This window comes from Rhopalosiphum padi, chromosome 3 (assembly GCF_020882245.1).
Source record: "Rhopalosiphum padi isolate XX-2018 chromosome 3, ASM2088224v1, whole genome shotgun sequence".
NCBI classification, from domain to species: domain Eukaryota; kingdom Metazoa; phylum Arthropoda; class Insecta; order Hemiptera; family Aphididae; genus Rhopalosiphum; species Rhopalosiphum padi.
This window is the reverse complement of record NC_083599.1, coordinates 26,960,073-27,067,564: the sequence shown is the minus strand read 5'-3', so window position 1 is coordinate 27,067,564 and position 107,492 is coordinate 26,960,073. Positions and strand designations below refer to the sequence as shown.

General features: G+C 25.4%; 7 protein-coding genes across 9 annotated transcripts in view; 3 read left to right on the top strand and 4 right to left on the bottom strand.

Moving 5' to 3' along the window:
• Positions 1 to 6,482: 6,482 nt before the first annotated feature.
• On the bottom strand, positions 6,483 to 10,499 carry LOC132924988 (uncharacterized). The gene is made up of 5 exons (XM_060989425.1): positions 10,062 to 10,499; positions 8,082 to 8,195; positions 7,709 to 8,009; positions 7,572 to 7,633; positions 6,483 to 7,508 (listed from the first exon to the last, which is right to left on the bottom strand). The coding sequence occupies exons 1-5, from the start codon at positions 10,254 to 10,256 to the stop codon at positions 6,981 to 6,983; spliced, it is 1,200 nt and encodes a 399-aa protein (XP_060845408.1). The 5' UTR covers positions 10,257 to 10,499; the 3' UTR covers positions 6,483 to 6,980.
• A 5,444-nt stretch (positions 10,500 to 15,943) lies between these two features.
• LOC132927210 (uncharacterized) lies at positions 15,944 to 20,663 on the bottom strand. The gene is made up of 9 exons (XM_060991692.1): positions 20,407 to 20,663; positions 20,044 to 20,199; positions 19,772 to 19,982; positions 17,587 to 18,310; positions 17,333 to 17,518; positions 17,143 to 17,263; positions 16,501 to 16,731; positions 16,322 to 16,433; positions 15,944 to 16,250 (listed from the first exon to the last, which is right to left on the bottom strand). The coding sequence occupies exons 2-9, from the start codon at positions 20,183 to 20,185 to the stop codon at positions 16,028 to 16,030; spliced, it is 1,950 nt and encodes a 649-aa protein (XP_060847675.1). The 5' UTR covers positions 20,186 to 20,199; positions 20,407 to 20,663; the 3' UTR covers positions 15,944 to 16,027.
• A 3,942-nt stretch (positions 20,664 to 24,605) lies between these two features.
• LOC132927463 (uncharacterized) lies at positions 24,606 to 46,342 on the top strand. Its single transcript, XM_060992003.1, has 3 exons — positions 24,606 to 25,020; positions 28,375 to 28,605; positions 44,682 to 46,342. The coding sequence occupies exons 1-3, from the start codon at positions 24,921 to 24,923 to the stop codon at positions 44,801 to 44,803; spliced, it is 453 nt and encodes a 150-aa protein (XP_060847986.1). The 5' UTR covers positions 24,606 to 24,920; the 3' UTR covers positions 44,804 to 46,342.
• A 14,977-nt stretch (positions 46,343 to 61,319) lies between these two features.
• LOC132924490 (cytochrome P450 4C1-like) lies at positions 61,320 to 79,326 on the top strand. 2 transcript variants are annotated; one of them, XM_060988844.1, is made up of 10 exons: positions 61,320 to 62,064; positions 70,618 to 70,724; positions 72,381 to 72,471; positions 75,550 to 75,808; positions 76,127 to 76,253; positions 76,360 to 76,438; positions 76,498 to 76,607; positions 76,751 to 76,991; positions 77,571 to 77,750; positions 78,860 to 79,326. In XM_060988844.1, exons 1-10 carry the CDS (start codon positions 61,893 to 61,895, stop codon positions 79,018 to 79,020), a joined length of 1,527 nt encoding a protein of 508 aa, XP_060844827.1. In that variant the 5' UTR covers positions 61,320 to 61,892; the 3' UTR covers positions 79,021 to 79,326. The 2 variants fall into 2 exon arrangements, with proteins under 2 accessions (XP_060844827.1, XP_060844828.1); XM_060988845.1 differs by lacking the exon at positions 61,320 to 62,064 and adding an exon at positions 68,560 to 68,690.
• Positions 67,699 to 68,670, bottom strand: LOC132924491 (uncharacterized). The gene is made up of 2 exons (XM_060988846.1): positions 68,121 to 68,670; positions 67,699 to 67,932 (listed from the first exon to the last, which is right to left on the bottom strand). The coding sequence occupies exons 1-2, from the start codon at positions 68,668 to 68,670 to the stop codon at positions 67,928 to 67,930; spliced, it is 555 nt and encodes a 184-aa protein (XP_060844829.1). The 3' UTR covers positions 67,699 to 67,927.
• A 10,311-nt stretch (positions 79,327 to 89,637) lies between the features above and the next one.
• Positions 89,638 to 102,951, top strand: LOC132924450 (molybdenum cofactor biosynthesis protein 1). Of its 2 annotated transcripts, XM_060988778.1 has the most exons (6): positions 89,638 to 89,780; positions 90,452 to 90,685; positions 94,652 to 94,876; positions 96,758 to 96,903; positions 97,695 to 97,780; positions 102,054 to 102,951. In XM_060988778.1, exons 2-6 carry the CDS (start codon positions 90,491 to 90,493, stop codon positions 102,689 to 102,691), a joined length of 1,290 nt encoding a protein of 429 aa, XP_060844761.1. In that variant the 5' UTR covers positions 89,638 to 89,780; positions 90,452 to 90,490; the 3' UTR covers positions 102,692 to 102,951. The 2 variants fall into 2 exon arrangements, with proteins under 2 accessions (XP_060844761.1, XP_060844762.1); XM_060988779.1 differs by lacking the exons at positions 89,638 to 89,780; positions 94,652 to 94,876.
• A 1,364-nt stretch (positions 102,952 to 104,315) lies between these two features.
• The window catches only part of LOC132924449 (sorting nexin-14-like), a 10,203-nt gene continuing 7,026 nt past the window's right edge, over positions 104,316 to 107,492 (bottom strand). Inside the window, exon 8 of the mRNA XM_060988777.1 lies at positions 104,316 to 107,492. This exon is cut by the window's right edge and continues 2,437 nt beyond it. The gene's annotated coding sequence lies outside the window, so the exon portion shown is untranslated.

Here is a 107,492-nt window from a genome sequence, read left to right as displayed (position 1 = left end):
ATATGCCTAAGTCTTGAATTTTAAATCACAACACATTCATATCTAATAACTAGGCAGAGCTTGCGCTAAAGAAATATTAGAGCTGCACACTCTGTGTTTTTCAGAAGTGAAAAAATTTGATGCTCGCTTCGCTCACGTATAATACATAACACATACTATATAATATCATAAATTCATAAATATTAAATATTGTCAGTTTAAAGTTTAAAAAACAAAATTCCTTAAATTATATTTTGATTAACAACAATTAATATTAATCTAATTTTTAAATGTTTTTTCTTTTTTATGACAACCTCCTATTCATCGATAACAATATTTTCTAATTGGAGATGGTTATTAATTTGAGCACAATCACAATATTTGGTGGCATAACGCAATGGTCATGACCACGGTTTATCTTAATACCGTAATAGATTTAATCTCTTTATATTCATAGATAAATTATCAATGTTTCAATCATAATTTCTAATTAATTTGAATAACAAAATGATGTCAAATGATATCTATGTTATAAGCTCATAGACATATAGAATTAATTATTAAAAATTCAAAACATATAATTTTTTATGAACTGCACAACATTTAAATAAGAACTGCACATTTTAATTTAGAACTGCGCATTTTATGCACAACTGCACATTAGCGCAAGCTCTGTAACTAGGGCTCGGACATAAATGCCCTTTCAAAAAATGCATTTATGACCTAAAAACTCTAAAAATATCAAATCAATCAGCCACACGCACCATCGATAAGAAAATAATCCGATAAAAATTGTTTAGTTGTATACAATCAAATCGGCTAATTGGATGGTGTGACATAAAAATAAATTTCAGCCTTGCAGTCTAATTTAAAACCAGATTATCTGATGTTAAGTTCAAAATGAAAATAATTTGGCTGCTACTAGTTGCGGTTGTGGATGGTTTTTGAGATAAGCACATATCTATAACAGTTGCGGTCACTGCACTTGTAGATAATAATATATCTAAGTTGCAGTCACAGCAAAGACTAAGCTTTTACAGTAATAATAAAATAAATTAAAAATTTAGAATTTAAATTACATATTATAATGAGTACTTACCTAAAAAAAAATAATTTGAAATTTGAAGCCTACGTGGTTTTTAAGTAATCCAATTAATCACATTAAATACATATCATGTACACAATAAATAAATTAATAAATACGTAATATAATAAATTGAAATAAAATAAAATATAAAATATTGAAATCGGCCAATACGTTCATATACATCAATTGACATTTAGATAATAAATGGTTCATATAACGGAGCTTCGGATAATATTGAATACCTTATGAACAATTATTTTTTTTTTTATAAATAACCATTAAAAATTTAGATAATAGACATAAGATCTTATGTCCTACAACATTTGCTCAGTGTGTAAGTTTTTCACCCTAAACCGACTAGTCAGACGTGCTTTAAGGAGAAAAATATAGGCAAACTGATATGACGATATTTTGGCGAATAGTTGTGTACTTGTGTGCAACAACTAACAAAGTAACAAGTGAAACATTAGTGTATATAGTGTGTTTGAACTGTGAAATGTGAATCTTAACTCTTAAGCTCTAATCTGGAAATATTATCTGCTACGTGTATATTATTTATGACTCCATATGGCATTACGGCATATACGCGTAGGGCACTATAATAGGTATATTTTAGTGCCTTAATACGCGCAGACGTATTATTTATATACAAATATATACATCAATTTATCTATATAGTATCATTCTTATAGTTTTATGTGAAATTAGGTTAAGCATTGCATTAGACTAAGTTAATTAGGAAGTTAGGATCATATAAACGTCTTTTCAATTTTCTTTAGGATAATACTCATGATACATTAAGTATACATTTAATACGATTGTTGAAATCAATTCAACTCTTGTGTACATTAAAAACAGCATTTATACCTGGTGCCGTGTCCTGGTATAGATAACTTAATAACTGCATGCATGTTTTTACTAGTAAAATAATATAGGCATGCTTATATTGACATATAGAGAATAAACCATAGTAATTATTTTTTTATAGCTTAAAATATTAGAAATTATTTCATGTTACCTTAAAATCTGATATAAATATGAACTTAAGTTGAATTCAGAACTACTAATTTGTATATTCAAGTACACAAGTGTTCAAATAGAGTTTTTCAGTTTTTGATTATTATTTCAAACAGTTATAGCCTTATAGCCTATAGGTCAATTTTTTAAAGTACCTATAAATTAAAAGATACTATGGAGTAATATATAATAAATTACTAGTATAAATGTACAATCGTTATGAAACACCTTGTATAACGTAATACATCCTACGCTTTAATTATTAAATATAAAATATTGGAGAATAAATATTTTTAATTTCTGTCCTTGAAATGTAGATATAGGATGACTGATTCTGATGAAATTTTCATAAAGACTAATAAGTAATAACTAATGATACTGGAATAAAAAAAAAATGGGGCCATATTTATATTATCTCATGTTTAGAGCAGTTGACAATCTTTGATAGAACGAAAATTAATTGCTATAATTATTATTAATTTGTTTTATATAGTAATTATTTTATTAAATGTTTTTGATTGGAAAGAATTCAATACACATACATCACACATTCACACAGACAGAATTAAGTGGAGTCTGCAGGATCATTGAGAATGAGGGGGAATAAGTACCTATTAAACTATCAACTCAATAGGTACCTACACGGCTAAACAGTTTAATTCTTAAAAATGAATCAAGTAATCCGTGTCCCCGAGTGTATGTATAAATATTAATACATAGTATTAAACTATTAATTATTAATAATATTGGCCAAGTTTTAAAATATTTAAGCGCATAATTGCACAGTTTACATAAAAAAAATATGAAACTACATTGTACAGTTGTACCTATAGGCCCTATTAATTTATATGGCGGTCCAGATACTTAAAAAAAAAAATTTCGAGAGCCAAAAAAAACTTAAATTTAATTTTATCATTAATGTATTTATTTATTTTTAAGACAAAGTATTTAATATTTAATTATTTATAAAGTAATTATACATTCATACTAATAATAACAAAATTGTATACTTAAGTTTAATGAGAAAAATGACATTTATTTTCTTGAGCTAATAAACAGCGGTATACGATGGACGCTATCGTAATTTTCAAATAAATCATAAAAATAGATCGCCCGACTCGGCCCGCAGCCGTGACTGCGGCACGTTCAACAACACAGATAATCATAAACCGCTATTATTGTCTCAGCGCCTAATGAAATCGATTTCAATATTAGTTTAATTTTTTTTTATGAAAGGAGGGGGAGTGATATCTAAGTTGCCTCACTAAAAAAATACAACCAAAACCGCCACTGCTTTAACGAATGGAAAATTAAGAAAATTTTTGGCGTTTCAGTTATTTCTTTTTAATAAGAACCCGTTTTGAATTAAATATACACAATACCTTACCGCCTAAAAGTTCAAAAAAAAAAAAAATACTTTACAAGACAAACTACACAACGAATGTGAGAGCTTCTTAAATAAAGAAATTCAAATAGGACACTTTATAAATAATATAGCAAAGTATACGAAATATTTATTATTAATCATAAATTATATTATATTATATTATATTTATTGTAACTATATTTTATATTTATTTTACCTGTCTGCTACTTTGTATGTACTTATTTATGTTTTTTGTTAATTTTGATTGCTAACATTATTTTTTTGTTATAAGTATTATTTAAATTTAACTTATTGACGATGGTGATTTATCGAAATTATATTATAAACATTGTAAATATTTTAGGACCCCTGAAAATTAAATTTTGAATAGTACCAGTTTTCCGCGTTTTTTATTTCTTTTGTTATAAATGTATGGACCGTACCAATATTCCGAGCATCTCATATAATAGCCTATATATACCTAGGTACCTATATACGATGAATTGCATCCCGATTTCTGATTAATATTTATCATTTTAATATATCTATTAAAATATTATATATGTATTAATATATATATTTCATCTGTTGATAGATATATCAAACACTCGTATACCGCATGAACTAAGATATCTATAAGTATATCTTAGTTCATGATATACAGTATACGGTATACCTATAATATTATTATCGTTATCCGTTTGTAGGTAATAATAAATTAATAACGAATACTCTATTCTAACTAATAATAACTGGGGATTTTAATTTATAGTTCAACGACATGGTCTACAAAGCACATACAAATATTTTTGTGTTCATCGATATCTTGAAAAATATATAATAATAGGTAGGTACCTATTACCTATAACTAAGAAGTTACCTAGGTATATTTATTTAAATAATAACATAAAAAGTATAACGAAGTAATGAACGAAGAAACATTTATTGAAAAATAAATAGTATGACACAGTTAAAAGAAAACCATATTAACAAGTTTGAATTTATAAAAAAAAAATTACCTAATACGTTTTTCTATTTACACAATAGGACATAATTAGAAAAAAATAAGACAAATTAAAAAAAAAATTGTGTCTGAGCTAAGATTCGTCGTATTAACCTAAAACTGCAGTGTATAAACGAGATTTTAATCGATATGCCGTTGATGCTGAATCACACAATGAATGAAGTGTTAAATAAGCAACATTTGCCAAGACATACGGTGATTAGTAATTTTATGTCATCGCAGACCTACATCAACGCGCCGGTTAGTGGTCGAGACCTAAATCTTGACCACCACAACAGTTGAGACCTGGTTTGTATTATGTACACATCATTGAAACTTCGAAATCAAAATACCAAACATTTTTAGATAAGTATAAACAAATTTCTATACCTTACACCGTTGATGTTGAACTATACCTGCGCCGTGAATATAACATTTACTGAGAATGTGAGAAACTCGGACTAGTATCTAACATCTGTCCAAAATCATTAAACCATATACTATGCGTTCAAACCATAGACTTATAAACTTAGTTTAAAGGTCTATGGTTCAAACGCCAATTTAAAAATTCAAAATTGTATAATATTAGAAAATTAATTTGATCGTCTATCGTCTATCAACATATTAATTTATACCAATACCTGTTTTCCATGCAATTTTCTTAATAATACCTACTTTTGATTGCCTGATAAGCAAACATTTTTGGAAGTTGAATAAATGCTATTTAATAAAGATTTTCAAATACATTTTGTACGTATTTAATATTTACACATAGACACATTTTGATATATTATATTTAATAACATATTTCTATTCTTGGTTTTAAATGTTTTAATAATAAGTTTTAAAATCTATTAAATAGAATATGTAATTTAAATATCTATTGTCTAATCCTACTTTATTAGCAATATGACTAATTTTTTCTTCAATAACACTATAACAGTGTACTATATATAGACAATTATTTATTAATTGTAGGTATCAAAAAAATCACATTACCGGGAAAGCATTTAAAAAAGATTTTAATTCATAAATGACATTGATCCAACTTTAAGTGTTTCGAGTAATATGCAGTGTGATATGTTATTAAATTAGAATAAAATTATAAATTAACTTATTGACAATTGTGTTTCATAATTGTTATAGATGTTAGGAGAAACTGTTAATCAAATTGTATTAAATTGTATAAAAATGATATTGTTAAAAAATCTGCTACTAATTGGTTCACTCAAAACAGATAGGCTACAAAGTCAGATTAAAAATATACTTTTACTTATAACAATTAAAACTAAATAAACACAAGAATGTCATACACATATATAATATATTATTTATTTAATAATTAATCTCAAAGTTTTTCAGAGTAGACTTTACTATGAATGTGAGTGTGTTTTTCAAAGAGTTAGTTTAATGTGTTACACCATGTGCAGTATAAAATGTTCAATTTCTATTATGGAATTACAAAGTGTAGTGACAGAATTCAAATTTTGTATTTTGTATAATTATTGACTTAAAGTTTGTAATATTTTTCTTAATATACTTATTTACGTACAATTTGGGAGAATTGAGATAGTGGCAAAGCCCTCTTTTATTATACATTCTAATCATTCTATATAAATAATTGTGCAATACTTACTTAATAATTAGGCATCTGTTATACTTAGGACTAGTACACATAGCGAGCATTAGACGCGCCTTTAAAAGGTATACGGAAGTCTATGATGACGTGTACATTTATCATTACAACAAATATTTTCATGATCTCAAACATATTATGATTAAATATATACTTACACGGCTACACAAATTTAAAATTTTTTATGCTCCTAAAAATATTCCGTTCGAGCCGAGGCTCAATCTGATCACTCTGTGCACACACCTATGTAGTTAACATTTTCTTTTTATGGCTTTAAAATTTAGTTTTATATTCTATTCTTTCTTTTTGTTAATAACTTCTATTAAATATTGTTCCCTTTATATTTCTCACTAATTGTAATATAGTTTAAATTAAAAAAAAAAGTATAACTAAATAATTGTAATAATTTTTTTATTTTTGTTATCAACAGAACAGTACATACATAAAAAAAAAAATGATAATTTTTTATGAATTAATAAATGTGTATTAACACCTCTTTAATATGCAAATTTAAAAAAAAATAGCTTTAAGGTACACATCCACAGATAAAATATTTACTATGTACACAATTTCAAAATCATGAGTACAATAGGCTGTAGATTACTTTACACACATGAACATGGCTTTCTATATAGAAATAAATAAATATATAAATATTCTGTATAGATAATAAAATATATACAAATTATTTACAAATAAAATCAACATATTATTTACAAATTAATTTTAAAAAAATATTATCAATTATAAGGTACTTTTTGTATTGAAAATTACAAAAATGCTTTCTTATAATTATTTATGTTTTTAAAAAGTATTAAAATACTTGAATAAAATAGTTAAAACAAAAATTGTCATTATTTATAGAGTAAAATCAATGAGTTATTAACTTATTTTAACTTTCATCATCATCAGACCACCATATATCTGAATTTTCCATTGTGGTATTCACCGCTTTTTCGTTGTTTAGTGATTTTGATTGTATTTTAGGTGTTTCTAATACTTGATCAGTTAAAGTTGACTTGTTATTCTGCTCACATCCAGTGACTGTTAATTCAGACATTCTCGTAATAATAAAATTGCTACATTGTTTTATTTCTGGTATAGAGCAATTATTATTATTAGAAGTTAATGATTGTAAGGAAGAGCTGTTCTTACTCATCAATGAATTATTAGAAGAGTAAACTTTTTGTTTTTCTATTGGAGTAATACAACCATTTTTTAATTTATGAATTTTTAATTCTGAGTCATCGCTAAAGCAGATACTTTCAGAGTAATTAGATGTTGAGGAAAATTCATTGGCAGAATTATATGACAGATTTGTACTTGAATCATTAAGAGCACTTAAATCACAGCAACTTGAAACTAAATCATTTTCTAAAAATAACATATTATTCGGTTCCCTTGGCATAAAAATATTTTTCTAAAAAATAAAAAGTAAGCAATCAATTACAATTCATAAATTAATATGAAAATTTAAACTTACCAAATAATTTAATTCTATTGGATTGAAAATTGAATATTGACGCTCTTTGTACTGGGGAATATCTAAATAAAGTATGTATTTTTATAGTTAGTTGGGTTAAATCATAATGCTATAGTGTATCAATATTATTTAATTACCTTCAAAAATTTTTTTTGTTCTGAAATTTTTTAATAACTTTTTCAATGGTATTTGCAAATTATTAACTTTATGGTTTACGATTAATTTGCCCGAGTAAATATTATTTTCAAAAGATTCAGGAATAAAACTGAAACTTAATTCACCATATTGATTTTTCTTTATTAAGATAGCAATTGCAGTTTTTAAATCATCATCATCTAAACGAAGATCTATATCAATATAATAGGTCGGAAGTAAAAGCTGCAAAAATTTAGGTGGACATGTTCTGAATTCTAACATGCTGCTTGAGTCAGTGAATCTCTGATTACCAATTTAAAACATATTATAAAATCAATAAAACAACAATTATTTAGTAAATAAAGTATACAATACCTGAAAGTCAATTAAATAAATTTCAGGACATCTATTATTGTGATGGCATTTTGATACAATACCACGTGCCCAAAGATTACTTATGGGCTTTTTATCAATTTGAACAATTACTACCTGTAAATAAAAAAAATGTGTACTTAAATATGTATTGTTAAAATATTAAAAGTATTACACCATTTAAACACATAGGCGTGCGCAGACTCTAAAAGCGAGTAGTGCCCATGGTACTTTCCTGTTATACGAGACTACCATGATTTTTAACAACATCACAATCCTGTTATTTAAGACTACTAAAATGGTTTTTGCGACTACCACCCAAGACTACCTCCTTTATCGCGACTACCACAATTAGCTGTACGATATCCACGCACTGCGTTCTAGTGTAGCAATTCACAATTGTTACATTAATATTATATTATTATATATTTATACAGCGTGATTCAAAATTTATGTTACAGCCATTGCCCATTTTAACACATCGATATTCAAAATAGAGAACAATTTATGATACAAAAGTTGTTTGATGTAGAAACATCTAAAATGATTATACGACACTAATATTATTACATTTTTTTTTATATATAATTCGTAAATGTAGCCATCATTATTTATTATTTTATTTGTAAATTTACCATTTTTTACCACTATTATTTTTGTATTTATTATAATTATTATTTTATTGTTTTTAATGACCGTACGCCACATATGTAGCGTGTGTTGTGTAATACATTACAAATGATTACTAGGTATTTAAATCCTTTATATATATATATAATTCGAATATAGCCATCCCAATAATACCTACTGATTAAAAAAATATCAAAGAATTAAATATGTAGGTGCACTGTACAAATATAAATTTTAAAGTAGTCTGTGATAATAGGAAAGTGTGCAAATTTTGGTAGTCTTAGATAACGGGATTGTGGTGTTTCACAAAACAACCGCGATAGTCTTTTATAACGGAGATAGTCTTGGGAGGTAGTCACGAAAATAGCCGTAGTCTCGTATAACAAGAAAGTACCATTTTAAGTATATCATTTTAAATACTTTATACAAAACAGGTACTAGTAAATTAAAGTAAAGTATAATTATTTAACAAATATAATAATTATAAATTACATAGCTAGAAATCATAAATATATTTTATGTATTTAGAGAGACATTAGTCTATTACCCATATTATTGAATTCATATATTACTACATTTAAATCTACCTTTAACACCATTTCTTGTTCTGTGAAATGCAGTAATAATGACTCCAAACATTCATGACCAATTGTAATACATAATTTGTTTTTTACTATGGTTATTTTGAAAAAATATGTTCACATATACAGCTAGTTACAGGTATGATTCTAAACATTTTTAGTTTTAAAAATACGAGTATATACTGTGGAATTTCCATTTTTTTCAACCGTTGAAAAAAATTAATAATAATATTTTTTTTACCCATTCATAAACAAATTTTTTAGTAGCACCACTTAGTTGCATACAATTTTGATAATTTTTAAAAATTTTAGTTCAGTAAATAAATCTTCCTCTGAAACCTTAGAAAATGTTAACAACATTTTTGTAGTATTCTGAGTTGTATTCATATTTAACATGCATGTTATAGAAAAATGTATCCTGCTTAAATCTTAAATTAATCATAATGAATTATTAAATATTTTTTTAAGTTTGCTTTAAAAAAAATATCTAAAATTGAATGAATTTAATTATTTAGGTAGATTGAGGCATAGGGCGCTTCGGCCCATGAAAAATCACAGGGCGTGCCTGGGCACGCCTATGTTTAAACATTAAATAATAATATTATAATTTAATTTAACATGGTGAATATTTTTTTTTTTTAGACGTTTAACCTTAATGAATTTAAAAAATGTACTACCTTCTAAATAGCGAACAAAATTTCTTTGAATGCCTGCTATTCAGAGATTTCACAGTAATATAACTACTAGCAGTAAGTATTAAGTAACTACTAACCTTTCCAGTTTCAATAATAGGATAGTCAAATTTTTCAAACCATTCACTACAATCGTTAAAATCTAAAAGTCGTTTATAATAGTTTTGAAAATATCCTGTTGAACCGCTATTAAATTGTTCAACAACAACAAATAATCCACGGACTTCGTTAATTTGACTAATTATATTTATATCATAAGCGGTGTTGAACTCCATTTTAGTGATCACAATACTCAAAAGTATAGAAACTGGAGTCCACAATGGATAGAATGACAAAACGTACACATAGAAAAGAATAGATATTGAATAATGAAGAGTGGATGTAGTCAAATACTTTAAAACATTGGACGTATACACTACACAGTACACACAGTCTGTATTACACTGAGACTGAATCGTCTGAATCAGTTACTCAGTTAATATTTACCGATTTCGATACGAGCGTCTTAAAGAACGACATGCCGGCGTGGGAGTCGTGGGATGTTCGTATTTCGATAACAGCAAGATATCACCAAATCAAATTTTGAGAGATCGATTGTGCCAACATTAGAATAGTAAATTTCCCGTAAATAATAATAAAAAAAAGTTGTTTTTACCTAACTGTCGTTGCGTATGTAAAATTTCCATAGATATTATCTATGAACATTTCAAAAATCTTTTTTACAATATCTAAAAAACGGCTTGTACTGGTTATCAATTATCAAGATTAACTTAAATGTAAATTCAAGGCATGTTGCTTATAATTTGTTTTAAACAAGTTTTTTCGTGTACAAATTAATAAAATAAAAATGCTTTTGACCATAGTAATAGTATTTTAAATAGGTACAAGTTCAATTGTGTAATAACACTATTATAATATAGGTTCCTTTTTATAAAAGTATTAATTTTCATTCAAACATAATTTTTTAAACAATTTTAAGCACATTGCTCATTGAAATACATTTCTTTTTTTTTTTTTTTTTTTTAACAAAATTTTATATTACGCAATCTGTTACAATTAATGAACAATAAGCTTAAGTGATAAAATAGAACAGTAGACAGAGAAAGACAGAGGGAAGAGACCACCCATCGGAGGTACTTCAGCATGATATAATTTAAAGTTTTAATCCTAAAATAATAATAAAAGTAACGATATTACAATGAGTACATAGTAGTTATAACTTATAAGTAGCAAACATCATACATATATAAATATACATTTTTTTTTTTTTTTTTTTTTTTTTTTTTTTTTAATATTATATAAGCAGGTCACGACACCATTGCCTTTTTAGTCTTTTGTGTGGATTTCCTGGAAGAGTTGCAGATGATAGTTGGGCGATAAGGGGATTAGAATGATGTGTTAACTTTTTATTGAATCGTTTATAGTGGAGCTTGGCTAGTTCAGTGACGGTGGGTAAATTGAAGTCAGAATGAAGGGTATTATTTGAAACATAGAAGGGAGCTTTAGAGATGACGCGAAGGACTTTGGATTGAAACCTTTGTATACGGTTTGTATTTGATACTTTGGCTGAGCCCCATAACTGCAAACCGTAAGACCAGATGGGTCTGAGTAGTAGTTTATACAGCAGTAATTTAGTAGGTAACTTAATATTTTTGGAAGTTAGGAACGGCCGAAGAAGGCGAAAACGATCATTAAGTGTTCGAGTTTTATTTTTAATGTGAGCTGACCAGGTAAGTCGACGGTCAATGTTGACTCCAAGGTAGCGTACACACTGGGCAGTAGGGAGAGGTTGGTTGTTAAGGAGGAGGGTCTGGCATACTCCTTGCCGGAGCGTAAAAGTACAGTGGATTGATTTAGATTCGTTCATTTTAACTCCCCATTCCTTGTACCAGGCTTGGAGAAGGTGTAGGTGGTCTTGAACATAGCTGGAGGCTAGATGAGGATCAGAACTAGAGGCTAAGATAGCTTTGTCGTCGGCAAAGTCACCAACAAGAGTATGGATGGAAGAAGGTTGATCAGATATATATATGTTAAATAGAAGGGGAGCTGTGACTGCACCTTGAGGTACGCCTGCATTAATTAAAGTGGGAACAGAAAAGGTGGAGCCTACTCGCACTGAGAAGTGCCGGTCTTCTAAATAGGATTTAAGGATTAAATAGTAGTGACTAGGGAGAAGAATCTTAAGTTTATATAAAAGACCAGCATGCCAGACGCGGTCGAAGGCCTGGGAGACATCTAGAAACGCACCAGTGCAATAGAGTTTCTCTTCCAGAGCATAGGAGATTTTGTCCACCAACCTGTGGACTTGGTGGATGGTGGAGTGACTATTGCGAAAGCCAAATTGCGAGTTAGGTAAAATTTTTGCAGTGTCGACAATAGGTAGAATACGTTTTAATAGCAGTTTTTCGAATAACTTGGAAAGTATTGGGAGAAGACTGATTGGTCTGTACGAAGTCGGGGTGTCCGGGGGTTTTTTGGGTTTTAATATGAGAATTATAGTAGAATATTTCCAGAGAATAGGGAAATAAGATAGTCTGAGCATTGCGTTGTAGATTTGTGTTAGGAATAAGATAGATTTTTTAGGTAGGTTTCTGATTACTTCTGCAGTTATTAGATCAAATCCAGGGGATTTTTTTCCTGGGAGCTTTTTAATATTAAAGTAAACTTCACCAGGGGAGAAGGCTCGAGGAGGAAGGGACATCTGTAGTGGAGAGTTGAGAAAGCTTTCAACTTCTTGGATTTTGCTGGGTGATAGAATATTATAATGCGGTTGGAAGGTATTTTCTAAAATACATTTCTTAAGTGATGTTAGTGTGAAATATTTAAAACAAGTTTTCCATTCATAAATTAGTATAATATAATTGATTAAGTTGTGTACAAAAGGAGCATTAGTATTAGCTGTGATGTAATTGTGTGGGGAGGGGAGCAAAGATATCATAGAACAATTTGTTTCTAAATCATAAAATGAGTTTTAAGACTTGAGAAAAATAAAAAATTAGGTGTACATAGAATACATTTAAATATATTTAAACTGGGGCCACTGGGAAGAAGGAGGCTATCATGGTTTTGATTTTAGTGAGCAAATCTCCCTAGTTTTTATCCAATTATGCCATTGAATATTAGTTATAACTTATAACATACATTTAATTACATTATTCAAGTATGTATAGATAATATAGAATATAGATCCATATAAGATTTTTATTATTAGTCATTACATTATAATTTGCTTGTCTAAAGTCTTATACAAATGGGCATTAGTTTAAGTTATAACATTTAATTGATTCATTGAATAAGGAGCCTATATATTTGTTTCTGTGAAGCGGTAAAGAAAATCAAAGTTAGATAACTACAGTACATTTACCAGTTAAATTGTATAAACTTAAGTTTGTTCATTTAGATAAAATCAAACAATCTAACAAATAGTCAACGGAATGAATGAATGACCAAATTATTGAGTCAAATTTTAAGGGACTTAATTTTTTTTCATAAAGCTTATATTTAAATAGTAAAAAAAATTCACATGGTCTGAGCCCTAAAAATATTTTGAACATATTTGTTCCTTTTATATTTTTATTATAAATTCCTACTTCATTTGTGCAATGAATTCATTAAATATGTACATTAAAATGTCATTTTTAATTAAAAAAGGTTTAATATTACATTTACCTATGTAGAAAACTAATACTAAAGGTACACTAATTATATATTTAATTTACTTAACAGTGATTAATTTATGCTTGTTTCACATATCACAATAATAATAATCTGAAAAGCCTGCACTTAGCTGACAAAGACAGATAGAATGCATTGGTATTTAGTTAAAATTTTAAATAATTTTTACTTTGGGTAAATGGCATAGGCGTGCGCACGGGGGGTTCCGGGTGTGCCTGGGCACCCCCGACATGTAATTGGGGCCCTAAAATTTAAGTCTTAAAGCATATAATATATGGGTTCGTATTTTAATTACAATGTTAATAGAATAAAAATGGTATTTTTTCTAAAATATGTCGTAAAAAAAAATTATTTATCGCGATAAAAAAAATAATACAACGTAAAATATTTTAAATTTGCGTGATAAAACTTATTATGATTATAACAGCTAGATATTATTGACTACAAAAGTAAAAATAATAAATAAATATTGCAATAATATTATCTTGAAAATAGATTTTAGATCCAACTATCTAATGAAATACTACTATATATCTACTAGTAATACCACTGATTAATATGTGATATAATGTAAGTAATATTTATTCGTGTATTATAATTTACTAAAATATGTACATGTCTTGTTAAGAGAGGGCCCAAATTAAGAAAAGGGCCCGAAAAAATTGTAGGCACCCCTCGAAATTCAGGTCTGCGCACGCCTATGGTAAATGGACAGCCAAAGAATGAAATATTGATTTAAAGTAAAATATATTTATAAAATATAAATTATAATAATAAATTGTTCCAAGATTATCAATCACAAATAGAATAAAAGTAATATTAACTATACAAGAACGATGATTTTATGAAAATCTGTAGAATTATGCTAACTAAAAGACATACGTTTTAATAGAATAAGTAAGATAGAAATATATTAAACAATATAATACATTGATATTATGATGATAATAATTGTATTAATATATTAATATTTATATAGTGATATTTTATAAGCTAAACAATTTTTTCAATGGATTGTTAAAAATTAAATAACTATAAAAATTACTGTAGTATCTTATTTAACATAAAATTTATTACAGTGCTTTAAATACACAGAAACCAAAAATAATAGGCAATAATAAAAGATATTATTAATACTAAGTAAATTTTACCCCAGTTGCTAGATGTATCATCTTGAAAAAAAAACCATTTGGTTCTAGGACAAAAAATAGAGTAAATTAAATAAATTTATTCATTTCTTTTTGTTTAATTTCTTACTGTGGCCTTCTAAATATTTCTCATAATATATTATAAATATCTTTGAACTTTTAAAATGTATGTATTAGTATTACAATTTTTTTAAATTAAAACCATTAAGCTATGATAATAATTTAAAAATGATCTGAAAGAATTTTTTTAAATTTCTATTTAAAATATTTTATTCAAAAATAGTAAATAAGAACAACCAAACACTAAAATATATAGTATGATTTTTGATATAAATAAAATAAAATTTTATGTGCTATGTTAAAATTGTATTTTTAATAATGTTTATTTTCAAGTGGGCCTTCATAAAAGGTTAAAAAATAAATGACTCATGTGGGTAATTGTAGCCAGCCTGAAATAAGTAAAGTTGTAGATCAAATAATATTTTTGTTCAAAATATTATATGGTTCAATAACTTATAGGAAAAAATCATGTTAACCCGTCGTTGGTGTCGCTATGAGCATTTCGCTCACACAATTGCCATTTTAAGAACCACTGGTTTAAATATTATTGGATTTTGACAATATTATTTATATGCTTCCTTGAGTTATTTGCAAAAATTATTACGAATATTAAAAGTTATAAATAAATTTACAAAGTTATCGAAGTCCAATGTTGCCGTATATGTAATAATACCGTGTATTAGCGTTGTACTTGCCCGTCACTGATTGCCTAACTGTATATTTTATAAACATACTGTTTTTATTTTTTTGTTATTTTATTATTATCTTATTATATTATTATACTATAGCAGTCTAATATTGAGTTTTGTTAGTACCATGATATATTTGTATGCTCACATGTGTATTTTAATAGGTGAGCATAACTCTAACACGACACTAACGATGTCAAAATATTAACGACACCAACGACTGGTTAAATCAAAATCAGGCACGCAGTATATTATTTTACGTAGTAATAATATTCAAAAATTGTACTAACATTCAAATTAAACTATGAAATAAGTTTTTTTATGAACTTTTGTTAAATATTTCTAACAAAAATCCAAAATCCATAAAAAGATTAAATAATAACAGAAATATATTTACAAAACTGCAATTTAATAAAAATTATTAAACTCGTACATATTATATAAAAAATATAAACAATGCTCAACACTATTCAATTAACTATTAACTATTGTTAAACTAAGATCAGCCTTTGATTTTAACTCTCTCATGATAAAAGGTATCTTTTCATAATCAATAAGGCCATCCCAAACATCTAATGATATAGGTAAAACTATTACACCTAGAGCTTCAATTGTTTTGTTTGTTAGCATGTACGGACCTCTCAAAGAATTTAAATTGATGACATAACTATTTGGTTTGTAAAGTAGTATGGCAATCCTAAAACAAATGAAATATGAACATTATTGTAAACTAATATATTATAATTAACAGTCAGTAAACCAACTCACGCAAAATTATCACCAGTGCCAACTATGTTTTCCAAAAACAATGTTTCATTATCTTTGATTTCATTTTTGATGGCAACAGGGTATCCACCTGGTCTCATCACAACTAAATGATCTAAAATAAAATATATTTTAAAATGTTTAAAAGAAAATATTTTTTTTCTTGAAATAGTATAACAAACCAATAAAATGTCCTAATTTGCTTCTGACCCCTGTTAGCACATAATCACTTCCACCCAAGCCATGTTCTAAGGCAGCTTTTAGTGGAAAATCATTGATGTTATGTTGATTAACCTTGATAGATTTTCCAATAATTTCCTGGGGTGGCAATGATCCTCTATAACCTCCAGGGTATAAAGTTTTTGAAGCCTGATACAGTTTAAGCAGCATAATGTAATCATGTATATTATCACCTAAATAGATATAGAATCATAATCAAAAAATTAATTGAACTAATAAACTAAATAAAAATGTACAACTGTATTATTTTTAACTTTAATGTTATTAATTTTATAATATTTCTATTTAAAAGGATGTCATTGCAATATTTGTTTTTTTTTTCACTCTAATTAATATGCAGAATACATAAAACATATTCACGTAAGTCATCTTAAATCAAAATTAGCTATTACAAAATTTATAGGATAATATTTTTTAAGGTATCTCTATGATTATATTATTATTATTATTTTATAGTACTCTATGATTACTTCAAAATCATTAAACATTATTTTATGTGATTTAATCTATGTTGTCTGTGGACCAGAAATAAAAAGCAAACAATGTATTGACATTTTAATAGTGTTAAACTAGCAATAAATTACTTCGTTTTAAGAATCCATAAAGAAAATCTCTAGAAAATACTCTTTCTAACAGCTCTTCTGACCAAAAGCCCAAAACAGCCAAGTCAAATGTTGCTATTAACCAAGGTAATTCTAAAACATCCTAAAATAATAAATAATGTAATTAATATAATGAATAATGAGTATTCAACTGTCAACAATTTATTAATACCTTTTGAATGTTAAGTCTTGTCAATATAAGTGGTTTTAACTCATCAAAACCGGGTGGAACATAATTTGCATTAGCACATGCTGCAATGTAAGATAATAATACTCCAAATTTCATATTCTCTAAAATATTATGTTTACTGGTTAGTTTATTTGTCATATAATCAAGTAATCCACGGTGAACATATCCCTAAACATACAATCTTTATTAATTTTCTATCAACCTAATTATTTTATAATAAAATTAATTTGCCTTACAATTCTATTTAATTTTTTTACTATGAATGCCAAATTTTCAAAACTCTGTTCATTTTTTATCATGAATTCCATAATTTTATTTATAAATTGTTCATTATAAAACAACTCAGAATCTGTGGAATACTTATTTATCATTCTTGACAAGATAGCTTCAACATCTGAAATATCAGCAATATATTCTAGATGATTTGTATAATATTGCAAACACCTGTTAATTGTATCAATATATTTTTCAGTTGAATAGTTTTTGTAGTATAAACAAAGCAATAAACTTTGAACAATTTTAGGACTAATCTGATCAATATTTTTTATAATTCTTGCCATGACAAAATCATATGTTTCTTGAGACAACCTATGTTTAGCTATATAGTTGAGGAATTCCACTTGCCAGTATAGATTATCTTCTAGTTTGTATTGTACTTGTGTTTCAAAAACAATTGGTAATGCCAGTTTTAAAGCATCAACTAAAGGGCATGATGATAATTCTTTTAACAAAAAATGTAAAAAAGTAATTTGTTGTAAAGACATATCATTTATCATTTTACTAATTAACTGTAATAACATTTGCATGATGTTACTGTTAACAGATACACCCAAATATGATAAGCACTTGACACTATTCATAACATCATTTAGATCAAGATTTCTTGAATAATTTTGAATTTTATAACACATTGCTGTAAATTCTGGGCTACGAGTTAGTTCTTCCTTAGATATATTTGTTCTAAAACAAAATTATTATATTTAGTAAATGAAATAACATCATATTAAGTATTATAAAGTAAACACACATTAGTTTTGTTGTTTACGTTTAATTGAATCACAAAACTTTTGGAACAGATCATTTCACATTTGAGATTTTAGTATGCAAATATATATTTTGTTTAATGTTTATTTTTTAATAACTAATTGTCTTAAAATGTTTTATAAATTATAGATAATATAAAATCAATAACCTTACAATTTTTACTTGTATAATATAAATAAATATTTAAATATCATTTATCTTAGTTGTAATAAAACTTGTATTTGAATGTCAAATTCTCTATATTAATTTCATGTAGTATGTATAATACATTTTGTGTTAAGCACATTTTTTTTTATATATACAACAATTTATAATTGGTATTCGGAAAAAAAATCCCCGTACCAACTAAATACATTATTTGTTATTTTATTATTATTTACATAATTAAATATAATTATTACATTTATCTATGTAACACTTTTTTAACATAATATCTAAAAGTATAGCTGCAATCTACATTTATCATTCTTGATAATTGTCATTTGTACCTACATAATTTTAAAAATATTTAAAATAATTATAAAGTTTAAAATAGTTATCATTTGTAAATAATTTGAATAATTTTATTTTTCTAATTATTTTATATTCTTTTAAATTGTGTTGGTACAAATTACAGACAATTATCGACAATGTTAAATGCAGATTGCAGCTATATTTTTAGATATGTTAAAGAAATATTACATAGATAAATGTAATTATTATATTTAACAAGTTGACTGCCTTGTAAAATTTACTGATATTGCCACGAATGCCTTGAGTATCATGTATGCATTCAGTAGATGTTCCAACCCGGGCTGAGTGTCATATATAATATTCAGTTTTTTTTTAGAGATTTTGGCTTGGGAAATTCCCTGGATTTAAATAAATAAATAATATTGAAAAAAGTTGAGTATCATATTATATGATACTCAAGGCAAGGTTAGAAATTCTTGTTAAAATATATAGAACGAAATTGGATAGTTGACCGTGTATCATATTCATATATGATACTCAAGTCAGTCAATTTGTTTTATGTATATAATAATAACATAACAATTAATGTATTTAGTTGGTACGGGGCTTTTTTTTCCTAGATTCTTTATAATTACACAACCTTATGGAAAAAAAATAATCAACTACTTTGCTTTAATGTTTGAAAGTGTTTCCTTATAAAGTGTTAACTACTATTTAAAAATAAAAAATATATATAATTTATAACGTGCATAATTTTGAAAAATATGTTTCACAGACAATATTACAATATATGTTGTGCTAATGAAGCACTTTAACATACTAAAGATATTTTGTATACATTTCTTTTTATATATTTTGATTAGTCTTAGCAGAATAAATAGTATAATTAACCATAATAATAATAATAATACTTTTATTATTTACCTTTTACTTTTTTGCAGAAAAAATAAAGAATTTAATGCTTGTAAATGTTGTGGAGCACTCATTGCAGCACTGTGAAGTCGTAACATTTGCAACACATCACTTGTTTGTTTTGCATTTTTAATACTAGTTATTAAAATGTCATTGGTAGTAACTATGTCAGATAAACCTGATTGACTAATAGTATTTGATAAATATCTTATTTTTATAAAACCTGCAATATTATAAAAATAATTTATAAGCATTCAATTATTATGAATGATTCTTAACATTACTTGGAGAAAAATTTAAAAATGTTGAATTTATATTTGTTGAAAACTGGTGTTTTTGTTTAATTGTATGCTGGTGCCAAAAAATATTTGATGGTGATATATGTATTTGTCGCAGATACTGCACATACTTGCTGATTGTATTCATAGTAAATTTGCAGCCTAAAAATGAAAATAAAAAATATTAGACAAGTAATGTATTGAATATACATAATATTAATAATTCACAAAATTATTTTTCCATTTTATTACATAAATATGTCAAAACAGACAAAACAACAGATTCAATAACAACTCATGTACAATTTGTGATGATAATTGGCTAACGGTTATACACAACAGTCCATTACAATTTAATAAAAATATTACCTTTCCGTAAGTGGTAAAATTTTAAAATGTAAGGAGATCAAAATTATTTGTTTGATTATTATGACTAAGTCAATAGTAGCATTAAATACATGACTTTTGAGTATACACCTTCAGGTAAAATAATATCAATATCAATAGAAACTCTTGAAAAATAGGGTATTATTACACAATTTTCAACTCTTTTTTAGTTTTTAAACATTAAATAACATAATAATATGGCTTATTTATTATTTAATTTTGCTTTTTAAATTCAACAATTGAACATAGCCTTAAATTATTGATAAGACTATCACTCGATCGCGAATTATCATCAATGGGTATTGGATAGTTGTACCATCGTCCAATAACAAAATTAACTAGTAAGGTCTCCTGTATACTGTAACGTCGAATCTGTTTACTAACCCACTGGCCACTACACACCTAATATTAGGCAATAATAATTTAATATTATATATACTATAATTACTATTTACTATAGTCTATATATCTATATATTATATTATATTATATTATGTTGCATAAAGCTCAGTATTTATTTTAAAATCTTTGAAACTTGTAAATATTGTTTCAACAATTTTTTAGACCTTAGCTTACATTTTAAGCATTTTATTAATGTTAAAAGTATTTGCATATTTGAATTTAAATATCTACATTTCCCGGTTATGAGATAAAATTATTCTAATAGGTACGAGGTACCCACTATTTAGTAATATTTAAATAGATCAATAGATGTTTGGTTAAGCATTGGCGCATTGTTAACGATAAAAACTTAACAAACGTTACATTCATGATTTTATATAATAGGTATAATGTGATTTATGTATATTCTTTTACTTTTTATTATTTTAAACTGGAATATTTATGTAAAATCACATACGTTTCCCCAACTCTTTTAATCCTAAAGATTAAAAAAATTATTTTCATAAATATTTTGTATGAAATCTGTATAAACTAGTACGATTTTTTTATGGAATTCACAAAATAGTGTGTGGGATATTATTGTGGAAATGTTTTTCTAGCTCTCTCCATAATCAAAAACAACTTTTTGAACTTTTTTCCAAAACTTTTTATGCGAATGTACCTATAGTACGTAATTTATGTGCATTTAATTGCATTTAGTTGTTATCTATTCGAATATAAGGGTTCGTTGAAATTAGGATTTGTGTATAACTTATAACATGGAAATTTGTTATCATAATACTTAATACAATAAATTAGAGGTACTTGAAATACTGAAAAATCAACAGAATAAAAGCATCATACAAAAAAAAATGTACAAATTATAATAAACATATTGTTCTGCTCAGAATCAAAAATGATAATAATTGTAATAAATAATTGGGTATTAAAAAATGAAATTTATTGAAAGGTATATTGTAGGTATAGGCGTATTGACGTATAACTTTATGACTAATACATAATAGTAGTAGGTACTATAAGGTACCTCTAACCAGTCAACATTTCAAAATATTTATCAATAGTTGGGTAGGTAATAAAAATGCTATTTTTAAATATTTTATTTTTATTATTTATCATTTATCTAAATATTATATTTTAAAATAGTTATATTGCGCTCGCGTGGACTTTTATATCCGTGGTTTCTTTTCCGTCGGCTAAATAGTGGGGGAAAATTACCAGACCGTGTTTATTTTTTTTGATTTTTTCCATGGGTATTTTTCTGACTACCTATAGTTACCTATATAGTAATATTGTGGTAGCTATACAATACTACTTATGTACAGTATATGATGGCTGATATAGTGATATTTGATTAACCACTCATCAGTCACGCAAACGGTGGACTATATAATACATAGACACAGTCACACAGATATCTAATAAGCAATAGTCTCGATTCGATTTGCATATTGCATGTGTTAAAGATACACAGGTTGAGTAATATTAGTTTCCTACAGTAGATGGGATACCTCAACTCTCAAGTAACTTGGCAAGTGAAAACATAAACGTTGTTATGCCAGTGGCGGATCCAGGGGAGGGGGTGATCGGGGCGATCGCCCCCCCCCCGTTCTCTCTCTCAAAAAAAAAAAATAGTTTGAAGTCCCTGATTTTAGTTTTTGACGTAATTATACTTCAAGGGTAACAAAATTATAGTGATATATTTTTTTATTACTATTATTAAGAAAAATATTTTTTTTGTTCTGTAGAGACTGTGGAAAGTAATATATTATGTGTGTACCTACCTAAATAAATACTTTATCAAAATGAATGTGTGCCCTTTAAAAATCGCCCCTCCCCTGTTATCTTGGTCTGGATCCACCCCTGCGTTATGCCTTTCGATTTAATAAATACTTATTAAGTATACGAATCATATGGAATAGACTTAAATTTTTTTTTTTATTATAAAATAATATATGTGTATATAAATATTAAATATTATTATTCCTTAAGAGGATATATTAAGGTGTCATATTTTGTTTTATATCTCTGGTCCAAGCAAATCACATGAACCAAATTTTTTCAAGAAAAATCATTTTATTTATAATTTTATTAATTATATTTATTTAAAAAAAAGTTTAATAACAAAAAAATACCTAACGAAATGTGTCTACCCTCCCACCATAAATACCTAATATTATTTTACTTTAAGATAAATCATAAAAAACGATTTTAGGTATGTATGCGTTTTGTCAATGTATACACGAAGGTCTGAGATAAAACAAATATTGTACTGACTCTGACATCCTCTCAATAAAAGTTGTTAAATTAATTTCTGAAACGCTCCATACTAAAAATATAGGTACCTACATTACGATACAAAATCCTCAATAATGCCCAGTTCTTATGGAGAATAGAGATACAATATGAAATTAAATAACTGCGTTGAAGATATATATCTTTAAGATGTTTGTATCAAAGATACTGCCCAACTCTGCCTGTAATTTATTATTCTATAACAGTAAATATAATACTAATAATACTTAATAGTTATTATATCAAAGAAGATTCTGAGACATAATTTTGTTCGATTAAGTGCAAAAAAATAGTAATATCAAGCATCTATAAATTACTTTTGCTCTTAATTTATTGATTTATGTGTAATTTATCCATTATATACATCCTTGTATCATGCTAATGCTATAACTCATAAAGTCATAACAATTAAAAAAAAAGGTTCTCTAATTTGGATTAATTTAATTAAACACGCGCTTTGTGTCTTTGTAACAAAAATATTCTTATATATTTATATATATATATATATATATTATATATTAGCCTATAATAAACTAAAGCCAAAAATATCGAGAAAAAAATCAATCATGTTTTTTATAGTTAATATATCTATATAATTTGAAATATTAATACTTTTATCAAACTAGTTAAACTAGTATAATATAGTCTGCAGTAACAGGCTTCACTATGTATAGGAAATTAATTTATGGTTCTATATAATTTCGACAAAAAAAATTTATAGGTAAATCTTATTCAACCATTTCAAATTGAAGAGAAATTGATCTGATCCGCGGTAACGTTTAAATAGTATTCAAGAGTAGGGGAATATTTCACGATTAGTTAAAATAAGTTATAGCTATTATAAAATTAGAATATACATAGTAGGTACCTATATAATTATAAACGAAAGTTTAAAAATAGTCAATTGTTTATACGAGTTTAATATAATAGTAAAGTTGTACTTATAAGTTATAGCCTATATGTATCCAAAACACTTAATAGTACATACTTTAAACAATTTTTTTGTCACCAAAATTGTATTATAAATAGGTATACACTAGACAATTTTTTTTTTGACATTTTCGATTTAAAACCAACGATTTTACCCCGTAGAAAAAACGACCATCATCGTTATACACATTTTAATTATTATGATATTGGTAAATCGGTAAATATTGATTGTTTTAGAGTTAATAAATGCGGTTCGTGGCATAATAATAACGGCGGTGTATTGTTACGTTTGTTTTTCAACGAATTTCCGTCATTTTATATTACTGGATTTTTTTTTCTACCTGTTACATGGTGTGCTGAACTCAGCTGAACCGGAACACTGCATAAACCCCACTAGTCTGTCAGTTCCGGAAACATTGCCACCGATATAGACGGAATGAAAGTGTTTCGTCTTAATTAAATCGGCCGCATAATATTATGTTAGTGGGAAAAAGCAGGATCTCTGAAAGAAAACCGGTAACTTCCATTCAGTGTGTTGATTAACAGAGTCGGTTTAACTGACTGTATAAGCCATAAGGTATATACTAATATTATAACAAAATTATTAAACGCGCAGCGACGGTCTATATCATTTTTATAATATATTAAAATAACACAAAAAGTGCATGTATACCTAAGAAATTATCAGTTTGACTCAGTGAATTTGTAAAGTTCTTCCTTTTCTTTTTGAAAATTTTTTGTTTCGTTAAATTTTCAGTTTAAAAACGAGTCGTATTCGATCAAATGTCGGTCTATTTTCGTACAAATAACTATTGTTAAGCTAAATTTGTGAACTCGTTTATTACTGCAAGTTAGGTTACCTACTACTTGCGATGGCAAACAATCGAAAATTGGTAAAATTGTTATTGGTGGTCAATATTGTGTACATTTGTATCGATTTTACATCGACGAGGTCTCCGGGTCTTCATCAAAGTAAGAAAAAGTCGTAGTAGGTATCTATCTACAAATCAACATATACCTATATAAACTATAACGGATATTATATTATTATAGTTATTTTATTACATAACATTAATAAATAAATTTCAAATAATGTAATTAGATCGACGAATAAATGATATACATTCAAATTATTATAATTATAGTTTTTGAATATTTATTATAATTTTATTAAATTTGGTTAAAGCATAATAGGTATAACGTATAAATAAACTTACAATTTATACTTAACATAATTGAGTTTTTCACTATCAGTGGTGGCGCCAGGGAGGGGCAAGGTAGGGCCATGGCCCTAATTAAAAATTATTCAATTATATTCAGAGTGCTGTAAAGAAATCACATTGTTTATTCTAAAACTAATACAGTTATTTGCTTAACTATTATTTAATAATTTAATGATCATTATGAACATTAGTATATATTTTATATATAATAAATGATACGAATATTATACAACATAAACAAATTACGAGTGATTATTATTTTAAAGTTTGTTTAACGTTTTGACAATTTGTCGTTGATAAATTGTATTTATTTTTAAAACATTTTAGTTATAATATTAAACAATGTATGTTTAATAATCAAATATTTAAAACTTAATATTAGTAATAATAAAAAATCTTAAAATAGTATTTTTTTTTTTTTTTTTATAATGTTTGTGTCAATTAATGCATATTTATAATTTTAGAAAATTATTTACTATTATCAAGTTCTTAATAATCAACATATTATTATTATATCAAATCATATAATTAATAAAGAATCACTAATGGGCAATTTCTTAATCAAATAATGCATGTATAATTTTTTCTATCATCATATATATTTATTGTGATAAAAAATACAGATTGTGTTTAACTTAATGTAAAATAAAAATAAATTATATTGTAATTTATAAGAAATAAAATACCTAATAATTAAAATGGTAATAAAACTTTAACATTTTAAAGTTTGGTTGAAATGTTTTTATTTAGACAAATTTATGTCTATAAATAGCATAGGTACAAGATACAAAAAATAATTTGTTACTGTGGTGAAAGTTGTATATTGTACAAATTTTTGAAGTGATTAATATATATTTACTTCTTAGGGTCATAATTTGAATAAATTAAACTAACATTTTGGCAAACGTCCATACCCGTTTTTTAAATTCAAATTAAAAGAATCTATTTGACCTTAATATAATATTAAAAACTAAACTACACACTAACTAAAAATATATAGTAATTATATATATATATATTGTATAGCGAGTAGGTACACTTTTTATACATATTAGAACTAGGAATAAGCTATAAATTCTGGGTTATTTATTTTAAGTTTTGTATTTAAAACAATTATAATATATACAAAACTAACTTTCAAAGCTTATTTTTGTACCTATACAAATAAAATGTCATAAAATGTATAAAATATCATATAATTATACAAGAAAACAAAAAAAACATGTATATAAGTGTATAATATGATCATCTTTGAAAATTTTCATATTTAATAAACGTTGATATGATACTATAAAAAGAAAGCTGCAACTAGTCAGCTGCGAGTGCTCATTGTGTCAGTTTTTTAATAGACTAAATCAGGTCGTGACGCCAAGTAAATAAATCATTGAATAATTACATAAATTCGATCTTAGTTAAACGTATCATGAATAAAATATATATTGGTATATAGTATATACTATAATATTAATATATATTTCTATTCTTTGATGTCCATTAATATCAATGCATTGCTCAATAATGTGACCTAAATCATAAATAAAATGAAAAATATGATAAAATAATTATGAATATTTAAGAACTATATAGACTTAAAATGGTTTAAGTTATTCGGTTGGAAAATTATTTCATACAGAATAATAAACGGAATTAAAATAGATCATCCATTAATCAATTTATAATATAAAAACGAATAATGATATAATATTACGGGGAGTTATATATGCAACTTAGCTTACACTCACGTAAGCGTTGCAAACAAATTATTGTACTTCAGGCAATCGACGAAATTTCAAATAAATTATAAAATTAATTCTATCAGTGGAATTAGTAATTACCTACTTAAATACTCTGAATAAATTCTAGTTACATTGCTATAGCAATACAAGTTGTAATATATTTCATACAGGCTGTATATATATGTTCAAACTTACATTATGTTATAGGCAACTTGTAAAACCTATGAATCATTGAATAGGCATCTATATATTTTATTAAAGTTAACATCGTAGAAAATACTATGCTAGACGTCTAGACCACTTATTGTTTACCTATATAATTAAATACTAACTAGAAAGTAATTATTGAATTTTATAATAAAATATAATCTATTATGTTTGAAAAATCCTTTAGGCTTACATAGTTGTCTTTGATTAATTACTATAGAATAATTTTGAATGTACGAAGAAATATAACATTTAAAGTATTAAATACTAATAAAATACCACAAAAACAACAAAGGTATATTCTGAAATAATGAATGTATTAAATTAATTAAGTTAAAACTTTTAATTTTTTAAGACACAGTGTATATTTTATTTTAAGAAAATATAACATGCACATTATAAAATTTATTGAATTATAAATTGTGACTTTTATTTGGTATTTACTATGTTTATACATCTTTTTTATTTTTTTTTATTTTTTACAAGAAATACACAATCTATACAATTAAGCACAATAAGTATATGTGAGATTAGGGTAACAAAACATTATAGGGTTACGTGAATAAGAAGCCACCCATCAGTAGCACTTAGCTTGTTTGTTATGTGATATAACTTAACTTATTACTTATTAGGAATGTTTATACATCTAATATTTTTTTTTTAATATTATAATTAAACCGAGCTTTATCAATTTGTATTGTTTATTTAAATTATGATTCTAAGAAATTTATTTATAATTGAATAGTGGTTAATCCCATGTAATTTTTTAAATATTAACTTTATAATTTAACGTAATAAGATTATTTGAATTAATATTATCATTATATTATTTATATAACTTGAATGCGAGAAAATACAAAAAAATAATACTTGGGAAATTCGATTGGATCAAAAGTTGTGATTTTAAAATAATAATAATTGTACATGTTTAGTGTTTACTTATAATATAACATGACTACCTATTACTTTTATTAAAATGATTAATATAATTATGTCTTAAAGTGGTGTTGCCGATAGAAAATATTTTAATGTAAATTATTGCGTTTATAAAATAAAGCATAATTAATATTTAATTGATGTTATTATAAATTAATAATTAAAGGAATCATGGGAATCTTTTTTACCCACTAAGTTAAATTAAAACCGTATTTTTTCGTTAGATAAAAAATTGCCGAACAAAGCAGAAGAAGTCCAATCGGTTGAAACTGAAATAGCACCTGAAGTATCGGATGCAGGAGAGAATAACGATGATCCGAATGATGCACCACCGGAAAACGGCAGATTAAACATGAAACGACGACCCAACGGCTGCCCGTTTTGCGATTCTAGTGTATACAGTTACTGCTCCGATAAATTATTGCACGACGCCTGTTGTTGCTTGGATCCGCAAGGTAAGTAAACAGAGCTTATGACTTATCAGATCTTTGAACTTTGGGTGCAATATTAACCGTACAAGTAAAGATATGTTGGTATACGCGCACGTATTATACTATTATTACTATTATGTATGGTGCGTACCTTCGTGAATTAATGTATTATAAAAATCGAACTAGTAATTATAAACATTTTATAACGAAGTAGGTATTAAGAACATTCGATCCCAACTGTATTGTCCATCAAAATAGTCCTAACTTAGTTGTACCAACTATCCTAGCATTCGGATATAACCTCCGAAAAGGTGTAAATATATTTGAATTTGTCATGAAACTTACTTGAGGACCAGTAAACGTTATTAATATTGAAGTAGTTAAAAATAACTTAATATTTAAATGTAAGAAAGTCGTTTTCATTTTTTCAAGTAAATTTTGTGACAAAGAATTAAAATATGCCTTCAGAAATTTCACCAGATAAATAAGTTATTATTTACAATTATTGGTAAAAAGTTAATACTTTTAAAAAAAAAAGTTAATATTTGTATGCATATAAAATGTAGACATTTTATAATATCACTAATGATTATATTTATTACGTAGTGCCCACACACACATAGGATATTGCCTATATCGAACTCCTTGGTTACGGTTTGAATCGAATCTCTTTAAATCTAATATAATATTATGTATTGCCTAATCTTATTTATATTTTATACCTTTATAGCTGTATCGTGTAGACTTACCACTAAATGAGTAGTTATGATGTAATTAAAATAAAACGTAAGTACCTACCTAGTTGCCAATACAGTAACTTTATCAAGTCACATGAAATCTGTGTTTTAATTAGTAATCCGACAAAAATATATTAATAATGATAAATGTATTTTGTTTTATCTTGAGTTGTGTATGAAAAATAAAAAAGTTATTAAACACGGAATGTAAAGAAATCAGATAGTTTTACATTCTCTTAAAGGTATGCACTTATTATTAATACTCTTTTTATATTATTAATTTGCCGTTCTAATATCAGTTGATCACAAATTCGTGAAACAGTTACAAAATTAAAATTTTAAGTTAAAATATCTTGATTTTTAATTTATTAATTTTTATTTCTGAGCTAAGTGATGATTTTTTTTTATGTTTGATTGCGCGAAGACACTTTATTTTCTATATCAGAAGAAATTCTTCATTCTTGAATATTTGAGGGTGGTGACGGTGTCTGGCAGAAAATATTATCTAGTTAATGTAAATTGAGGAGTCAAATCAAGCAAATTCCCAGTAATTTTTAAAATAACCGTTAAAAACAAATATTTATTTAAATTAAATTATGAAAAACTGGAATATTTACGAAACTTCAGTTTATTACATAATTAATTTTGTATTTTTGTTATAATTTAAAAACAAATAATTGTAAAGACTTAATATTTTTACCAAAATTTCATGCGTTTTGTGGACAAGTTATAATCTCGATTCTTTCGATATTTGAACTATTGTAATTTTGTTCGTTCTGTGCTTGATAATATTTATGTATTTGTGTTAAAAATGCTTGAAATTTTAAGTTTAAATACGATAGTTCTAATAAATTCTTATTGCAAAAATAAAAAATAAAAAAGTACATGGTTAATTTTTTTATTTTATTTAGGTACTTTAAAGTTCAAATTTTGATGAATATTGTCGATATCGTGAAAATTTTCAAATTATTTGGTAGTAAATAGGTCATAAAATTTTTAATTTTAATATCTTATTAATTTGAAAATGTAGTAATATTATAATATTCTTCTTTTATTTCCTTTATAGTGATTTAAAAATATCAAATTTACACAGTTACAAATTAAATTTATAAAGTTTGAAATTATTTAAATATAAAAATGTAAAATAGCAATTTTTGCTCTAACGTTTTTATTTATTTTGTTATTATTCAAAAACATTAAACTTAAGGGTTGAAACTTTTAACCATTAGATATATTATTATTTTATATACGAAATTTGTTTTTAAAATGTATGACTAGTTTTAAAGTATTTTTATATTATTACATTATTCTACTGTACGTCGGTATTGACTTATATTAATAACAATAATATATGATAGGTTTAATATTATAGTTATGTATTGTTTTATAATTTATGCTATTTTTCTGTTAAAACTAGTCTAGTCTACCATATTACTATTTACAAATAAAAAAAAATAGTAATTGTAATAATATAAGTAAATTGATATACTTATGTAAATTATAAAACGTTCTTAGAAATAGATACCGACAGTTGACATACCGTCTCCGTTTAGAATTGTTTTTCGTATGGTATGATTATTATTATTGAATTCAAATTGAACACACTCATTACAGTGACTTATTAATTTACTTATAATATATATATATTCAAAACATACTATAATATAGCAGAGTGACTTTCTCAGTTTTTTTTATGAAAAACTCGGTGAATTACGTACTATACTACTATTGCAATCATATTTATCATAAAATGGGATAACAAAATAGTTGTATCATTAGGTAATTATAAATATATTATCTTATAACTTAGAAATAAATATAATATATAAGCAAAAGCAAATACATCAGACAAATGCAACCACGTTCAAATACTAATCGTCATTGTATAACATGTTCTATCAATAACTAGTACACTTGCTCACTAATAAATAGTTAAAATAGATTGTTCAGAACTCTAAATTATTTTTTCTACGTGAAATATTATCTATGAAAATGTTATGTATAAAATATCATTCTTTTCTAACGTTTTATACCAAGTAATCGCAGACATGGATACAGGAAGGGGTTAAGGCCACCAAACGTAGGCGTAAATTTGCCATGTTATATAAGGGGTTAAAAATATAAACATAGAACAGGCACACGGAGGGCTTCGCCTCCCCCGCACCCCTACATATAAATTACAATTTTATTGTAACATTTATTATATTAAATGTATATAAAAACTTCAAAATTATTTTATTTAAGATATTATATAATACATAACTTTTTATCGTTGTCGTTATAAAATATTAACGTATAGCTCAATCATTTTAATTTTATTGTAGATATTTACAATACAAAATTCATACATGAAGCTTAAATGTTCACATAATACATATCTATCGGATATCCTGATTATTTATTATAATTTTTCTCTAATAAATCAACTTAAATTTCTTGAAAAACTTTAAAAAAAATAGGCGGTTAAGCCCCCCTAAGTCCCCTCAATTTACGCCTATGCCACCAAGAGCCTTTGGATGAATTATATATTTTTAATTTATTTATATCATAAATACCTACATGACATATTATATTCATAATTAAATTATTAGTAGTAAAATTTATCTTTAAATTGTTTTAAAAAAAAATCTAGTACTTCCCTTTTCAGAATTCTAGACGTTGCTATACAAAAATATCAAAGTAAACTAAATTTGAGTTTTGTTTATTTATATTGTGTAATAGAAATATATGTCCTTTTAAATCATTTAATTATGAATAAAACTATAGCTTTAAATATTATTATAGTTTAAATTTTAACGATCAATAGACGTGAATATGTAGGTTAGGAAGACATTTATATACTATTATAATTGTTTCAATTACTATGATGCAACTAAAAATAAGTTATTTTATTTATTAAAACTATAAATTTAAATCAGTACTCGAAAGTGATGACATATTTTTTTCTGTCTATAAGTATTCTTATATTTTATCGGTATTTTTTTCGGTCATCTAAACTAAATGGTCCAACCTCAAGGCTTTAATATAGGTCTATAATCTGTCAATAAATATATTATTTCCTTTCGTAATCCTACTGCACCCTACTGTACATATTTTAAAATAATATATTTGTAACATAATTTAGCATTTTTATTTCAATAATTTTAAATCGTGTTTTAAAGATACTTTTTTCATTTAACTCATTTAAGTAAAAATGTATCTATATAATTTATCACAAATTTTTTTGCCATTCTTATTATTTACAATAATTTTTTTTTTATAAAGTTTGCAAATAATAATTAATAAAACTAAAAAAAATTAACAGCAACAAGTATAAAATATAGTATGATCAGAAATATAATAAGATATAATAAATATCACTTTTAGAATAAAATTGTATTTTACCTTTTTTACTATTCTTTATTACAGATTACAGATACTTACAACACGCATTTATCCAATTGTCTATTTAGTTAATCCAACGTGTATGAAGTTAATTTATCATACGAGTATACTATATAAACATATACATACTATTATACTAATATTATTGTTATTACTGTTGTATACAATGTGAATATATATAAAAATATAACAAACATTATTGAAGATTGAATAATATTATAAATAATATTAATTAGGTACCTACTACCTATATTTTTTTTAAATTTTTAATAAATTGTGCCTACATATTTATTAATATAATATATGACTATGACTTGAAAAATTACATTATAATATAACAAGTAACAATTTAACAGCAATAAATATAAAAAAAAATATTATTATTAATGACTACTATGACTTACTTCATTACTTCTTTTTTTTAAATCGACGTTATAGAAACAATAAACATTTTTAAATTGTTCTAGTTCTTTAAAAATACGATTAATTAAAATCTATTACTGTTTTAAAATAGTAGCACTAGAAAAAACAGTATTTAATTAGATAGGTAGTTAAAAATGCATTTAAACTATTTAACTGAACTTTTTAAAATTTCTAACCTATGAAATGAAATTACTGAAATGATATTAAATATTTACAGTAGACCATAAAATAATTATTGTGTGTGGTACATCGATCCAAATTGATTGTCTTGTACGCCATCACATGTGTAATATATTATACGAATAAATAGAACATATTTTGTTATTATTCGTATGATATACCTAAAGCTGGATACAAACTGATCATGATAATGCTGATTATTATTGGTAAAACGACGATGGATTTTCGAAAATCATACGTGTCAACAGCCTTTACGTTTAAATATAGTTGACAGATGTGTATGTATACAGTATACATATTATGTATTATATTTTTTGTGCATTGTATTTCTAATCCTACCCGGCAATCTGTGTACAAAACAAATATATTATTAAGTAATAATAATATTGTTAAACGAATATTATTTTATGGTGACATGGTGTGCATATTATACGTATGGAATGCCGCGCATATTACATGGCGCGTGTGGGTACAACTTGCATTATATACATTTTATTCATACACAAAGCATCACGATATCGTCGATATCTATATATATTGCGCGTGTAAAATGCTCATTTAAAACAAAAAAAAACTAATATTTAAAACATGAACCTCGATTTTGGACAACCGATTTCTTTGAATAGGTAGGTACACGCGATTATAAAAAAATAGATTTCTGCGCGCTTGTAACATAATATACGACGATAAAATATTATATGCTACTAAATGTTATCACTTATTATCATTCTCTTTCTGCACGCGTGCCAATTATAATATGTATGTAGGTACATTCTTATATTATGCTGTACTATTTTTTATAGAAAATTTGATGTACGATTCATGACGGAATTGTAAAACTCTCGCGAAAACGTAAGCTAAATAAAATCAGATAACCATTCGCATGGCGTCGTTCTATAGAAGTTATTTATGTCTCAATTTGTTTGTCGCCTCAAAAAAAAAACATTTTATTTTTTATGAAATTTATCAATTTGAAGAGTCTATTTAAAGTTAAAAGTCATATATTTTCTTTAAATTATCGATATTAATATTTTATACTCCATTGATATTATATAATTTTGTTTTATTTTATACGATCATATTAAATCTTTTTATTTATTATTATTATTCTTAATAAGGAGAAGGAGAAAGATAAATATTTTTATTTTTAGTTGGGTTGAGATTATTTTTCAGGCTTTTCACACTATTTCAACTAACATGTTTTAAGTATAAACTCTATAATAGAAAACTTAAACATCAATAATTCAAAATTCAATCTATTAAAAACAAAAAATATATTATAATCATGTCATATAATAGGTATTATTATTATTTCTATTTTCTATCATAATTATTGTTATATCGCATCGTTATATTAATATATACTATAATATATAAACTATTTTATTAGGTATGAACCGGCCCGGGTTAAGTCAATTGGGGACCCTAAGCACTTTCTCCACAATATGGAGAAATTATATTATAAATTATCTGGTACACGTATTGTACCTAAGAATTTAAAATAATCTAATAAAATTATTTTTATTTATTCAACATTAATAGTGTGTATTTAATAAAAATGTTATAAAATATATAATATGAAAAATAATAATAATTTAAATTATATTATATAAAATATTATTAAAAATTCTTTTTTTCCACAAATTAAATGTGAATACAATATTATCTATTATTTCGTCGGTATTCATTTCATGTTCTATTGACAGCAACGATAAGAACAATAATTTGTATTGTGTAAGAATTGACCTTTGCAAATTTTTTACACGTTTCAATACTGAAAACCCTTCACCCTCGCATTCCGAAGTTTCTTTGTAGTAATATTTAATTAATTTTTACTTAAAATGTCAAGATTGTCAATTTTATGTATAGAAGTTAAATGTTTTTTATTTGAAACAGTCACGATTAAGGGTTTTATAGACGTATACAATTGATCCAGATTGTTTTCTAAGAAATAGGTCTTTTTTTTATTTTTTTCATACTCCGTCTTGTATGTTTTTATATCCATCTTAGTTTTACTTATATAATACTCGTAAAAATATGAACAATGAAAAATTTTACTTTAAACATGGAAGTTTTATCATCAAGTTATGAATCGAACTCATAAATGTATAGGAGGTAACCAATTATTTGAAATTATATTAATATTTATTCGAGAATATATGTTTCCTTATTATCAAAAATTAAAAATTAAGCAAATTAAGTTTTATTATACTTGTGTTCTGTAAAGCTAAGGAAACATGTAAACTTTCAAATTTTCTGACCGTTGCACGAAAAGTGAAAAGATTTCGGTAGAAAGTAATTTATTATACCTACTAATTATATCTAGATTAAAAATTATGACTATTACTATTTTTAATATTTAATCAAATCTATACGATGAAAAATATTCCAAAATATTAGTCTTCATTGAAAAACCCCTTGCTTCTGAGCATTGAAAGTAAAAATATATTATTACTATCTAACACACGTATTATTTTTATTCTCATTAAATGTATACATAATACATAAATTATAAATATACATTTTTGTATCAATAAAATAATTTTTTCAATTACACTAGATTATTATTGAAAATTGTACGGGCCCCATTTGTTTGTTGGCCTTAGGCACAGTACCTACAGTGCCTATGGAGTATGCGTTAACACGATTCTGAGTATGAATACTATATTTAGGTATCTATAAAAAATACTTCATTGAAATATTAATAATATTATTAATTATAGCTTTCACATAAATATAATAACATTTTTTACCTCTATTTATCATATAAAAATAGAAAATTTAACATGTCTGTGATGAATTTAAATAGGTGTTCAAACCTGGTAGGCTCTTTTACCCTGTAAATATGTCACTGGAGATATCAATATTAAAAATAACTTCGAATTCGACGAAGTATGTCTTTGTTTTTCTCAAAAAATGTTACCTAACATTTTATATCGCTTTGGTACAAACTAAGGCGGCACTAGATATTTTGTTGGGGGGGGGGAGCTAAGTTATAATATTCATAATAATATAATATACCATAGTATAAATAATATATACATATTATTAACTAACTAGTAACTACACGTGTCTATAACTATAGAGTATAGATTATAGATTGATGATATACTTGTATAATATGTTTTTTTTATAATTTTGTTTTTAACTTTTTAAACGTTATTGGACCGTGGTGGTTATGCCCCCCACACCCCTTTATACCCCTCTTTAAATCATATACAAATATTTATAAATAATCAATTTGAAAAATAAAAAAAGTTACAAGTTAATATAAAACATATGTAATTACTGTATACTTATTATATATATTATAGTTATAAACTTATAAATAATAATAAACTCAAAAAGGATAATAAAAGTAAATAAATAAAAAATATCCATTTTTTAACTACCTATTTATATTTAAATAGTTCCATAAATTATTATTAGTATTATGTTGGTTTTATTTCCTGGTTTTATCCTTTTTGGATAACAAATTTCTTCCGCCACTCATACGCCACTTATTATCCAAGATTTTACATAGCTGCTTGCCGCTTGGTATAAATCTATTAGTGGGTAGACCAGTAGATACAATAGTTGCATTATATTAAATAACAATGATAATAATGAAATTAAATTAAAAAAATAATAATTTTTAAATCTATGATAATTTATAATAAATTTTAGTGAATAATTATAACAGTAATTACTCACAATATATTAAATAGGTATTATAATTTTAAAAACCCATAAGATAAATTATGATAGTATCTTGCGCATTTTGAGAAAAATGCAGAATGATGAAGCGTCCTTGCGTTCCCTTTAAACTTAAACATACTAGTAAAGATACGCTAAAATTTTTGAAAAATTAGTTGGGGGTACTCCGTCCCACTACGCCCCCCAAATCAATCACTTGTTAGTGGTTATACAGTGTTATAAATACTATTACATTGATGATGATTAAACATTTTCATACGAAAGATGAAATTCATACGCGTATATAAAAGGAAATATTATAAATTATAATATATTACATTTTGCAGAGACGATCGATGGTAACAACATTATTATGCACCGTTACTCGCTGCAGAACAGTTTCACGAAAAAAAAAATAAATATGAATAATGTACTGCAGATATAATAAAAAACGTATTTTGCCCATCAAGTCATTTAAAAAAAAAAATCGTTTACCAGACAATAAACTAGTTAGAGCCCCCCCAAAAAAAAATTGGTTCTTGTGCGTTAAATGGGTTTCGTAAATATTATAATACATAGTTATAAAATAAACAATAATATCGTAATAGGACAGACGGACCTAAGTCACAGTCTACTGCACGCACCGTTCAGACGACCAAAACAACAACAACAACAACAACAGGGGCGACGACACCTTTTCGGGCGCGCTCATATAATGACATTAAATAATTGTATTATACCATCCACCATTTGGTGTAATAATACAATATTATCATATAATATGTATATTGTATATATATATATATAATATATATATTACGCGTCTCGTCTTCCGCGTCGTCTGTCCCCCTTCGGCGGCGTCGGCGGCGAACAGGAGACTTGGGTGCGAGCCGGGTCAAGGTTACGCGCGCCGTCACGGCCACCGCCCATTGACGCTGTCGGTCCGGCGTGCCGTCGTCGTCGCGTTGTCCCGACACGCGTCAAGACGAAATACCGTCGCGTAGGGTTCGTTCGGGTTTCCCGCCGTGCATTATCGTCTGTCTCGCAGTCATCGGGCGCGCGGTGGCGGGCGGAGGAGGATCGCGACCACGCACGTGTGTCCCGGACCGACGGCGTCCTCGTGGAGGAGACGGACGACGGTTTTTACCACACTGTTACCCGAAAAACCCGTTTGGCTGTTCGAACTTGTCCCGAGATCGGCGCCGCCCAATCGCGTACATTAATTAATAACAATATCACTATGCTTAATATACGTAGTAAAATATGTTAAATTGTTATTGCTTGTCGCCGGACGGCCGAAATTTTCGCCGACGGTCGTCGTCCGGTTTTGCTGGCACTTTCGCGGGCGGGCGGTTCTACGAAAATCCCCTCCGTTACTGCAGGTCGGTCCGCCGGCGATACCGACGCGCGGCAATACAATAATAATACGTATACGATAGTCGTTTTTGCATTTCCCTGCGACGAATTATTGTCAATTTCGCCGGACGCCGCAAAAAGCCGGAGAAAATATTTTAGAAGTGTAAAAATTATTTATTATTTATTTAATTAATAGTAAACGCGAACTTAACCCAATGAACAATTTAGACATGGGTATGCAGAAGATATGCGCTTGCAGGGTTAGGCACTCAGCAGATGAGTTTTTCAGGAGGCATACAAAAAAAGTACCAAAATGACTCTTTTTAGAAAAAATAAAATTAACCAAATATTTAAGTACAATCGACGTTTACGACTTAATTGAATAACAAGAATTTTATGTCTTTATAAAAAATGTTAAAAAATGTATTATTTTCTAATATAAGAAGCATTAATTTATTTTTATGTAACCCGGGGAACATATTTTATCACAAGTAGTATTCATATAAGTACACTTATTAATATTAAATTATTAATAAAAGGGAATGATGTGCGCGCGCGTGTGTGTATGCGATTTGTAGTCAAGTCTATTGCACTCGTAGTTCTGAAATTCGATACAAGGTAATCCTTTACCCGAGGACATGCACCTCAAAGTTAAATTTTTAAATTTTACATTTAAAAGAGAGGGTCTCAAGCTCACAGGTCACACAAGGATTGGTTCACGAAAATCGATTTTTTTTTGCTTGTATAGAATTGCCATTGGTTACAGAAAATAAAATAGTTATTATAATTGAATAAAATCGAAGACCTGTAATTTAAACTTAGACATTTATACAAAACTACCTAAATGAGTGCGTTAAAAATATGCTGATTTTATATTTAACAGTGTTTAAGATGGAGTAAATCCACTGGCATTTAATTTGTCACGATAGTATAATAATTATAATAATAAAACATAATTACTAATTTAAGAATATTTAGATAGTATACCTAGTGTTTAAAAATTTCATGAAATTTAAAATTGTGAAATATTTCAATATTATAATATATGTAATACATTTTTTTTAAATAAGTTTTATTTTTACGAATAATTTTCATAACTTACTTTTACAATTTTATAATATTAGGAAAAACAATCACTAACTACTCATTAGTGATGGATTTCTTTGGTATTATACTTTATACATTTAAAATGATATTCAATATTCTTTAATCTTTTTATTGACAAAAAAAAAACAAACAAAAAACATAATAATTCAATATTATAAATTTATATTGAATTTTTATATTAGTGCACTGTAGTTCTCTATAGTCTATATTAATATAGCATGATTACTTATCAATGTATCATTTATTTATTTAAATATATAAATATAAATATGGTATGCCATGTAGCCAAATTTTTAATAGGAATATAGTTCAGTCAGTTTAGTGTAATACATTTTCTTATAGGTTATAGCTTATATGGAATTAATAAATTATTTATATGTACATAAAAATAATATAATATATTATTATAATTGATATTACAATTTATGATAAATCAAATACAACGTTTAGATTACGATAATAAAGCATTGACCGCCAATAACAATATAATAAATATTATACTTATTTTTAGTCATAATATACATGCTACATTGTTTGTCAACGTCGTCGACAATAAGTGATTTCCTGGGAATAAAACCAAGTTTCGCTATAATGCTATAAATAGTCAAAAATAAGACCCAATATATTATAAATATACCAACCACGGTACTCATTCCATAAATATCTATGATTTTACATAAAACTTTTAGATTATATAATTAATAATTGAAAAACAACCATCACTAATATTTTATTAGAAAAAATTTCAATGTTTCACGTTTTTGAGAAATATTTCAATATGAAACATTTCATTTGAAATATTTCATACTTCAAACACTAAGTATACCTACTAGTGATATGTGCAATTTCACAATACAATTTAAAATTTGAAGTAATGATCAATATTGGGAATGGACAATATGTGCCTTATAAGTTCATTTTCCGTAGTTTGTAGTGAATACTGGATATAGTATCACAGTGAAAAACTGAACGCAATATTTCACTGACGACTTAGGAACGTTAAAATGTATTTTAGACAGGACTAGCTAATAGTAGTAAGTTGATTTTACCAGATATGAAATTATTAATTATTATATTATTGATATCTACGAAATAAAACGTTGCATTTTTTCCATACTGTAAATGTAAAATAATATTCTAGGCGTGTAATAATTTCAATTTCTCCTAAAAAATATGTACAAATTCATAATTTATTTTAAAAATGTTCTATATTTGTTGGTGTATAAATATTTAATAACAAGTATGGTTGGGTAAAGTAAAATATTGATGTCGGCTCTTGGACTCTCAGAGCCTCATTGGGCTTTTCAGGTACGTCGTTTGTCGTATCGTGTCCTCATAGATAAACATAGTCCAACTCTCGGCAGATTGTGGTGAATGATTATACCCTTATGATAACAATTCCAAATCAGAAAATAATGAAAAACACACTACACGACAGAAAACATAGCTGTGAACACACGATCCAATTGTATCTCAAATACATAGGTATACGTATATTGTATGTGGTATTATACTTATATTGCGCATAGCTTGCAATAATAATATATACCTACCGCTGAGTAACTGCCACTGCATATTGTAACGGTTCTCACGGCCAACGATAAAAATAGTAATATCATCGTCAGCATTCGGCCGCGATAAACAATGCCTTCCGGACAAACGACGTTACGCACTTGTTCAAGTTACCTACATCATATTAATATAACATTTTATTACCTATGTAGTATGTAGTATTATATATTTAGTTTATTATGTGATTTATCAAATCCATCATCATTTATGCACCCAAAGTGAGAAGAGTATATATTAACATTATTATGTATCGAGTGTGTAGTTTTCTATTCATAGTTTATACCAATAACATACTAAAGGTGTATTTCAATGAAATTGTTTTTAATGGATTTCGACGATTTCGTACCTATATAGGCTATAGTACGAAGTAAGAGTTGCAATCGCTCGATCATAATATATTATATTAAATAATAATAAATTAATTCAACTATATAGAGAATTATCTCAAGTGACTAAAAATGTTAATACAATTCCACGAGTGGGTCTTCCACGATATTTTAAAATTATATTACTAATTTGAAACCTGTTGCTGTTGCTGTTGTATATAGCATTATATTCGTGTTAGTGCTAGTGTGCTTCCCCTAAATATCATTGCCACGTTTTTCTGTTTCACCAGTTTACCACCGAGAGTTAGTGTATTTACAGTATACGAGTATATCCGACGTATTTAAGGCTTTATAACTTCTGTACATACCTACCTATTATTGAGTAGTTGACTAGGAAATTAAAGGTTAATATCTTAGTTAGTACGAGTTTAATAGTATATACCTATAATAGGTACCTAAGCATAGCAAAAATAAATTTTTCTAGACTTCCCGTTTGTATTTGGTAAAAAAAAAAATACATGTAGTATACTACCACCGAGTATCGTCTCAACGAAATAATAACGTATCAATGTATCATAAAGAATTTTATGTTAGCAAGCATCGTGGATAGGAAAGAAAATCATAAAATCAAGTTCAGGCCGTTCCACGTACCTATTATATTTTAAAGTTTTATGCACTTGTGTAATATTATATCACATTAATAATAACAATGATAATATATTAATATAATATCTTCCCCCTCGTGGACAGTTCAACGGAATTCGGAAAATGACGTTAAGCGTGTAACGTAATGTGCGTTACACGTACAACTCAGTTACCAGTCCGGTAGGTCGTTTATATTGTGCGTCGTCTGGTTAGGTTAGGCAATAGGCATACGCATAATATTCATTATATATAACAGACTGCGGGTACCCACGACGTGTGCATCTATATTTCCCATTCCCCGAAATTGTCTCCCTGCTATTTACTATACAAGTACAATAATAATAATATATGCCAAGTATATGTTTACGCGTGTGCCGACGTACATAACACTTGTACGTGATGTTTGTCGCTCAAGTGCACACTCAAAACAGACAAAAAAACTCGCGGACATATTTTATATTACTACGCAATCTGCAACGATAAACCAACGTGGTCACACGAATCGTATCTATATTCTACGACACAACGTATACTGAATAAAAAGAATCCTTTTTTCATCAATTCGAAAAATAATGACGATTTTGAATTTTTTTTTTTTAGGACGTTTTACTTATTTTAACGATGATGTACATTTCTAGATTCCTTTTCCAAAATAGATCAAATTTCTGAGAATTTTGATGTATAATAATCGATTTGAACGAGTAATTAGTTAATTATGACTTACAACTCATAAGTAATTATTGAAGATGTAGATCAGCCGAGTGATGGGATAACCAGCAAAATATTTGTCTACTGTTCATCTAAATTCTAAATTATTGTATACTTTTACACATATATTATACATGTTGCCATTTTGGGTTGGAATATGATATTAAAAATATAATATGTTGTCGAAAAATTATAAACATACAAATATAATTAAATGTTATTGAATAAGTATAATAGTTTTCAACAAGGTCATAATGAATTTAAATTATCACCCTATACACTGTTCTATCAAAAATGGCACGTCGAGACGGTTGTTGCTTTATACGATTATTATTATCTGTTGTCAAATTCGACAGAAAGTTCAATTGATTATTTGAACGTGTTCCGGTAACATGTGGCTTATAATATTATAGATATCGATTTAAATAATTATTATAATTACAAGCACATTACTTGTATAATCACCTTTATACATAGCAGTGTGTATATAATATTATACATTTATATAGTCTATCCACATTGAAAAGTACCTTTATACTATATTATTTATCTTAAATCATAACTGTAAGTAGAGTAAGTCAGATAATCGATGACTTAAGCTCATTGTTATGCACTATACATTTTTCTTACGGTTTAATAATATTATTATGGTATATAAGACCTACTCATAAATTATAATATATACTTTGGAATGACTATGACGAAAACATATTTATCTCGTACTCGAGAAAGTAAAACGTGTAAAACAGTTAAATTCTAAGAACGTTCTTTCCTAAAAAAAACTGTAGATTTTTTTATCATAATGAATCAAATTTTATTGGTAATTAAATAATTATTCTAAAACTAAAACTGTATAATACATAAGGGATTCAAGTGTATTATTTTTATTATTATTAAGTTTTGTATTAGACGTAATCTAAAAATACATTTTATTCTGTTATAGATAAATCCTTAATACCATTAAAATATATTTCGCATATATAATATTTTATATATAAAATAAACTACCTAATAATTAATAAATATATCATGATCTGAAAAACTTAAGTACAAAATGGGACAAACTTAAAAATATAACTTTTGCTGTAGAAAATAAATGTTATAAATTCATAATTGTAATATATTTTAGTTTGAAATTATTTTTAGTGGTATAATTAATAATGTTATAACAATATTAATTTAAATTTAAAATAGGTACTCAATATATATCTAAAAATCTAAAAATAGTTATTATTGAGGTTGAACTTATATAATAATGAGTTAGCTAATTAAATGTACAGCAAAAACTTTTAGATAAGAAAGGTATTTTACTAAAAAATATCTTGTTCATACTGACCTAAGAATAGTCAATATATATAGAAGTCAATTTTGGAATATTGTCCAGGTCAGTTATGAAATGACGTCATTGGACTTATGACACGTGCCAATGTCAAACTATATAGACAATCAAGGTGACTTTAGTCTTTAAGAATTAACTACCAAAATCGAAATTTGCTATTAATTAACTTAGAACTTTTTCGTTTTTAACATTTCTACTTAATACATAGATTATACTATTATACATTTTTCATTATTTCTTAATGCCTATATTATTATTTTTTGAAGGTTAACAATAATATTATGGTTCTTTTTTTGTAAAATGCTTATCATTTCATTATGAAGATTAAAGACTAATATGTTTTAAACTTTCTCAAATTTATATTTGTCTTTTTTTTTCATTGGAATTATTGAACAGAGGTCATGTAAACCATAATAACATAATTAAACCGGGTTTGAACTAAATAATTTTTTGATCTACAAATTAAATATTTGTACTAAACATGTGTGTCAAATATTAACTGTACAGTTTATACCTATTTTATTATGTATACCTACCTATCCGAAGATTGAAAATTGAAATAGATTATATTTCTTAGTACTTACTATCAATAAATTATAGACCCGTACGTATAAAAATTATACATTATTTTCTTCTTTTTTTTTACAGATACAGATTTACCAAATGAATGCCAATTCGCGGATTGTAGTTTTCTTCACTCAAATACTTGCCGAGAACACCGTCTGATCACTGCTTGTTGTTGTAATCAGTTCCTCGCGCATAAAAAGTAAACTAATTATAACTATACATTGTTACAGATATATATATATATTGTTAAACTAAATCAATCAACAAACAAATCAATTTTTTACGAGTACAATTTTTAAATATGTTTAATAAATGGTAAAAATTAAAAACTACATTGATGTTAAGAACCAATAGTCTTTATATTTTAAATCTTCAATATAAAATAGTTGTACATCTTATAGATTTTATAGTTAATAATTGGTATTAGTATTATCATAACTTACTATATTTATAAATTATAATATTCAAATGAGTATATTTGTATATAAGTACTTGATTGTATTTTTTTTTGAATTGTAGGTATTTGAGTATCCTTAATAATGTCATTTTTATGTTTAATGATACCTAGAGGTACAACATACGGGATATTTTTTCCATCACAAAATTCAAACTTTTTCATTTTTACCCTACATTTTCACTTATAGATAATAGCGGGGGTATGGGATACCTATACTTTTGCATTAGTCAACGCAATTTTTACATAATTATTTTCCTTTATAATGAAAATGTTGATTCTAAAATTTTGGATTTAAAATGTTTATGATATACTGTATACATAATTTTTACAAAACACTGATGATTTATATACATTAATATTTTAAAATATTTTTGGCCTCAACATGTTTCTGCAAACATCCTTGATAATAAATTATAATGTTATGAATTATATATATATTTTAGTATATTATTACATCAACAATTTTACACAACACATATTATATTATTTTGGTAGAATTTAACACAATTTATAATACATCATAAGTTGTGAACTTTATAATATGCATTAGTGCATTACAGATACTAACAATTTTAGAATTATAAATTATTTGTTATAAAACTAACGATCTATATTAACCTAGAAAAAATAATTAGTTGAATATATTTTAAAATAACGATAATTGTTATTTATATTTTGATTGAAAGTAAAATTTAATTTTATAGTTTATAAATTTTTATTTTATATTGGGGAATAATTGTATTGTAGATATACTATTTACAATATTCTAAATTAAATATTTAGTTAGATTTTAATTATGCCTAGATAATGTTACATTTATCCGGGATTTCTATAAATGAAAATGTAAAATACTTATAATATTTCTGTTGAATATTTTATTATTATTATTCTTGCTATATTAGATACTATAAAACTATATAATATAGTATATATTTTAGCACATTTTAGTTATTATTCCAGATATTGAATAGAATAGCACATTAAGTAGGTAATATTTTTTTATTTAATGTATCTATATATACATATTATGTCTGATAAATAAATAAAAAATAAGTAAATTATAAGTTTTATTTGAAATAAAAAAAATATACCTACCACTCGCGCACTTCCGAGAACGCAAAATCTGTTTCAGTGATGTAAAAATTATTTCTGTTTTTTTTTTTTTTTTGTTATCAATTTGTTATTTATTATTATTGAACACATTTATTTTTCATATTGTATTTTTGAGTTGAAAAAAAAATAAACAATGAATTATGTATTATGCATAATTCAAATTTACTTTTAATATTATATAGTTTTATATTTTTATACCTATTGGCGATTATGCCGATTATGCACTTACCCTACCTAACCGGATTTTTTTAAATATTATACATTTTTAGGTATAATATTAATTTACCTATAACTTAAAAATATTTATTCAAGAAATTAATTTTAGTTTCTAATGTTTATAATTTTATATAATAGTTATATTATTTATCAATTATTAGATTAATAATATATTTGGTTATTACTAGGGTTCAGATTTAAAGGCAATGATCTTTTTTTTTGATGATAATAATAGAAAAATAATTCTTTTTTAAAAATGTGTTTCATTTACTTTCAAAGATAATAGGTAAATGCTATTTTTAAATTTTTACCTATAAATGCTTTTCTTTGTTGCTTTCTCTCTCTTTTTTGTGTTTTAAACCAATTGATCACTTGATCACAATAATTTTATTAATATGTGCGATAAAAATTGATAAAAAATTGCGAAGACGATTTTTGATGCTATGTTTAAAATTACCTTTATTAATGGGTATGCTGTATTATCATTTATCACTATTAGACGTATCGATAAAAGTGATTTAGCGATTATTTAAGTACCTATACTAGGTAAGTCACTTATATGGATTAAAATGTGTTCTTGAAGAGTAGATTTAAGATTGCTTGTCAATAAATGCTTATTTTGCCTTTTTTTTAAACATTTTAAGTGTTTTATTATTATTGTTTAATTATTTATATTGCTTTCAAACCTGAACCCATTTATTACTTAGTTCATTATTATACATATTGTAAGATATTTTCAATTTTCGTTTTTTTATTTTCATAATATGAACAATTACTTTCAATTACTCTCATTCAATTCTTATTTTAAAATGTATTTAATCAAAATAATAATATCTGTATCTAAACATCCTTTCTGTAGGTACATGACGTATATTTGCGAATAAAAGCTAAAACTTATAAAAAAATACCCTCATGATAAGTCCAATGGAGTTATAAATATCATATAATATGTTATATTGATATTAATGGTGCCGATTATCAATAAAGTTATTTCAGTAAATTAAAAATTATAAAAATGCAATATACTTTTTTTAGGTATAGTGTGTTCTAAACTTCTAACACGGAAATTAAGTTAAAGACCGTTTATTATTAAAATCAAAACATATTTTTAAGCTTTTATAACTATAATTTTATCATAGATAGGTATTAGGTATTTAGGTATTTTATGAACCTTATTGGTTTATCATTAATATAATTAATTAAATAATTTTCTACAAATGTTATAGTTTTGTAGTTCTTTAAGAAATAACATTTAATGAGTGCACTACCCTGCAAAAAATAACAATTATTATTTATTAGTGAGTTCAAAGTTATGAGTTATGAATTAGGTACCTAGTTTGTAGAAGATGTATTTGGAGAACATAGAAAAATATTAAATTTTATTTATAAAAGATTGACCATGATATAGTCATTATTCATTATCCGATTAAAATATTAATATTTTAATGTTAGTAAACTGTTAAACTGTAAAAGTTACTTATAGTAAGAATGGCAATATTCCAGTGGCGGATGTGAGGGGGGCGACGTGGCGATACCCCTCCTTGGGCTTTTTTTTTACTTGAATTATATATTATATTGATTATTCATAGATTATGAAATTCATAAGTCATAAACTCATAACTATAACTTCAAGCTTATTAAATGATATTTAATATCTTATCAATTATTATTATTTGAATATCAATCTATGATACAAATTCACCCCCTCCTTAAATGAGCTTCAGATCCGCTACTGCAATATTCTAATAATGTGTTTTAACAAATAACATAATATAGGTAATATGCATTCCTATTGATTGAAATAAAAAGATCTTGGTAACAAAATAATAATAATATTTATAAACCATAATTAACTGATAGAAGACCTAAGAATTACGATAATACCTATAATATGTATACATTCGTAATAAGTAATGTTTGTATTCTTTATTAATTGTTAAAATTTGAAAAGAGAAATATTAGAAATGTCTGGACACATAATTGCATTTAATGATATTCATAAACCACTGTACAATTAGTATTATAAATATTAAAACGCGTTTAAAATTAGTTTAAAATATTTTATAAATGTAGTTCAAGTCAATATTAAATTAATTATATTACTATAAATGTAAAAATAATTATTACATTTTTTACTATTTAAAAATTGCTGTTTTCGTTGTCTTAAGTTATTAATAATTCTAAAAAATAAATAACATTACATCATGTACATATTTATGTATTTCTGTATGTAACTATTAACCACTTATGTATGATTTTTAAAATTTCATTTAATATTGATAGTTACCACAATAATATTAATAAATAATGAAATAGGTAGAGTATAGTTTAGGCCGTTAAGGGTATGTAAATCCTAAGGTGCTATATTGTCATAAGGTAAAATATTATTTTGAATACTCTTCTCTTTTAAAACAATGGGTGAAGTGGAATATATTTGTTATTTACTTACCTATATATTAACTATTAATACCCAATGACTAATGCATAGATATTATTAATATTATAATATTATAATTTAATATTAATAATATATAGATGTTATTATTTGATTATTATTTATTATGATTAAATTTAATTGATTTATAATAATATAATAATTATTCATATTTTGTAGTATAGCATAAACAATTATTTTTTCCCTAAACTCGCTTTCACAGCACCATTTTAAAGGTATTTATTATTATGAGATAATTTCAGATTGAATTATAATGGCACATGCAAATAATAAAAGTGCATAATATTAATTTTTTATAATCTTAAAATATAAAAAAAAAAAAATTATAACGATGATAAAATTATAAATTATTTATTTTATGTCTTACATATAAACCTAAATATTTATCATAACATATAAATTATATTATTTTATATTAAAAAAAACGAAATGCCATTTAAAATTATGCATATATATTTCAAACCGCTATAATATAACTTTTTATGAAATGTAATGATAACAAAAATATATGCAGCTAAATAAAGGTATAATATATATGAATATATTTTTGAAATTATTGCATAAGATACGAATAGAAACAGGCCAATGGGATTCATTAGTCATTACTTAATTTATGTATCATAAATGTTAAATTGTTTTTATACAAATATATGATACGTATAATACTAGTTGTTGGTAATATTTTATACGTAAAACACGTCGTTTTTATCATTATTCAGTAATATAGCAACAAAAATTGGCCATATGCAAGTTTTTATGCCAAAGTTTTAATGCAAATAAAATCTATGTTTAGCTTATTGCGAACACGTGTTATTTAGTATTTGTACATACATTTTATTTTTAACCAATGTTATGTTTCTTATTCGATTAAAACGTCGTAGTCAAAAAGTGAGATTTATAAATAAAGTGGTGGTATTTTCAAGTAGTTGGAGATTATTATTACTTATTTTAAAGATAATTATAACAGAACAGAAGTGTGATTGAAACATTTGGATCTACGGGATCTATATAATATAATTATCACTAATTAATGATAAACGACAATAAATTAATGTATCTTAAACTTAAATGTGACTTAATGATACACACAATATTATACTTGTATGAAAAAGTTAAAAACTAATATTATAATCCATACAATGTAGGTACAATTTGTAGGTAGATTAGGTACTTTATTTAGCTATATTAACTTATAATAATACTACAGGTTGTGGAACCTATAAGGCTATAACCTATAATATCTAGTATTATATCACATTATAAAGTTGATAGGTTACCTGTTTTATGTTTAGAAATTGCTTAATTGTTGAACCTGTCTTTCTTCGATTTACCTTTCATTGCTGAATTAATTATACATTTATACTTAATATTTACTGAATTTTTACGATATACATCGTTTATAAAGTATTCATGTAAACACCGACAAGAAATCCAACAACCTGATAGGTAATTATAAAATATTTTTCTGACTAAAAACCATAAACTCATAAGTATACTTTAATAATATTGAATATACTGATATAAACATTAAATACAATTTTAAAATCAATATTATTAACATCATTATGAATTAAGTGAAATTATCTATTGTAAAAGGCGCGAAATGATGCAAACAAAAAACCCTCCAAATAAAGAAGAATATTATTCCAAAGACTATAATGATAATCAACCGTAGTTTGGGTTAACCATATTGCAATATATAGTATATGATGTACGGGGAGGTACTAATTACTATCGCCGTATGGTCCACGTGACCATATTTAGAATGTTCAAACTCATATTTTTGTGTATTTAAATGAAATACTTAATATTGTTTGGGTAAAACGATTTCACTTAAATTAACCAAAATTAATTATTTATCTGACTATACGGTGAAGTAGTTTAATATTTAGACATCTTTACAACTCACTGTGAAACGCGATAACAATGCCGAACACTCCGTCTGAGTAGTACTGAAATAAATGGGCGTTTATATAAGTTCTTACTCTCGAATAATAATTAGGTAATACTTGGGCCTCGGCCCTAGCAGGTAAAAAATTACGTAAGTATAATGTTAGTTCTTATATTGTAAAAATATTGTGTTAGTTCCTTTACTGACCATTTATTCATGATTATTGGAATATGATAAATATGTTTATGTTTATTATATTATATTATCTATACTTATAAATGTTAGATTATTAAATACAGTCGAGTCACGATAACTCGAGGTTGAAGGAAGATAAAAATTCGCTTCGAGATATGTATTATTTGAGATACGAGTATCTAACCGAATTTACATTGATTTATATATGATTTATATTTCTAGGGAAATAAAAACATATTCGAGTTGTCAAATTTTTCGAGTTATCGCGACTCAATTGTAATTAAAAAAAAAAAAAAAATGATTAAACTTAATAATAAAATATTTAAAAACAGTAAAAGTGACCTCATATTATTTTAATATAATGCACTATAATAGTATATTACAATATAATAGAACATACGGGGTTATATTACACCATGTTCATCGTTGCGAGTTCTGTATATTTCATACCTACGTAGAAAAATGTTGGTAGCATATACTAGAATGAATAGAATGTTAACAACCATTTTAATATATTATTAAAATCAGTTTTGTGAGAAATACGATTTTTAAAGGTGCAATTTCGATTTTCTACTTGGTTTAAATTCAAAATTGTTTTGAAATCCAACTAGATTTTTATATCATATTTTATTGATACATTATATGATTATTACTCAAACCTATCCAGATGAAAGATACAGGGATTTTCTAGAATCCACACACTCATTAACAACAAAATAAATGACACTATTAACTTTTTAAACAAACTAAACAACAAAATTAATACATTTTTTTGTAGCCATGTATACTTACGTATATTTATTTTTATCATTTTTTGAAAATAAGTTTAAAATACATTCTACAGAAATGTTATTAGAAATATTCCTCTTTAAAAATTATTTTGTTATAAAGAAAGTTTCAGGTTTTCTTGTTTAATTCTCAAATTTGCAAGGAACAAGTATGTAGCGGAAAAAACTAAACGCTAATGGGCGATACAATGATACTAAGAAATATAATAGTATTAAAATAATAAGTTTTAACGACGAATAGTTAACAAATGATAACTATATAGTAAGATATTTAGCTTAAAGCAGCTGGGTTACACTTAGTCAGGTTTTAGTGATAAATTGACAAAACAAATTTTTTGTCAATTTTAAATATTTATTAATTATTAAGCATTAAAACATGAAATGATCTTAGGGGATCAAAGAAGTCGGTTGGTGGGGGAGACTTAAGCCTACAAATTATATGTATGAACTAAAAATCCGTCTCAATAATTCACCATAGTGAACTTATTGAACAAATAAGGTAAAGTTTGGTTTTGCTATAAAATATAATCGCGAACGAGGTCTGTTGATTTCGTACACATAAACACTCGTATATTATGAAACAAAATTATTTATTTACACATAATAACTTAAACCTATTTAGTCCTACAACATTCAACTGGGGTACATAATGTTGAAAAATCAAATTTAAATAAATCTCAAACTTTTTAAATATAACCTTACGCAGAATATTTAATGCATCTCCATTTGTATCTAATGATATAGTCCGTAATAACCACATACACTTAAAACTGTATGAAATAAAATCATTTTATAAATAAAGATTACACAATAGACTAACTTCCGACTCGGATTTCTTAACCCAAAAATGTTGTGTTATATCAAAATATATACTGAAAAGTGATTTGGAAAAGAAAACGTTTTTAATGTTTAAAAGAATTTCCGTAGGCAGAAACAATCCGAACATGTTAATAAGTTAAACATTTTTTGGAGATTATTTAATTTTGTCAATATTAAAATATCGTTGATTGATAATTTATACAAACAATTATATAATATTAGAATTACGTAAAAACGGATGCATACTAGTTACATGTTACATCTTGAAGTAAAAAAGGTTAATAATTTTTACATGAATTGCCTTCTGACTACATACGAGTTACTTCGCTACGTATTCTAAATTTTATCGTAAATGAAAAGGGTCTAATACTATTTGCCCATAGTGAACTAGTAGGTAATAAATGTATAAAGTGGTACCAAACATTTTCAAATATCGTGTATCAACATAGGTTTGCATTTTCGAAGTCAGAGGATTCAATTTTTTCTCCTCATTTATGGACAGAAAAAAGTTCAAGCATACTGAATACAACCAATGCATGTGAATCTTTCCATAACAAATTTACTATGTACCTATTTTAAGTCTCTACAATCCACATAGCATACTAATATATATACATTTATCGAAGTCTTAACTAATTCATATCGAAACTATAATTTTAATATAAAGATCTAATAAGTCTAAACCACATGTACGATTACAAATAAGAAACAAAATACTTTTCATGATACTTAAATAAGAAAGCTAAATGAATAAAATCTATCAAATTTTAAGTATGTACCTACAAATATTGGCTAAAAAAAAAAACCTAAGCAATGTTATAGATATTTTTTTTACCATTATATGACCATACATTAGTTTTATTGGCGATTTATTAGGTATTATCACCTGTTTTGTATTGACTTATTAGTTATTATTATAAAATTACCATTTTTTTTTTGTTTTGTTTTTAATGTAATCGTGTATTTATTATTTGTATAAATGTATATAATATATAAACCTAAGACTGATATTTTTTTAATAATAATAAGACATTAAATAATTAAAAAAAAATTAAATAATTCTAAATAACTATAATTGTATATAGATAATAGAATAATAGTGTATTAGAAATTATTGTGTTACTGTAAACTTAATTTATATAATTATAATACAAATGTTTATTATAGTGAAGTTTATGAACCATTCCTTAATTGTAACGAGGGGTAGCTAATGTGAACATTTTTGGGAGGAAACTTGTATATTATAATTATGAATAAATAGTGTATATAAACCTTTTTATTTACGATAAGAATGGGAGGCGATTAATTCGTATACTTTGGGAGGTAACTATAGTATGCACCGGTAAAAACAATGCTTAAAGAGTAGAGGGATAATGATCGCCTTATGACCTCCTTCGTATCCGCCACTAGTAAGAATTGCATACTGAAAAGCTTTTTTGTCTATATATTTTTTGTAAGGCATATTACGTTTTTAGAGATCTTTACTATCGATTACTTATTAAGCTATGTATGATTAATGGATTAAGTCCTTGGTTGTATTAAATTTATATATCTATTAGATATATGTATATATATAAAACAGCAAGTAGAACGCTGTGACATTCTGATAATTTCTTATAAAACCGATGGAACCATTATATTAAATCGATAAAATTCCTACAATAAGATGTTTTTTTAGCATTCTTTAAGTAATTGTGTTCAAACTTCACAACCCTATTTATGTTTTTACAATATTAATTAAAATACATTGCATAGTTGGTACTTATCTCAGTATTTAGTGTAGTTATATATATTATAAAATGTGTATCGATATTTGAATTTAAATACTTAATACTAAGTACATCCTATTGTGCTTAGACTCCTTCGATTTATAAATCAGTAATGATTTAAGACTAATCCAGTTATCTTATTTAAATTGGAATACAGATAATAATAATTGGTGTAGTGTGTACAGTGACTGCACCTAGTTTTGAAGCGTTGTACCTATATTATATTGATTAGGACCTATATAGCTAAATATACCGATAATAATTGTAACGTATATACAGAGATGTAATTTCTTACATGACATTGGCTGTGGGGATATAAGCTGACCTCCCTCCACCCATGTATTTGACCAAACATTTTTTAATGTAACAAAATTTACATTTTCGAAGGATTTTCAGATCGTAAAAAGAAGTATTTTATGAACATTTAACCATTTAAGTTGTCATATAACCGTGAACATTTTAGTTAAAGTATTTCGTAATTAAAAATGTATAAAATATATAATTTTATTAAACTTTAATTATTATACTTTAATTTTAAGACTTAAAAATGTAATACAAAGTTCCTCATAAGTGGCCCTTATTAAAATTAAAAAAAAAATAAGTGTAGTTACATTTTTCATAAGCATTAAAGATTAAATTCTGAAGACATTGGGTTTTTAAAAGTAAAACAATGGTTTTTTTGTGTTTTTTTTTATTATTTTATTAAATAAAATCTTAATCTATGAAACATAATAATATATTATTATTATTTAATTATACTATTGGTATATTGTGACATTTTCAAAATATTTAGATAAATTTTAAGCTATTTTAGGCATTTGAAATTTTTAAAATGGTTTAATTTTTTTTATGAATGTTAATCCAAATTTTCAGTAAAAAAATTTCGACACAATCAATTGCAAGTTATTTATAAATCGTAGTTACAGCGAACTATACATTTAAAAAATACATAGGTACAATTTTTATTTTATTTTATAAATTTTTTTATAAATTGAATACTTATTCAAGTAAAAATTAACCTTTTTTTATTATTTTGTTTTATTTTAAAAATATTGTTTGTAAGGGATTTGAAACGTTTAGTTTTTACGTATAGTGTTATTTATCCTAAATAGAATAAAAAGGCAAAAATATTTAGTTTAATCTTGAGATATTTATTCAACGGAGCTATTTACGAAGTTCTATAGTAACAACTATTAACATTAAATTAAATAATATTACATTTCTTGTAATATAATATAAGAGATTTATCTCTTATAAATCTATCGTTCAAGATACTAATGGACAATTAAATTACTTAAAGATACAAAAATATACATAATACAAAATCTTAAAAAATATAAGCCTATCGGTTTGTCTCTAATGAGAATTCTTTTTCGTGTATAAAGATTTGTCATATTGCAATAGAACACATATATTTAAAAGTGACCAACTTATCAATCGTACGATACCTACTATATGGCAGAGCGACTTCTCTGTTTTTTTTTATTTGTTATCACAGATATGAAATAATCATCAGACATTTATCATAGTTAGGCTATTTACAGTCGTTTGAAATTTAATAAGACTCCTTTTAGTTTTTATTTTCGATTTATGTTGATTTTTGATAATAATATAGTTTTTACTTTAATAAGCTTGAAAATTTAAATAAATAGATTCTCTATATGTGATTTGTACAGTAGTTTGAAAATATCATTCCAGTCATAATTTTTATAAGTGTTTAAATTTTTATGAAATACGTCAGAATTGCAAAAACTTGTATATTATTTTGTTGCTAAAGTGCATGAAATTTATTTATATGTCTATTTTATGAACATTGAACCCAAGGTTTTTTTACCTAATAGTTATTGAAAAAAAATATTCAGTATAAAGCTACATAAATAAAACTGAATAAAATGAATCAATTAAACCTACATGGTTAGGTATTAATGTATTAAACATTTTTATTAAATGGTTTAAAACCAAAATTTTTGAAAAAACATAATATGTTAATGCAAATTGTGCTTATAGTTATAAGTAAAATTTGGTACAATGATGCAGTTTGCTGTTGATCAATTATTGTTAATGATAATAATTAATTTATAAATTCAATGTCATTGAAAATGTTTACTTATTAGAAAAGTAGATTATGATGCATGGTCTGTAATAATAATTTAAATATGATGTAAATATGTAGAATAATATATATAATACAAATTGCATAATATGTAGGAATCTATTTATATTTGACTAACCACGATTTATATGTTACATAAGTGCATTTTTGATTTTATTTTTGAAATGTCTTATTGATATAGTTATTCAGTGTACACTGTAGTAAACCTAAATATTTGAATTTGGAAATAGAAACATGAATTATTAAATTATTAAAAAATTCTTAGTTTACCAGTATGTAGGGGGTCTTTATTTAGATACTTACATAAGATTCTGTATGATAACATATTGAATTCAAAATAACGGCGTGATTAAATTATTGAGTTTACAATAATGTGGTTTATTCGGAAATCACTTTTATAAGCATTATATGTACTCTGAATGCTTTATGTATCACTAAGTTTAAAATTAAACACAAATGGTAACTATTTTAAGTAAAAATTTATGGAATTCCAGAGTATTTTTTTTTTTTTTTAATGGGAATTGTTATAAAAAACAATAAAAACTTTATAGACTTAGTTTCATATAGGTAGAATATATTTTGATTCTGAAATTTTCTTACTGCTATAAAACAAAATAAAAGAATAATAGTACAATAGTTAGTAGATACTGTTTTTTATTTATACAATACGTCTATATAAACGCGATTTATTTAACTTGTTTTATTGCACACATATTATTCGCAGTGCCATCATTTTGTTAAACAGTTCCCATTAAATTTATATCAAACCAGCATCAGTTGCATTATTATAGTAATGGGTGTGTGTCAAAACACAACGTAGTATGAAAAAACTTGCAGTTTGACTAAATAAATAAAATATACAAAACAAAAATAAAAAAACATATTCCAACAAAAATTTAAATTTCTTATACTGATAAGAAAGAAGAAAAATGTTTTATGTGGCAAATAATATTGTACCTTTGTAAATATATGTGGTTTGAGAAAATTAATAATATAATCTACCTACCAACTGTTATTACCTAATAATTATTTAATAAATTCAACGACAACTGAAAATAATGATCCGTGGTAACAATAAGTACACATTTATAATAAGAATTTAAATTAGATAAAGTATTCAATTCATTAAAATTCATTTAGAAATAACTTTAAATTTCTTAAATAATATTTTTTTTTAATAAACATAGGTTAGTATAGGTACATAATATATGCACTTATTTGTTGAGACGATTTGTTACAAATTTATAAAAAAAAAAAAAAATTGGAAAATAAAACAATTTTTTTTTAGTTTTATATATATTTATAAATACTTTTAATTAGGTATTTTTTATGAAGAACTGTGTATTTTATGTATGTATATACTTTAAACTTTGTATGATTTTGAATAACTAATTATTTTTAAATTATTTTTATAAATATACCCAGTATTAATGGTAAATATAGATATCGATGTTTCTTAACAAACTGTAATTACTTGTGAATGATAAACAATGGATTATTAGTGAGTTGGAACTAGGAACTTATCTGAAATCGTATATAACTCAGTATATAAAAGTGAATGCACTAAGTGTTTAATAAGTACTTTAATATTTCACGTCAGTTTAGGTAAATCGTATACGCTATAAGTGAGGGAGTGGTGTATACAAAATGGTTAAAATTAAATTATTAATTACATAATATTATTATTATAATTAGTAATTATCTACCAATAATAATAACTTGTACTGTAATAACAATAAGTATTATATTATGTAATTTAAGTATTTTTAATCAGAATAAAATAAGTCAACTTTTGATTAAGATGATGTATTTGAATTATTGAATTAAAGTGAGTCGTACTGTTTATCCAATTTGTATTTTGTTTTTGTAATTGAACAATTATTTTACTTGAATATTTAGAATTATATTCTTCATTGAAAAAGTGATTGTAGCCCTTGTTAGTTCTATTTCTATAAAATATAGCACTGATAAATGATCATAGCTTTTATGACTAAATTAAAAAATACTACGCAAAAACAATGTAAATTATTTTATAATTAAAATATTTAAAAGTACTTTAGAAAACATATTGAATATTGATATTAAATCTAAATGGCTAATACTTACATTTTGTATTAATCGCCCTATTTCTTATTTTCATATTGATAATACCCACACATTAATTTCTTTTTAACTACACGTTAAAGACATTTTCAACTCCAAGAATTTTGTATATACCTACCTATACAAATATTTTATTATATTTATAATAATTATTATGTTTTGTTTTATTATAGTACCATCATAGTGTAGACAATTTTGTGTATCAAAATAAAAATATATTTCTTATTAATTATTTTAACATTACATTCTTGTTATATAGATTAGGTTAAATTTTTGGGTGAGATATTTCATATTTAGAATGAGTTGTAAAAAATGGTGGTTAACAAAATTCTATTTTCATAATTATTGTCAAGGTAAAATTTACAAAAAAAAAAAAAAAATAATAAATACAGTCACTATATAATAGCACATGCAGTAAGTTATTATTTAGTTGACGCATTTTAGTTTCTGAATTTTTTTTATGATCTTAGACAGATATTTTTACTGTAAAAAATCGGTGAATAATTTATAATTACAATTAACAATATTGCTATTATTAATTGTTAATTGTATTATTGAAGTAAAAAAATTAGGAAAATTATGAAAAATGAAAAAATTCTTGTAATATTATTTATATTAGTTAAAAAAACTCATAAAAATATTAATGGTTTAATGTTTCGTATTTTTCGATCGTTTATATTTAAAGCGCATTCGCATTCAAAAGTGCAATATAAGAAATACTCATAATGTTGAGTCAGATCACGAGGAATCGCTTTTTGTGACTGTGTAATAATTAGATTCTGGTTTTGTATATGCATTTAATTATTTTTTCGATACACTTGAAAAAAAATCATCATTTCGATGTAAGTAAAAAATTTTGATAGTTTTTTTTAGCATAGAATGCATTAAAAAAGTTTATGTTGCAGATAAATGCATATTTTAGGGATAATTAATTATATAGAATAGAAAAGTAATTTTTATTTTACGCCTCGATTATTTTTATAAATATAAAACCAATTTTTTTTAACAAAAATAATAAAAATTGTTTGTTTTCAAACTTTTTATTTATAAATCCATAGTATATAAATTCAGAAATTTTTTTTTTGGTAAGAAATTTATTTAAAAAAGAAGATTAGCTTTAATCTATGTAAGTCTCTTATTAATATTTTCTTTTAAATTGTACTGTAATTGTCAATTTTATGTTTATAATCAAATAATTCAATTTATTTCTTTAAATTTTAGTTAAAAATTAATATTCATTTTTAATATTTATCGAAGAAACCTATAAAATAACCTATGTAATATTTTAAACAGTAGCTTGTTTTTGGATATTTTTAAAACATTTTAAGAGCATATTAGTTTGCATATTTCAAAGTGTGTTAATGCATATACATGTATATAATTATTCTGTACTATAGTAATGATATAATATTAATAGATGTATTAGGCCGCTGTATAGGTACTACGCAGCTGTATATGTAGTGAATATACGTTAATATTATTGTAGTATTTAAAGTTCATAAATCATATTATATTTTATGCAGTCCTTGGCTGATATAGTAGATAGTTACTGATAAGTATCTGTAAACTTTGGAGATGAATTAGTTTATTTAAGTATACATAGATGTAGTTTGAGGCTGTGATGGGGGTTGAGATGTTTAATAGTAAAATCTTTCTAAAATTGGCTTGAGCTCTGAAGAATAAATAAATAATATTTATTTTAGTATTAAACATATTTTTTATATTTTTCAATACATTAACTATGGAAAGAGATCGTGTTGTAAGAGTATCGTCATACGTCTTACATTTTTAGATACTTCCGTCGACATTTACCTGGTATTATTTTATGAAAAATTTTGAAAATAGGTCCGTTGTTTTCTTTTTTTTTTAGATAGGGGTTGTACAATAAAAAAATAAATAGTAAAACTATTTTGCGGCTACAGCCTCACTACAGAATTTGATCGAGCCTATTACTTGTACATAGTTTTACTACGCACGTATCTACCTTAGTATACATTTATTGAATAATGTACTAGTATAGGAAGACACTCGAACTTCATAATCCACTTTATAATATATCATAGTAAGTACATTACATGTACGTTTACAATGGGCATACTCTGATCGAGTGAGAGTGATTTTATTGGTAGTCTTATAGATGGATCGCGCCGAACGTTTTAATAGTATATGTATACGTATATCGACGTGTACACGTGCAAATTTATCGCGTATCTACCTACCTACCTACCAATAATAATAATAATAATAATAATAATACAATAACGTACAACAGCAGTGCTGTACCTATATATACACGCGCACTGCGCAAAATATAATATATATATATATATATATATATAAAACGGGAGGTAGGCATGTGATGATAATAATAATAATAATAATACGATGATGATGATGCTGATGATGGTATGTGCGCATTGGGAAAAAATTTGTTATGCTCCCAACGGGCCACCTGCGATGTGTGTGCCCTGTTGCAGTGTGTGCTGTCGGAGGAACGCGTACCTACCTTAAAATATATAATGTTGTGTATACCGCGTAATACTCGCGCGCACACATACACAGATACTCACCTATACGTATATAATATAATATAATATTATATTATATTATTTAGTGTATATACGTGTGTGGGTGTGTGTGTGTGTGTGTACAATATACGACAATGCGGACGGGACCCGGGGCGGCGGCGCGTGCGTCAAGCGCCCAAGTCCGGTTGTGTAGTAGGGGTTGTTGGTCGGGCCGCCGTTTGCCGACCGCCGCGTGTATGTGCGTATGTAATAATATGGGGATGGCCCGGGCCGGCATATAAGAGCGCGTCGTGCAAAGCGTGTGCGCACTAGATCGGCGGCAATTTGTCATACCGGCTGCGTTGAGTAAGTACCTACGATCTCGTTAAAATTTCCGTACGCACTCCGACCAAACCGACACTATCGTCGTTTACAAATCGCGTTCATATTATAGTCCGAATTAACTGCACACTGCAATATAATATAATATAACATGCCGTATCGAACCGCGTCGCCCGCGACCACAATTTTGCGTTGACGTCGCGTCGTTGTACATCACGACGTGTGTATACCTACCGGTGGAGACTACCGCACGTTTTAAAATATTTAAACAAAAATTGTTTTTCGTTCTTCTATCGGTTTCCGTGATTCTTCGACGCTCATCACCACACCCTCGTTTCATACGCGTTGTATCGTGTGCCTGCACACCCCGTGATCCGCTGCTGCTCCATTGGCGGTTCCTGATTCTCGCGGGACTAGAGCACCACCGCAGTTTAATAATAACACAATATACCAGGTATACCTAACACGCGGTCCTCGATCAACACGGTAACCGTTACGGTAATCTACGCCATACACCAACAACAATGGACAGCAGCACGTTGATTTTGATATGCATTGCTGTAGCGCTCATCGCTGTCGCGCTCATCGGCCCGGTGGTTCGCAGACGCGAATTTGTCGCCTCGTTCCGCTCCATCGCGGGACCGCCATCTCTGCCGCTCTTCGGCAACGCACTTCAGCTAAACGGATCCCCTTCCGGTAAGTTGGTATTTCTGTTCAACTGTTATTACGCTTTTTCACGTAGTATTATCATATACCTAATATATATCATACTATTATACCACTGTGGCGATAAGTTTTTGTTTTGTTTGACCGAACGTACCAAATAGGGCGGGAAAAATTGAGATTCGCAGTAATTTTTTAAATTGAGATTCGGATCTTAATCATATATTTATCAGTCTAAGTATTTTTCTTTTATATATTATAGCAACAGCAAATGGACTACGTAAAAAGCAAACTAAATTATTTTTTGTATAATAAATATTATACAACTGTATTTATTAGTTTTTGTTTAATATCTATAAAATGTATTATTATAATTTATAAATACAAATTAAATAAATATTTATAATTATGTATATTACACAAATTACTATAGTATGAGTAAACTATCGTGACGCATGTGAAGAATTTTTTGTTTAAATGTTTTCTGTATACCTAAGTACCTACTAAGTAGGTATGAAAATGTAAAATTTAATTATGAACAAAATTATCTCATTTTTTAATGGTATATAATAATGTTTAGCAAAATATTTAGTTACATCCTAATTGCATCAATAAAAATGGATGTATTTTATTATTGTTGTTAGGTGTTAAAATCTGGTACCAAACGTATCACGTATTGATGTATTTATTCCGAGTTGCATAAAAAAATTATTAATTTAATGGTTCACAGAAAATTAATGAACCAGTTATGGGCCACTAAATCATGTTTAAATGATTATCAGATCACTATTGGTTCATTAAATGTTAATAGGTATAGTCATTGTTTATAGAATCTGGAATTATAGTTGCCTATATTGTGCACCTATATTAATTTACGACAATGTTTACAACGAGTATGTAAAATATAAAGACACGTTATTGTGTCACTATAAAAAATATTTTCATATTATAATATTATGTGTTTGCTTACTTTGTATTATATAATATATTATTAAATCGTTTTTCCGTCGTCAAAAAATCACGCAATTTTTCAGGTAGCATTGTGCGTCTGGTCATAATAATGTACTGTTGGTATTATTTATTTATACTTATACGATACTACGCGAGTTAGGACTATAGCAATATTGAACGATTTATATTACAGTAATCGTTTTAATAATAATAACTGCTTAAACGCAGGTTTTTATGAACATTAAGACAGATAAACATCAGTATTATTAACTCGAGACACTTAACAACTCCGCCGAATATCGTCCAATCGTACAACGATAATAAACATAATGAGTACACGGCGCGATTAAATAATGATTTTTATTTAATAACATTTACTTATTATTATAACATATATGTAAAAACGGTTTTTAAAAATATACTGATACTTTAGTATAGTTTACCGCGTTATTTAGATTTTTATTCCCTCAAAAAAAGGTGTCCAATTTTTTTAAATAGATTATACAAACTTGGAGATTATTTGTAATTTAGACATAGGTAAATAATTATAAAAGAATAAAATTATTGCGAATAATAAAACAAGAGTTGTGCTTAATTTTTAGAAAAATTTGAATTCAAACTCAATCGAGTTTATTAAGTGCAAAATAAAAAGTAATTGGTAACTAGCATGGTTTTGACCTAAGCACCTTCTCTTTTGTTTGTAATTTAAATTACATCAAATGTATAATTGTATAATTCGAATAATTAATTTAAATAAAAAAATTTTAAAATAAATTTAGTAATATAAATAACAAATTTAAATTTAAATCCATTCAATGAATTTTAAACAATTTCACAAGATTTATGTTAAATTGGTAGAAAGCCTTATATTATGTATTTGATATATTTGTGTTTGGTATTATTATTTAATTTACAAATTATTAGAGGTAATATGATCATGATATAAAATACTCATTTTAATAACGACAATAATTCTTCGTGTAAACAAATATTAAGTATTTTATAAAATATATAAACTATCATATAATAATTATTGGTAATAAATTATACTAATTAAAAATAATAATACATCTAATGTATTTTTTTTCTAACTTTTTGTATAATTAGTGGAATTATTGCCAGATAAAATTATATTTTACAACATAGCGTAATGTGTACGCTTTAATAATTAAGCCAAGTACTAAGTTTAAATTAGAGTGGGTCGTCATTTAAGTGCAAGTTTCAATTATCTGAATAGATAGAACAAACAAAAGTATTTGGAAAACGAGAATTGGTTAGGTATATGTATGTAGTTCAGTTGATTTATCTGTTATTGATAGCCAACAAGTAATACAGTTGAGATGTCTAGTATAGATAAACGAAGGACATAAGTATAGACTAAATATCTAGTGAGATAAAATTATTTAAAATAAGTACTTGGTTTTATAATAATACAATTTTAACCAAAAAACTTTAAGAAAATTTCTGCCGATTATTTACGTGTTCTATAACTTATAATATAACGAAAATAATACGATGTTTAATGTATACATTAGCTAAATGAGGTTAATTTAATTTTTGATTTAGTAAGGCACTTATATAATATTATATGACTATGCTAGGCCAAAGATATATGAAATTCATTATTATATTTTGTTTTTTGTATAGGTAGGTTTATTTGAAATGTATTTATTAGTTTGTTGTTGTTATATTAGATTTAGTATTAAATCCTATATTTACATATGTTTAAGTTGTCTATAATAATTGTAATTAATAAACGTTATTCATTTTTAATATAATTATAACTATGGTTTACAGTTTACACGTAGTACTTCGATTAGTTAATCTCCTAGCGTATTGGTAATAGATAATGTAAATTATTTTAACTTTTTTTTGTTTATAAAAACACGAAAATATCAAATTGCAATACATGTTTTTACCTACAAACATATTAAGCAATTCGTGTAATTTGTATTGATATAAAATTCAAATATTATAAGGATTCTTTTTCATAAAAAATAACTATAAAATTAACGCGATACTATATTATTTACTATCTAAGTCGCATACCGTTTTGATAATTTTGAAGTCAACTTATTGATTTATATTCATGACCTGGGTATGTAATTTAAATTGTAATGAAACATATAGTTACATAGACGGAGTCTATATCAATGGTATGCATTAAAAAAAAATTCCAAGATAAGGTTTGATATATGTGAAATAATAGTAGATACTATAATTTATAATGTAGGTATCTATGTAAATTTCAAAAATATTGACTGTCCATAAATTACATAATATATTAAAATACTTAAATGCAATAATTAATCAAAATAATATTATTTTATTTATGCCATTAATTTAATACAATTGCTCTTTATTTAAAAATTAAACTTACATATTTACTTGATTTTCTTAATCACTTCATACTCAAATAATTTAAATGGTAGTAAAATTTATTTTGATAGTGATCAACTGACAAATAGCATACATTTTATTACTAATGTAATACAATTTTCTTTTTATTATTAAAAAATAAAAATTGAAACAATAAATAGGTAGGTATTAAGAAAGTAAAAAATATATTATTCAGAAATTATGTTATATATTTTAACAATCTAACAATATATATGATATGGTTATTACATTTTTATATCATTAATTATAAAGTAAAAACATATTTTACATAGATTCAAATAAATTTTGATTTTTTTAAAAAATTTTTTTACCAAATTTAATTGATAATTCAACAATTCAAATTACTTTATCCCATTCTTGTCAATAATTGATTTTCATCAAATTCGTTAGCGTAGTTTAAAATTAAATCTAAAATAATAAAATATTGAGAAGGAATTATTTTGAGAATTATTAATTGAATAGAAAAAGGGTATCTTCACATGATAGCGTTGTATTAATTTATCAGTATCAACCACATAAACATAATCCGTAGCTGTAGATCAGTTTCTTCTAATTTGTTCCAAGGGAGTCTGCTAGCAGAGACAGGTGGCAAGGGTTCTTCCTCCCCACGAATTTATAATAATGACGTGGTATATAATGAATATATTTTGTATTTTGTATTCAAAATTTAAAAATCAATTTTGTTATGTAAATATTTTTACGGGAACTAGAGTTTAATAACGATTATCTCTATAGATCAACGAACCTTAGTTCCCCTGAAACTGTTTATGTGATCGCCCTTGAATATATTTTTATCTTTGGTTATTTTTTACATGTTAACATCGGAAATTATAAAAGAGCGACATAACTAATTCTGTCTTGGCAGATACCAATTATATCATCTTTAACCTTCTCGTATGTAGGCACTTAACCACTCAAATTTATCTTGGAATAACTACACATTGTTTTATTTTATTCAAACATTTATAACTATAATTGTATTATTTGAATAATTATTTATTTTATTTATGTTAACTGTTGTCTGTTTAATTAAGGTTAATTTTGATAACATAATAGTCAATGAAAAATGAGTTATTTAAGTAAAAAAAAAAATAATGTCATTATCAATATAATAATAATTTTTTTGTCAAGAACAACTTACGATGTATGTATATATATAAAATACTTGACACCTGTAAAAAGTAGAAACATTTATCTAATGATATAATTAATGATATCCCTGCAAATTTGTATTAATATTTTTTACTAATAGTTATCAAAATTCCATATATATTTCAAATAAATGTTAAAATAACTTGCGAATTAATACTGTAGAAATATCTAATAACATAGGTATTTTAAAAATTAGTGTCTTCAATATAGACTACCCAATTAACTAATCGTACCTATATTTAAATTTAATCGTAAAAAGCACGCAATATAAATTATAATGTGATAAACTCCTTTAAATTAGCTATACAATACAGAGTATTGATGTAAATAAATAAAAATTTTACTTTATACATAACACTAAATTAAAAAAATTAAATATATTATGTTGCTCACTGAAAAGTTGAAAATATAATATGTACTTATAAGTTATAATAAATAGTAATGCATAAATACGTTACACTTTATATGTGTATTATAGTGGCGTATGGGAATATGAAATCAATATGTTGATTACAAATTGGTTTATTTATTTTAGTCCATAAGCGTCATAATTTCCTCTTTTGTATGAATAAAACATATTCTTATATACACGGAAGATGATTATCGGAAAAATTTACACGGAGAAAGTAGATATTTGTTAAGTTGGTCGGTTGTACCTTTATAAGTATTGTAATTTACTTTAAATATATTGTATTTGTTCATTTATTTTTGCAAATTATAATTCATATTTAATAAACACATGTGTCTAGACTGTTTGACATGGTGGCCTTATGAAAACGTTAAAAAAAAGAAATATGGTAAATAAAGTAATATTTATTTATATTGTACGTTTTTTTTAATAGGTCAAATTTAGTGCTGAATATTGTTGCACTTAGAAAGTGAAATAAATAGTAATACGGGACTGCATTTTGCACACATTGCCAATGTCATGGTTGTATTTATGCACGCCTTTCATAAAATATACACAATAAAATTGAAGAAGAAATGGATTGTGTATGTATTATATTGGAAACAGTAAATTCGCGAGTTAAGCATTAAAAAAAATATGTTTAAACTGCTATTAATATTATACAGATAATGTTTTTATTTTAATAAACAAAGAGTTGTTTAATCAACAGATTTTTTTATCCTTAAGTATTTAATCGAATCTAAAAATAATTTATTATATTTGATATAATCTTTTTTAAATTGCAATATTATAGGTAAGCACTAATAAAAAAAAAAAAAAAAAATTATAAATATATGAATAATAAATATGAAAACATTAAATAATTCTTGTAGATTTAGTAATATTAGTATAATATATCTATACTATTATATATAGGTTCTTCTACAAAAAGTAACTAGAATATTTGACTTCCAGGATACTGTGTTAATATTGCTTATTCTTTTTTCACCCTGCAAAATAATTTATATTAAATATTATGGTGGAATCGTATTATTACACATTATGTAAAGTTTTACACAAATTGTAAATAAGTATGTTAATTAGTTTATTTTTAATAGAGTAGTTTTTTTTACAAATGTTTAATAATGGACGACAGTGATAATGAGTTATGTTATGTATTGTATTAGCGGTGTATTACCTTTAAGTGGCAAAACCTTCGAATTAAAGTTCGTTCCCGTTGTGGCAGCCTCGCCGCCCGCAATCATACCTTCGGAATACACTCGTTGGAGCACTCGGCGGACGTCGTCGGCCGTCATTGACACCGCGGTGCCATCGTCGGGCGGCCGACGTCCACCGTCTGCAAAGTCCACGCGTCGAACGTAGTACGGCAGCAGGCCGACCCTCTGCACCGGGACGGGCCTCCGCCGGCGTAGGACGTTGGCCGCCACCGGTTTCTCTCGGTATGTCACGCGGTTTTCGTAGTACGCCGCGGGTTTCACCAAGTACCGATCCACGGTCCGGGTCGACTCCAGCACCGTATCTGCTTCACCGCTGCTCATACCACCACCGATGAACGACGGTAGAGCGCACCTTTGATCGCGTTGTTCCGCTTGTCTGGCATCTCTGTACAGGTTTCCTTCCGCCGCCGAATTCACACCGTCGTCAGTGGCGTTTTCTGTCGTTCCTTCGACCATCAGCAACGCTGCTGAAAAGACGGCCATCATCTCGCGGATGGTCCGTGCCATCATCGCGATCGTCGTTCTCCTCGGTAAAGTGGCGCGGTGGTCGTCTTTAAGTTTTTTAATGAATGGTTGACGTGTGACCGATGGTTAATAAAATGTATAGTGTTTAAAATAGTATTTTAGTGTTATTATTCAAAATATGTAAGAAGTCACTTCTCACATTACGATTTATCCCCTTTCGCTGCTCCAGCAGTTGATAAAATATTGAATGTTTATGCGAATAAAACGTATTATTGGTATAGACAATATTCTGTAACGAACACTCGTCAACGAACAGTTCACCATTGCGTTATTGCCGAAGAAAACGATGCCGAGCGCAGTCCAACCACGTGTATCATGGGTATCAGTGCGATGTTTTTTTTGTTTTGTTATTTATCGTCCTCCACTTCTTGTTTAGTGTTTTGGCAAACATTTATCGAATCTTCGGCCCCCGATGGAGAAAAAAACTGTACATACATTTTCGACGTTATTTCCTAATAATAATAATACGTTATGTACATAATATTATATATTAGGTTTAGGTATATCGTTTCTGTGTAACGGGACTTATTCTCAGTAAAAACCACTGCGCTCGCGCTCGATTGTTATGCTCGCGAATTACATAAACAAAACATTGTGCAATGAATTGTATATCTTTTATACTGTACAACAATAATAATATTGATATAATAAAACAATATACAATACTGATCAGAGTATTTGTACAGTATACTCCACTAGAAACAGAAATATTTATAATATAATAATCGACTGCAAATTATTCAATCACAAATTACCGCATACATTATACAGGTTTTTAAATCTCTTATATGATATACAGTGAAAATTCTCTATAACGAATTTGAAGGGACCTCAAGATCTCTTTCGTTATAGAGAGAGTATAAGAATTATATAATAGGTTATAAACAGGGGATAAAAAGCGCTTATAAACATCACTATAAGCATTCAAATAAGCATTTTAAAAACTTGAAATTGAGCAAAAATATTTATTAAAAAAAAAAAAACTTTCTTTTTACATGATAAAGCAGGTACTAAATTTATTTTGTAACTGTGCTAAAAATAATATAAATAAAGAATACAAAAACTATTGAATCAAAATGATTAGGAAAAGTTTTTAACTAAAAAATCAAAAAAAATCAATAAATCTTTATATTATAAAAAAAAATCAAATTTCACTTCTGAGAAATTTTGCCTTATTGTTTATAGATTTTCTGAAAAATCCATAAAAGTAAAAAAAACAGGTTAAAACATCAAAAATAATCAGAAAAACTGGAAATAAGCATCTTTTTAAAAAATCGTTGATAAAAGCAAAAAAGCACTTTCAAATTTCATAATTGAACGTGTTGTAACACGACATACACTTCCATAGTACTATGCTTCATTTTAAGTCAATCTATAAAAATAAGCAAATGCTTTAAGTCCCGAGCCCTGGTTATAAATCAAACCAACCATTATAATATAATATTAACGTTATATAGAGTTTTTCGTTGTAACAAGTTCGTTATAAAGAGTTTTTACTGTATATAATATACTAGGGTTGGCCACAAAACAAAATTTAGAATTAAAGAAACTTTTATACAATGATTTATAGTTACGATAAAACAATTTAGATCAGTATGATTGGAAATGTAGAATAGATAACTTTAAAAATTCTAGCTTGAAATCATTATGAAAATCCATTTTAACTTTTTTTAACATACATTCATGTATTCATTTTACACTTACACTATTTTACCTCTGTAAATAATACATAATATACACTATAAATAAATAAATATATATATATATATATATATATATAGGTATATTATATAGGTATATGACTCCAAAGTTAAAAAGCATTTTCACTGCTAAGAAATTCACATTTTTCTAATACACACAATACCTATACTACTTATAGTTTATACTATTGTAAATATATTGCTAATCAATTTTATTATTTTTATTTTATAGATTTCTTTAGACTTTTACTTGAATGGCATTCAAAATTTGGAGACACGTATCAACTGTGGATTGGTCTTCGACCATTCATTGCATTGGCTGATGCTGACCATATTCAGGTAATTATTAATTAGTTAATTATTAATTTTTGTATGGACATTTTTTATCAAGTTAATTTATGGAAATATTTTAAAAGAGATACAAGAATTAGTAGTTAAACAGGCGAATAAAATAATATTAATGAATACCATCATGAATTGCGATATTAGTTTATTTAATTGTATGGAACCATACAATATTATGTTGTTAATTTTAATTTTTAAACCTTAGTAATGAATACTATTATTATGAGTGAACGATATTAAACAATATTCACATTCAAAATAATTTGAATTTATTAAATGTAAAATAGTTTATACATTTTTTAAATTATAATTCAACTAAATAATAGCTGATTTACGATATCAGAATAAAATAAATTGATAAATTTACCAAATTTAAATTTAATATTTTATAGAATAAAAATACAAACATATAACCTACTAACATTTTGCTTTAATTTTTATTTAATTTTCAAGAAGATAATGGGCCCCACTGAATATAATCGTGCACGGGGGCCCAAAATTTTAATGTTATTATAGTAGAATATATGTGGTAATCATAATATAATTTTTTCCGAACAAAAATGCGTTATAATTTGTTATCACATTTACTTATAAGAAAAATATTAAATTTCAACGTCATAGTATTTATTTATAGTTGTTTCATTATACTATCTGCAGGTATCTGTTGTCAACTTATTTTGTAGGTAAATTTTCAATGTTGTTAGGTCGCATACGATTGCACACGACAATCGAAAAAAAATACACAAATACTAATAATTGCTGTGTATTACTTATGGTATAGGATTTTGTATTCGTCAACAACCTTGATTGTTTTATATTAATTGAGCTTATCATCAGGTACTACTTTTGTGTTTATGACACTACTTTATATATTATTGTATCTATTCAACACGTGGCGTGAATATACTATAATCTTTTAGTAAAAGTTATGTAAAAAAAAAAATGTTTTATTTATGTTAATTGTATTAATTTTTTTAATTCATCATTTTCATAAGTACTTCTTCGTGTGAATTCAACAATATTATAGTAATGTAGTAGGTACTCCCAAAGTTAATTAACTAAGATAACATAACTTAAAAAATATTTCGTTTTAAATATGTACGATATGTGGTCATCCATTATTAAAATAAGAGCATATTATTATTATTATATTGGTTTGTTTTCTTATACACATATTTTTTGTTAAATAATTAAAACATTTATGTTCAGTTTTCACTTGTAAGTTCTTAAATTTTAAATGTATAAATTAATACACAGAGTACTGGTAAAGTAGTATAGTGGTAAGTAGTATTACAAATATAAAACTAATCAATTGCTCAGTAATATATAGTAGTCTTGTGTAAATTAATAAAAAAAAAAATTGTAGGTGCTTACTGATTAGGTATACTAATTATTGATTACTATATATCTATATGATACTAGAAAATCCTTGTACCTATATTGTAAAAAGAAAATGTATTTGGGTAAATTTAATTTAATTTTTAAACATAGGAGTCAATATATCGATCATATTTGATTTAAAGTGTCACCATTAATATTAACAGTAAATAACTATATACATTTTAAAATATCTTTTTTTATTTTTATATAAGTTTACGTTTATAATTAATGTATACAAAATTTATAAATTTATTTCAACTTTTATTTCAGCAAATTTTGAACTCGTCTATTCATATTGACAAGAATTTAGAATATGATCTTCTACTTCCGTTTATCGGCACAGGACTAGTGACAAGTTCAGGTAAAAATAATTTAAAAAAAATAGTATACAAGATAATATAATAATGTAGGTACATACAAAAAGTAGTACCTAATAAAGTTAATTATTCATATTATTCATATAAGATAAAAATATTAATTGTATATTTAAAATTTAAAATATTTTATAGACGTCTTTAATTTAGTGAAATTAATTAAAATTATACCTAATGCTCCAGGAATAATTTTTTTAAATTTAAGACGCATTTTGAAAAATTAATCTAGTATATAATTTTATATTGCTAATCTTATATCATATTTAATACAATTATGAATTCATTCAAATCAAGTATATAACTTTAAAGCTCAGATGATACACATGGCAAACCTTGTTACCATGACCTAAACTACTAATCACAATGACAATAAATAATGCACATTAGTATTGTGAATAATAATTAAATTGTTCATTATTGTTATATCTATGTTTGTTTAAATTGTTCGTAAAATTATCTATTTATGCCCTATAGCCCATATTGATATTTTTATTCTATACAATACAACAACATTAAAGTTTATATCAAATATCAATCATTACAACACCTTATTATTGTTCTCCCTAAGTGAATTCTATCAACGTATCAGTTAAGTAATAATTCAATAAGTACAGTGTGTGAATTCATTATAATGTAAATAATTATACTACTACATATATCATAAAAAAAGTGTATTATTATTTTAAAAATATCTTTTATTATTTGTATTAATCAATGAACAATATGCCAACTGCTAAGGAGCTTCGAGTAAATTAATAAATAAGTTAGGTTAATAAAGAGACACAGACAGTATATACACTTTCAATATCAATCTGTTATATATATAATGTTTATAAATTTAAAATTACATTTTTATAATTAAAGTTACAATGCTCACAATTTACGACTATCGGTCAATACTATTCTGTTTGAGCAATTATGTATTTTGATAAGTTACCCCAAAACAGGGGCAACATCAAGACAACTATATATCACCGTATTATTTTAGTAACTATACCAATAATTTCAGCTAGGAAAAATGCAAACTTTTATAACCTTTATTCAAACAATTCATTTTTGATAAAGCCTTATAATGAGTCTCGTATTTCTTTAGTATTTTATAAATAAATTAGAGTTTTTTGGTGTTTGCAAAATAAGAGCCGATTAGTAAAACCTAATAAGTCATATTCAATCAATTAATGAATACAAAAATGTTCATAACTATGACTTAAACCATACCCAATTTAATAGACTATAATATGTTGTACAATGATCTGGTTAAACACATCTAAAGTCTAATGTTTTGTTATTTGATTTAATATCTTTTTCTACCAGTTATATATATGATATTTTGAATAATACAATTGTAATGTCTTAACAATTATACTAGAATAGTTAATAATTATACAATTTACTATTTATAACCGTAAAAGTAAAAAAATAAAATAAAAGCATTTATTTTTTATTTTTTTGATAATATAATATTATTGTTTAATTTGCTAAAAATAAAATCATTATTTATCTATTATAGAATAATGTTATATGATATTATAAGTATTTTGAAAATGTTGAGTTTATTAGTTATATACTTTTTAAAAACTTACTAGAAATACAAGAACAAAAACTATTGAGTATATGTATTTCATTACCTAACTGTACGTCTATACATAGCATTTACTCATAATTAATAATTCACGGTCAATAACGGATTACTAAGTTTTGTTTTAAGATTTCATGTGCTCTAATTACTAATTATTAGATTATTTTTGATTAATAAATTTCACGCAAACTCACACAATTATTGTTACATAAACAATTAAAGCGCCAATAGTTTTAGATGGCAATAAAAGTACAACCTAAGTAGGCCAGAAACGTTAAGTCCTTGACCCGTTGCCGGTATGGCTGTATAGCACAGGTTAGCAGTGGCTGTTGTTTGCTGCTATTTGTACTCAAGGTCAAACATTACCACAACAATAAATGTATACGATAGTATCATAATTCAAAATATAATGAGCTTAGTAATAGTCTCAGTATATAGTTTTTGAGCAAGATGAGTATATTGCGGGCCTATAGTTCAAAATGTTAAGTGGTATCCATTAAAAACTAGTATGTACCAGTAGCACTAATTTAGAGTTACGATAAAACAATGAAAGCTTTAAATTAATTATCCATATTTATTTACATTAAATGTTGTTTAAAAATATGGCAATAACATTTATCAAGACTTCTAAGAGTTTATTGATTTGAGATATATACTTTTTCTTTTATATTTTTAGAAACATTTGAAATTTTAGTAAATAGCTCGACTCTATGTAACTTGATTGTTTTTCTTGTTACTAGAAAATTCATATGTCCACACTTAATTCTCTATAACTCAATTTTATACATCTCGAAATTATTTTTACCACCATATAGAATTTCAAGTTATTGAACATAGACTATAATTTATTTTATCATAATAATAATAAGTCTACAGCTGAAACTTAAAAATATTGAAACTATAAGCATAGAACATTTTTTCATGATTAAGTTAAAAAAGAACAAAAGCTATTTTATTTTTTATATTTCCTGAATGTGTATTATGAATTATGATAGGTACTACAGAATACAAACAATTAATATAAAAATTGTAAGCTCATAAAAAAAAACTCGTAAGAAGTATTATTCTACATTATAATTTCGTTAAGTATTTAAAAATGGTTCTTGCTCCTGGTAACCACACGATAGTACCAATACAAAATCGACACATTCACATACTATACCAAGTCTTGTAACTGGATACGATGAGCGAGGAAAAAAGTGCTTGCAAAATGTTTAATTGTTACGTGAAACAATAGTAGATTTAAAATGAAATTTGACATTTTTGTGCACGTGGGCATGTGTCGTCGGATGCATAAAAACAATTAACCTGTTAATGCATGGATATGTATACAAATACTAAAAAAAAATAAAAAAAAAAATAATTTAATATTTCTTTTTTGTAAATAAACCAGTTACCAGTTTATTTATGTATATAAATATGTTAAATAATAAATATATAGTTTTGCAAAATAATAATCATAAATATTGTATATTTTTAAACTTAGGACCGAAATGGCATTCGAGAAGGAAGTTATTGACTCCAACGTTTCACTTTAGTATTCTTGAAGAATTTTTACCATTAATAGAAAAACAGAGTAAAACCTTAGTGAAGGTGTTAAGAAAAGAGCTCAATAACGTTACTGGATTTGATATAAAGCCTTACTCAAAATTAGTTGCGCTAGATACCATCGCTATAACGGCTATGGGCTGCGAATTAAATTCAATGGAAAATTCTCAAATGGAATACGTTAAAGCTGTGGACGAGTGAGTAGAATTTTAAATACAAATCAAAATTTATATAAAATTGATCGAAATAAAATCTATAATTGTATACAACTATTCGAACATTTTTAAAAGTAAATAATGAATTGTGACGAGAACACAAAACTTAGTGTAAATGAAAAATATAAAATAATTTAACGAGTAAATGTCAGTTTACAATATTTAAATTTACATTTATTTATGATAAATTTATAAAAAAAAAATTTTTTATAGTTTATCAAAAGTTTAACATTAATAACGAGTTATTATGAAAATAACCCTTTTCAAATGTAATATAAAAGTTTTGATTTTTAATTTCAGGCTTACTGCAATCATGCAGAAACGGTTTATAACACCGTGGTTGAAACCAAATTTTCTATTCAACTTAACGTCTCTTAGTAAAAAACAAAACGCGTGTATAGACATTATACATACATACTCAAAAAAGGTAATACTATTGCAAATAACTAATGTTTGCAGTATTATAGCTATTAATTAGTACCTATTAGATACGTTTTTATATTATAACAATAGATATTTTAAATTTGTTACAGGTTATAAAAGAGAGGAAGGAAAATTATAAATTATTCAATAGTCAGATGTCAGATGCGAATAAAAATGAAATTCATCATGGTAAAAATTACATTGTGACACATGTTGATAACGTTGTAATAATTTTATTTTATCCTTAGGTAAAAAATATAATAGAGCATTATTGGATTTATTGATAGAAGTTTCTGCAGATGGAAAAGTGTTAAGTGATGAGGATATTCAAGAAGAAGTTGATACTTTCATGTTCGCGGTAAGCATAACATTTTATACAAAAATATATAAAAATGTAGAAAACTAAACTTGAGTTAATATTTATTATATAGAGAAAAGATAAATTAATAATTATGTATAGAAATTAATTTATATCTAATAGTATTATTATGTTTTTTTTAGGGAGTTGACACAAGTTCCGTCTCTCTTTCTTGGATTATGTATGTCTTGGGTAAACATCCAGATGTACAAGATCGTATACTGGAAGAATTAGACGAACAAATTCCAAAGTTCGGCGTTGTAAAATTATCAGTACAAATGTTAAGTAATCTTGATTATTTGGAGAGAACAATTAAAGAGGTGCTACGACTTTACCCGTCAGTCCCATTTATTGGTAGACAAATTTATGAACCACTCACAATCGGTAAGATAATCTATAAAAATTTTAAGACTAAATATTCAATAAGTATTTATTTATCAAAAAATTTTCCAACTTCAAATTTTGTATCTATAGTCATAGTCCATAAAATATATAAGTAATATAACGTACCTACCTATAACATTATTAAAAAAAGAAAAACAACACGTGAAAAAATTCTTTAGCCTCTTATAATAAACTATAGGAGGTACCTAGTATTATTATATAACATATAAAAATTATGTTTATTTATTGTATATATTATGATGCATACTAGAATTACATTTTACAATACAATAACTGAAATCTTTTTTTAAAGAACAATATAATCACATTAACATGATTTTAGCATAAATCACTACTCAGTTATGTATTCATTGCAAAAGAAAACAATTCCTTACAAACTTGATTTTTAAAAACGATAGTAATTATTGTTATAATAAATTGAATACGTATTTTACTACTAGCTAGCTACACAACCGTCATTCAAAAACAGTGTGTCAGTGATATATCTGGACTGCATTTTTCTTCTTATAAATATTTATCTGTTAACATAAAATTTTCATTGCAAATTAATGTCTGCAGGTGATCACACTATTTTGCCGGGAACGTCGATTTTCATAAATGTATTTGCTTTACACAGAAATGAAAAACATTTTGAAAATCCGAAGATGTTTGATCCGGACAGGTTTTTAAAGGAAAATAAGAACGACCGGCATCCTTATGCCTTCATACCATTTAGTGCAGGACCGAGGAACTGCATTGGTAAGTAATGAATAATTTAAAACCACAATTATATTTTATCATTTTGATGATAAAATGCAAACCAGTACGTTTTAATAGATTTGAGAAGATATCTAATAAATATCTTTAGAGAATTGTCGTATGATCGTTAATGTTTATTTTTTGTGATTTAATCAGGTACAATTTTATAGACATCGTTATTCATACTTAAATTTGCATTTTGCATACATTTTTAAAATACGTTCAAAATTTTTTCGATATAAATATGTTTTTTATTTATTTTTCTTGTTGCATTCAAATTGTTACATTGTTTAGATGCTAAATAATGATATAGTTATTTATTTTTGTTAATATTTTAATACAATGATCAATTTAATATGACTTCTATCTATTTATAATTTTTCAGAATACATTTTTTATTTTAAGGTATTATACTTAGGTGGTTACGTTTAATTCACTTATTAATGTTTATTGAAAACGAAAACATTTTTTTTTTTTTTTACTAAATTTATTGTATTTTTGTATAATAGGTATATTCATGTAATGAACAAAAATGATTCAAATTAATAATATGATAATAAATGATTTTGCAGTTAATCAAATATAATGTAAATAGAGTTAAAATTTTTCATATTTAGTGATATAATTCCAAATACTTTTTTCAAAGTATTGATCCATCTGAAAAAATTAATTATTTTAAATATTTATTATAATATATTTATCATTTAACAATATTTTTAATTATTTTATTTTCTTCATTTATTACATAATATATTTTATAATAAGTACATAATTATAATCTGACAAAAAAATAATAATAAGTACAGTTAAATTGTATGATGTTTATCAGTTGGTTGTCTTCGTATGGTATGCCGAAAATATTTGAATTATTTTTGATAAATAATTTAGGAATGCTATGTTATCATAAAATATTAACTATTTAAATACATCATATTCAAAGTACTTTTTTTTTTAATTCTTTAAATATTCATTATTAATGATATTAAAAGGTATATTACCTAATTATGCAAGCCACTACAACCTAATAATATTTACACGGAATCTAAATATTTAATAATATAATGTATACCCATACTGTATCTATATCGTATTTTGATGATTTGTTTTAGGACAAAAGTTTGCAATGCTTGTGCTCAAAATAGCTGTTGCTACAGTAATAAAATCGTACAGAGTTAAGTCAATAGACCCAGAGGAAAAGTTAGGCCTTGTCGGGGAAATCATATTAAACGCACTGAACGGAATCAACGTGACACTCGAAGAACGGACGTAGACCTATCCTAGTGCTCATTGACTATAATAAATACATTCATTTTGTATTGACTACTTCCACTACATAATGTTAATTTTATTAAATATTAAGTTTTTAATTATATTGGTATAATTTCTTAAGTTTTTATGCATGGGACATTTTTTTTTCATTATTATTATTAATTAAGTATATAAGTTAATATTATAACTACTTTATTTTTTTCCATACTTATTATTATATTATTATTAAAATTACATTTTGATATAATATTAATTTTACTATGATACAAGTATAACAATAATAATAATATAATTTTTTTTATATAAATAGACCGTGTTTAATTATTTTTTATATTTTATTAAAACAAAATATTTAATATTAGGTTGATCTAACACGAAGCTACGGAGATATGAGTCTATTTCAATTTGTATACAAGGCATACCGATTTTGATTGAGTAAATATTTCTATAAGTCACTTAGTGTGATGAATTAGGTACCTATTAAAAATATTATCGTTATTATTAGAATGTTTTCAGTTGTAAATTCAAATTTATTTCATCATCAAAAATGAATAACAGGTTAGTGTTATTCAGCACTTTTTATATATAGTTATATATATTATATATATATGAAGAATGAAGATAAATGAAGAATTAATTCTTTTAAATTGTTACTGTTTGTCCCATATATTTTACATAGGTATCAGAGAAGGATCCTATATTACAACTAATCACGCACTTGTTAAACATCAATTATAATATATATTTATTTAGGATGATTATATTGATTAATTCTTTCTGGTAAAAACAAAATGAATAATACGTTTTGATCCTATCTACAATTTCAAAATAATAACATTAATATTTCAATAAATACATATTATAAAATATCATTTTCTACATTTATTTAATATATATGCACATGGGCATACAGTTACATAGTTACCTGCATATTTTAATATCAAACAATAAAGTATTGCAATAAACCAAATCTACAATTAACTTTATCATAGAAGATACTCTCGTTAAATTATGTGTTATTAAGCAGGTGTTGTGTTGATCGAGTTAAATATTTAGTACAGATAAATTTATTTTTCAAAAGTAAAATACTATTTTTTTCAGCAGAAAAATATTAACTTATCTGTGTTTAAAAAGTAATTTTAGGCAAATCTCTGTGAGTGATGCCTACAAGTTATGTTCATATAGTTATTTGCTATTATAATAGCTACCACCATTACAACTAACAGTTTCGATAATATAACATATGTGATTTTCTGTCAAAAATTAGTTTAACTTGCCTTAACTAATAAAAAAAAATCAAATGTCCAACATTTATATAAAAATATAATATATCTAATATCTATATATCATTCTTAGAAATAGAGGCTGCACACAGTTTCCACAAAGAATCGTTTTTCGTGTGCAATGATTTGAATTCAAATTTAGTACATTCATTTCAGGCTTTAGTAGTGACCTACATAATGTTATAAAAACGACGTATATTCAAAACCTACTATAGTACATGTAACTTCCAACAGCATGGTGATTTCACCAGGTTTTAAATCTTGAATTCAATTGTTGTGCTGTTATGGTTTAATTTTTTATTGAAAATACAATTTTTTAAAATCAACGCATCTAGTTATTTTCATATCGTTTCTTATGTAAATTTATTAAAATTAATAACATTTTTGGCAGCATTTTAATTTTAACGAACATATTGTTACCAATTATAGAATAATATTATATTGGTATATAATATATTTTTTAACATTTAATGTGTTTAAAACATTCAGTTTATATTCTTGTTTCAATAATAATTTCCTCGTACCACTCAAAATCTAAATTATAAAGTATAAAATGCCTGATCTATATTCTTCTTCTTCTTTTTTTTTTTTTACTTCTTAATGGGTGTTTTGTGGAGGTACAAATTTCTATTTTTCAAGTGAGAATCCTAATTTTTGACTGTACATTATTTAGAGGATAATTTTTCTGAAAATGTAGAAATATTAAAATTATGATTTGAGTAAGTAATTTTTGATACTACTACTTATATAGCTATGCTAATAATCGACTTGAATATAGAGGCTATACCGCATGTTACAAATCTTAGTAATAAATATTAATATTTTTGATTATTTTAGATTTTTATTTGTCAAAATTTTTAGAAAAATTATTCATTAAATAATTTATAGTAGAAAACGAGAATTTTTGTTTGAAAAATAGAAGTTTTTTATTTCCATATGACACTCTTTCAGTAGTACAAATAAATCTCAAAAATTTGGAAATATAATCATTAATCAGAATTTAAATAAATTCATTATTAAATAAAAAATGGGGTTGAGCATGCTTGGTGAATCACTCTGTACATTATCTTTCTTTTAATTCATATCGTACTTATTAGTTCGATAATAGTGGTTATTATGTGAATATGAGACGGAATTCGATAAATACCTACTTCGGAAATGTTTATGATTATATATAAAAACGATTCTACTTTTATTCAGACATGTATTGATAAAATGTTTTAAATAACTATTATTATTATTTTTATTTTTTTGACACACGTTTCTTCTAAGAATGTGTTTATTTATAATTATTTGTCAGTAAGGATCTTTAAAAAAAATTTGGTAATTTTTTTTGTAACATCTACCTTTTTTATAAGGATCATATTAATACATATTAAAAACAGACTGATTATGTTAATTATCATAATTCATGAGCAATGTGTATATCATGATCGTCACTTAACTCAATTATATGTAGATACCTTATCATTAAAATGCATAGCTAAGTAGAATTCTAAGTCAATTATATTAATTTTTATACATTTAATAAATGTATTATTTATAAAACTATTAAACGCGTAAATAGATACCTAATAAGTATCTATCAAAGGATAAAATAGTTACAGCATTTTAAAATTTACAATGTTAGAATATTTTTACAAATTTTCGATTTTCTTTTTAAATACATTATTATTTATTACTTATTAATATAAAAATATAATTTTGCAACGAACTCGAAATACCATAAGCATGAGAAAAACTTTAAATGTCTACATTTCTTTCGCTCATTATACTTCATCAATTGATTGTTTAAGAATTGAATAAATATTTGTATGTATATAATATACATTAAAATTATCTCTGTAAATTGTTGGCATACAAAATAACTATGTATTTACGCATGAATGTATGTTACAGACGTTACAGTACACAACAATGATCGGGCGCTAAGATAAAATATTTAGATATTAAAATACCTAATTCTATCATTTTGAAAATACAAACGACAGGAAATTTAATCTACGTTAATAATGGTGGCGCCTTAGAGCATGTTTGATTTAATGCATGTTCCGAGATAAAAAAAAATATGATACCAATATAGGTAACTATAATAACTAATTGTTTATCTACTATATTTTATATTATCGATGCAATATGTAAGTGTAAAATAGCAGATGAAAAATACGTGATGATATGTGCATTTTCTTGCAAGATTATAGTATATAGGTGTCCACATTATTATATGCGTATTATATTATTTTAATATTTACAAATCAACTATAAATACAAAATGTATTTTATAGTCTTTTGTCGTGTTTATGAAATGATAAAGTTTTTGAAATGTATAATTATTTCAATAGGTATGTTACGTATTGTCTGAATATAATTCATATTATGCGTGAAATTTAAATCAGTCTAAGTCTTAAGTTACAAATAATTATTTATATACCTTTATGAATATAATCAAACAAATTATGAAAAAAAGACAGATAAAATGCAATATTGACTCACATTTGGCGGACGGCATGATTTCGGTATAATATTGGTATTATGTTATACCTTATGCATACGTATCGTATTATTATCTGAATAATTTTAATGATTTAATTATTTTCATATGAATTGACCATATTAAATAATGAAAATTGTAAAAAATACTGTTTAAAAAAATATTAATTTATAAATGAAATATTTATGTAAATTATTGTTAAAACGGACGAGTGTCGAAAGAATACTTATAACAATATATTTTTTATTACACGAGGTATCTTAATAATATGACTTTTTTTTTAGATTTCATTACTTTAAATTCTTAAAACACTTCGTTATAATACTTGGTAGGGGGGGAATAAAAGTATTAAATAACACGCAAATTTGTAAATAATAATACAATACAATAATTTATTATATAGACGAGTCGAAGTTAGAAAATATTTGGGTGACTTCAAGAATTTTTAGGATCTTTTCCCAGAGGATAATATAGTTCACGGCTATGAATTATAGTCTAGTATTTAATATCTAATGTTAAAAAGTACGTATAGTAAAGTTTCAAGTATCTATCTACTTAATTTATTTTAATTGAACATCGTAAACAATAAGCTTCCCAGCAATCTCGCCGGCTATATTTCTGGATAAGGCTAAATACATAGACGCGCCTATGTAACTATGTTTATTGATGGTTTTATTTAAAAAAAAAACTCGATAGAATAATCAAAATCAAAAATAAATTAAAGTTTTTATTCATCATGATGTATTTATAACATGTAACGTTGCAAATTTAAAAACATACCTAATTATTCTGAATAAATATATTTGGAAACCTGGTACCTATTTACAACAGTTATAATAGATATAAAATTTTTATAGATAAAAATCGTGTAAACAAACAAATACGTTTATAATATAGTCGAGTATTTTGTTATTTTGATAATAAATATCCATTTTACGATATTATGAGTATATAATATAATATTGTATAAGCTGCTACAATTGAGTTACCATGTAAGTATTTTTAATTTATATTATACGTCATTAATTTAGAATTTGGCCTCAGATACTTATTATTTAATTAGCTTTTGATAGTGCGTGGACAACATATAAGACTGATCGCAGTTCATCGGATTCGTATAGTAGAAAACCCATTTTTTTTAACCAATCAACGAAAACTTATAATATCTAGATTCTAGGGATATGCGACTTCTTAAAATAGAGATATTTTAACTTTCTTTATTAGGCATTAAAACAAATTTAGTTAGACATATTTTATTAAGTAACTATCTATAATATCGATGGTTGGTAAAAGGACAACATTCGTAACCATGGCTTTTTAAATTATATATATTATTTTGTATATATTATAAAGTTCATATAATTTTTTTGTGTTTTAAAATAGTGTCATAATTCACAATCCAATATGTATCATACCCAAGGCCGTAACTGCGGGAGGGTCCAGGAGTCCGGACCCCCCCACCCCCGAAATTTTTAAATGTAGAAATATTTTATTGATGAATATAGGTTATTGACTATAAATTTTCACCATTTATATTTAAAAAGATCTTGGACCCCCCCCCCCCCCAACAAAAAAAAAAATTATTTTTCAGTTACGGCCTTAATCATACCCAACGATAAAAATGTGAAAAATGTTGCAAGTCATTGATACTTGGTACAAGGTCTCTTTGAAGCATTGAACTTTTAAAGTTTAATATTAAAATGTAATGATAAGAATAATTTTCTTCTTAAATTTCCAATTTTAAAATATTTTAAAATAAAAAGTTCATAACAACGTGGATACTAGTAAACACGATTCGTATGACAATCATTATAATATTACCAGTGCGGCAGTGCAGTAATAGATAATAAAAATTCCCTATTATAACGATACACTGTACATTTTATTGACACAAGTACAAAAAAATGACCGTACCCATTAATTGAATAGATAAAAAACGCTATTAGACAATTGGAAAAATAGTTTGAAATATTTTAATTGTATAAAAATATTAATACGACAAATCACAAATGTAGTAACACATGGTAAACAAATCACTATTAATTTAAATAATTATGTGGTCAAATAGTGTAATCCTCGAATAGGTTAAAAACAAAGATAATTTCAATGACGTCAATAATAATTTATAGCTCAATTATTTAAGATTACTATTTTATTAATTATCACAAGCTAAAAAAATATTTATTCATTAGGTTTAGAACGATTATATTGATGAATATCATTTTTTATTTAAAATTATATTTTTGTGGGTTACAAAAATTGGCATTAACCATATATAATACAGTGCAGATTTGAAATCAAATAATATAGGGCGACTTTGGATTAAATATATACTTAATAAAACATTTTATAATAATAATAATTGATAGTCTTGTATTTTCATTTAAACTTTCCAAATATCACTTTTGTTTCGATCTACTAAAGAATTCACTGCATTCGCTTACATATTATATAGGTAAATTATACAGTGAAACTTTCATGTTTATAAAGTCTCAATGGGAATTAAGAAAAGTTATTATCACAAAGAAATTTTTTAAATAGAATCAAATTAATTTAGTCCCAGTTTTCGATTATGGTTTTCAGAAATATATTGCGAAACATAACATTTTGTTAATTGAAAGTTTCACTGGGATATTACATTTTTAATTTTTAAAACAATAATAATTTAATGTCAATATAAATTATATTATACTTTCAAATTTAGTCTTGTTACTTGTTAATATACAAAAGTGATGTAGGACGGCACCATTGATATCTGCAATATACATATATAATATATTATTTATTAATAATTGTCTATCTTATTTATTTGTTTGTTTAAAATAATAACATGAATAGTATTCTTCCTAAATTTTGTTTACACATTAAAAAATCTTTTAAAACCATAAATATTTTCAAATGATTCATTAGTGCTTTATGTTGGTAAATGGAAATTAGTGAATGGTTGAAAATCTTAAATGTGTAATTCAATAAGTACCTAATAAATATTGGTATAATTGTATAAATTCTACCTAGCATTACATATAATATAAAAAAATGCATACTATTATTAAATAAAATATATAATTTATTTGCAAAATAAACTTATAAAATAATGTTGGTCAAATGCAATACATGACACGTGTGTAAAAAACTAAAAAATCTGCTTATAAAATATGTTCCCATCATTTATTTGTATTTTTATAATTATTATTGTAGGTATGTCGTACCAATGTATAATTGTAAAACAAATATCTTAAACGTATTGCTAGTCGTGATTCAGTGTTTCTAATAAGGATTGTATAACTCCACATTTCGAAAATGTCTATATATTTTAATATTTTATTTTATGGAATCTTATATATTGAACCATTCACTGATATTATATAATATTAAAATATTATATTATATCTTAATACTTTTTGACCGATTATTCAAAATCACATATCTAAATCATTAGGTAAGTGCAAGGGCACAAGGCCTCAAACGGCTAGACATCTAGATATATACACATAATAGTAAGTAAATAAGATAATTATACGATTATTTGTTTTTAAGAAAATATGGTATTTAAGGACAGATTGATATTAAAGTAAATAGAAGCCATATTAGTTGTTCGTGAGATAAGCACTGCACCGAAGTTCATATGTCAAGTTACCAGAATTTAGTATATCTTAATGGTAACCGGTTGTGCAGTATTGCCCAGCACTTTAAACTCTATAGACGTGAGCAATACAGTTACATACTAATATTGTTAGTAAATTCTACACAATGTTGCTGCGTACGATTTATAAGAACAAGTGGTCCGTCAAATCGATTTCGACAAAAGTAAGTACTCGGATAGGTACCTAATATTATGTTATTTTAATAGTCGTTTACATTGTTATTACTACCTACTCACAAAATGTACTTACAACACTTAAATATATATGTTTAAAATTGGTTTAATGTTTAAAATACTTGCCAGCGTGCTGTAAATCGTAATTTATATATTAGATACAAGAGAAAACGAATTGATGTATTTTTAACTTTTAAGCAATGCAAATAAAATGTATGTATATTAAATTTTAACGTCAAAAATTATTACGAACGACAGTAATAACTAATGTATACTGTATAATGTAACTGTTTTTTTATGTCCTACACGTGGCATGCTAATACAGACGATAAAAAATTTGGTACGTGTACAGTCTACTTGTCTACCACATATACTTAACTGATTTTAGCAAATGGCATTATTGAACAAGCACACATAGGTACTTTTTACAGATAGTATAACAAAAATATAAAAACAAATAGGGTACCAAGGTACTTAAACAAGCGTTGTTGTAAGATTATGAATAATTCTATACCTGCCATATCTTTTAGATAAACGGATTTCTTATAAGTTATAAAAGTATATACTACTTGATGGAAATTCACTTTAAAGTTTAAACACTCAAGACAATGTTACTCCCAAATTTGCTATCAGCTTTTTCTAAGCCTGTGTACAATACAGCTTATTTACATCGATATATTATTATTTATTAGTGTTATAATTTTGTGATAGTGAATATTATTAGGTATTATTAAGTATTTAAGTAGGTATATTAAACATTTCAAAAATTTGTATACCTAAAAAAAAGTTGAGTGGAATCGAGATTTTTAAGTGTAAAATGAGTTATAGGTACCCAAGTAAATATTTAATAATTATAATTTGATTATTATAATTATGTTTATATTGTCATCTTTTAGGTTTTAGTAATTTTACTAATCTAAAAGGGGAGTAAAAACATAAAATACAAACCACTAACACTTATTTTAAATTAACCGTAGGTGCTTATTGTCAAAAATTAAATATATTATTTGGTATAAAGTGAAGTTTATAGGATTAGGATCATAATTTTTCATTCGTAATTTTATATAACTGTTATCCAGATTTATAACTCGGGAGAATAGGCTGACGAAGAATGCGTATAACCAAAAATATGTGACGTATTCTACTGTTTTGGATTTAGGCGAGTAAAATATTTAATGAATTATTTATTGCGTAATAAATAATAATAAAAATATGTATCACGAACGTTTCTAATGGTCGGTAACATCTTATTATTTGTTTATTATTATTATTATTATTTTATACCCATACCTATATACTTCACTGGCTTGTTTTTAAATTAAGTAAGTAATGTTATGTCACTAAAATGGATGTATTAAATTTGAATGCAATGACTGCAGGTATCATTGAATACGAAAAACGATTCTGATCGGAGATGATTTGTCAGTCTAGGATAATTGGTAGGACATATTATATTATTACTTATATTTAAATTGTAATATATCGTTATTTTACTCGATTTCGTAAAAAAATTAATTTCATACGCTCATAGAATTTTTTCTATATAGACGCTGGAGTTTTTTTTTTACACTTATTTGAAGAAAAAGTTATGGATAACCTTGTGTTGGGTTTTTTAACCTTGGATATAAATTACAAAATTTTATGAATTTTCAACTTCAAAATTCCTTGCAAATATTCGCGATTTTGACATATTTCGTAAACAATTGAACTTTTAATGCTTATAAACAAAAATTGTGGTAACGATTTTTTATTTTTTTTTATTACAATAAGAAAAACTAATAATAAACCTTATATTAAATTTTAAAGATTTTTTGGAAAGCCAAATTTTTTTATCTCGGCATTTCAAGAAAAAAAGTTTAGAAAAATAGAAAATTTCAATGGTTTATTTGTTTAAAAAAAGGCTAAATATTTTAAAAATGTAGTCGTAAATAGATAACGCTAATATAAACATTTTGTGAATATTTCAAGTATTTACAATGATTCGTTTTTGATTTTGAGTTACAGCAATCAAAATATCGATTTTGTCGAAAAGTGGTTATGCGTAAAAATTCCCCTTTTTCCGTTACTTTTTCAAGGTTTTTCCAGACGCTTTTGACATTTTTTTACATTTGACCCCCCCCCCCCAAGTATCAACTAGATTCAGTTTCCTTTTCAAAGAGGGGCTGAAGTCAAAAATCAAAACACTATTATTACTCAAAAACGTGATGATAGACACAAAAAAAAAACACACATCATTGTAAAATCAATACAGTAATCATTCGGCCGTTCAGAATCTAATAATTAGCAGATTCAAACATCAGCATATTTGCAAGAGTGTTCTATTTGTACTGCATTAATGTTAAACATAAAAATATTGAAATTAATTTCGAATTTATTGTAGTTTGTATCTGCAGATTTATTAGACGATACCGTTCGGCGCTGATGGACCTTGAGTACAGGGGCTCGGCTATTTTAAGGGTCCGTGGGCCCGCTGAAATTTATTTGTAATTTTTATAAAGTTTTATAAAGGGCCAGTACAAACATTTAGTACAAGGACCCGATATTGTATGTGGGGGCCCTGCTTGCATGTACTATGTACAATATGTAGGTATTTAAAATGTATGTGTATAATACTATAATTTAACATTAATCTTTTTATAATCTTAATATATTATCCAATATCTAATTTATGAATAATACATTTTTTTTAGAAATCATCGTTTGATGAAGTTTTGACGGACACATTTGGCAGGAAACATAATTATCTTCGAGTGTCACTGACTGAACGTTGTAATCTTAGATGTAAGTGTACGCTACCTATCTATATACCTATTATTTAGTAATTAAATACAAACCTGACTTATTAAGTTTATATAAAAAATGGCTGCATGAAAAATGTTGTAATATGAAAATAACTACAAAAATATGATGTACAAAAAATATAAATAATTTTAATTATATTACCTAATAAAATATTTGTGTTACTTTTAAAACGCGTTGTAATTAAAATAAAATTTGCCTAGGTGAATATTGTATGCCACTTAAAGGTACAAAACTGTCGGAACAGTCAAAGTTGCTTTCGAATAACGAAATAGTTCGCTTAGTTTCATTATTTGCCAAACATGGGGTCGATAAAATTCGAATCACTGGTGGAGAACCTACAGTGAAAAAGGATATTATTCAAATAGTTGGTAAGCTTATATGGTTAATATAATTTAATTAAAGTTTTTAAGTTAATGATAATCAATGTCGTGTTTTGAGGGTTTTCGGTAGACATTTCAAAAATAAAAATACCTATCACCATTTTCTGATTTTCCGAATGTTTTATCCGGTAAAAAGCAATATATTATTGGAATTTAATTACTAGATACTATTTTTAAATTTACGAGCTGTATATTATAGAGTTGTGTTTATTGCAATAACTAAAAGTGGCATCCATACATGCTATATATTTCCAATCGTTTCAACAATTCTGTAATAGAATCACACGAAAATAAAACAATCTCAATTAGATCATCATTTTCAAAAATAAAATATTAATCTCTATTTGTTTTTAGATACATTGAACACATACTATTATGAACTGATACTTACTTAGATTATATTTTTGTGATTTTATTCGTGTATGAACTTATAGATAAAACCACTTACTTACTATTATTCTCGTGGGAGTTTAGCAAACCCTTAAGTAGCTGCAGGTTCCGATGTGTAGGAAATATTTAAAATAAATAAAGCTTAACTACCTGTAGAATCCGTTTAGGTTTAAGCTTTAGAATAAATTGACTTTTCGTGGCTTTTTTAAAAATATTATCACACATTGCAAACATTAAGTAGCATGATTAAATTCCATATTCTCTATTAGAATCACTCAGAGATATAAAAAAAACTCAAAACGATTGCGATGACCACGAATGGCTTAACTCTAACAAAACTTTTGGTGGATCTTCAACGAGCTGGATTGAACGCGTTAAACGTTAGTTTAGACACGTTGCAACAAAATACGTATGGAAACATCACTAGAAGAGATGGTCGATTATTGAAAAGAGTATTGGCAGGTATAGATCTGGCATTGCAATTAGGATTCAGTCCAGTTAAGGTGCGTATATACATTGTATACTATTATATGGAATTTTATCTAGTTTTACGTTTTAATTTTATACCCTTAATAGTTCCCTAACCCCTTAATGACGCAATAAATTACAATGGGAAATGTATTTTAATATGAGAATAAAATTATTAACTATTAAGTAATATTGTAATGTGAAAAATCGTTAAATCTGATTAAATTATAAATAATTACATCATATAAAGCATGTTTATAAATTTAAAATATTATGTCTACATGAAAATTTAATTTTTTAATTAAGGAGACCTTTAAATTTGCTTCGCTCCTAAACTGTCGTCTTTAAAGACCCCCGCCCCATTATGCGTGTAAATAAAGTTTTTGCGCATTTGCTTAATGACGGCGCATTCAGCTTGGTGAAAGAACCCGTTGTTTGTTGAGGTCGTTGACACATGTTTTAAATACATGACCTTCGATAAGTTATTGAATCTATGGTTGTTTTATGTATGTTTACTGTCTAGTGACTATAGTGTTGTCCACCGCACTGTCTTACATACGCTAATTCGATGTCAAAATATACCGTGTCGAATCTTAAAACTCTTAAGCCAGTCGTTTTATGTTTTAATTCCTTGTTTGTTGGTTGTTTAGCTATTTTATGTGTATTATCGACCTCGAAATAGGTAAATTTATGGCTCTCATATTTATAATCCACTCATATGTCAATATTGATCATAGTTTTCTCATTGACGTTATTATATTTTGGTTTTTTTTTTCATACTCTTATTTCCTAAAAAAATTAATTTTTTTTAAAACTACATACGCGTATTGTTCCAACGTAGAGTTGGAAAATAAAGAGTAGCCGTCCATCGGGCATTTTTTTAATTCAACAATCTGTTTAAATACATATTATACTTCTACATTTTTCAACGCTCAGAGACTTCATAACATGTTTCATTGACAGCATGTATTTTCTATTAGCTTCAATTACCTGGTTTTATTTTAGATTCTGAGCGGAACAATGAATGTATTGTTGTTGTTTTTTGTGAAGACACTTTTTATGGTAAAAAAATGCTTCATTTTTCAACGTTGGGGGTGGCTTCTAGTAGAAAATTGAGTTTAGTTGATACATAAAGGAAAGGGTTCAAATGTAAAGTTTACTAGTACTTTTAAAAATAACCAAGAATAAAAAATTGAATAAAAACGGGAATTTTTATCTATATAGGTAACCTAAACTAGTATTTGAAAAAATCGATTTTGGTATAGCTAATAACCTTAGATACATACTTGAAATTTTCACCGAAATAATTATATTTCCATTTTTTATACACGACAGTATTTTAAAAAGATTTAGATTTTTTTTTAGGTATTCACTATTTAAAGAAATTTTTGTTTTTTATCATTTTTTAGTTTTTTTCTATAAATGTTAATAAACATTTTTTGCTTGGTCATAAACATTGAAAACTTAATACAATGTTCCTTCTTTATAAATTTTATTATTACAGTTATTTAAAAATAGTAAAGATATACATATATAATATTCAAGATTTATATAATAAAAGCGTTTTAAATTCAAATGTTGACCAAATTTGTCCAAACCACGAAAATTTGCAAATTATTTTGTAGTTATATATATTTATAATATGTTTAATTTTTATAGTTAAGGATTTAAATTTTAATATAAGATTTCTCATTAGTAATTCATACATACCATAATACTAAAATATATATAAACACAGTATTTTTTTATAGTCGATTTAAGTTTTAATTTGGATGAAATTAGATATTTATAAATAAAAATAACGATTTTAGTTATTTTGTTATAAATTTAAAATTGTATTCAGGCACATGAAACATTCAGCGTATATTATTATTTTATACACTTAATTACATTTTCTAATGCTGTGTTTTCGACAAAAACCAATACTGTATTACTATAATAGTAAAATAAATTACTTAAATAGCAATATACAATATACATAATACCATTGATTATAAATACTAGGTGTTTATAATTAATGATAATACCTAATATAGGTTGACATACCATCTTCTTTAAAAATTTTTTTTTTTTTTTTTTATAACAATAATTTATTATTGAATTTAAATCTAACACATTAATTACAGTGAATTACTTCTCTTCGATGAACTATAGTTGGAACCTACTGTACATCAGAACGTTTATTTTTTCATTTTAAGTTGAGCATTTATTTTATTCTATACGTCATGTTAATAAAAGATATTATATTTTAAAACTGGTATTTTTACTTTCGCTATTAATACTATTAATATAATACTTAAATTAAATATTTTCGTTTTCATTTCGACGAAAAACAGGTTCTATTTCATTCATGGAATGTTTCGTTTAAAAAAACACTTCAGACTTGTTACTTATTTGTAGTGTTTGTATATATATAGTTTCCATGTTAATCGGGATTCATATTAAACAGGTTTTATTGTAGAATGAATATATAATTATTATTATAATTATTCCGATAATAACATCAAGAATGGTTGATGAAATACGATGTATTTATAAAGCATAATATGTATATATATAATTTAAAGGAGGATTAAAAAAATGTTGAAAATTTGTAAGTTATGTAGTTGGTAAGTTTGGTTGTAAGTAAATTTGTAAATTTTTTTTAAAAATCGATTGTTTTGTATACTTTATACCAGGGGCGGCCAAACGGTCGATCGTGTTAAAATTTATTTTTAGGCTACGCGCAAAGTTTGTTTCTTAATAATTATATATACTTAATAATAAAAAAAAAACATTTTTATGGAAGTCGATCCTCAAAGGTGAATTATATTTTTAGTAGATCGCGGCCATAAAAGGTTTGGCCGCCCCTGCTTTATACACATTATATACATATATAATACATAGATTTAACAATGCTTTTTTCAGAATTTTTTTCATTTTATTTATTTGTATCCTGAATCATTTAAAATTATTTCAATAACTACATTACACAAAATGTAATAAAACGCACATAAAAAAAAATACAAATTTAAGCTAATTACAAATTTTAATTGTAGGTACTTTATAAATGATTAATAGGTATTTCAGTTAATAATAAAATAAATAAAAATCAGGAATTTTATACATAATTCATTATGTTGATGTTATTAGTAAATAGTAGTTACTAATTCTATTGTTATTTATTTGGTTTTTATGTATTATGATTATTGATGTGAACTCGGTAAATAATTTCATTAGGTAAATATTTCAACGATTAAAATTGAAAGTGTAGAGTAGATTATATATTATATGTATTGTAATTTCGTCGAAAATCGTTTTATAGAGAATATATTATCATATATTTGAAAATCCAATGTTGTCATTTAAATTTAAAAATGTATGAGATTTTACATTAAGCTATTTTTTTAAATTCCAGTTTGAAAAATTATGAGGATTAATGTTTATGACATTGATATAATTTTTACCTTCAAAATAATTTGAAAAATTTAGTATGTTTGTATTATAAAAATAATCATGTTCTCAATGTTTTTTATTTGTTGAAATAAATAGTTGTGAAGAATCTTATGTTAAATTTTCAAATTTTTTACAGAAATCATTTTTATCAACATTAAACGAATATAAAACCAAGGAAATTAAAAAATAATATTCATAAAATGTTTATAATATATATTAAATATACACAATTCTAACTATATAGTACAAAATTAACCAAAATATTTTTTAAATTGTAATATCTAGAAAATTATATTATAAATATTTGATGGAAATCCGAAATTTCAAACATGATTTTTCATTTTTTGTTCCGACTATTCAATAGATAATGTTATTAAATCATATTAAAAATAAATTGTTAGTAAAAACTCCAAGCCTTTAAATGCTGTATACATAATACATTATTCTCTTGAAACTTAATGTAATATGTAGCATCAATAAGAAGATTTTTTGTACGATTGTAGTTGTTGATATTATTATTCAGCAAGATTTATGTTTTGTTGTTGTTGTTGTTGTTGTTGTTGCAGGTGAATTGCGTGTTAATGAGAGGAATAAATTTTGACGAATTACGTGATTTTGTTGAAATGACTAGAGACCGTACAATCAGTTATCGGTTTATTGAATTCATGCCGTTTTCAATGAATGATTGGGACGAAAAGCGAATGGTACCTTATAAAGAAGCAATTCGAGAGATCAAAAAGTCGTATCCTAATTTCGAACCTTGCGATAATGAGCCAAATTCAACTTCAAAGGTAAACTTTATTTAGTATAATAGCATCATAAAACCAAGTACAACAACGTAATATAATATACCATAATATGAAATACTTATTTCATATATAAATATATATTTTTTACCGCCTGTTAAAATTTCATATTATGTTGTTTGTAAAAACTGTTTCGTGTGAAAAAAAATCACTTAATTTACAGTCATGTAGTAAAAACCTATACAGGAGATAATATTTATTGTGTAGTTATATTGTTCTTATTCTTATTCTGATTTTTATTTTTTTTTATTATTATTATTACTATAGTATGAATATGTGTATATAGTTGTTTTTATATTTTTAAAACTTAAAAACTTATTTGTATTGGTTTAACAATTGTGCATTCACTATTTATATCATTATTCTATTTTAATTAAGACGTTGAAATAGCAAAAATACTTCAACATTAAAATTTGATAATTCGTAGTATTAATTAAGATCTAGTTGGTATGTTTCCAGATAAAAACTAGAAAATTCACAGTACTTTTTGATAAAATTTGAAAAAAGGGAGAAAGTAGGTAACTGCTCTACTGAATAACTATACATCGTCATTGAAGATAAATCACTGTTATGTATGTATTAAATTTAAATTTAATGATAAACCATTGCATAATATAAAAAACTGGACGAAAACAGTCTAACAGTATATCAGTCTACATTACTAAGCATATTTACGATATATTTATATTGCTATTAAAGAAATTTATTTTATTATTGAGTATTAGTAGATAATGATTGAATAAATTTCTATCTGATTTATTTTTAAATTGCTAAATGGACAAATCGATAGTCAAATTTTACTTGGTAAATTAAATTTTTCAATCTCATGTCGAAATACTAGGTTAGGTTTGAAATTATTACTTTTTATGAGCCATTTCAGTCAACGAACTATGATCAAAATACTCCTATAATTAGGTACATGAAATTAGTTAATAAGTATAATATTGATAATTTTCCATTTGTAAATGTATATATTTTCAATGTATCTTAATAACATAATTATTGCAACTAGACGTATGAATAAATAAAATAAAATAAATAAAAATACTGCATTTGAAAGGTCATTGTTTGTATAAAACATAATAATAAATAAATAATTAATAATCCATATCAAAAGTTTCAAATATCCCCGGTGAATATTATTAAAACACAACAAAATAGCTAAAACTATTATTCTTCGTTTAAATATAGAATTTCATCAAAATTTGGATTAATTATTTCAAAAACCTAAAAAATACGACTGAAAATATTTTTCCAGCACGATGTATTTATGTTTGGTTTTAAAGCTATTTCGTGTCGTGGTTCATTTTTGATATAGGTAACCCGTTTTTTTTTTACAATGCCACAACAAGTAATTATATACTATCATGGGTCAACATGTAAAGTCATCTTAAATTAGTATTTAAATAATACCTATATATAATATTAAAAATTTGAATTTTTCTCGATATTTTAATAAAATTGCCTACCTATACCAAACTCTTTAAATATCGGGTTGGTGGTGTCCTATATAGACTTCTATTTGGGACGTACACATGGGGGTGATTTGAGTGTTCAAACACCCCCCGAAATACTTGGGTTTATGCATGGTTATTTACTTATTCAATTTTAATGTTATATAAATATTTGTATTTTAATTATACCTAATTTTCGTAAATTATTTTTGTATATTTATAAAAAAAATTTCACTTTTCAATAACTGATTTTCAAAAACACACCCCAAAAGTTTTTTCTGCATGTGTCCACGACTTCTATTATAATATAATATATATTATATATATATACATATATTATATTATAATATATGCATTTGCTTAATAAAATAAAATAATGTTTTCATACAAAGAACTATTCCATGTTTCATAGATGTATCGGGTGCCAGGATTTGCAGGTAGCATTGGCTTCATATCATCCATGACCGAAGATTATTGCGATAGCTGTAACCGACTCAGATTAATGGCCGACGGAAATCTAAAAGCATGCCTGTTTCAAAATAACGAAATCAGTTTAAGGTAAATATTAAACCCGAACCGTTTTCAACAACGATTTTGATTATGGTAGTTATTATATAATCATCGTTCCCCGATTTGTATATTTAACTTCTGTATTTATATTGGAAATAATATAGGTATATAAAAATCTAACGACATTAAATAAATAAATTAGACTTTGTATAAAAAATTTTGTGCTATACAAAATATTTTTCAAATGAAAACCATTTATTTTCCATCAGTTGTTAAGTTGATGAATAATTGTGTATTGTCAATATTTATATTTAAAATTATAATTCAAATGAGAAGTTTTCAATTATTTTACTTTACATAGGTGCTAAAAATTAAATTAATTAAATAAACATCTGAATAAAAATTTAAAAAAAATAAACTTTATTTATTACTTATTAGCTTTAAAAATGTCTTTTTGGTGATAAATACCTATATAGTTTATATTTCAAGTATATAACGATAGGTCTTAAATCCAAACTTACTTTATTCTATGTTATATAATATAGGTATACAGTATGTTAAATCGCTGAATGTTCCCAAAATACTGTACGTTCTAACTATCTCTATGAATGTGTGATTGATAAATATATTATTATTTAAATACAGGATTATTAAAATCTATTATAGTAAATTTATAAAATTATTTTTTTTAATAAATTGAAATTCTTGTAGATTCCTAACTACAATTATTACTGTACTTATAATGTACCTATATTTTACGTAGTATAGTAAATACTATTTAAATACTGATAAGGAAAATATAATGCTATTTGAATTATTTGAATTGTATATTGGTCTAGAGATCCGCTTCGGAAAGGAGCTTCAGATGAAGAATTACTGGACATCATATCGAATGCTGTGAATGATAAAAAGCGGAAACATGCTGGTAATATTATATTTTTAAATTCAATAAAATAACTAACTGCCAACAGGGTACATAGATAGTTTGAGCTATAAGGAAATCCTTCAGATCAATTAACGTTCAGTGAACTGATTATAAAATGTATTTAATTTTACTTTGCCTACAAATGTATTAATACATTTTATAAAATGACGAGTAATGCGGTATTTTAACTAAATATTTAATTACCTAATCGTAATATTGACAAAATCTAAAATTTAAAGAATTTAATTTAATTATGTTCATAATACCTATACAATTTATTGTAATATTATGATTATCGAAATGATTGTTGATTTGTAGGTATATTAGTTTTCAAACTAATATATAATATATGATGTTTTTATGCAGTGGCGTAGCGAGAAACTTGGTAGCAAAACAGAATTTTACAGAGTATAAACTATATACCTATATAGGTATTATACTAAAAAATTAACTTTTCGAGCTTTCATTTGAGCGAACTTGTCAATCACTTCTTTCAAATTTAAATTGTCGTGTCCGTTTATTTTCAATGGAAATTAAGGTCCTGTGGTTCACCAAATTGGACATACCTTGATGGCCCCGGGGTGATTCGGCCTAAATACGTTACTAGTCTCGAGACATATTATTTATGTAGGTTCTAAAAAAAATCTGGGCCGCAATTTTCACCAGCGATAAATATTATTATAAATTATTATATTATATCCATCATTGCATGATAATTGATTGCGTTCATTATTTGATTTTATAGAGGTTACATTTTTTTACACATAATATATAAAATGATGTAAATTGTATACAATAGGTAACATCATAGAAGACATGATGGGGCGTATGGTAGTTTGCGTTTAAAACGAAAAAAAATGTTTGTTTACTTACCTACATGTCAAATAAATCAGGTAGATACTTATATTAACAATAGTTTAATGATTCCAGCGTGATATGCGATCGTACCAGCTTTGCCGTTTAGTATTGTTGAAATATTGACTACTAAATTCTTGTAGTTTTTTATTCGTTCGTGACACGCTTAGCCCATTTATTAAACACGTTGATAAATAATAATTGAAAAAAAATGTATTTCAGATTTAATACAAGTTTTGTTATTAATAATTTAATGAGTAATATTCCTAACACCTATTGGAGCTATTTAACAAAAAAAAAAAAAAAAAAATATTAATTATTTTTATAATAAAATTTCTCACTCATTTATATTTTTATTGAATTAATATATTAATATATTATTCATATTAAAATTAAAACTAACATCTCCCATTAGCATTCATATTAAAGAGTTATGTCCATAAAGTTCTGAATTTAATTTTACAACAATATAAAAATATTTTATGTCAAAATAGAAACAATAAAATTCAAATGATATATGTAGTCATTAAATTGTAACATCGCATTATATGTCATGGAACCAACTAGGTATAAAATATAAATTACAATATAAAATCTTTGTTATGATATTATTTATATTTTTAATTTTTATATTTGCTTAGCTATTATATATTTCAAAACTATATTAAGATTTTCTGCATATCAATATAATACATTTAATCATAAAAAAAAATGTATAGGGCCCCGTAGAATTTTGCTCAGACTCACAGTTCATCGGCGCCACGCAATACGGGCGTGCATGTTAAAGAAGATTATTGTTAAACATAGGTACAGTAGTAAATATTTTCTGTTGATGTTGACATCTCGCCAATATCGTTTACTACCGATTCAGCACTAATTTAGTTCCACTTGTGATTTCATATTTTATTTATTACTGATGGAAAATATGTAAGCATTTTTGCAACTGTTGTATAATATAGAAGTTCTAACAAAAAATTCAGAAAACGTAGCATTATAGTTAATAAGGTCTTACAAATGTACCTAATTTAGTTAATAATATTTGTTTAAGAATAAAATATTTATAGTATGTAATTGTAGGCGTACACCAAAAACGAAGAATCAGTCGAAAATAAAATACAATTAACATTCTTAATTTATTTTAACATCACTAAATATTTAAATATTATTTTTTCGTCGATGTAAGTATAGATAGACACAATGAATTATCGCTGAATATCAAAATATAAAATGTTTGTATGGATCATTTTTTATAGTGTCAATTTACAGGTATGCTATTGTGCAGTAAATATCTATTTATAATTTTAAAGTCTAAATATCCTATTTCTATTAGTATAATTGTATAATATATCTAGGTACGCAAAAATATTAAAAAATATTTTAATAGGTATATATTTTGTTTCGTTGCAATTTAATTCTTATTAGATATTATTCTGGATAGGTGAAATAATTATACCCTAACATTAAGGTTGTAAATATGTCAATATGAACAAAAAATATTTAATGTACTTAACCTCAAATGAAAATAAGTAAATATTTTTTTTGTGTAAAACCAATACCTAGATATTTGTTTTATACTAATAATGGTTTATTTTTAAAACATTATTGTTAGATAAATAGATAATTATATTGTTATGTATACTCGTATATACATATTATATATAAGTATTCATAAATAACAACTCGACTCACCGCCTTGAAAACAAATATATTATATATATAATTGTTGATTAAATATAACGATGTTTTAGGAATGAAAAATCTTCCTCGTATGGCGAATCGTCCAATGATCTTGATCGGCGGATGAGTAAGTCCGACAACGCATACATCACATAATATATTACCTAAATTGTAAGACAAATATTTAAGGTCTAAAACCTTTATACGCACCTTTAGCGGTGCGGCTACACAAAAGTGTGCTCATCTCCTTGTAAACAAGAAGGAGAGATATAGAATTTTAAGTACATAATTTTACTTAAATGTTTATATTAAAACAATTTTTTAATCTTTTAATTTAATAGTTAATATTTATCATTATATTATCCACCATTATAATTTAATAACTAATAAGACCTACTACTTACGTATATTAAACTGTTATGTTCGAAAATAAATACCAAATAACTATTATGTAAATTCGGATGAATGGATATTTTTTTTTTATAAGAAAATCAATTATTATTTATGATTATTATGGTTTTACAACGATGACAACGTTCAAGTCTTGACAGATTTAATTCGGAGTCATTTTATATTATATAAGCTTAACTAAGTCGAAAATAATTAATAAGGCATAATAGTAAAATATTAATAAAATGTCACTAACGTCTAACAGTAATATTTATTAGAAAAAAAAACAAAAACAAATAAAAAATATGAAACATATAATATGCATAAATAGCTAAAAAATGAGTTAAAATATTTTGTAATTTTATATTGCGTATAAAAAATGTTGAAATTTGGTGAAAATGTCAAGTACAGTTAATCGTTTTTTTTAATTGCAACGAAATAATAATTTATTCCCCAATTTATAATAATACCATATATTATTGATATTTTTATAAAAAAAATTATGTTAATAGTTTAATTTGATAGAATATGAAAATTTATTCACATAATAAATTCTTTTTTTCTCATTTTAAGAGCAATAAGGCAATATATACTTTATAGTGAATGTAAATAATTTGAAATAAAAAATGCTTTAATCTGAAAAAAAATATTTATATAAATAAAATAATTATTATTAAATTATCAGTGTAAACATAAAACATTTATCATAAAGTATAAATAATTAGATCTTTTCTCATTTTTTTATTGTTAAATTTAAAATATGAAAAATTAAAACTTTAATACATTTGTAAACGTTGTATTGTGTTATCGTAGTTATTATTACTTATTTTATATTATTCTAATGATGTCTCAATAGCCACGATAGCTGTTCACCGCGAGGCTTCAAATATATTATGCCCAATTTCAGTATTAAAGACGAACTGACCAAAACAGACTGATTTACTAATTTAAGTATAATTGTTACCCATTATAATTAACTATTTTTATTTTATATATTTTTAATTAATAAATCTATCTAAAACCTCGAAATGTATTTTTAATGATCAAAAGTCCCATGTCAAGATACAAATATTTAAACGCACACTATTATTGTTTTGCTTTATATGATGCGCAAACTATATAATATTCGTTCCCACAGTTTTTGAACAATTTAAAACGAAACGCGTTTTTTTTAGCGCGTTTCGAGGGTTTCGAACGACTAGGCCGGAGGGGTGTTTGGTCAGAATATTGAGGCTGATTTGAATTTTTTTTAAACTGAATTAATTCACTTGGCACCGTTGTACCCACTTAGAGACAATACAAAACGTATGTCGGTCGAAAATGTTTTTCCTATTTTCTTTTCGTGTTACAGTCGCTGATCGAAGCATATCGGCGGTGACCGCGAGCCATGTCGGCCGTTTCGCCAGAAACGTTTATACGACGTCCAGCGGCGGCTGTCTCGCTAGAAACTTTTGTACGGCGTTCGTCAGCGACAGCGGCGGCGGTGCGGACGAGCCGCGCCTGACGCACGTGGACGGACGATCGGGGGACGCGCGCATGGTGGACGTTTCGGGAAAACGCGAGACTCGGCGGACGGCCACGGCGGTGGCTCGGGTCCGGTTGGACGCGACGGCCACGCGACTGATTGCCGAGGACGCGTGCAAAAAGGGTGACGTGCTGTCCGTGGCCAGGCTGGCGGGCATTTGCGGGGCCAAAGCCACGTGCCAGCTGATACCGTTGTGTCACCAGATCAGGCTGGATTCCGTGACGGTGGACGCCCGGCTGGACGAGCGCCGCGGCCGCGTCTACATAACGGCCACGGCCGTCAGCACCGACCGCACGGGCGTCGAAATGGAGTGCCTGACGGCGTGCGCGGTGGCCGCGCTCACGGTCTACGACATGTGCAAAGCCGTCAGTCGGGACACGGTCATAGAGCACGTCAAGCTCTTGTCCAAGACGGGCGGAAAAATCGATTACCGAGCAAAAGACGACGACGACGACGACGATTAGGGCCAAACGATCGAATAATGAATATAAAATTACCTATATTATTATTATGTCGGGGCAAAGCGATCGTATTAGGATTTTTCGACGAATAAAATTACTTTCAAAAGTTATTGTTTGTTGTAAATTGTAATATTCTATTTCTTATATTGTTGATGATACAGTGTATTATTTTACAGTACTTAATCAGACGTCGATCGATGTTTCCGATTTCTTTATACTTATTATAATAATTGTTGTGATAAAAAATATATAATTATTTTATACGTGTTAGGTGTATTTTAAATTTATTATTCGTAAATTTTCGATTAGATAATTTGAAAAAATATCCGATAGATTTTTAAAATCCAACATCAGTACATCGACGTAGGGTATACGTAACGTATATGGACATCGCCACATAGGACATAATATTATATGTCACATATACACAGGCATGGTACAATAGGTATATATTTTTATGTACGTTCTAAATACATCAATACGAATCGTTAAGACTTTAACAGTTAAATTTTGATAGATATCGATTTGAAGTCATTTTTTTCGATGAAAAAAGTTGCAGTATAGGTTGGATGTGAAAAATTAATTAATAAAATGGTCGAATGTTTTACGTTTAAATGTTCTATCGTAAGTGTACACCGCAAGTTATATTTCGCAAGTTTTTTTACATATATATATTCACCTATGAGCACCATCGTTGTGAAATATTTGAGTAAAAGAATTCAAATACTTTATTTTTTTATTGAATACTTTAGGTTTTTTAAAAAAAAAAAAAAAAATAATGTTTGGTTTATTTTATTAACTTTGACTAAACTATTGCCCACTCCAATAATAGTTTTATTCGGTGTGTATAGAAATACCATGACAAAAAACTCGACATAATGAAAGATATAACTTCGAACAGCGTTGCTCGTGACAAATTGAATGCCTGTAAATTTACTCTTTCTTAAAATCCGTTAAATTATACAAACCGAACAGATTTTTAACAAAACTATTAGAGTTGTTTTAACTTGATATAAATTACAATTATAAAATATACAATAATAATACCTAACTATTTTATTTACCAGGCAATACAATACGAGTACATACAAAAATTCTGCCCAAATCAGTTCATTCGTTTTAATGACTTTCCTACGTAAACGGAATAATTAAAGAATAGCCTGCAAATTGCGTATTTCGAGTAATTATATATTACATTAGTTAATCTGTTATCTTTTGTAAATCATAAATAAAATTTGAACACTTTTCACTTGTGATGTGCTAAATAAATAAAATGAAAAAGTTAGACAGTTTTTTAAAATTGCAAAAAAGTCAATTTTCTAAAACTGTCCGGTACCTAACTATATAATTATTTTATTCACTGTACCTAACCAATAATAGATTTCCGTTTTCCGAAAGAAAATTCTTCTGTGAGTCCATCTTTGAAATTAATATTTTTTTTAAACCCCTTCTCATTACACATCTAAAGGAAACATTAAAAGAAACACTGTTCCAAATTTTTAATTCATACATTTTGTCGTTGTTGAAAAATAACGACGAATGAGTGGTACTTAGATTTTATATAATATTATAAATGTATAACGAAATATTCATTAATGCGTGATAATATAAAACAACTCATCACTCATCATTTGTATATATATAATATTATATATTAAGTTTATTTGCATACAATTATTACATAATATTTATATGGTATTATATAGTATATAAATATAGAATATTATATCACTTGGGCCTATAATTATTGTAATGGATTCGATAACGCGTTTGGTATTAAATAATCTATGAAATGAATATGGTATTATATTATAAATGTTGTTTCGAAATGGTAACTATGAGTTGTACATGTTTTACATTCATATGTATTATTATCGAATAGCCCATTATACAATATAATATATTATTTAGCTTATAAATTATAATACTTAATCATAGTTTGCTTCCCATATAATTAACATATATGATAGCACACTGCGTTACAAGTAGAAATAAGAAATAACTAATAATTAGTCTTAACATTTTTATAAATAATAATAATACAATAATTAATTATAATAATATGTCCTGGAAATTAAATGAGAGTATAAAACGCACATACAATACAGTTTCAATTATAATTAATTTTTCTTATTAATATACCTAAGCGTATGATTAACAACATTAAATAACCATAAACAAAACAAAAACAAAAACAAAAAATCAGCAATATATTTTAACATTTTTGAAAAAAATTAAAATATTAAAGCTTGTATGATTATTTTAAACGGTTTGATAAGTTGACTATTACATAGATTTTAATTACACTCAAGTGTTTGATTTATGATTATGAAAACATCGGAGTTAAGTTGTTTATAAATATCTTGATATCTTGATCATGATAAATCAATGAACATAAAAATCTAAATTTTTTTTTATTTATTTATCTGGGTAAATATAAATTTTTCATTTTAACTTTTGAAAACATAAAAAAATGTTACTAAAATAATAACTGTGCGTAGACCATATTAATCTTAAGTCTTTAATTATAACATAGAAAAAATTTAATATTTAAAGCTATTGTAGAATAGCATATTAAAAAATCATTATCGTGGATTTGATCTGGCTTTTAAAATGTCAAATTAGACATGAGCTGTAAGTTCAATTAAATTTTTATTGAATCATATTGGTAGTTATAATATACATAGTTATTATTCTTTTAAATTCATGTAGGTTTAACTCTTACAATATTTTAGTAGTTTTTTCATGACAAATAGTTATGTTGAGATTTTGATATTTTTACACATTGAGCAATGTTCTAAATATGAAAGAGATTTTTATGAATTTTTATTAATTTATAAGATTAATTTGGGTCTTTTACAAGTCATACTTTTATTTTTATTTTTTTTATAATAAAACCACAAATCAGAACAAATATTTTATTGATTTTAACTTTTAGATGTATGATCCTTAAAAGAGTTAGAAAATGATAAGATCTGTCATTAAAAAAGGAGAAACTATATATACAATTGTTTCTTTAAAAATAAATACATTTAGCTAGCTAAATAACTATTTGCAAAACTAAAATATTTTGTTTTAAAAATATACTGGATAAAAGGTAAAAAAATTCTTATGATTAAAATATAAAAAATAAAAAAATCATAAAACTAAAAATAATATAAGTATTACTGGCCCCCAAATTGTGATTGAGATGACAACAAAAATTCAGGTTGAGTTAACAAAAAATCATGATGTTTAAAGACTGGAATTATATGCATGCCATTTGCATATTCATACTGAATTTATGCACTATATTAAGGATTAAAAATGTCTGAATTTCAAACAAAGCTGATTCCATAGACAAAATATTTTATTTTGCATATAATTGCATTTGGAGGGTTGAAGTATATTTAGTCATTAGTGCATATAATGTGTATATTTTGTAAAATTTTGGTAATAATTAAGTCATTACAACTATTAATTTTGGAAATTGAAACTTTTAATTATTACTTACTCATGAAAAAAGGGAGATTGTCAGTTATTGATTAAACATTATTTGATAAGTAAAATTGTTAAAAATTAATTTCTCAAAGTAGGACATAAATTAGTATTTGTTAATTGTCTACATTGAAAATTTAAACTGTTATCTCATTATTTTGTTGTTTTTTTTATTTAAAATTTGTTTTATTTAATATATTTAAATTTGTTGACGGAAACCAAAATAATGATTTCTTTTGTATTGAAGTATTTTATTAACTTAGATTTTTTTAATATTGAAAGGTACAAAATTTATTTTATTTTATTATTTATTATATTTTATTTTATTTCAATTATAATAAAAAATGATTATCAATTTATATTTTCATTTAAGAATGTAAATTTGTGATACATATTGGAACATATTTTTCAACTATTTATGCATTTTAGTACAAATATATTGATCCATTTTCTTTGCACATTTACATCATATTTACCTAATTTCTAATGCATATAATTCTGGTTTCTAATGATATTATTTTGTTCTTGAGGTCTTGAAGATAATCAAAATTAAGTCAATATATTTTTTAAAAGATTGTACAAATCAAGTTTTCATAAACATAAATAATTTTAATTGAATTGATATAGGTATTAACACTTTCAAGAATTATCATTTTGAATTGCAAAAAAGTGTGCATAATATAATATTATACACTATTGTTTATAGTTTTACTTTTTTTTATGCATTTAATAAAAATAATTAATACAAGCTATAATTGACATATTTGCTGACTTGAATTACCAAATTAAATTGACAAATTTTATTTAAATTTAAAATAATAATATTACATACATTTAGCAGTAAAACAAATAAAACAATAATATAACAAATAAATAAATAAATAAATAAATAATTATAAAAATATTGTGAAATCAATGTTTGATATCAAATAATACACCTATTTATTTTTAACTAAAAAAAAATAAATAAATAAATAATACATTTATAAATATAAGTTTAAATACAGTTTAAATAATGGTTTACATATGTATGCCATTAAATCTGCAGATAACTAATACTAGGCAAAAATAATTGCAAGCAATTTCATATCATCATGTAATACAGATAATACTTCTATTATGTAAACACTGAATACAGCAGAATATTTAATCAATTATACGGTCACTTATAAAATATTATAAAATTTGATAACTAGTGATTAATTAGATGACTGTGCTTAGGCTCAATTAAGATATATAGCAATATTCAATAGCAAAATATTTATTCACATATTCTAAAAATCTGTTGAGCATAAGCGGACATTTCGTTGAATTTTTTGGGCAAGTT

Coding starts and splice junctions, on each gene's coding strand:
- LOC132924988 (XM_060989425.1), bottom strand. CDS start 10,256: ATGGAGTTCAACACCGCTTATGATATAAATATAATTAGTCAAATTAAC. Junction 7,634..7,708: donor AACAAAAAAAATTTTTGAAG/GTAATTAAATAA, acceptor TACTTTATTTAG/ATATTCCCCAGTACAAAGAG. Junction 7,509..7,571: donor CAATAGAATTAAATTATTTG/GTAAGTTTAAAT, acceptor TTTATTTTTTAG/AAAAATATTTTTATGCCAAG.
- LOC132927210 (XM_060991692.1), bottom strand. CDS start 20,185: ATGAATACAATCAGCAAGTATGTGCAGTATCTGCGACAAATACATATA. Junction 19,983..20,043: donor ATTTTTAAATTTTTCTCCAA/GTAATGTTAAGA, acceptor ATAATATTGCAG/GTTTTATAAAAATAAGATAT. Junction 17,264..17,332: donor CAAGACTTAACATTCAAAAG/GTATTAATAAAT, acceptor TTATTATTTTAG/GATGTTTTAGAATTACCTTG.
- LOC132927463 (XM_060992003.1), top strand. CDS start 24,921: ATGGCAAACAATCGAAAATTGGTAAAATTGTTATTGGTGGTCAATATT. Junction 25,021..28,374: donor GTCTCCGGGTCTTCATCAAA/GTAAGAAAAAGT, acceptor TTTTTTCGTTAG/ATAAAAAATTGCCGAACAAA. Junction 28,606..44,681: donor TTGTTGCTTGGATCCGCAAG/GTAAGTAAACAG, acceptor TTTTTTTTACAG/ATACAGATTTACCAAATGAA.
- LOC132924490 (XM_060988844.1), top strand. CDS start 61,893: ATGGACAGCAGCACGTTGATTTTGATATGCATTGCTGTAGCGCTCATC. Junction 75,809..76,126: donor TACGTTAAAGCTGTGGACGA/GTGAGTAGAATT, acceptor TTTTAATTTCAG/GCTTACTGCAATCATGCAGA. Junction 76,608..76,750: donor TTGATACTTTCATGTTCGCG/GTAAGCATAACA, acceptor TGTTTTTTTTAG/GGAGTTGACACAAGTTCCGT.
- LOC132924491 (XM_060988846.1), bottom strand. CDS start 68,670: ATGATGGCACGGACCATCCGCGAGATGATGGCCGTCTTTTCAGCAGCG.
- LOC132924450 (XM_060988778.1), top strand. CDS start 90,491: ATGACCACGAATGGCTTAACTCTAACAAAACTTTTGGTGGATCTTCAA. Junction 96,904..97,694: donor AATAACGAAATCAGTTTAAG/GTAAATATTAAA, acceptor ATATTGGTCTAG/AGATCCGCTTCGGAAAGGAG. Junction 97,781..102,053: donor TAAAAAGCGGAAACATGCTG/GTAATATTATAT, acceptor TTCGTGTTACAG/TCGCTGATCGAAGCATATCG.